This window comes from Cyprinus carpio, chromosome A5, assembly GCF_018340385.1.
Source record: "Cyprinus carpio isolate SPL01 chromosome A5, ASM1834038v1, whole genome shotgun sequence".
Lineage (NCBI taxonomy): Eukaryota > Metazoa > Chordata > Actinopteri > Cypriniformes > Cyprinidae > Cyprinus > Cyprinus carpio.
In genome coordinates this window covers 33,902,444-34,041,886 of record NC_056576.1, presented here as the reverse complement: position 1 = coordinate 34,041,886, position 139,443 = coordinate 33,902,444, and the positions used below count along the sequence as shown (strand labels likewise).

General features: G+C 36.5%; 16 protein-coding genes and 1 pseudogene across 34 annotated transcripts; 8 read left to right on the top strand and 9 right to left on the bottom strand.

Moving 5' to 3' along the window:
* Positions 1-1,206: 1,206 nt before the first annotated feature.
* LOC109088299 (V-type proton ATPase subunit G 1-like) lies at positions 1,207-3,231 on the top strand. The gene is made up of 3 exons (XM_019102464.2): positions 1,207-1,405; positions 2,141-2,241; positions 2,490-3,231. The coding sequence occupies exons 1-3, from the start codon at positions 1,324-1,326 to the stop codon at positions 2,661-2,663; spliced, it is 357 nt and encodes a 118-aa protein (XP_018958009.1). The 5' UTR covers positions 1,207-1,323; the 3' UTR covers positions 2,664-3,231.
* Positions 3,232-4,450: 1,219 nt separating this feature from the next.
* Positions 4,451-13,153, top strand: slc31a1 (solute carrier family 31 member 1). Its single transcript, XM_042757025.1, has 5 exons — positions 4,451-4,609; positions 9,884-10,023; positions 10,184-10,256; positions 10,772-10,940; positions 12,416-13,153. The coding sequence occupies exons 2-5, from the start codon at positions 9,901-9,903 to the stop codon at positions 12,615-12,617; spliced, it is 567 nt and encodes a 188-aa protein (XP_042612959.1). The 5' UTR covers positions 4,451-4,609; positions 9,884-9,900; the 3' UTR covers positions 12,618-13,153.
* Positions 13,154-14,111: 958 nt separating this feature from the next.
* cdc26 (cell division cycle 26 homolog) lies at positions 14,112-16,498 on the bottom strand. Of its 2 annotated transcripts, none has more exons than XM_019102454.2 (3): positions 16,387-16,498; positions 15,833-15,938; positions 14,112-14,452 (listed from the first exon to the last, which is right to left on the bottom strand). In XM_019102454.2, exons 2-3 carry the CDS (start codon positions 15,911-15,913, stop codon positions 14,267-14,269), a joined length of 267 nt encoding a protein of 88 aa, XP_018957999.1. In that variant the 5' UTR covers positions 15,914-15,938; positions 16,387-16,498; the 3' UTR covers positions 14,112-14,266. The 2 variants fall into 2 exon arrangements, with proteins under 2 accessions (XP_018957999.1, XP_018958001.1); XM_019102456.2 differs by lacking the exon at positions 16,387-16,498 and adding an exon at positions 16,177-16,359.
* An 835-nt stretch (positions 16,499-17,333) lies between these two features.
* On the top strand, positions 17,334-22,877 carry LOC109088247 (U4/U6 small nuclear ribonucleoprotein Prp4). Of its 2 annotated transcripts, none has more exons than XM_042757024.1 (14): positions 17,334-17,491; positions 17,786-17,956; positions 18,601-18,787; positions 19,323-19,410; positions 19,516-19,595; positions 19,697-19,790; positions 19,868-19,962; positions 20,569-20,627; positions 20,749-20,872; positions 20,957-21,046; positions 21,188-21,310; positions 21,680-21,787; positions 21,891-22,009; positions 22,338-22,877. In XM_042757024.1, exons 2-14 carry the CDS (start codon positions 17,794-17,796, stop codon positions 22,529-22,531), a joined length of 1,524 nt encoding a protein of 507 aa, XP_042612958.1. In that variant the 5' UTR covers positions 17,334-17,491; positions 17,786-17,793; the 3' UTR covers positions 22,532-22,877. The 2 variants fall into 2 exon arrangements, with proteins under 2 accessions (XP_042612958.1, XP_042612957.1); XM_042757023.1 differs by having other exon boundaries at positions 17,335-17,491; positions 17,783-17,956.
* Positions 22,878-22,987: 110 nt separating this feature from the next.
* Positions 22,988-26,550, bottom strand: LOC109088224 (RING finger protein 224-like). Its single transcript, XM_019102400.2, has 3 exons — positions 26,020-26,550; positions 25,059-25,257; positions 22,988-23,271 (listed from the first exon to the last, which is right to left on the bottom strand). Exons 1-3 carry the CDS (start codon positions 26,097-26,099, stop codon positions 22,990-22,992), a joined length of 561 nt encoding a protein of 186 aa, XP_018957945.1. The 5' UTR covers positions 26,100-26,550; the 3' UTR covers positions 22,988-22,989.
* A 15,945-nt stretch (positions 26,551-42,495) lies between these two features.
* On the bottom strand, positions 42,496-64,746 carry LOC109088171 (phosphatidylserine decarboxylase proenzyme, mitochondrial-like). 7 transcript variants are annotated; one of them, XM_042757022.1, is made up of 9 exons: positions 64,604-64,683; positions 64,037-64,095; positions 62,610-62,686; positions 61,955-62,109; positions 48,092-48,328; positions 47,546-47,684; positions 46,591-46,746; positions 46,236-46,396; positions 42,496-43,779 (listed from the first exon to the last, which is right to left on the bottom strand). In XM_042757022.1, exons 3-9 carry the CDS (start codon positions 62,635-62,637, stop codon positions 43,555-43,557), a joined length of 1,101 nt encoding a protein of 366 aa, XP_042612956.1. In that variant the 5' UTR covers positions 62,638-62,686; positions 64,037-64,095; positions 64,604-64,683; the 3' UTR covers positions 42,496-43,554. The 7 variants fall into 7 exon arrangements, with proteins under 7 accessions (XP_042612956.1, XP_042612950.1, XP_042612955.1 ...); XM_042757016.1 differs by lacking the exons at positions 61,955-62,109; positions 62,610-62,686; positions 64,037-64,095; positions 64,604-64,683 and adding exons at positions 50,358-50,523; positions 54,697-55,145; positions 57,577-57,693; positions 58,549-58,795; XM_042757021.1 differs by lacking the exons at positions 61,955-62,109; positions 62,610-62,686; positions 64,037-64,095; positions 64,604-64,683 and adding exons at positions 50,358-50,523; positions 54,879-55,145; positions 57,577-57,693; positions 58,549-58,789.
* Positions 64,747-66,011: 1,265 nt separating this feature from the next.
* On the bottom strand, positions 66,012-75,027 carry LOC109088145. 8 transcript variants are annotated; one of them, XM_042757013.1, is made up of 10 exons: positions 74,488-75,027; positions 73,702-73,963; positions 72,081-72,401; positions 69,675-71,439; positions 69,478-69,537; positions 68,681-68,894; positions 68,400-68,533; positions 68,064-68,135; positions 67,948-67,996; positions 66,012-67,841 (listed from the first exon to the last, which is right to left on the bottom strand). In XM_042757013.1, the coding sequence occupies exons 2-10, from the start codon at positions 73,949-73,951 to the stop codon at positions 67,782-67,784; spliced, it is 2,925 nt and encodes a 974-aa protein (XP_042612947.1). In that variant the 5' UTR covers positions 73,952-73,963; positions 74,488-75,027; the 3' UTR covers positions 66,012-67,781. The 8 variants fall into 8 exon arrangements, with proteins under 8 accessions (XP_042612947.1, XP_042612946.1, XP_042612944.1 ...); XM_042757012.1 differs by having other exon boundaries at positions 66,012-67,996; positions 69,675-70,766; positions 70,827-71,439; positions 74,488-75,023; XM_042757010.1 differs by having other exon boundaries at positions 66,012-67,996; positions 74,525-75,022.
* Positions 75,028-79,304: 4,277 nt separating this feature from the next.
* LOC109089915 (heat shock protein beta-2-like) lies at positions 79,305-82,853 on the bottom strand. 2 transcript variants are annotated; one of them, XM_019103822.2, is made up of 3 exons: positions 82,715-82,853; positions 81,586-81,769; positions 79,305-79,836 (listed from the first exon to the last, which is right to left on the bottom strand). In XM_019103822.2, the coding sequence occupies exons 2-3, from the start codon at positions 81,677-81,679 to the stop codon at positions 79,424-79,426; spliced, it is 507 nt and encodes a 168-aa protein (XP_018959367.1). In that variant the 5' UTR covers positions 81,680-81,769; positions 82,715-82,853; the 3' UTR covers positions 79,305-79,423. The 2 variants fall into 2 exon arrangements, with proteins under 2 accessions (XP_018959367.1, XP_042612948.1); XM_042757014.1 differs by lacking the exons at positions 81,586-81,769; positions 82,715-82,853 and adding an exon at positions 80,881-81,315.
* A 57-nt stretch (positions 82,854-82,910) lies between these two features.
* On the top strand, positions 82,911-85,898 carry LOC109088095 (alpha-crystallin B chain-like). Its single transcript, XM_019102261.2, has 3 exons — positions 82,911-83,518; positions 84,231-84,353; positions 84,547-85,898. The coding sequence occupies exons 1-3, from the start codon at positions 83,336-83,338 to the stop codon at positions 84,748-84,750; spliced, it is 510 nt and encodes a 169-aa protein (XP_018957806.1). The 5' UTR covers positions 82,911-83,335; the 3' UTR covers positions 84,751-85,898.
* Positions 85,899-87,656: 1,758 nt separating this feature from the next.
* LOC109081304 lies at positions 87,657-88,942 on the bottom strand (annotated as a pseudogene).
* Positions 88,943-90,955: 2,013 nt separating this feature from the next.
* On the top strand, positions 90,956-97,314 carry LOC109088077 (BICD family-like cargo adapter 2). Its single transcript, XM_019102242.2, has 10 exons — positions 90,956-91,076; positions 91,814-92,357; positions 93,700-93,915; positions 94,137-94,253; positions 94,413-94,559; positions 95,552-95,698; positions 95,913-95,987; positions 96,081-96,163; positions 96,359-96,473; positions 96,921-97,314. Exons 2-10 carry the CDS (start codon positions 92,094-92,096, stop codon positions 97,095-97,097), a joined length of 1,341 nt encoding a protein of 446 aa, XP_018957787.1. The 5' UTR covers positions 90,956-91,076; positions 91,814-92,093; the 3' UTR covers positions 97,098-97,314.
* A 2,226-nt stretch (positions 97,315-99,540) lies between these two features.
* On the bottom strand, positions 99,541-103,852 carry LOC109089914 (interferon lambda receptor 1-like). 2 transcript variants are annotated; one of them, XM_042757005.1, is made up of 8 exons: positions 103,467-103,852; positions 103,208-103,242; positions 102,747-102,876; positions 102,439-102,620; positions 102,187-102,335; positions 101,918-102,056; positions 101,223-101,359; positions 99,541-100,673 (listed from the first exon to the last, which is right to left on the bottom strand). In XM_042757005.1, exons 4-8 carry the CDS (start codon positions 102,545-102,547, stop codon positions 100,107-100,109), a joined length of 1,101 nt encoding a protein of 366 aa, XP_042612939.1. In that variant the 5' UTR covers positions 102,548-102,620; positions 102,747-102,876; positions 103,208-103,242; positions 103,467-103,852; the 3' UTR covers positions 99,541-100,106. The 2 variants fall into 2 exon arrangements, with proteins under 2 accessions (XP_042612939.1, XP_042612938.1); XM_042757004.1 differs by having other exon boundaries at positions 103,124-103,242; positions 103,467-103,843.
* A 4,963-nt stretch (positions 103,853-108,815) lies between these two features.
* Positions 108,816-117,687, bottom strand: LOC109088055 (mitochondrial import receptor subunit TOM40B-like). Of its 2 annotated transcripts, none has more exons than XM_042757001.1 (10): positions 117,570-117,687; positions 115,633-115,831; positions 115,471-115,538; positions 115,264-115,356; positions 114,253-114,354; positions 114,075-114,180; positions 112,523-112,645; positions 112,277-112,353; positions 112,094-112,196; positions 108,816-111,146 (listed from the first exon to the last, which is right to left on the bottom strand). In XM_042757001.1, the coding sequence occupies exons 2-10, from the start codon at positions 115,775-115,777 to the stop codon at positions 111,007-111,009; spliced, it is 957 nt and encodes a 318-aa protein (XP_042612935.1). In that variant the 5' UTR covers positions 115,778-115,831; positions 117,570-117,687; the 3' UTR covers positions 108,816-111,006. The 2 variants fall into 2 exon arrangements, with proteins under 2 accessions (XP_042612935.1, XP_042612934.1); XM_042757000.1 differs by lacking the exon at positions 117,570-117,687 and adding an exon at positions 116,074-116,396.
* LOC109088066 (ubiquitin-fold modifier-conjugating enzyme 1-like) lies at positions 116,660-117,953 on the top strand. The gene is made up of 6 exons (XM_042757003.1): positions 116,660-116,923; positions 117,117-117,184; positions 117,258-117,321; positions 117,408-117,484; positions 117,602-117,691; positions 117,806-117,953. The coding sequence occupies exons 1-6, from the start codon at positions 116,801-116,803 to the stop codon at positions 117,885-117,887; spliced, it is 504 nt and encodes a 167-aa protein (XP_042612937.1). The 5' UTR covers positions 116,660-116,800; the 3' UTR covers positions 117,888-117,953.
* Positions 117,954-118,828: 875 nt separating this feature from the next.
* On the bottom strand, positions 118,829-119,806 carry LOC109088044 (the record flags this gene model as incomplete). Its single annotated transcript, XM_019102220.2, has 1 exon — positions 118,829-119,806. A coding segment is annotated over one exon (639 nt), but the record flags the coding sequence as incomplete, so codon positions are not given.
* A 1,307-nt stretch (positions 119,807-121,113) lies between these two features.
* Positions 121,114-126,474, top strand: LOC109088029 (ferredoxin-fold anticodon-binding domain-containing protein 1-like). The gene is made up of 5 exons (XM_019102208.2): positions 121,114-121,900; positions 122,248-122,404; positions 122,561-122,764; positions 122,909-123,067; positions 124,237-126,474. The coding sequence occupies exons 1-5, from the start codon at positions 121,732-121,734 to the stop codon at positions 125,288-125,290; spliced, it is 1,743 nt and encodes a 580-aa protein (XP_018957753.1). The 5' UTR covers positions 121,114-121,731; the 3' UTR covers positions 125,291-126,474.
* A 1,816-nt stretch (positions 126,475-128,290) lies between these two features.
* Positions 128,291-136,419, top strand: LOC109088011 (alpha-1,2-mannosyltransferase ALG9-like). Its single transcript, XM_042756999.1, has 15 exons — positions 128,291-128,480; positions 129,156-129,291; positions 130,443-130,577; positions 130,947-131,017; positions 131,115-131,203; positions 131,333-131,468; positions 132,117-132,204; positions 132,370-132,475; positions 132,642-132,764; positions 132,858-133,012; positions 133,166-133,295; positions 133,515-133,662; positions 134,583-134,712; positions 135,084-135,214; positions 135,645-136,419. Exons 1-15 carry the CDS (start codon positions 128,308-128,310, stop codon positions 135,766-135,768), a joined length of 1,875 nt encoding a protein of 624 aa, XP_042612933.1. The 5' UTR covers positions 128,291-128,307; the 3' UTR covers positions 135,769-136,419.
* The last annotated feature ends 3,024 nt before the right edge of the window (positions 136,420-139,443 follow it).

The window sequence follows — 139,443 nt, the reverse complement described above, 5'->3', positions numbered from 1 at the left end:
GCTTTTGAGTTTGTTTGTCAATTCTTTAAATGTAATTGGGAAGTCAAGTGGATTTTGTTTATTTTTAATTGTGTCTTCATAAGTTTGTAGATTTTGTTTGATCAGATCATAACTGACATTGAGTTGTTTTGGTGAGATTTCTTTATATACGTTTTCAAAATGTTTTGTCCAAATTTCTCCATCTTGTATTGGTAGGTCTTGTGGTTTTGTTGTGCTCAGATTATTCCACATATCCCAGAACTGATTAAGATTTATTGAATTTTCTATTTCTTGTAAACTTTTGGTCAGATGGTGTTGCTTTTTTGCTCTAATTATGTCTTTGTATAGTTTTAGTTTTGAACATTATTCAGTTCTTATGTTGGTGTTGTATGGTTCTTTATGTTTCAGATTTGATAATTGTCAAAGAGTCAAACCATTTTTCATCTTTTGGTGTTTTTTTAGTGAATTTATTTTCAATTCAATTTTTTTATTCATAAATATAGTGATTTAATTTTTCAGTTCTTCAGAATTCAGGGCTAAGGTAAATTTTCTGCGCTGTCTGTCTCTATGTCTGTCTGTCTATCTATGTATATTTTCTAATACAAAAAAAATAAAAATGGAAAACATTATTTTGTTTTGTTCTTAAAATTGATTATCTTAAATTGAAATTGATTATATTGATTAAATTATTTTTATGTATATTTTATTGGTTTGGAAACAAATTCCAAGTGTTAATTTAATATCACTGATACAACATTCAATTTATATTTATTAATCAATAGTATTTTTTCATTAAAATAATATTTTGATATATATATAAATTTACTAATTCAAAAAAACTAAAATGATTAAAGATTAAAAATAACAATTAAAACAAAAAGCTTGTCGATGGCAAAAAAATTAAATAAAAAAAATAAAAAATAACATATAATAATATAGCATTAAATAAATTTACATTTACATTTAGTAATTTAGCAGACACTTTTATAAATTTTTTTAATTATATAATAAACAGAAAACAGAATATAGCATGCTAGTGTTAGATGCTTTTTGCTTTTGTTAACTGTATAATAAATAAAGAAATTATATATAAAAAATAATTATGATTTATGAATTATGGTGAATTAACAGTGAGTTTACTAAATTGGACATACAGTTAGTGAACACAAATAGTAGGAATAGCAGCGCCCCCTATTGGAAGCGTTTAATTGTGACGCGTTACCAGTCACGTGGCTGTCATCAGCGGACCAGCGTGACGCTCGATCAGCTGACGATCACTCGACCTTCTCCGCTGTGGGACACACGGACATCCAGAAGTGTTTTAAATACATCCCGTACTGAAGCATGGCGAGCCAGTCTCAGGGCATCCAGCAGCTGCTTCAAGCTGAGAAACGAGCCGCGGAAAAGGTCGCAGAAGCCCGTAAAAGTAAGTTGACGGTTTGCTTGTCATCGCTGCAGACTAGCGCTTAGCTAACATGCTAATCACTGGCGATGTTTTCTATATGTATCGAAATAGAGGATATGAATCTGAATTGAAAAACATTCCCTGATCATATATACAGTGTCGACAAAATTTGTTCAATGAAGGTCTTTTTTTCCCCCCAATAATCTTTTTTCCGTGTGACAGACTTGCTAACAGCTCTGTAGAAAAGCATGTATAATGGGTCATATTTACCATTTGATGATATGACATGTAACTAAATTATTATTTTTGGCCCATTTACACTGAGGATGTTAAAGGTTTAAAACACCAAGTAAAACCGAAGGCTTTGGCCCACTAACATATATACACATATGTTAAAATATCATACATTTTAACATATGAAGTCAGCTTTCCGCTCGTCGATATGTTTGGGAATTTAACACTTTTTTTTTTTTTTTTTCTTGTGGGACATGTTCAAGTTTCGTGTTTGTTGTTTATAGTAAAGTAAACGATGACTGTAAGTATACTAAAAATCTCCTTTACTAAAGTGTCACAGTGACATTGACTCAGTTCCTGTTTTTATAGAGATTTTCTGCTGCTGGCTCTCATTTCCCATATAAGAGAGGAATTTCCCCAGCAGAGCAATATTTGACTCTTTTCATTTTTTCTACCTATACAGTTGTGTCACTTATAGTATGTATTATTTCAGTAATGAGCATTGTGTTTGTTTTTTAACAGGGAAGAATCGTCGTCTGAAGCAAGCCAAAGAGGAGGCGCAGGCAGAGATTGAGCAGTACCGTCTGCAAAGGGAGAAAGAGTTCAAGACTAAGGAGGCCGCGGTGAGATTTATTCACTTATGGTTTAAGGATCCGTTTGTATCCATTGCAAAATCTTGTCAAAGGGTATTTTGGTACTCTGTTTCGAGGAGGGCTTTTATTATGACTTCAAGTGTCTGGTTAATGCCAATTGCTGTTTTAATTTCAGAAATGACAAATCTGGAAAAAAAAAACATAATACTGCAATCTGTGCATTAGTATTTAGTTCTGGATATTACTTTAAATTAATTTCTTATTGCATGGTCCCGCAGGCACTGGGCTCCCATGGAAACTCTGCTGTAGAGGTGGACAAGGAGACCGTGGATAAGATGAGCCGCATCCAGAGCAGTTATCAGCAGAACAAGGAAGCTGTGCTTGCAAACCTGCTGAAGATGGTGTGCGACATCAAGCCAGAGATCCACGTCAATTACCGTGTCGCTGGATAAACCCCTCTGTCCAGCCACCACGTCCGTTACATTCCCTCAAGGCCCACAAAGCACTGAGACAAAGACTGCTACTGGACATATCACGTTACAATCATTAATATGGAGTACACTGCTTAATACATCATCTGTTTAGACAGATGCTCATTGAAACATAAACCTATCAGTGGTCCTGGTACTTCACATGCACATCACCACAGTATTTTTCATTGTTTGCATCTATATCTTTGATATGAGCCGATGCGAGTCTTTGTCTCTGCTCTCTTAGTTAACTGTAATATTGTCCGGTTTATCAGAGTGAGTCTGTTTCTTTGTGAATGATACCTTTAAATGTTTGTATGAGTGTCTGGATCTCAATGCTGCGTTCTTAATTTATAAGTAATCCGACGTTGTTTTATCTAATTGATGTATACTGCATAATTTTTTTGTGACGAAGCTCCTAATTATCATTATTGTGATTCGTAATTAAATTAGCTGCACTCTTGCTCCTCAAGCTCTTCTTCTGTATATGTAAGTGCAATCCTCTGTTTCAGCCTGCTGTGAAAATGTAATAAATGTCTGTACAAATGGATCATCATTTGAATTTCTCCCACGTATTTCTCTCGGATAATGCTGAAGGAGCACAACTGGTAATTATTAAGTATGATCTCAACAGAAGTTTTTAATAATTTCACCTGACATGTACGATGTGTTCAAACTCTTTATAGAATATAAAGCTCGATCGAGTAGCAATGCTAGAGGTTGATATTTAGCTATATTGTCCTCGTCTGTAAGATGTATATTTTTCCAAAACCTATTCACAATTTATAAAATGATAATATATCCATGCACTTAATAATAGTTGAAATGTTGCCACTAGATTATAATATTAACTGCACACGAATAAATGTCCTCCACACTTTTCCAGAATAGGTTTAATAAAAAGCTAAATTCTATTTACAAATCTACAACAAGAAAATAATCATCAGTAGTAACAAAAGAAACAACAACAAACAAATTAAAAAAACTACTATTAATAAAACAAAGAAGAAACAATATCATAATAATTGTCCAGACAAAGCAAAAGCATTCAACTTTGCCAGCGCTTAAAGACAAAATTATATACAATTCTTTGTCAACATCACGTATTTCTTGCCATGTGGCAACGGAAGTACGGGAAATAATTATTGCGTCGCATCACGTGGAATAAGGTTAAGGCTAGAAGGGATACAGCAAAAACTTCTGGGCATGCGCACATCAATACAGCGTAATTTTTCTCACACTGTACAACAATAATTATTATTTTTGCACTATTGTAAGGGGTAGGTTTAGGGTTGGGGTAGGCGTAGACGTTAATAAAACACAATCTAATAGGTAGAAAATTAAATTTAGTGTTGCTGTATCTCTTCTAGCCACAACCGTGGAACTTCAAAGCGCCGGATACAGCGCATGCTATGGAAATCGCTTCAAAATAATAGTTGTTTTTAAATAATCTATTTTTTATTATTAAATAGAATGGATAATCCATGACTAAATGTTAATCATAGTTAAAATAAATAAATAAAAAAAACTGATGGGAAAGGTTATGTGTTTTATTTTTTACCAGTTTAGATGTGAGAACAAAACTTGTAATGTTTCTAATTTTTGTACCAAAAATGCTATTTAAAATACATATTTTTAAGCGAATTAAAATAATAATAATAATAATAACAAAATTAATTTTGTGTGTCTGTATTTTTACTGATTTAAATGACTTTAAAAAAAAATTGTTAATCCGTTCAGGAGCTTGTTCTGTAGACTTTTATTGTGTATCAGATTCCTCGGTGTTGCGGGCTTCACAGCTCCTTCACTGAGTCGGAGCATCTCGCCGCTGCTCAGTGTGAAGATTAATCTGATTTTCTCTCGTCCCTGAACTGATGCTCTGCACTTCTGAAGGAAACCTGTGGACGCGGGCGTCGCGTGCTGTCAAGGTGAGCGTTATGTGACTTTGCAGCTCAGTGAAGTATTTTTTTCCTCTGTAATCTCTGATAACACAACCACACATAAGACATCCACAATTCTCCTCCTCAACCACACTACTCAATATTCACAAAAACAAGATTTTGTAATAATTTCTGGTCAGCAGCAGATGATAAAGTGTAAACGAGCTGTACCTGAGGTCGGCTGTGCAGTATAAATGCTGGTCTGATGTAAACTTTCCTAACATCTAACGTTACATTAGATAGTAAAGTATATGCTGGTTTATTGTCAAAATAGTTGTTCATGCAGGTCATTCGTGGTTATGTTTTCACTTTTAATAAACTTGAGTTATAAACCGATATCAATCTGCTATCCTTTTGCATGATTAGTTTAAGAGTGTCCTTGAACAACGTTTAAAACTAAAAATGAAAAGAATAACTCAATCATTCCAGACACATAAGAGTTTCTTTGTCGTGTAACACAAAGTAAAAAAAAAAAAAAAATATTAATATAATATTATAATTTAAATTTTAATTGGCTTTTAAATTTATATTTGGTTTTATTTTAAATGATGCTTTTGCCTTTTTTTAATTTAAATTATACTTTTTACAATTTTATTATTTTTACTTTTAGTTACCAATTTAAAATTTCTCATTTAAACTTTTTAGTTTTAGTAATTTGCGACTTATTTTATTTTCATTTGGTTGCCAAGGTAGCATTTCTCATTTAAACTTTGTATTTGATCTTATTTCAGATTTATTTCAGTTAACAAAACCTGTTTTGATTAAATAATTACCTTTTTGAGTGTCAACAATATTCAAAGGCTTGTGATTTACTGAATAAGAATCAAATAAGCATAAGATATACAGATATCTTTTACTCAGAATTTCTACCCAAGAAAATATTGTAGAGCTTGGCATAACTAGAAGATACCACAGAGATCATGAGATTCATAAAATGTTTAAAGATGCCCTTTTTTTATTTCACATTTGCATGACTTTTCCATGTTTAGTAATATATCTCACATCCAGGTTTTTAAGACAGTACTTTGGTTCTTCGAAGGAAAAAAAAATGTTGTTTTGGGGGGTGAATTAAAATAAGAAAGAACTTCAGGCCTTGTGCAAGCTGACGTGGCCAACAACAAAACAACTAAACAAAACAAAATTAAATGTGAACTGGAGTTTTGTTTTTTTTTTTTTTTTTTATAGTTTTGTGTGAGGAAATTTATTCTTGAAGTCTAGTGTAACTCTTAAATGCCATGAAGTGAGATGAGAAAGCAATAGCTTTTTTTTCATTTTGTTTTCATTGGAAGGAGAGACAGTGGTCCTTTGTTCATTATTTCCTAGTAAAATGGGTCTGAAAGGGTTGTGTGAAAAAGTTCGCAAAAAACACAGCATGTATAACACTATTGTTAGACTACAAGGAAGAAAACCTATTTACTTTCTCATAACTCGCTTTTGTTCCTGGATACAGACTTTTTTTTTTCTTCGTATCAAAAGTGGGGGAAGGAAGGAAGGAAGGAAGGTCACAGGCTTCAATGTGTGTTTATTTATAGGTGGATTGTTTTGCTGAACCAGAAAACCAGGAAACCCTGCTTGGATGAGGTCCTTTGCTATATTTCATCTGCATTCTCCAGAATGTCAATGATGTAGACTATCTTTTTAGACTTAAGTGATACCATAAAACTGTTGTGCATAATTTATTACTCTTATGTAAACAGGTGTAAAGTACTTTGATTTGGATCTGTATGAAAGTGCAGGAGCAGGTCAGGGTCACACTGCCTCACAGTGTCTGTCTGTTGCACGAGTGGACAGTTTTTTTTTTTTTAATTCACTAGTCGAGACTTATTATGTGATTTTTATAATCCGCACACTTAAGCTGGTAATTGGATACAGGCTACTGGGTTTCAAAAACATCCAGAGTTGGACATTTAAAAATATATGACTTATCAGGTTTATTAAAAATTCAAGCTCAAATGGCAACTAGTCATATTGGTGTTTCTGTTTCTTCACACTGATATCTATATTGGTTTCTGAAACAGAGACTAGGGCTTTGTCTGCAGTTGTTTTTATTTTAAATCAAAATGTGTTAGTTTCACTAAAAACATGGTTCTTCTCAAATGAGTGAGTGCCATCAAAGTGCCATGAGTGCATTTTGTTTCATTTTTAGTTTATTATCTGTCATATCCTGTTTGCACTCTGGTGCATTTTTAACCTTCAGTCAGATCTGAATTCTTTAAGGATGCATCTCTCAAGCATAGGTATCTAGATCATGTTACACACACACACACCCAAAACATTTATTTTGCATAAAAATTGTATTTCCCCCTCTTTCTGTTAATCTTATCATTGTAATATGACAAATCTGAAATACAAAATTATTGAATTTTGATGCATTTTTAAATTAAAAACCTTTTTAAATATTTTAAAATGTAAAAAAAAAACATTCAATTCACTACAAAAACTATAATATAAATAAATAAAAAAAAACATACATAAAAAATAAAAATTAACAATAATAACTTAAAATTAAAAAAAAAAATGCACAATGCAGCTTTATTTTTCCAGCGTCAAGTCAGCATGAATTGAAAATTCACCCTGTCTATTTTCTAAAACCATATTATTGATCTTATTGGGAATGAATCCGTCAGTGCATGTCTTTATTTTTCATTTTGACCTTGTACTTTTTCTAAATGAACTTGTCCAATGAAACAACATGAGAATTGTTCCCACCTTCTCAAGTCTTTCCCACATGGTTTATAAGCTCTTTTTGTGGGACTAAACTTGAAAAATAATTATTGTCATAATCGTTAAAGGGTTTTCTCTTTTGCATTCATTGTGATTTGTTTGGTCAGCAATATTAACATGGTTTCTGGTAAACCAAATAAAATCATTATTCAAATTCAACATTTGATTTGTTGGCTGTTGTGAAATTTGGAAATGCTCTGGATGAGCCAGCTGCTGCTCAGTTGCTCTTTGTACCTCACCTTGACCTCTGCGCCAAAGCTGGACGATTACACTACTAGTGCTATTGAACACAGTTAAAACTAGTTCATGTTGCCCCCTCCACATTCATTTGCTTGCATTTCTGTTTTAAGACCTGCCAGTTAGAAAGGTTATTGTGGTCTGAACATCATAAGGATCAGTAATGATTGACCAAATCCTTGTCGTTTATCCGTGCACTCAAAAGATCATTGATACAATCACTTTTTAAGTAATGGTTAATATGATTAGAGTTGAAATTGCTGTGCAAATATTTAACACTCAGGCACTGTCTGTTGTTTATCTTTATGGGAACAAGCACACAGCTCATAATCTGAGCCCTTGTACAGTTGAACATTGTTAAAAGCTGTTCTTTGAACATTGATAAAGTTGTCCTCAAGCACAGGTTTGCGTTACGACTGATAAGGAAAGGTCATATTTTGCACTAAGCCTATATGGATTATTACATTTTTTTTTTGCATTGTGACATTAGCCAGGTTTTCATCCACCGTGAAAATGGGCAAAAAACATTTGCAAAAGGCTGTCTCCATCCAATTGGCCTTTTACCAAAAAAATGACGCCATCCTTAAAGAAATAAATCGTTACATAATTTCCGATGAATTACAAAAGACATAAAATAATTTGAATATTTCTGTAATTTTTTGCACTCTTAAACATTTACTAAGAAACAGCACTTTGATGGGAGAAGCAAATGCACATGGATGCATTTTAATGCGCTTTATTTAAACATTATTGTCGCAAAAAAAAACAAAAAAAAAAAAAACAGTTGCATGTTATTATAAAATAATCACAGGGTGGTTACTTTGAGGAGGGATGCAATGCAAAATAGTCATTTTTTGGGCTCTACATAATTGCCTTACTTTCATTTGTGTTATTAAGATTGTCATTTTGATGGCTGTTGTTCAAAAATATGTAAAATAGTCATAATACAGAATAACTTTTGACTGGATCTATAGTAAGTAAGAGTGGATGAAGAGAGGAGGTTTTTTCAGTGGGTGTGGTTAAAAACCTTGTGATTGGATTAATGGCAGAAGAGGGAAATGAAAAGCAGATGAGAGGTCACATGAGAAGTACACACTAGATTCCTGCTGCGCTATTGCTGTGGTGCTGCACTTTACACACTAATTGCACCTGTTTGCCGAGAGACACTTTGAGAAGGAAGCCAACTGAGGTCACAGATTTTGCTTGGGTGAGTTATTTCTGGGGAAATTCTTCATTTGATTCAATTTAATTTTGTTTTGTGTTCTGCAGTTTTTTCTTTTGTATCAGATTTTAATGACAGAAAGGAATTAATGCAACACTTAGCCATCCACGGTACTTAAATGCTAATACCATGGTACTAAATAATTACTGTATAATATACCATGGAATTTACTATTTACATGGTCATTTAAAAAAAAATACCAGAAACATCCCAAAAACCATTTGGGATCATTTAAGCAGGAATCTTGTACTTACAGACTTTTAACTAGTGTGTATGCTATAAGAGTAGTCACATGATGGGTTTTAATTTGCGACAACCGTGCACATTGTCTGGACCGTGATTACGAAGACAGGATACAAGCAGACATTTATTTTTCTGAGTACTTTTTGACTTGTTTTTCCCCGTCTTTCATTGCTCCTCAGTTGACCTAGTTTGAATTTATGAATCTGAGCTAAATATGAGGGAGATTTTCATTCCAGACTTGTAAAAGAGTAGCCAAGTGTCTGCTTGGTCAAGCAAGAGCACGCTGACTAATGGTTAGAACAGATAGTATGGATAATACATTCATTAGTCTGCTGCGTGTCACATACAGTCATCTGTGATGTGTGTTTTATCCCCGAGGCTGTCCCCAACCTTTAGAAAAGCTTTAGAAAATCCTCTTCTCAACTTAAAAAGTAAATTAATTATATATATACATATTCAATTATCCTATAACAAGGACCAAATTGTCGAAGTGAATAGCCTGGGGTTGTGGAGATATTCGATTAGTGAAGGTCTCTTGTATCTGTTATTCTTTAGTCAGAATTTGAACGCTTTTTATAAATTGAAAATAATCAGGGACTTTACTTGATACACAGAAACAGAATGGATTTTCAGTGGAGGGATGGAAATCTCAGAATATCTTCGTTTGTGTTTCACAGATGAATGAAAGTCTTACACTCAGCTAGAGTATGTTCTCCTCCTTTCATTTAGCAGAACAGTAATTGAATAACCTGAAGAACGGTTCTTTATTATTCTAGAGAGCTGTCAAACACACAACTTGACTCTTTAAGCATGTTTGCACTCTGATCTCTCTCCAGAACCTCTGAGCGCTGAGATGAATATGTCACATACACACAGTGACCATGTGCACCCAACCATGCCGCCTGTTACCACGGACTCGCATGGGGACCATATGACGCCCCCCGACACGGGCCATGGGGATCACATGATGATGATGGTGAGACAAGCTGGAGTTCATTAAGTTTGTGTGTCAAACACAAATGTTATCTGTTCATTTAAAGCTGTTGTTCAGTGGAAGTAAGAGTGCTTCTTCATTGACGTATTGTTAGAATTGTGGTATTCATTATGGGAAAATGTCGATTCATTTATACTTTCAGCAAATGACCTTCTACTTTGGCTACAAAAATGTGGAGCTGCTATTTGCTGGGCTGGTCATCAACACACCAGGAGGTAAGATGCTCTGCTCTGTCTCCATCCATGTTCGGTTCCCAACATTCTTATGTATTTTTCGTGTTTAGAACGTCATACAGGTTTAGAATGACATGAGGGTGAGTAAATGATGACTGTTTTATTTTTGAGTGAAGTAACCCTTTCAAGCTGTTCACACTGCAGTGACAAAACAATAACATTGTTATCCAGTCATATTAAATTCATTTCAAGGCAACTTATCATGCAAATCAGCTTTGACTTGATGCACCGACTGCCAGTGAGATTGTAAATCAACAGGACAGTGACAGAATTAGTTCCTTTATTATATGAAAAAGAGTGGTGTTCTTGTGAATAACGTAATAGGATCTCCTAATGGGCAAGTGTGCTGAATGCACAGGTTTTACTAGATTGTACAACATCTGAATTATGAGAACAAAGCAGAACATTTTTGTAACCAGGAAGTTCTGTTTGCACTGGGGTATTAAGAGAAAAGTAGGTAACAATGTAAGGTTTCTTGTGTTTATCCTCGTCTCTAGAAATGGTAGGCGCGTGCATTGGTGTGTTCTTGCTGGCTGTGTTCTACGAGGGTCTGAAGATCGGCCGAGAGTTCCTGTTGAGAAGGAATCAGGTGAACGTGCGTTACAACTCCATGCCTGTCCCAGGAGCGGATGGCACCGTGCTCATGGAGACACATAAAACAGTCGGGTCAGTGAATGGAGTACTCATGTTTTCAGGAGGTCTGCACAGGTGTTGAAGTAAATGCAATATAAAAAAGACTGTTTTCTTGGTGAACCTTCCCTGTCTTATTGTGAATGATTCATCATTACACGATAATGTCTTTTTATCTTTAATGAACTTGAAGGAACTTTTGCTTTCAGCAGTTATCAGGCCATGTGTGCGATACAGTTTCACGTGAACTACGTGATATCCTTAAAGTTAAATGTGTTGCAAAAGCAATTGCATGTTGACCTTCAAGTTATAAAGCTTGAAACTGCTCCATAAACATGACCATTAGCCCCAACCAAACGGTCCTGTCATATATGTGTGTGTGTGTGTGTGTGTGTGTGTGTGTGTGTGTGATAGTACTGTTATCATTATTTTAAACATTACAAACCCAAAAAGTATACATGGCAAATCTAAACCAACCTGACAGTTTGCTGGATCTGTTGGGCAGGGGTTTATGGAAGTCTATTTCTGCCTCATATGGAGAAAAAATCATAAGCTAAATAACATAAGATTTCAGATGCATGACATACTAGGTCATAATTATGAGATAGAAAGTCAAAATAAAATAAAAGGTCAGAATAATGACATACTAAGTCATAATTATGAAATAAAAAGTCAAAACTGACCAAGTCAAGATTATGAGATTTACAAATCGTGATTAAAAAGTCAAAACAACAGAAAGTTGAAATCATGGGATAAGCCATAGTTTTGACAGTCTAAACTGAGATAAGTCATAATATAACATAAAAAGTTGGAATTGAGAAATCAGTTGCAATTCTGAGTTATAAAGTCATAAATATGACAATTAAAAATTTACTTTTTTTTATCTCACAGTTTGGACTTTATCTCATAATTAGATTTACCAGAACATAAGATTTACCAATACAATGGCAAATGAAAAATAGTACATAAACATAATCATGATAATATAAAGACATGCTTGCTAAATTAAATAATTGGCCTTTATTTTGTTAGTACTAAAGCCAATTTAAATGATTCGGATACTATCTTTATTATTAGATGCATAAATATTAGATGTCAATTTATTAGTATAATAATAATACTCATCATTTCATATTTTTTCTGACTTTTCAAATCATAACCTTCAAGCAGCACCTTGAAAAATAAAATAAAGGCTTTCTTACTGAGAAAATTGCAAAACCACATATTTCAAACTCTTTGAAAAGCCCTGGGTTTGCAAACCTCTGTCTCTGATTGAAAACATTGTGCTTTCATCCCTGCTTTTTGAATGATGAGGTCAGTGAAAAACAGGCAAACATGAGTCAACCTTAAGCCTGTTTACACCGATTTTATCATCCCGTGTGTGTAGTGACTGCCACACGAGTGACCTCTGTGAGGTAAACATGCATTTAGCAGGTTCTCTTCACACTGCTGACCTGACATTTGTAATCCTATAATGAGCTAAAAACACCTGCTTCTGTTCTCTCCTCCAGCCAGCGAATGCTGAGTCTCTCACACTTTTTCCAGACCTTTCTTCACATCATCCAAGTGGTGGTCAGTTACTTCCTCATGCTGGTGTTCATGACGTACAACGGGTACCTGTGCATCGCAGTGGCGGCAGGCGCCGGCCTCGGCTACTTCCTGTTCAGCTGGAAGAAGGCAGTAGTGGTGGATATTACAGAACACTGTCATTAACCTCTCTTGTGTGTAACCTCAAAAAAAAACCACCCAATTCACAATCCCAACATGCAACGCAACTCTACATGTGTAGAGCACTATATGAATTAATTCATCTTGGTAAATATCAGCCAAGTGGCTCTATTCTTTTTAAAGCTCTATTTTGATTTGTTTTATTTAAATTAGCCCCATATTTCATATCCCATCCCAGTAATCACATATGTGTGCACAGCCTAACAGTCTACCTCCATAGTGCTGAGAGCCACAACTGACATGATTTGTAATAATCATTACATCTCATGGATTATTACGCTTATGAAGGTGCTTCTGGGTTTGACAGAGCCTCACTAAACCCTTTGCCTTAAATGAGGGAACACAAACACATACACCCAAGAGGGCGACCGTAGACTCTAAAAGCCAAACTGGATCTGGTGGACCCAGTATACAAGCACTAGTGGCGGGAGGGTGTTTTTTTTAATTTTGAGGTTGTTATGGCCACGTGTTTCAAATCACTGAAATGAGTGTTAATAATCAGCGACCGACCATTGTTTAGACAAAGACTGGACTGAGTGATGTTTGCACAAGAAAGAGAGGTTTTGGGACAAAGTCGAACTTTGCTCCCTTTGGAGAGCTTTTAAGTAAATATGGAGAGATTGGTGGAAAATAAATTATATCTGATGCCAGTGTCACGATTTCTTTTTATCATTTATATTTGGAACACTCAGCTACGACAGTGTACTTGTTATCAGTCTTCTGACAATCTTTATAGAGATCCTTTTACGTTATGACATTTTTTAAAATGAAAATTTGTGGCGCATTTATGATGTTGTGCAAATCATGAGCTGTTAAAAATGATAAGGTCATCGCTCTGATAATAACTAGGTTCCAGAATGTGAATTTTATGTTGAAATTGAGGATAGTTATGCTCCTTAATTAAAAGGGGTGTGCCTTTTACATATGGGACCCAATTAAAGTGCCCAAAGAGTGTCTCAATTGCTTGGAAAAATAAAGGCTTTCTTACTGAGAAAATTGCAAAACCACAAATTTCAAACCAGTAAGCATGTTTAAAAAATTATATTTTTTTTAGTTAAGAGCAGAAAAACTGTTCTAAAAGGAAATATTCACATCATGTTTTTGTAGCAGTTGCCACTCTAGAACTGGATCTGTGGTTCTGATCGATTTTGCAGATTTATTTTAAAAGCAAAGTTAGTCTGCGTCGTCTTAACTGGGAAAAACTACAAGCCTTTGTGTAGAAGCGCTGAACCTCATTTCCAGTGCCGTGGCAATGTTAAGATTTCTTAGTCTGTTTACAGTTCAGTCATGTATGTAGAGTCTGAAATATAAACATTACTGTAATCAAAGAAAATGAATAAATATTGTATGATCTGAAGGATAAATGTTGTGACCACCTCATCAATAAAAAAACAACCTTTTTATGATCACCAACTAAAAAATTCTCCCACCTATTCCTTCATTTACATAAAATAAAAAAAAAAGACACAATTTCCCACATCCAATTAACAAGATTTTATTTACTCAGTAGAAAAATAGTCCTTTGTAATCGGTTGTCACAAACACACATTTAACCAAATAGCTTTGTGTGTATATGTATGTGTGTGATGCAGAGTCTCAAGACCTTATAGTCCATTTTTCATGTCTGCAAATTGTCAAAACTGAAGGTTCCCAAAAAGTGATGGCAAAGTGTTGGGCTTTGGGTGGGGTTTGTAACCGATTCGCTCGTGGATCATCTGCTCCCTGGTCTTCCCGTCCGTGCCGCCACCTGATGCTCCGCTCATCTCGCTGGATGTGGCGACACCAACTACATCCACCTCTTCCCTCTGTTTCTTTCGACTCTGGACAGACATGGGAAAGAAATGAGGAGATTATTAAAACAAGATCAATCTTTCCTTACACAAAACTACCTTTGTCTACAGTAAGTGTATGTTGGAGATCTTCGCACATTTTGTCATTCGTCATTTCTTCCTCAAGTCAGATGCTATTTCACATTTTTACATTGTTTCTTAGTTGTATCATTATTGTTTGGCCTGCTTGAACATGCTGGTATAACATATTTATTCCAGTAGGGATACCATGAAGGAGCAACGAGTTAATACAAATGTTTTAAGTTGGATTCCAAAAAGCAATAAGATGGAAACTGGATGCCATTGTATAATTTGACAGGCATTTTACTACCCATGATTCATACATCCGAAAAGATTAAATTAGTAGCTTTTCACTTGACATCAAAACAAAAAACAATAAAACAATACCACAATACCACATCCTATGCAGAATCCACCTTTTTCCTAACAAGCCTACTGCGTTTTCAATCATGTTCCATTCAAAAAGACTGAAACAATTCATTTCGAATCAATATTGCAGTACAGATAATCCTTATCTGTTTGAATGAGCTGTACATGTTCCTTTATGTTCCGTTTTCAGATGTCAGGAGAATAACTTTATATTTAACGTGATGATACAATGAGCTCTTTTCAGTCAGCTGTGTTTTTTTTCACTCATGATTGCTTTCATCAACATATACTGCACATTTAGAGTCTGCTTTTCTGATTTCTTTTGCTGTATGTCCCATGAGTAATTCACTGGAATGCATTAAGAATCTCTCATTTTTCTCCCCACATCCTCACGAATGATTACAGGTTTATATTTCAGTGTTTGGAGGATGAGCAGAATAATGTCACCTCACTGGACCCAGGTTTTGAAAATGCTTATTGCGTTCATAGAGTGAAACTTTCACTGATTGTTTACAGTTTAAAGCTACTCTCATAATCCCTGTAGAGCATCATGGGGTGTAGGAAAAATAGGGATAATCCAGCTTCTTCTAGTACTTGAATCTGAAACTTTTTCAAAAGTAGTAATGAGTTTTATGGCTTGTTTTGCTTATATCTACTTATATCTCGACTGAGCCTGGTTTCTCTGATGGAGCTTGTTGCATGGATAATGACACTACCTTCACAACTACCTTTCTGGTTTATTTATGTGAAGCTGCTTTGAAACAAGCTGTACTGTATAAAACGCAATTTAAATAAATATGACTTGACTTCACATAGAAAAAATTTTACACGTGAGGTGACATACTGCATATAACCCATCCATATTGTGGAGAACCCTTGAACTCTTGTTGTTTCAGTGTTATTTTCTGTACAGTACGTTAATATGCATGGAAAGCATCTCCTAAAATATTCAGTCCTACGGAGAATTCATCTGGATTTTACCTCCAGCTCTTTCTTGACACTTTCAAACTCCTCTGTGTCATCCAGCTTGAGCTCCAGGCGCGTGGGTTTCCTGCGCAGCATCTTCACGTCACCGGCCTCTTGTTGCCTGGAAACGCGTTAAAACATACGCTGATAGTCAGTTTATGCCTAAACCACTTAGCGATAGATAGATAGATAGATAGATAGATAGATAGATAGATAGATAAACCTATTTTAATTATGCTGAACTCTTGTTCACAATTGTTTTGAGGAAATTACTATCACTTTAGTCATGCTGATGACTGCAATAACGATATCAGTATTTAAAGTTTAGCATCGTTAAGTAATGCATATACTGTACATACGATGAATCGTCTCCTGCTGCTGCAGTATAACGTTATTGTTTAGCAGCTACATGCTAATTAGCCCACTAGCTTTGAACCCTGAGTCTTAAACAGTCTCAAACAGCGGGTTAATGAACTGTGAAGACGTTTAGTTCAGTTTATTCAACATGACAGATTAACGGCAAACAATTCAAAATGAAAAACGCGACTGTTTCACATCACACCACTTACCGCAATCACACGCGCGTTATCTCCACAGGACGTTCGGAGGGGATCATGGGAAATGCAGTTTAAAGCGCATAGAAAGCGGAGGAATAACTGTGAGTTGAGAAATAACCGAATAAACTGAAGTAAAATGCGGACTTGTTTGAAGTGTTTTGTGTTTCATAATTATTTTGCTTTTTGTATTTAGCTGAACGGCCCACAATAAATTAGCACAGTTCATTAAATCATCCGCTAGATTAAAAAAATAAAAAAACTTTGATGAATTTAATAAAAAGCCCAAATCCTGAGAAGTAAATAAAGAATAAGACAAAAAAAATTGAAATAAGTAAAAAAAAAAAATAAAAAAATAAAAAAGCAATAGCTGTAGTCCCCTGCAACCTTTGGGGGGTCTCAATATGACTGAAAATAATTTAAAATAAGCCAAAACCTCTATAAAATCAAGACTTTCCTTATTTTAAATTCACCTCTTTAATAACTGTCTTGTTTGAACCTGGATATATGCTGTACCCTTATTTTACAACTGTGATTTAGACCTGAGAAAGTACGGAGCCCCGCACATGACATGCAAGAAAAAATAAATAAATTAATTCCACCACTCAATAAACCAAAACCTCAACATAATAAAACTTGCACACCATTACTATCGCACTACCTAGAAAAATAAATAAACCGCACGATTTAGCAAATCGAGGGAACACAATAGTAATCATCTGCACGTTTTAGTACATTGAGGGAACGAATTAGTAAATCGTGCACACAATTTATTTATTTTTTCTTGCATGTCATGTGCGGGGCTCCGTAAGAAAGTATTTTGAGTTATTAAAAACGTGAACAATTGGGGAAAATGAGCCTAGCTTCAAATGTTGTTGTAAAAAATAGGGGAACCAATAAGGGAACGCACATCAGCGTAATGTGAGAAAGCGGTCTGGCATCATTTCTACCGCTGGATGTCGCTATTTATTCTTGTAGTGAGTGGAGGGTTAAACAGGCGGATATGACGACATCCTGTGCGCCGGCTAGCCCGCGTCGTGTGGTCGTGTTTGTAACCAGTACACATTAGATTTCATATAAACAGCCTGTTTTTATCTGTGCGTTTGTGGCAGGATAAAGGGTGAGTGAAGAGATGGTTGAGCTGAATGTGTGTCTCTTTCATGAGCTTCTCTTGATTTAGTTAAACTTAGTTTCTAAACTCCCTGCAAAAAGTACTGAATGCCATCTGTACTTTATGATAAATGGTATTTACATGGTGCTTCAATGTAATTCATACAATATCACGTTTTTAATAGCACTATTTGATAATATTGAATACATCATCAACCAAAGTAAAAGTTAGGTTGATTAATAATGTACAATGAAGAACTGTCCATACAAGATTTGTAAATAAGGAATTGTGATTCAAAAGCAGTTGAAAAGATGTCAGACGAAGACGAAGCTCCAGTTGTGAAGAAGGCCAGGATCTTCTATGGAAGCCTTGAAGAAAAGGAGAAGGAGCGTCTCAGCCGTGAAGGAACATCTTCTGCTGCCAGAGATGCTGTTAAAGCTGCCATTGAGGCTGGAAATATTAATATCTCCAGTGGTAAGTGTGATCTTTCAACAGAGCAAATGTATTATCAGAACCCAAACCAATGCAATCTTGAAATATAATTTTGTCAAAGTGTTTAAAAACCCTAAACCAATTGTAACATGTGTCATAGGACTTTTATAGCAATTTCTAAATGAGCAACATGATCAAAACTGTGCTGACGTGCTACATGCCTTCTGTCGACTGGTTTATATTTTATACTTTTTTAGAATTTAATGTTAGTAATATTTCAGTATGAACTCTTGCTGGACTGAAAAAAAAAAGCTTTGGTTTATTAGAAAAATTATATTAAAATGTAATAATCAAATATGGTAATAAAATCTCACTCCCGATATGATACACCAAGCTTTTGAGGAACATTTAAATCTTCTATATCTCTCAGTTATTGTGTTGCATTGAATTAAATGTGTTTTCCCTCCACAATAAAAACTAAATAGCTTTAATTTTTTTTTTTGTACTTGTACTGTCATCGATTTGCATATAAATGACACGATTTGTACCAAATTACATATATTTTTTTCTTTTATAACTAAAAGGTTGAACAGACATTTGATCTTAATCTGTGACCTATTGTTAATTTGTGACAGGAAATGATGTTTGCTCTTCGGCAGTGTAATTTTTGTCTTTTCTCTCCTCAGGCGAGTCTATGGAGATGGAGGAGCGTGTGAGTGAGCGACAGGCTGAAGTGCTGGCAGAGTTTGAGCGCAGGAAGAGAGCGAGACAGATTACCGTCTCTACTGATGATGTCGAGGTCAAGGCCTGCCTCCGAGCGCTTGGCGAGCCAATCACGCTGTTCGGGGAGGGGCCTGCAGAGAGACGAGAGAGGTGGGCGGACAGATTTTCTGACTGTTGGTAAAAAGCTTTGCAGCAAATTCTGAGAAAGAACTGCTCACTTAGATTGAAAAGCCAGACAATAGACCATCTGACTGAAAAAACAAAAGAAATGGGGGATTTTGAACATAGTATTTATATTTATAGCTAAAGCTAGTCTCTTATGTTTACAAACGCTGCATTTTTTTGATGCAGCAAAAAAAAAAGTAAAACAGTAATATTGTTAAATATTATTAGTACAGTTTATTAAAAAAGTTTTATATTTAAAAATGTGATGGCAAAGCTGAATTTTCAACAGCCGTTATTCCAAGTGTCACTTCAGAAATCAGTCTGATAATAAACTTTTTATAGCACATATGAAAACAGTTGTGCTCTTTAATATTTTTGTGTAAACCTTGGTAAGTCTTTTGCAACGTTATAAATATATATTGTCACTTTCAATCAATTGAATTAATCTTTTAGTTCATAAAAGCATTCATTTAATTTTTCAGTTTGAGTTGTTTCTGATGTTTGGTTTTGTTCTCCACAGATTGAGGAACATTCTTTCAGTAGTTGGCCCTGATGCCTTGAGGAAATCAAAGAAAGAGGATGAAAAAGCAAAACGGACTCAAGATGAGGTAGGAACACCTGTTTTATTCGTTGTATCCTAATTTCAGGAAGTTGCCTGTCATCTGTTTGAATGACTAAAGGAAGGTGATCGTCTATGCATGTGTTTTGTGCAGTATCAGCAGACATGGTACCATGAAGGACCTTCATCTCTGAAAGAGGCACGTATTTGGTTAGCCAAGTATTCACTGCCCAGGTAAGCACAGACAGATGTTATTTTCCAGTGTCTGATATAAATATAAAATCCAGCCAAATGAATATTTTGTGTGTTTGAAAAGCTTTTGTTTGGTTCTCCAGAGCAGTGGAAAGGTTAGATGCCGCAAGGGCACAAAAAGAGATTCCAGAATCTACAAGAACAGTTAAACAGCAAGAGCTTCACAAAGCCCTACGGGTACGCCAGCGTGCTTTTATGATGTTTTGTAATTGTCTTTCACTTTTAATGCTGTATCTAATCTGTGTTTTATTTAGAATGTGAATAACTTCTGCAGCCAAATTGGCGATGACCGTCCAATATCTCACTGCCAGTTTAGCCCCAACTCTAAGATGCTTGTGACTGCTTCATGGTTTGTTTTATCATATATTTAATCATTTATTTTATATACATCATTCACAAAAACTTTTGTTTTAAGGTTATTCATGTATGCTTTGTATGCCAGTAGGAATCATCAATTTTAGATTTCCAAACATTGCTTTCGCAAGATTTTTAATAATCCAGTGAGGTTTTTGAATGAACAGGGAGTCCTACGACAGAAAGTATGGCCCACACACATGATCACTGAGACAGCCTTAATTAAATTACAACAAGAGACAGAAGCAACTCAGAAACACGTGGAAGAACTGTGGCTACTTCTCCAAGATGCTTAGAACAACCTCACCTTAGTTTAGGCACTTCCTTTAAAGTGAAGATGTTTTCAAAAGTAATGCTTGGAGTAGTTTATGCTTATCATGTAACATATATTAACTAAATCAAATATATATTTGGAGTGACCACTTTTTGCCTGTAAAATAGAAACAGTTCTCCTTGATTTACTTGCAGGCTGGTTGTTGGCCACACTGTCTGTTGTGGGACTCCTTGTTCAAACAAGAATTTCTCTGGATTAATAAATTGTTCTTTACAAAAAGAATGTTTGGCTTTTTATATTTGGTCTAAAAATGTTTCTTTGTTGTAGGAGTGGCTTGTGTAAATTGTGGAAAGTCCCAGATTGTACGCTTGTACGCACATTAAGAGGTAAATATATCGAAATTATGTTCTGTAGCGTTTGTTTTTCAAGTTGTGTCATACTTTTCATTCCAGTTTACAATACAACCTTTACCACTGGATTTACTGAAGGTAAACTCTTCTTTCTCAGGTCACAATACCAACGTGGGAGCGATTAGCTTTCACCCTCAAGCCACACTCACACTCGAGGAGTCAGATGTCAATATGGCCTCCTGTGCTGTGGATGGATCTGTTAAGCTGTGGAGTTTAGACAGGTGTGTATTATTAGTATAATTTAAAGTTTTTGTCTAATTTCTAAGAAGTAAAACATTGTAACATTCACCTGTTCTTATCTGTAGTGATGAGCCTGTAGCAGACATTGAGGGGCACTCTATGAGGGTGGCTCGGGTGGCCTGGCATCCCTCTGGGCGTTTTCTGGGCACAACTTGGTATGAATGTATATTCTGTTTTTTTTTTATAATGTTTTTTTAATGAGGTAAACGCAAAGCGATGGTATGAATTTTGGCATTGGGATAAAACCTTTCTTTCATATATTTTACAGAATTATCATTATTTTTGTTGCTCTTTAGCTATGATAACTCATGGCGACTTTGGGATCTTGAAGCTCAAGAAGAAATTCTGCATCAGGAGGGTCATAGTAAAGGTGTCCATGACCTGCACTTCCACCCGGATGGCTCTTTGGCAGGAACTGGGTAAGGGCCTCGCACTAAACCTTGAGGCACTCCACTGTTTTTGTAAAGGAATAAACAAAACACTTGGTCTATACAGTTACATGAATGCACTTATGAGCCCAAGTATGTTCAGTTTAGGACCAACCAAAAAAAATAAATACTTTATTCCATCATACATGGTTCCTAATCGTAACCCTAATCCCTCTGACTGCAGCATTGATCTTGCAGTATTCGCATTACCAGAGCCTGAACCAATTAGGCTGCCGCTTAATTTGTGATTGTTAATTCAATCTGCTTTTGATTGGTTGAATTAGTTTAAAAGGATTTATATGTGGCTTATTAATCTTTCAATTGTTGTCTTAATGTTATTTATTATTGCTCCATGTACAGAGGTTTGGATGCATTTGCTCGTGTCTGGGACCTGCGAACTGGTCGTTGTATCATGTTCCTGGAGGGCCACCACAAAGAGATTTACAGCATCAATTTCTCACCAAACGGGTAAGTAAAAGAAAGCCCATGTGAATATTTGAAAGATTTAGTAAAGCTGTTTACTTTTATTTGAGCTTCATTTGATAATTACCCTGAAATCTTTCTTGGGCAGCTTTCACGTGGCAACAGGAAGTGGAGATAACACCTGTAAAGTGTGGGATCTTCGTCACAGAAGGTGCATGTACACAATTCCCGCCCATGAAAACCTTGTGTCTTCAGTCAAGTTCCAACGTAAGTATTCAAGTCAAGAGGGCATTTATCATCAGTCCTTTAGAGATGATTCATGCAAATATAACAAATACTCATTTACTCGCCTCTTGTCAGAAACCCCAGTCCACAAAATAAAAAAGCACCGTGGACATCCAGCAAAATATCTTGGTGTTCCACAAAAGAAAGTCACATGGGTTTTGGGTGAACAAATATTTTAGTGTTTTTTTTTTTTTAGGTCCGTAGGTCTACTGTGTGTTAAAGTGAATGAGTCTAAATTCACTTCAACTGAACTTGCAAACCTGTGTGACATTTTTGCAATGTTAATATTAACGGAGCCTTTTCTTTTTAGCTAACGATGGCCATTTTTTGCTGACTGGTTCGTATGACAACATAGCCAAAGTGTGGACCCATCCTGGCTGGTCACCTCTGAAGACTCTGGCGGGGCATGAAGGGAAGGTCATGGGGCTTGACCTTTCACCTGACGGACAGCTCATTGCAACCTGCTCTTATGACCGAACCTTCAAACTCTGGATGTCAGAATGAGATTCTGTTTGTCTTTATATATTTTCATTTAGGATTTTTATTATACCATCCTTTTCTTTTTTTTTTTCTTTTTTTTTAAGTTTAGTTTTAAAGAGCTGGAAACAACACAGGAGATCTTTAAACTGGGAGCTGATTGACAGTTCAAATGTTTGAGTTGTGTAGAAACAAGCATCAAGCATTCGAGTGGACTGATGAAGATCTGAAATCCAGTATGTCCATTCTGAAATCTTTATCATATTAAAGGTCTCTCATGTCCATATATCTGATTCCAGTTTTGAGTTTTGCAGAATTTGTCATATTACTGATCCATTTGGGTACCTAAATAAATTGCAGTGGTTTCTGGACAGTGGGATATCTGTTGTGAAATGTTTTTTGTTTTTTAATCTCACTGTCACAGAGTTGAGTCTGTGCACCATCCACAGCAGAAGGAGACTGATAGCTGGTATGTGAACGTGAATCTAGCACCACCAGCAGCAGAGCAGGCAGTGCTTGCAGCAAGGGCTTCTGCGGAAGCGATGCTCTGCTACTGCCACATTGGCCCAGACTGAGGGTGGCTGATCTGTGATTGGCTGCTTTATAAAGGAGGGCTTGGTCTCCAGCAGTGCTTTCTGGCTGTAGGTTCGCTGGTTTTCCACTTCAGCTTTTACACCCAGAAATGCTGCCAGGTCTAGGTCGAGTCCGGTGGCGCCCCCGCGAGGTAGAGGAGTGTTCTGCCGGCACTGTGGACAGGGGATCCACATCTGCGGGGAAAAGGCACCTCAGTTACTTACAACCATCTGACACAGCTGAGCTGAGGTGTGTAATACACTGCATCTACTATCAGAATTCAAAAGTCAAATCATATTCATGTACATACAACTTTATACAATACAGATGGTTTTAAAGCAGCTTCACAGTAAACGACAAGAAAATAACAGCATTATTGTTTCAAAGTTCTTTAATTTCAGTTGAAAAGCAGTTCTAAAAAGGATAATATTGTAGTTTTCAGCTCAATTTAGTTCAATAACAGTGTGATTGTTGCAATATTCATTAGTTATGAATCAAACTTCAATCTACATCAGGTGTTATTATTAAGCTTTTCAGTCATTTAGTTCAATATTAGTGCCAAGTATATCAAATTATAAAACAAGCTTAATTTAGTTCAATTTACCCCAAGATTTTGCTTGATTCATTCATTAAATATCTAATAATTTAAAGCGAGACACTGCAGGTGAAAGGGGTATATACAGTATATAGGCCTATGCACTAATTTGCATGCATTTCCAGAACAGATAAAGCCTGGTTCCAAATTCTTTATCACTCCATAAATAAGAAAATTCTTTCAAAAGCCAGAAAGAAAAAAATATTCATGGTTTAGCAAGAAAAATGTAAAATATATATCTGGCGAATGATATGATCAAACGATTTTTGTTAATGCAAAAATGAACGTTTCCATTAGATCAGAAAGACACTTCAGCAACGCCATTGACATTGCGTTTCCTTCTCCAAACAAAAGATATGCAAGTTGTGGTACAACTCTTTCAAGTTAATATGGAATTTAGCATTTGGAGAAAAAAAAATGCCCTTAAGAATATTAGTCATTTATTTAGGGAGTGTCCCAATATTTTTTTTAGAGAAAGTAAATATTGGTACAATAAGAAGTTAGGATTATTGTTAATTTTGTAGACACTGTTGTGATGTTAACAAAAATCTAGTATTTGTAGTTAATATAATTGCTCATTATATTCGTAAAGTCAACTGGAATGAAAACGTTTCCATTTTTTAACTATTTAAAACTGACCTTTGGGGAAAGAAATGCATTAGGAAGCAAAGTAAAAACTTGAAAGTAATTTGTACTATTCAACTATTTATTATGTACAACTTTTTTCTTCCAGTAATGCTTCTTTTCTCTATACCCCTAACAAACATTTATGTACTAATAAGTAAATAAGGTTTTATCACTTCAGGAAGTCAACATCTGAATCCTTAGATTTTTCGATGCATATTAAGATTTTATTATAAAACTTAAACTTTAATTTAAACATTTTAATTGTGTTATTTATAAGCAAACTTCCGCAGAAATATAAAATATTTGACATTTTTACCAGTCTCCACACGGAATAACCCCAGATAACACTTACCACACTGTACAAAAAAATTATATGATCAGAAAGTCATGGCAACTTATGTTTTTACCTTACTTTAACTCATTTAAATAATTATCAGCTTGTTAGATAAGTTATATGAAACACAAATTTAAAGTCGGTTTAATGCAATTTAAGTTGGAATGACTTGTTCAACCAAGTTGACTATACATAGGCCTACTTAAATATCTAAGGCAGCAACAATTTTTTAAGCTGAAATATGTTAAATATTTCTTACAGTGATAGGCTTTTTCTGACTACAATTTGTTAGAGCTAGATTATTATTGGTTTTCCTCATGCAAACCCATAAGATGGACAAATTTGACTATTTGCACTTTGAAATAAATCAAGAAAAAAAAAATAGTGATATTTGTGATGAAGCACTTAGGTAGCTTGAGTCCCACCTGCTCGTTGATGAGTGTGTCCAGCCGCTTCAGACAGGCCTGGCAGAACGTGTGACCACAGTAGAGTTTGCGCGGGAGTCTCTCTCCCAGATTATACGCGCTGTAGCAGATGATGCAGTCCAGTTTCCGGCTGTCCCTGGAGTTCTGTGCTCCAGTCTCCACATCCCCTTCCACAGGAGCCCCAGACACATCCGAGACCCTACAGAACGAGCTCAGTATGATACAAACATCTCTGTGTTTGCCCGAGATGTTCAGTGCTGACTTTGCAATGGCTAATTATTTGTGAAATAAAATATATATTTGAACCATTAAACTTAAAGAATGTTTCATAAAATATAAAAGCAACTTTAAACATCCACTAAAAAATGACTTTGAAACCAGTTGGTTAAAATTGCAAATATGCCATTAAACCAATAACTAATTATTTACATTTCCCCCCACAATATTTTACTCTTCCAGACACACAAGGTCAGCTGTAAAAAGAGTGTAAGCTGAGCGGCATCTATCTGTTTACTATTAGTGGCCAGCAGCAATAAAATCTGTATACACTTAGATGTAATAGTAAAAGATTTGTTTGCTGTAGGTTCTTTTTATTTCAAACCAGCTGTGCATGTCCAAACAAACAAGCACAAAACATGACCACAAACATACAATGTGCTCCATCGGCTTACATAAAAATATTTGATGGAAAAAGTTTTATTTGCATGACTTGATTTCATTGTTTATATTGAGAGCATGAACCGCAAAGAATGTTTATTTAATGAAAATCACCATTTTATATATAATTAAATGATATTCAAAATTAATTAGAAACACATGAAACATAGATCTTAATCTTGAATAATAAAATACATTTCCCTCATTCATTTTAAATAAGCAAAAATTCTAATATTTGTTATTTTAATATGACATAAGCAATTTCCTGTAACTTCAAAATGAATGTTCCGTGCGGAAGGTCTACCTGTCCAGTTCATCCTTGGCTCTATTCTGTGTGCCATCGTTTTCTTGAGGTTCTACCGTTCCGCTTGCGGTTCCATCCATGTTTAATGTACTAAAAGTCCAACTTCTGTTAACATTTTACAGCCGACTCTGTCTTGGTTTCTTCATGCTTCACATCCTTTGTCAGATAGTTTAACACTTGAGTGCACCTCTGTTGCTTTCCCTGAAGCTGTCCTTGCAGTTCCCAGCAGCACAGGCTCTCTCTCTCTCTCTCGCTCACTCGCTCGCTCTCTCAACCGACTAACCACAACTGCCTCTCTGAAATGGAGGACAAACAATGGTGTGCTTCCCCAGAGCCTTTAATATTTAAGTACCATCTGTCGCTGTGGACCTATGCCTTTAAACATGCACAACTGCATGCTCTCCCTTTGGAAAAAAGAAAAGCCATTGGTGGTTGTGGGAGGAGAGTTGCATGTTGTTGAGCAGGTGTTGTAGTAAATAGTCCAGAGTTGCACTTTCATGTATCTTCCAAGCTCTTGGTATTAGCTGATCTGTTATTTCCTCTTAATAATTAAGGAAGTAACATTATCATTCTGTCTCTTGCATATAATAAGGAAAAAGTCTGACGGTCCAAAAGGGAAGGAATGGTTACAATGAGAAGATTTGGGTTTAGTTTTGTGCAAAAACATAAAATTGAAGACATCAGACATGTTTAGGGTGCAAGAAAGTAGAATGGGAGGAGGGTGTATCGCTTTACAGTCACAAAACAGGCCTGAAATTCAAGCCTAGTCGCCCACAGACAGTCTGTTATCAACGTTTCCCTGCCAAATTAATTCTGAGACCTTCATCACCCCCATACCGCAGCTACGGGATGTTCATACTGGCAGATAACTATGCCCAGGAGAAAGTGAAGTAGAAGGAGGTACAGCTAAATTAGAGTCATGTTAGACTTAATGAGATCTGGTGATTGGTTTCCTCAGATGTTGGGTCTTTAGCAGGGTTTGAGCTGATCACCTGAGCCGAAACTGTGATGTGATCAATCGCTCTGAAGCATCAGGAAAATAACACGATAACAGCTGATTGGCTGATGGCACCATAAGAACACATAATAAATATACACAGTACTTTTGGATGCGATTAATCGTTTGACAGCACTACACAAAAGTAGATTTTTTTATTTTTAATTGTGTGCACTTTTCCATATAATAATAGCCTTAAAATATCTTAAACTATATCATCTTAAGAGAATCAAAAATGATTTGAAATAAGCATTTAATAGATTTTGTTTTTGAAGAAGAACTACTAGGGTTCCTTTGGTCTTCAAAGACCTGGATATATGAGGTGCCCCTTTTTAAAGAGAAATCTCTAGGCATAGAAGTCATTCAAATAAATAGAATCTTACAATGAATATATATTTTACTAGTTATGCCAAGCTTTGGAGTCAAAAAGGTTGAAAACCACCATCTGACAGTGATGTGCGGCATCATACACTTTACACCAGCAGATGACAGCACAGAGCAAATCTTTTGTGCTTTATAGCTGTCAGTTGTAACTCATTAAACGTTTATAAGAATTTTCATTTGCTTTGCCATCTCTAAATGTTGAAGCTATGTTATTATGCAGTGACATAAGAGAATGATGGGACAGAATATTTTCCTCAGAATAGCCGTTTCAGTTGCTGCAGCATATTTGTATCCTAGTGTCCTTCTGCTGGCAAAATGAGGGCAATCAGACGTCATTGGACATATCAGTCCTCTGTTCCATGTGTGCATATATCTGTGTGTGTGCACTAAATATGTATAATGTTTCTTAAACATTTTAATAAAATTCATAAAGCAGTTTTCCTGTAGATAAATACACATGAGACTAAAGTGGTGTTCACACTGAGTGCAATTTGCTGTATTTTCCACACCTGGTCAAAACTGCATTGTTAAGAGTGAGAGAAAAAAAGATGACAAAAGAGTTGAATCAGTGTATAAGAGTGTACATACACTTGTAATTCGGTTCTTTTGGTCCGGACCTAAGAAGAAAACGTTGTATTTAGTCCTGGTTCGCTTGGCTTCAACACTGAACAAAACAAAAGATAAAAGGATACTGTCACAATCTGATTGGACAGCTTTAATGATCTGTATTTTGTGATCTTACCGAACATCCAAAACTGCTGTGTGCTGGGCTTAATGCTCATTGTTTGCATGTACACATGGTGGTATTTTTACCAGTTAAAAAATCAGGTAGTAATTGTGAGCATTTTTTTTTTAAATATATAAATAAATTACTAAAGGAACTTATCAAAAATGTCATATCAAGATTGCTTGGCAAGGGCACTTGAGAGATTCTGAATCACAGACATGCACAAGCAAGAACCACAAGACCCCAACAAACGTTCCATTTGGGAGAACTGAGCTGGGTTCAACTTTATGCAAATGCACAGCAATGCAATGACTAGTACCAATGGGAGTGAAGACAATGAAGCTCAGGTGATATGATGCCTGATACAGTTGGATATTGCAGTGACTTAGTGACCCCCAGCGAGTCTAAACTGTAGTGCTGTGGGTATATATTTAATTTTCTCAGGAACTTGAGATACCAGCCTCTACCAGTTGGGTGTGTCATTTGATTATAATGGATAATGTGTAATAATTACTGGCTTAAAAAGGTCTGAGAACTGCTTTTATGCTCACTGCAGGAGCAAGTCACAGCAGAGACGACCTGGGAATCATCAAAAAAAAAATTATGTAAGTTCCCTTGTGTTGAGGAACCTGTTTTTGTGAGTGTGAGGAAAAAAAAATTGACTCAGAGTTTCAGTAAAGAAGGATCAAGTCGTTTCCTATTTCCTTGTTGATTTGTTTAATTTACTGATGTTTGTTTTGAGAGTTCATGTATTGCGTGCTGCTTTTCGTACTGCTTTTACAAGTGGTGTCACATTCACAAAGACTTCAAACAAACTTACAGTACCGTCACTATAACAATGTTACACCCAAGTCACTGAAACCCACTGAATAAGAGAGAGAGAGAAAGAGAATGATGCACAGAAAGTCACTTATTGTGGAATGCATGTTCGACTAGGGAACAAAAGGTTTTCCTGTTTGGCTTTTTTGGGTCACTGCCACAGGATTTGAATCGAATCGTAATACCACGGCAGTGTCCACACTGGGTCACATGACTCAATGGCCCAACTGCTAATGTGTTTGAATTCATGAGCCATTTACTGGTTATAATCTAGTTTTAAAATGATTATTTTTGGTCATTCTTATATTCAACTTCAGGATGTAACACATGCTGTATCATCTCTGCAATGATCATCCTGTTGAGGAAAGGTGAGCTTCTTCTTTTGGAAGCGAAACAATTTAGGATTTTTTGCCTGGTTGATGATAAAATGTTTAAAAGAAACTCCCATAGACTGAATGAGGGACCCAAGTCATGTCAAGCCCGTGAAAGCTGCCAACAACATCATTACAAACACATAGGGTGCGTCTCAATCCGCCCCTGAGCTCGTGAATCAGTATATAGGCTAGTGTACACAAATCAGGACCCTGGCTCACTACACACTGGGACAGTGATTACTCAATTTCCAGCAACATGACTATGTGCAACATCAATGTACAACATTGTAGAGCATCAGCACTAGTATTAATCAACAACAGGCAAGACCTATGTTTTTGATATTATATTGACTTAATTTCCAGTTAGTGAGCATAGCGAGCAGCAACGCTCCCTGGTTTTTGCGGTGCACTGTGGGATTTTTCAAGGAGTGAACATTCCAGTGTACTGGAAGGAATTTGCAATTGAGACAGCCCTTAAAATGGCAGAGTCCCTGATCAGTGAACGCACTACTGAAATAGGGAGCTGATTGAGACGCACCCTAACACAGTGAAAACAACAACACTCTTAGCAGCCACATACAGCAACACCTTCACAGTCACCTACAACCAACAGACTGCAATGTGATACTATAACTTAAAATAACACAAGATGTACTTGCTACAGTACATCATTAGAAGAATGGCATCTACGCTAATATTAGTCTGTTTCTTTCTTATTCCGATGTCACCACAGCCACCAGATCCAGTCTTTATCCAGATCAGATGGTCACCTCAGTCACCCGGATCTAGTACGTATCCAGCCCAGATGGTGGATCAGCACCTAGAGATGAACTCAACAACCCTGAATGTCAGCGGAGACCAGGACAACTAGATGAGCCCCAGAGACAGATCCCCTATTAAAAATTTTGTCTCATATGGCCACCGAGACAAGACCACAGGAACCGGATGAGTCCTCTGCACAATGTGACTTTGCTGCATCCTGGAATTGAACTGCTGGTTTCGTCTGGCCAGAGGAGAACTGGCCCCCCGACTGAGCCTGGTTTCTCCCAAGGTTTTTTCTCCATTCTGTCACCGATGGAGTTTTAGTTCCTTGCCACTGTAGCTTGCTTAGTTGGGGACACTTAATATCATCATTCACTTAATATCTGAACTGATGGAGATGACATCATGAATTCAATGACTTGATTTAACAGATAATATTTTGCATACAATATTCTGAACTGATTGTTAAAAGCTGGATGATGACATCACTGAATTCAATAAAGGAGATGATAAGAATATAATGGATGTCAATGCCTTCACTAACTTAAAATTGAAATCTGTAGGTAGGATTCATTTCTATGGTATCCACAAACATTTGATGACACACAACTCTTACAAAAACACAGGTAGGATTCATTTCTATGGTATCCACAAACAGTGGCTGACACACAACTCTGACAGAAATTCAATGATGTCAAGGCTGTGATGTGGTTTGTTGTTTCTCAGGCCATGAGTACATGAAGTTTAACACCATCTTTGTTCTTCTACAATGATTTTTGTGTTGTGTTGTTAGCTGCACTATGAGATGGCTTAAATACACGCGCAAACACAGAGTCACGGAGGATGCTTTTGATCATTTATTTTGTTTTGGTCTGCCTAACCACTCTTGTCCTTTGTTGCTGATGTTTGCATGTGCAGTTACTAGGACTACCTTTGATTGAAGAGGTCTGAAGAGCCTCTTGAGCTCTATTCAAACCACTTTAACCTCTGAAATCAGAACCCGGTCAGACACAGCCTTGTTTATATTTGCTTTAACTTCAATCATCAAGTGAGTTAAAATGTGGGTGCACCTCAAAACTCCCAGCAGCACCATTTTTAGCTCGCTAGTCAACAATGTCCACATTCTCAGGCCATGAAAAGAATGTTTTGGAACCAGTATGTGTGCATTGATATTGTGTTTTGTCATTGAATGCCCAATGACGACATTGTATCAGAACAATCTGTGCTTACAGTCCACAATTCGATCAAAGAATAACTAAGCATTGCAATTGAAATGTAATATGAATTTGCACATTTACAAACATTTGCAAATGAAAACGCCACATCAATGTGTTTTATTATCCAAAAAGCTAATCAATATTGTATAAACATGTTTGTTAAAGGGATAGGACACCCAAAAATTACAATTCTGTCATCAATTACTCACCCTCATGTTGTTTCAAATTTTGTGTCAAAGTTTTCTGTCCCTCCAATGAAAGTCCATGCAAGCAAATATGTGATGCTTCAAAAAAAAAAAAGACATTGTAAACAAACATATGAACCAAGCGATTTAATCCGACTTTTATTTACATTAATCAGTGCACATACTGTACATAGAGAATAGAGTCAAACTTTTGGTTGCACAGACTTTTAATGAAGAGACAGAAATTGTTAAGGTTTCAATAAAAATAGCTTAATTTGAGATTTGAATATGACTGAAAATCTAATAAAACATGAGGGTGAGTAATTGATCAGATTTTCAGCTGGGTGAACCCTTTAAAGGTACAAATTTGCCAAGTACATAGTCTCTCAAATTAATCTGAACTCATAAAAGCTGCATGACAACAACAAAATAATTACAAAAATGTTGTAAAATAGTTTTAGATGAAGCACAGCATGGACACTACCCATACATATGTTACCACAATTTTTGTGGCATTACAAATACATCATGTCTGAACAAAATTCGATGACATAAAGCTATTATTTCTTTTGTAACACCTTACTCTTTCAACAATAACCAAACCCTGACAGATTGTTTCATTCTCTCTCAGCATTTCAAAAACTGCAGCAACCTTTTAAAATTAAAATTTTCCATTGAGGAGTAGTTTAAAAGTCAGTTCTGTTAATGTTTAATGACGTTAAAACAAGACTGTGTACTCCTCTCATGCCAAGCAATGTAATGTTTGCACAAAGGATAACCATCTTACACAACAGCATCCATTGCCCTATTAGAATATTAGCTTTAGGGCAAAGTAGCTACTTTGGGTTTTCAGTTGCTCAAAAGTATAATTTATAGTATCTTGTCTTGCAACATGTCGTCATACTATAATATTAATAGTGAATTCATCATTAACATTCCTGAACTGAGTCTAACCAACCTCCTCCCCCATCACTCACACACAAAGCTTGAACACACAAGGGTGGGGTTACACACACACACACACACACACACACACATTGGCATGTTTAAACAAGGCTCACGGTCAGCTGGAGAGCCACCTCCTCCTTTCCCTCCAACGTGGTGGCTCAGGTTTGTCTCACCTTATTTCGGAAACACGGAAGAACAGAAGTCACAGCAGAAACTGCATGCAGCTGTGAAAACTGATTCCCATCAAACAAATCTCCACCGGTAAGCAGTTTCTATGTATATTTGAGTGGTCACTGACACTGGAAAAGTTCATTACTATTTGTTTTTGTGTTTATTTTGACAATTAAATGAGAGGTCTTTGAGTCTAAGAATGGTTTGGTGGGAAAAAGAAATAGTTAAAAAACTCTTATAATGTCTTATTTACAATACCAAGAGCTCATAATATAATTTAAAAACTAAGCAGTAAAACAGTTGCAGTAAGAAATGAGCGTTTATATATTTCTTAATGTTATAAAAATTATTTTAGTAATATTAATTAATAAAAAAATATTAATTAATACGTAAAACCTTAATTCAAGCAGTATCACTCGAAATCGTGCTGTTTTCCGAGCATCAAGTTTGAGGACGCTGATAATCACTGGCCTGCTGTTATTCAAACAACGAATAGCGTGCTAGTGTGATATTGATTTTAAACAGCAGTTGAATAAACAATAAGCTAATACTGAATAACTTACATTTTTGAGACACTTAAACCAAATATTTCGTCTGTTGTTCAGCCAACGAACATTCCAAGCGAAGCAAGATCATCTGTTACTTCTGTGTCAAAACACGTAAGTGACGTTCATGATTGGATCAGTGTGTTTGAAGGAATCGGTTCAATGAATGATTCAGTGAATCATTATTGAATTAAGAATAGCATTCTATCATTGTACTTCCACGGTTTCTGCCGTATATTTTTATGACATAAATACTAAGACTAATATGTTATTCCGAATTACAGCCAGTCACTTGTTTTGTTCATGAATGAATTAATGTCTTTGAACAAATCAGTTGAGTGACTGATTCAATGACTCACTCATAAAGACAGAAAGACTTGTCGCCACCTACTGGTGTTGTGATGTAGACCTGCATAAAGAATCCACCACTAATGTACAGCATGGATTGCTGCTTAGGCAAATTGTGGGACCAGAACTAAAGGGCCCATTCACACCTAGGAAGATTACTATAAATAAATGTTTTTATTATTCGTTCTAATTAGAATATAACAGGAACGCCCACATCATAACTATAACGCTAATGACAAAGATGAACTATATGGTGGAATTGTTTCCAGAGCAATTTTTTCTTCCAGCTGATGAACAACAAAAACATGACAGCCAATCAGAATCCACTCGACTTTAAAGAGCTTGAGCATTTAAAGTGGCAGAACATTATCAGTGTGGACGCCAAAATAGTTATGATTGTTAGTTTGAATGGGGGGCTTTTATATACTGTTTTTGTAAGATGTTTTGTCAAGCAATCTCTCATTTGCTATGCCCAAGTTCACACAATTTACATACATTTTCTTCCTTAGGAACATTCAAGAAAAGTCATATATTCAGGACCAGTTATGTTTCAACAGTTTTAACAGACTGAAATAGGAACCGAGGCTCTTGGTTATTCTTTTTCGACTTGCTTCTCCAGCCAGAGACCATGAATATCTCTATTGAGAACCCCTATGGTGATGTCACCATCCCTCGTGCCAAGCTGCGGGATCAGCCTGATTCCAGCACCATCATCATGAACCCGATGGCCTTAGAGAGCACCTACAATAACCGCAACTCTGCCTTCAACCCCTACAACAGCTTCAAAACCCCAGGGGAGAACAACACCTCAAGTGTCCCGGTTTACGGGGAGGCCAGGAACGGCAGCCAGAACCCCCCTCCAGCTTACACGGTGAGAGAAAGCGACGAGCAGGTGGGACGCTGCTATGCCTGTTGCTGCCGCTGCCGCTGCCGAAGGAAGAAGTGACACCAAATCTACCCTGTGAAGCAAAGGATTATAGGTTTACAATTTGAAACCACAGTTCCACCTCCCAAATTTTGGAAGCCAAATGCTACACACTTCTAAAATGACTGGATTTTAGGTTCATTACTTGAACCTGGAGATCAGAGGTTTGGATAAAACAAGAGCTGACCTTCTGTGGCTGCACTGAAAGCTATTATGTTTTGTTAAATTGGCACTCTTAAGTTCAGCTGGATTGCTCCTATTGAACCACTTTAAAGCAGCCTTACCTTTGTGTGCATCAAACAATGGCATGCTTAGATACTCCCCTTCGTTTTAGCGTCACCAAATACACTTGTTTTCAATCAGGTCTAACTTATTTTATGTGTTTCTGCACATTTATATTAAGGTTGAACAGTTTTTACTGGTGCACACAAAGGTGGGCTGTCTTCACAATATGTCCCGGTGGACTTCTCCAAATTTCTTTAGGTTTTTGAGCCACACCCTTGACGTACCGTCAGACACAGTCAGTGAAACTCGAGGAAGAACCCTTATTCTTTTTCAAAGGGATACACAAAAGGACACAGTCATCTTTTACTGCAGAATGAGTGCCATCCGAGTTTCTATTGAACGAGCTTTTCTGGTTGCTGTAGACATACCGCTGACACATTGTGTCTAGGATTGTTAAAAGCTCCCAAAGAGACTATTTAGTGCAACATGATACCTTTATAGTATGATTGTTATTTGATTATAAGCAATATTATGGTAGTTTGATTTAATACAATGGGTCAGGAACAGTTTTTTGGCCATAAGACTGTGAGCCTGACTATTGTAAATATGATAAAATATGCCCAACAAAATGTTTCCCATGTCTGTATATGTTAGGTATGATGATCACTATATTTTTTGATACATAAAAACACTTTTGTCTCTGTAAACAGCTGTCTTCAACTCATTTTATTTAAGAACTACTCCACTCCTACAAGGTGACTCAGTCATTATCTGTGACGACAATCTCTTTCTAGCTGATTAATTAAATGTAGTATATCAGCACCTGAACCGGTTTGGACGCAGTGCCCTGGGAGCAAGTTCCTGGAACAAATACACGTGGAGTCCAGATCAGCCGGTTTACAGGTGTAAAGAAACGTTACCTGCAATCTACAACACTACAGTATTTCCAGTATATAGAGTTATTATCATCCAATTTTGTCATTAACCATTAAACTTATGTTCAGTTAGATTTATTTTCAGCATAGTGCCAGAGAGTTCATGTAAAATTACCCAAAAGTTTGCAAAGATATAGGGAAGGGAGTCATTTGAAACATAAAATATTCTTTTTCATTCAGAAATTAGTTGATGATCAAAAGGGAAACTCTGACTGTAAAGTTAAAAGCTAACCTAAAACAATTAACATGCTGGTAAATTGATTATCCATTGTCTTGAGACTTTTGCATATTATAAATATTTATTTTATTGTTACTTTCAAACAATTTCCACTTGGAAAAAAGTTATTGTGCATAGCGTTATTGTGCAAAACGATCATAAATTAATATTGGATCTCATTCAAACAATTGTTTTCTGAATTTTTGTATTATTTTTGATAGTGGTGGCTACGTTAACAAAGTTTTATCACCAAAAATAATACATGTACTACAGGTATTATTTTTGGTGGAAACTATGGTTATTATGGTTTCTGTAAGGCTAATTGTCACATTAAGCCGTCACTAATTGTTAAAAGGTAAATTGGACGCAAAGTTAGGATAGCATGAGGACACACGGATGCCACGCCATACATGGTAAGAGGAAATTCCGCCCTATCTAGGACAAATGTTCATATTTCTTCAGAGATAATTGGAAATAAATATGGTTCTCACGATAATGAATGTGTTCAGGCAGTGCAGACGTTCATTACCGCCAGTAGAGGGAGTGCGCTTATTAAAATACAACTCTCAGACAGATTAATATGGCCTATTTACAGAAGACAAGTTTAAGACAACACCGTTTCATCTTCTGTGGTACACTGGCACATTGATGAGTTAAAACTATTAGTTCAAATTATTTTTCATATTTAAGCATGGTATGATACTTAACTTACAGGCATCTATCTCTGTCTAAATCTTTCTTAGCAAGCTAACTGTTAAGCTAAATGCCTTGTGAACGGTTGCCATAGGTTGTCAATGGAAGGACAGAAACCTCTCGGATTTCATTTAAAATATCTTCAATTGTGTTCCGAGAATGAACGAAAGTCTTTTAGGGGATTGGAACAACAAGGTGATTCATTTATGACATGACCTGAATGGTCTTGTTTTTATGTTAATTACTTTTAAGTACAGAAATGCAATAACACATACAAATGTTGTCATTTAGGATAGCATGGGGCACTTGGTTGAGCCACTCTGGTAGAAAAAAAAACGCATGGAAAAAAGGGTAACATACAAGGACATGGTTTCATTTCTTGTAACAAATATAAAGCTACAATATGACATGCATTTTTCATACTGACATTTATTCGACTATTTAATTTTAAAATTAATAATACATTTTTTTGAAAAAGGGGACATTTAAAACAACTGGTAGCACATTGACACATAGTGACACATGGTTTAAAAATAAAATAAAAATAAATAAAAATGCATGGCCTCAAAGTTCATGGACCAGCAGTGCACCAGAGGGCCCAGTCTCCTTATGGCTCCTGGATAATGCAGCATTAAATTATGTTTTGGCTTTAGATGTCTATCAGGGAAGAGTTCTAGGAAAATGCTGTGGTGCTCATCAATGATGTCTGAGAAATAATACCGCATCTTCTGTTATCGCTGGAGAAAAAAAGTGGAGACTGATCAGAAGAGAAGAAATTGTTGAATAAAGTCATTATTAGTTTTTTATTTATTTTTTTTTTTTTTGCGCACAAAAAGTATTCTCAAAGTTTCATAAAATCAAGTTTAAACCACACATGGAATATTTTAACAATGTCCTTACTAGCTTTCTGTGCCTTGAATGTGTCTGTTCTGTTGCTGTCTATGCAGGGCCAGAAATCTCTAAGATTCCATCAAAAATATCTTCATTTGTATTTCGAAGATGAACGAAGGTCTTACGGGTTTGGAACAACATGAGGATGAATAATTAATGACAGAATTGTCATTTTGTAAGGTCCACGCACACGGTCCAAGGAAGGTATATCTGTGCTGGCTGAAGGGTTCCTGCGTGTTCAGTTTTCTCAGCGCGTAGAGTTTATTCATTTAGGTTAAACTCAAATCTGACTCCATTTTTTGTCCGTCTCTAATTATTATTATTCTCACATTTGATTATTAGGGCTCAAGCCCGAAGGGGCGAAGAGCCCCACTAATTACCAAAATACTAACATTATAATATTCTATTTATTATTTAATATTATTGTACTCGGTTCATTCAGGTGCTCATGTCTCTAACAAGGATACAACATAATCTACTAGAGTCAATAATTACAGAGTAAAACAGAATAAAATCAAATGTAACAATTTATTATCAGTCAGGTAAATATGTATTCTGCCAATTACATACCCAATTCAAAGATATCAAAAATCAATACAAGACATCAAATTCTCAAAGATGAATCTAAGAGTGAAAGATGCATACCTGACTTCTAGTGAAATACATAGTATGAAGTGAAGAGACACACACCACACTACGGGCTTTCTGGTTACAGAATCGCCCTGATCCTTTTGCTGCAATCCTTTAAATACCTCAGACCAAGACAAAACATCCCCCGAGATGGCTAACAATTGGAAATTTGATTAAGTCAGGTCCCAGACCAGTTGTAGTTTACACCTCAAAGGGAACAGAAGGTAATTTACATGGAAGACCCTGGAAAAGGGCACTCCCATTAGAGTAATCAAAATATCTCTTGACTCTTAGGATCTGTATCATCTTTTTGTCTACTTTGGTAAGGTTGAGACCATTGTACCAGGCAAACTGAGACATTTCAAATGATACCAAACATATATATAGTCACTTGTTGTATACACTTAACATTGCATAGATTTAGAGTGAGTTTCAGGTGAGGGAGAAAGGATGGGGATCATAGTGTGAGGAAGGAGTGTGATGGTGAGGTGTGAACTGCTAGGCGTGGTGGGTCTCCGATGGCACTGTTACTTATGCAGGAGGGTGTTCAAGAGAGTGTTCAAATGTTAATTATCAGGAATGTCCTTTGTTCTCTTAATGAGAAGTCGTCCCTCAGTCCAGACGGTCCGACTCCACCCTTACAACAAAATAGTCATTTTTGATTTTGGATTGCCTTTAAAGGGTTACTCCACCATAAAATGAAAATTTTGTCATTAATCACTTACCCCCATGTCGTTCCAAACCTGTAAAAGCTCCGTTCTTCTTTGGAACAGAATTTAAGATATTTTGGATGAAAACCGGGAGGCTTGAGACTGTCCCATAGACTGCCAAATAAATAACAGTGTCAAGGTCCAGAAAAGTATGAAAAGCATCATCAGAATAGTCCATCTGTCATCAGTGATTCAACCGTAACGTTATGAAGTGACGAGAATACTTTTTGTACACGAATAAAACAATTTAGCGATTAATGACAAAATTTTCATTTTGGGATGGAGTATCCCTTTAACTTTTGAGCACATACTTTTTTTTTTTTTACATCAATGACTGACATAAAAACAAAAAAAACCTTTAGGGTATATTTTTAGAAAGTATGACTTTGTTTCATTGTTATGCAGATGATACCCAAATTTATCTGCCTCTGAAAAGGAGAGATGCAAACTCCATAGCGCCACTGTTGCAGTGCCTCGAGGAAATCAAGGCCTGGATGGAATTACATTTTTTACATTTTAATGAAGATAAAACTTAAGTCATTCTGTTTCCACCTGGGGGTGCCTGTGAGTCCCCTGCTTTGGGTCTAGGTGCTTTGAAACCATTTGTGAAGCTCTTTGTAAAAACGTAGGTGTTATTATGGATTGAACTTTAAACTGGACAAACAGATTAATTCAGTAGTTAAATCTAGTCATACTTCCCTCACCTGACTGCAGATGGTCCAGAATGCTGCATCTCGTTTATAAACAGGAGCATGAAAGCGAGAACACATAAACTGACAAACTGTATTTTGTACAAATTTCATTTCATTTTGTTTTGTTAAACAGCTGTAGGCAGCTGTGGCCTAATGGTTAGAGATTTGGACTTGTAACCAGAAGGTTGCAGGTTCGAGTCTCGGTGCTAGCAGGAGTTGTAGGTGGGAGGGAGTGAATGAACAGCGCTCTCTTCTACCCTCAATACCCATGGCTGAAGTGCCCTTGAGCAAGGCACAAAACACGCTTTGTGTTACAGTCTTGATTGGAAATTGAGTGGGTAGTTGACAAATAACATTGAGGTTTTACAGCAGGAATTATTAGATTAAACTTGCATGAATCTTGCAGTTAATTTCAATAGCCCTGTGGGTGACATTTTTAAAAGTATAAATATTTTACGCAGTCTTTCTATTAATATTAAGTAGCCTAATAAAACATGTATTTTAAAAGCGAATAGTTACAAAAAATGTCCTTTAAATTTACACTTTTGCATTTTATAAATACTTTTTATATATTTGTGACCCTAGACCACAAAACCAGTCTTAAGTCGCTTGGGTATATTTTTAGCAATAGCCAAAAAAAAAAAAAAAAAAAAAAACACATTGTATGGGTCAAAATTATCAATTTTCTTTTATGCCAAAAATCATTAGGATATTAAGTAAAGATCATGTTCCATGAAGATATTTTGTAAATATCCTACCATTAATATATCAAAACTTAATTTTTGATTAGTAATATGCATTGATAAGAACTTCATTTGGACAACTTTAAAGTTGATTTTCTCAGTATTTTTATTTTTTTTGCACCATCAGATTCCAGATTTTCAAATAGTTGTATCTCGGCCAAATATAGTCCCATCCTAACAAACCATACATCAATTTTGAGAAATTGCCCCTTATGACTGATTTTGTGGTCCAGGGTCACATTTGCTTTCAAACTCTTCCCCTTGAATATTCAAACAATTGCTTTCAGAAGATTTTGTCAAATGTTTGTAATTTTTGTTGAGTGGTGGCTACCTCAACACAGTTTTATCACATGAGCAATAACTAGTAACTGTAGTATTTTTAGCTGAAAATATGGTTAGTTATCATGATTGTTGTAATAATCATGCTAATAAGACGTTACTAGTTGTTAAGTGACAGCTTAAGTATTACGGTAAATTGAACACAGCTGTTAGGATAAAATGGGGACACAACTATTTATTTTTTCTGCTTAGTAAAAGTAGTTCACTTCCAGAACGAAAACTCTGTCATCATTTACTCATCCTGCACTTGTTCCAAACCTGTACGAGTTTCTTTCTTCTGTTGAACACAAAAGAAGATGTTTTGAAAAATACTGGTATCCGAACAAATTGACTTCCGTAGTATTTTTAAGGAAGTCAGTGGGGCCCATCAACTGTTCGGATACTGCTGACATTCTTCAAAACATCTTCTTCTGTGTTTAACAGAAGAAAGAAACTCGTACAGGTGATGAACACGTGGAGGGTGAGTAAATGATGAAAGAATTTTAATTCTAGAAGCGAACTACTCCTTTAAGAGATGCATGGAAATAGATGTTGATTTGGTTCTCACGATAAATAATGTGTTTATACCTTATACACTGCAGACTTCGCGCCAGTAGGGGGAGTGCGCTTCTTAAAATACAACCTTGAACCCTTAGTTTAGCCTACGGTACAGAAAGAAGGCAAGCTGAAGACAGTTTGCTCTGCTGTGGTACTGTAACGAGTTCAGATCATGCGTTCAATTTAGTTAAGCATGACACTGAACTTACTGGCATCTTATCTCTCTTAGCAAGCTACGCACGAAATGCTCAGAAAACCGCATCACTACGGATGTAATTAATCGAAAACCATTTTAATCCGTATTTCTTTACCTAATTATTATACATGCAACATTATTATATCATAAATTGAGAAAACGTAATATTTGCACTTTTAAAAAATGAGTTTGCTGGTGTATTAATGACTAAGAACTGCAAAAAGGGTTTATTGTGAGCATTTTTTAAATGACCAGGTACGGGTGACCATCAACCAAACCTAAAATGTATTTAGTTTGTACAATAAAAAACAAAAACCGTGTTTTCAACTATTGACTGGAGAATATAGCTAGGTTTTACCACAGCAGTAATACAGTGCTAATATAACTAGCGTTATCAACTGCTGCTAACAATAGTAAAACTGTAGTAAGGTTAGTCGGTGTTTGCGGAGTAGGTTTATTTTTCTGAAGGTCATAGTTACGGTCAGGGCTTACTGAAAAAACAGGCGTGTCTTCTCCCGCGTGAGTCCAGTGTGCTGCTCTGATTGTGATTGGAGGATGGAGAAGAAACGAGAAGCTTCCAGAAGAGAACAGACTGCCGCGCGCTGTGTGTGTGAGAATGTGTGTGTGTGTGTGTGTGAGAGAGAGAGAGAGAGAGAGAGAGAGAGAGAGAGAGAGAGAGAGAGAGAGAGAGAGAGAGCGTGTGTGTGTGTGTGAGAAGGGGTCACGCTGGGCGGCCGGTTCGCTTTCTAGAAGCTTCTCTTTTTCAATAGTGGGTGACATCATTTTTTAAAACTACAAATATTCTGCGCGTTCTTTCAATTAACATTAAGTAATAAACAATGCTTTTTAAATGAGAATAATTATTATAATTTTTTAAAAATAAAGTATAACTCGTCACACTGCTCGATACTGTTCCCGACTCTACCCTTTCAAAGAATCTGACATTTTAATCCATATTCTGCTGAGATTTTGTTCATTATTAATCAGGCTTATTTAATGATGAATGACTTTCCTCAAATAACGCGGACAGATTTCTCCTTTTATATTCCCCCATGTATAAATATACAACTGTCCTGTGAAGCTTGCCATACTAATCCACCACAAGCGGTGTCTATTATTGTTTAGAGATAAGTTATGAAACCTTGAAATCATGAATTTTCCAGGTCAAGAAGCTGCAAACCTCATGAAAAAGCATAGTAGGCAAAACAGTAAGATTACGTAATAAAATAATAATACCAATATCACAATTCTATAAAACACAACTTGTTAAATAATCTTCAAAATTTATTTATGACACGTTTCTTGCACTCTGAAATAGTTTGTATTAATGTCTATGTTACATGGATTGGATTAACAAGACTGTACTCCAAAAGAAGTGTGGCCTGGTGCACAGAAAAGCCCAGTGTTTTCAACACATTCAAAGTAAAATTTCCAGAGTCCTTTCCCTAATCTTCATCCACATGTGTGGTCCAGATGAGGAGAGTACGGATGGTCTTTATCTTTGTCAGGCGCTGGTTAATAAAACAAAGCCCAAGAATGAAAAACTCAAGTCATAAGATCACAATAACCTGATTCATATCAAAAGGGCAAAAAAAGGTGTGTTAGTAAAAAACATATCTTGCGTTTTGGCACTAATCAAGTTGTGACAGCAAAATACTTAACATTTATCTCCAAACTAATTGCTACACCAACAAACAAAGGCATAATTCAACACCAGAGAACAATGGCAGTTATAACAGTCACCTGTCTTTTTCAAAACTCTCTTACGGAGTAAACATGGCCACGATTATACTGTCAAAATGGCTTGCACCTTCGCCAAGAGCAAAATTTGGACGGAGAGAACGGTTTTAAAGATAAGCGCTGTCAAATATGAAGGTACCAAATAGTGATGGCCTCTCGTACATTCCCAATGCTTGCAGAGTTAGCTGTGGAAATCCTGAACTCTTCAAACCCTTCACACAGGTGGACTCCAGCCAAAGGCAATATGGGCAAACACAAAAACAAAACAAACGTTTTACTAAAACAAAATAGAAAAATAATTTAGAGCCAAAAAATCTGGATGGCTTTTCAAGGTAAACAAATACTTTTTTGTAATGGTCTAAGCTTTGCTTATTTTACAACAAAAACGGGAAAAAAAAACATAAACCCTAAAAAAACGACTGCAATAATGCAACAGTGGTGGATTGAGTACATATGAGCACACATGTATCTCAGTTTAAACAGAGTACAACTCTGCAAATGTGAGTGTATTAGTTTTTGAGACCCTGAATGCATCTGCACAGTTTCGTCTGTCCATCATCAGATTGCGTTCCCCTCTCGTCGGCGTTACATTGTCCCAAGAGGTTCTCCAAAATGTATCTTCTGGCCTGCTTTCAAATTAAAGGTAAAATCTCTTGGAGCTTCGAATAAGAGTACAATAGTCGAGCCCAAGTTGAACTCGCCCAGGTGCTCTCCTTTTCTCATGCTCACGCCTTCCTGCCTGTTGTTTGTTACGTAGCTGAAGTCGTTGAATGTTCCTTTGTTGTATCGTGGGTTGTTGGTGCGGAGCTCCTAAAGAGAGAAAATCAGTTGTTAATTGTCCATTCACTAAAACCGAATTCTTTGCCTTTTAAAACTCCAACTATCCTTTAAATCTGGTACTTATAACAGATGGGGAACCTCTCTATTTATTTTAATACAAATAAAATCCATTAGATTTAGGGAAAATATGTCATTTAAAAAAATAAGCACAGTCAGGACTTTGTAAGGTCACATCAAACAGGTGCCACTACTGTCAAACTCGCATCTCACCCATTAACCCACATTGTTACACAAGCCCACAACTGTCTAGTGGTCTGATTGCGGGAATGAGGATAAATCCACTCTTAGTGATGTAGCTCAATATTCTGCTAATGCTGAAAAAACACAAATGGTTTTTACAGAAAATACATCATTTGCCAATAAGATTGATTCAGTGGCAATTCAGAAATTAAACCCAATATACTTCAAGCAAAAGAACTGGTGTGATGTAATTCCAAACAAAGGCCAAATCAGGTCAAAACGAAGTTCCTTTTGAGTTCATTTGCGGGAGTTGCCAAAGTGAACTGCAGAAAAGTTTGCTCTGGCTGGTAAACACCTCTGAACTACCATCGGTCTGTGGTGATTATGTAACAGTTACATCACTGATTCAGCTTGGCCGTCTGTTCGTGTTCTGTCTCTTTTTTGACAATGGACTGGGACATTCTTGTTACCTTTTAAGCGACCAACTAATTATTGTAAAAAAAATTCAAGCCGCATGTCTGAGCTGAGCATACAGGGTATGCCAAGTTAGACAAATCAGGATGTGTGCACACAGTACGCACTTACTATGCTGATTACTAAATTTTACATTATGCACACTGTGCACATACCCTAGTATTTACATAAAAACTTTTTTTTTAAGATTTACTTTTGGTGTTTTTGCCTTCATTATGATAGGACAGTAGCCTGCCAGGAAGCAAAAATGGGAGAGAGGGAAGGGAATGGGAAAGATCCTTGAGCTAGGACACCCGAAGCACAATGGTGCTATATGTCGGCATGCTGTCCATGAGGCTATCAGCGCCAATAAAATGAGATATTTTGAAGAATGCACACTGCTGGTGACCAGAGGTTGGCGAACCAAAAAAAAAAGAAAAGGTAATTAAATTCAATAAAATTATAAAAATTCAATATGGCGTCTAAACTGTCTAAGGTTTATGGTCAACTAGTTAATTAGTGAGCTTTAATCTGTTTAGTGGAGGATTGGAAAAGGTAACATTTAGAGGAAGAAGCAAGTCTCAAATAACTAAGATATATAACATCTTAAGCCTAGTTTTTTTGACGCATCTTTTGCCATGTGATTTTCGCTGGTGTGCAAATTCAATCCCTGACATTAGATGGCACTTAATGAAAAACAGAAAAACCCCAGTACACATCAAATCCTATTTGATTTGCAATTCCTCTCCATAACAACTACACCAATGAGACCAGCAACCAAACATTCACCTCAACACTATTCAAGCCTTTAGTGTTCAGACACCAATGAGACCAGCAGCTCTACATTCATCTTGCCTTGATGCACCCTCTTGGTCTACTTCCTCTTCGTCGTTATGAATCAAGTGTGCTCGGCAAGACTGTTTTGTGCTTGAGCGCCACCAAGTCGTGTTTTACTGTAACTTTAGCAGCTCCAGGCACATGAACAAAAGCGCCAATCTCATTGGTCAGCCAGTTTTTGATGTGGCGCATCAAACCAAAAAAACGAGCCCGAGGCGTATTTTAAAAAATGACGCTTTTATGCCTCACGTTTTGCGAGTCAGTGTGCACACTCACATTGGCACCCTTTGTTTAGTCACGAGGCATTAAATGTCGGCGATAATCGCACGCAATATTCATCTCGGTGTGAACAAGCCTTTAAAGATAATTTTTACATACTGAAAATGTGCTATATTATGGCTCTGTTATTTTTATCTAGTACACTTTTATAATATTCATTAATATTTTGAATTAGCTTTTATTTGTATATTTTTAGTGTTTAATTGTAAGTTTCAGTATGTACTATTGTCATTTATGTGAGGTGTTGTGGAGAGATTAAAGTATAGTCTGTTGCCGATTCTTTGTGGTGCTACTTGTCCCCAGGAGCTCTTCAGACCCAACAGATGACTGCTTTAAAAATAGCTCCAGTACAAAAATGGCTCAACAAACAGCTGGATGCCATGAACTAGATGTTGCACAACTAGAATATTTCCAATCTAACAGCAATGAACCTTTGAATGAGGAGAATCACTCTTTCAGTCAAAGCGTTCAGGATACACTGAAATGCATAATTTTGCCTTCGGGATATGCGCAGGTGGTTTTGCTGCGATCTGTATTGGAGCTTTTCCTAGTTCGTAATCTACAGTAGATGGTGACAGTTATTTACGTCACACAAAGAGCAGAGACTGAATATGCAGATTTCAATATGAATATTTCAGTGATATTTGTATTTTACCACAGATCAAAAATTATCTAACCTTGTCAAAATAGATGCGTATAGATCCCACATTTGTCGCTCCTACAGCCGTGAGTGAAAAGAAGCCGTGTGTCCACTCCCCACTCAAGACGACCCGCTCATTATGGCAGAAAAGTTCCTTGATCCAGCGTGCAACTCCTGGGTTCACTGACATCAGAGAACCTATAACAAACACATACATATCAGACACTGTGCTTGTTATGTAGCTACGCACTGCTCAGTCGCCATCAGATTAGAAAAGACGCTTATAACTTTAGCATATAAGAACCGAAGTCTCTGTGAATTATTTTTTTAATAACAAATCATATTTTCAGAAAGCAAAGCTAAATACAGAGAGAACATCTAATGGCGCTGACCTGGGAAGTGGCGTCTGTGTGCCACCCTCCAGTCTGTAGGTGAGTGGAAGCAGTGGTAGTCACCCGGAGCCAGATAAACTACACAGTGAAACAACTCATTCCCCTCTTTAGTGACCAGAGCATCCTGGTAAGTGCCAGGATCATCCTCATCTAAACCTGACAAGGAATAAAACAAGACAAATATAAGAGATTATCATCAATAATTTTTAAGAAAACCAATATAAAATAATTTATAATCGCATGGCCTCTAAGCTTAGCATGATTTTCCCACTTAGGGCATGTTCCTTGATGTCAGAATAGATTTTATGGTTAGGCATAGATCTTTCAACATTTATATCAATCTATAATTTTATATATTCTATTCAATAAAGAATCCTGAAAAAAGACATCAGTTTATCTCATTTCAGCACTAATAGTGATAATACTAAGAAATGTTTCTTTAGCAGCAAATCGGCATATTATAATGATTTCTGAAGCATCATGAAGACTGGAGTAATGATGCTGAAAATTCGGCTGGGTCATCACAGGAATAAATTACACGAAATTACACATTTATTAAAACAGAAAAATTTAATTTTAAATTGTTATTATATTTCACAACATTACTCAATTTATATATAGCGTGACAGTAGCGTACTGTAGATTATGCATAGGATACAAAGTCTGACATCAAGCTCAAAAAACCAATTTCTAAAAAACTTCACTTGGAGTTTGGGAAACCTCGCAAAACACCAATTTCTTAAAATTATTAGCAAAATTTGATGATGCATCAAAAATATGAAGTCAACCATACAGTGACCAAACAGCCATGTTTACAATCTAAAAATGGATTTGGCTGTTTGGGAAACCTCGAGTTAAATGTCCCTTTTTCAAATTTTCTGATGTTCCAGTATCAAAGGATTTCGATCCAGGAGCATGTCCTACTTGGTCAAAAGATAGCTTTAGAGAGACTTACTTCTGTTAGCAGTTAAATTCTCGGTCCAGTTGTGCGGCCCGAGGAAGGTTTCCAGAGAGTAGGTCACTCCCTTCACCTGCTCGACCTCACAGTTCTTCACACGGCCAAAATGAAGGATCTTGCCATCAGCTGGACTGATCTGCAGAGCAAATGAACAGTCAAAGTGAATTAAACTAGTATCTGTGTTGATACTGAATGTTTTCTCTATACTGTATTAAAAAGTAACATGAGTAGCTGGAATATGCAAAATAAAGTCAAATAACCATTAGATTATTATTTCAGACACCATAATAATTATTTTGAACTTCTCAAGTTTCCTGCTTAGCTGACAAAAATGCTGCTCCTCTTAATGAAATCTTCTTTTAAACTTAGTAAAATCTCCTAAATGTATAACATTCAGATGTTGAACGGCTCTACTGAAATGAAAATTCGGTGAACATGCTTACATACCCATTCTTCGGGTTTGCCTACGAATCAAAGAGAATGGGACAACAAAAATCTATTTGAAGAATGCCTTTTTCTCTCCGGTTACAAACCGAGACTCACCACGCAGTGCGAGTTGCACACCGGCCGAACCTGTGGTTTGAGTTTGCGCCTAAAAAACTCGCCCAGGTTTCTGTAGTGCTGTAGATCCTCTATAGCCGCTTCCTTCATATTGACTCCAAACGTCCATATATACAGTCTGAAAACAGGTTTCCGTAACCAAGTTGGCAGGTCCACCTGGTTCAAGCGACCCCAGGCTCTGGAGAGGAGTCTTGTGGGTATGGACTTGTAGATTGAAACCTACATCCCAAGAAACAGAGAGTTTGGAGACGCCATGTTCAAATATCTGTTATATACAAAAGCAAACGTTTGCAGAAAGGCGAGTAAACGCACTTAATGATCTTCCACCTGCAAAGCAAATGCAAGCATTGCCACTTTTTTAGTTTATGAATCGTTTGACAACAGAATACTTTATTATCATGTCAAATATCAATATCCCACATCTGATTTTGAATGGAATGCAGCATAAAAATAAGTGATGCACTGAAATTTCAGCAGCTCAACATATTTGGCCACAGCAGCAAAAAAAGGTTTTAGGTTTCAGCCAAAATGGTTTTGGAGAGCAGAAAATATTGACCGAAACGCAACACCCTGAACAACATATAGAGTTCAATTGCCCAATTATTTATAATACATTTTATTATATATATATATATATATATATATATGGGGTAACTTTTTACAAATTTTATGATTATTACATATATTTGCACACAAAAAAAAAAAAAAAAAATTTTTCATTATATAGAACAAAAAAAAAAACAATTTTATAATTAGAAATTCTTGAAACCCTTGAGTATTTAATTCAGTGGCATAATTTTTCTATTGTTTATATATATATATATAAAAAAAAAGTAGTTTTGATAAATAAAAAGACTGTTTGTCAAGGTCAATAAGTCTCTTAAAATTTCTGAAATTTTATCTTTTTTCTTACAATGCAAGGTTGATTTAGGATGTAAAATTTTATATTTATGAATTAATAATTTATGATAATTGTAAAAAAACGTTGCGTACACTCTGCATTGCTCATTAAAGTAAATAAAGTAAAAAAAAAAAAATAAAGTAAAAAATAAAAAAAAACCTGCTGTATTGAGTCCAGCACCTGCACATAGCTTTCCATCGCCCGCTGTGTGCCATGTGCTCCAGTGTTTGGATTCAAAGAGTGTTTAGATCAGTGTAGCTCACTGATCATTATTGATGTGGGAAGGAGTGATCTCAGGTCAGTGCTACAGATAGCATGGTTGATGCTTGACAGGAGCTGGCCTGAGTGTTCAGAGTAAGTGGATTACTGTAGTTAGTTTCAATCTCAGCTGACAGACAGGAGGCTAAATGTGGACAATCCTTGAGTCTAAAGCCCTGTTCACACCAAGAACGATAACTATAAAGATAACGATATTAGTGTCCACACCAGCGAACGATATCGTCTGTTTATTCTAAGCACACATGCCTCTGCCGCTTGAAATTCTCGAGCTCGTTATAGCAGGATGGATTCTGATTGGTTGTCAATGTTTGTATCATTCATCAGCTGGAAAAAATAGTTCTGAAAATGATTCCAACGATATCGTTTCTCTGTGCCTTCATCGTTATAGCTGTGGTGTGGACTCTGCTATTCTTTAATATTGAGAACGCTTTTTAGAACTATATCTTTATCGTTATCTTTATAGTTATCGTGCTTGGTGTGAATGTGCCTTTACAGGGTGGTGGGTTTTTCTGTTTCTCTGTAACTTCCTGTCTGCCGCTGGAGATAGTGTATCTGCTTCAGAGCATCAGCATGGGCTGACTGGCAATTCTTTTTCATGGGAACTGAACAATAGTGGTGTCAGAGCCACCGTGGCACGATGCCCTCGACTGGGTCTAGAGACAAAGTGTTCCTCAGTTCAGAGCTGCACCGTGGGACAATGGCTCTTTTCACACGAGTCCCAAAGGAGCTCAGGGCTCAGCGGGTCCATATGCAAGTAGCCATCTGCTGATAGCAGCCGCCATTTCTGCTGACCTCACATCAGTTTCGTAGCTTCCTTTCTCTGGGTTATGAATGAAAAGACTTTATCTAGGGCATTATTCCTTAATGGTTCCAGTAATGTTTGCTATAATCATAGACATTACCCACACACTTTCAACCACAAGATAACATCTCAATCTCAAATGGCCATTATACACTGATGACACACTGATGGATGGCATTTATGTCTCTGGATAGTGAGAGTTTGCACATTTGAATACACACAACATCAACCAGTAGGCTCTTTTTGTACTTTCCACCTGTACTTACTCTGCTTGTGGGCCTCCAGCCCACTTTGGCAAGAGGTTTGAGCGCTCCAAAGGGCAGGATGTAGTAGAGGAATGACAGAGGCCATGAGCGAAGGCGGACAGTAGGCCGGGACATGCAGCTCAGCTGGCCTAGTCGCCGCCGTAGGGCCAACTGTGGGAACTGCAACCTGCACAACACATCCATGATTCCAAAGTGCACAAAATACACAGACAGACACTTATGAAGAATAAAGGAGGTGGACATGAAAGATGTATGTGCAGATGGTCTAAATGTTGTAGAGCATGGGTGCCCAATCCTGTTTATGGAGATCGATCTACCTTCCTGCAGAGTTCAACCTTGCATCAACCTGTTTGTAATTATCAAAGGTTCTTGAAGATTTTAATGAGTTGGTTCAGGTGTAACTCAATTGGTTTGGAGCTAAACTTTGCATGTAGACTTCCAGGAACACGATTGAGCACTGCTGTTATAGAGTGAATCTCAAGAAACCTGTCAAGACCATGTCTGGATCATATTTCACCCCAAAAGAATTAAGAATGGTGTGAAACTGGGCAGGATGAGTTATATGTATGTCCCGTGAAAACCTGCTGGAAAAAAGTATTTCTGCAGTTCCATTTGTTGATACTACTAATAAAAATAGTTTATTTTTTTAATGACAAATAAGCATGTATTTCCAAAACTATTACCTCAATGAAATATAACCATAATTGTTATTAATCACTTATTAATTCCATAATTACAATTAATATTATTAAAACGCTTTTGTCTAAACTGGCAATTGTGGAAACTTGTCATTCAAACGTTGTCATGTATTTGTATAAGTACAACACAAATGTAACACATAAATTAATTTTTTTTAGACATTAGTACAGTAATGAGAATAACCATTGAGAATAAAAGGAATTACAAAAAAGTCCAAATGTGAAATGGTTATTGGGTGAAAATGTGCTTAATTTTCATAAAAATGTCACATGTGGGGTAAAAAAAAAAAAAAAAAAAAAAAAGTTCTTTTTTTCAATAAAATAATTTTTTTTTTCCTTTTGGTTTTAGGGTGAAATACTACCTAAACATGTTTTCTTGAGAGTCGCCATATAACACAGAACTGGGCTGTATTATCAAAACAGTAGAAAGGAGGAAGGAAAGATTTATAAAACAGTCAGAAACATCCACACAGCCCACTCACACATACCAAAGACCAAAGACAAAGACACTCATACAGAAGACATTAAACAGCGGAAGACAAACGCTAGAAAAGATACTCGAGATAGGAAAGAGACAGGAATAGCAATTCTCCACTGTAAACTTAACCTCATGGTCGTTTGCACTGCTTCTCGACTACACTGACCATATACTCCTTTCAGCTCCATTCCACTTACATCAGTCTAAGCAAAGGCTGCTTTCACCTGCTTAACACCTTTAGTCTCATTTAGATTTTTATCATCACCTCCCTGCTACACTTGTCTAGAAATGGTACAAAAGGAGAAATACGTGAGTGAAGGCCTGGGCCAGTCAACATAATAAAAGGCCACATTTGAAGTAACATACACATATTTAACCAACACAAACATTCATGTTTTTATGAGTCACGCCAAGTAGGATGCTTTAGCCATGAAGGATATCCGCCAGTAATCTTTTTTACATTTTTCTGTGTTCATTGCACTATTTTTAGCACCTGTGCAGATCAACACAATTGTTAGGGGACTGGAATGGCGCATGCAAAAAAGCTGCACCTCTATCCAGGTCCTGCTAATGGAACGCGTCGCTTTGTTTGGCTACAACTGCTCACTTTTTATTCAGAATGACACTAAGAGCTACTGCTTCTGGTTAAAGTGGGATTAGCTTTAGTGTGTCAGTAAAGTGGGTCATAGTTGGCACTGAAAGTGATGACACAGCGCTTGCTGGGTTGACACAGTCATTCCAGGGCTGCAACTACGTGGGCTATATATAGAATATAACATTGTGTCCACCCTAATCAGGATGAAACCCTGTTCTGACCTGTGGATGGAGGAGACTTAGCCATAGGCCTAACACAAACACTCAATGTGTCACCTGACTTTGTCAGGTCTACTTCACAATGCCACACACAAGAACATCTTTACTTTGACCCTTTCAAAATGTACTCTCCAATAATCTCTGTTTGAGAGATCAAGATTTGCAGCATGGTCAGAGTGAGTAATCAGAGGGTAATAACCCTCAGTGTATTGATGATTAAAAACTATAGCAACACTAGCTCAGTGGGCAACCTTTCAGTGCCTGGGCTACACAATTTTCCTCCACAATCTTAAAAGTATATTGACCTGTCGTGCATCATCATAACCGCATCTGACATGCGGACCTCACTCACAGAAAGGTGTAAATTTTTATTGCTCTTACTATTAATAGACAAACTGCTGCAGGCATAACATCGGACCATACTCTGGAGACCAGTCTAGCAAATGTAAATAGTGATGCTCAAAGTCCTTTTTAAAAGAAAGTGAGTTAACTTGGCTGCCATCTTGGTAACAGCTCCAAACAGAAACTTCCAGTTAAGTACAACTCCTGTGTATTTGAAAGACTGACTGACGTCATAAAATGTTCTGTATATACGGCTTTTCTGATGTAGTAAACTAGCTCGATAGCTCACCTAGTACAGCACAGTACTTGCATTGCGGAGCATACATTCCCTTGAAGTATGAGAGCTCAAAAACTTGTAGAAGCGAGTTAAAATGGCATGGTTGCTTCATCAAATACGTTTGTATTTCATGTTTGCTTTTGTTAACCCTTTGTTACCTTTAATGTAGGGTTAAGTGTAGATGGTATGTTAACCTTTTAGCGCCACTCAGCAAACATTGAATTTCTGAACTTCCGCAATATGAATAACCACCAACATAATAAAAATGTGCCAGATTTACATTCATCTGACATTTACGTTCACACTCAAAATTTTAAATTCACTTTGAAGGTGTCGCGAAACATACAAGAAGCAATGTAATATAATTTTGCAGAAATGTTGCCACAGGCATGCTTTCCAGTGAGCCTGGGTTGGTAATACTGACATTGTGTGTTGCAATTCTTTAGCTCAAGCAATACAAAAAAGGCTGTATTTTAGGTTAATCAACTAATGCACTTATGAAAGGTAATGCCTCTATGAAAAAAGCGACAGGCTCTTTAAACTGTGAGGCGTGAATACATAATGTTAAATATGGCCTATGATCAGACAGTCTCCTCCCTTCTGCTCACTCTTAATTGTAGGGGTTTATTCAAATCTTACATTTAAAAATTCATCCTGCACCTGACAGACAAGCATTTCTATCTAGCAGTAAAAAAGACAAAAGTCTTCCATTGAAATTTGGATTTGAGCCATTATAGAAGGCTCTTTTCACTTGGGACACCAAGCAACCACCTTGAAGGCCTTAGCAACGTCCCAAAATAACAAAAACAACTTTTACTTACGCAGCCACCACTCACATTTTCATGCGAGTGGCAAAAATACTCATTACACAACCCAACAATGAACCTGATAACCTGCGTTTACCAGCTCCACTGTGTAAATGTTGTTTCCATCCTATAACTACATTTGTAAAAGAGCTGTGCAAGTGCCCAGTATAACCTTTCACACTAAACACTTTAAGCACTGTGCATTAATGTAACCTCATTCTAGCGAATCCAGTTAATATGCTAAAGTGTGCGTGGCGCCCTAGTGAGCCTAGACGGCTCGAAACTGTGAATTGGTATTTACGAGAGCTTTCAGTCATCAGGCTATCATTCAATTGAAATTAGAGCATCTCTACCCCTCCCCCAACGTGTCCAGAGCAGATGAATAGCCATCAAAGAACACTGCAGTTCAACAGCTATTCACAGTGCATTACTCAGCCAGTAAAAAGATAATGTTAAGTCTTCTGTTTTGGACTCTTTCTCTTTCACACACTCTCTGTTCTACATAGCCCCCCTTGTTTCTTCAATGCAGGCACACGTTGGCCAATCACTGACTGAATCTGAGCCTTCCTTTCTATCAATCAAGGAAACAGCATCTGCTTCGTGTAGAGCTATGTGTGGATTGTATTGGATGGAGAGGGCTAGCAACAGCCTAATGTTACAACGCAATCGTACAGCTGGGACAGTGACACAAACTCACACTGCACACTGATTGTCCCTCTGTAGGGTGGCCCAGTTCGTGCAAGGTCTCCGTAATCCCCTCTCGCTCGCCCACTTTCCAGCTCCACTGATCCTTCAATTGTCCTCTCTCACTCCGAGTGCGCAGTCAACAATTGATCTAGATCCAACCAGCTAAATTCACCCTGTCATCCACACACATTCTCAGCTTGAAATACGTCCTAGCATCTCACACACTCCTTGCCGGTACCTGAAACGGCTCCGGTGGCTGGGCTGAGATGGGCCCCCCGTGCCACCGTTGTTGGCGCCGTGTGTGGGCTCCCCTGTTGCTCCCGCTGAGGAGCACGGCGGACGGAAACGCCGCACATCAACCCTGACTCTGTGGAGATTGTAGCAAGAGGGAGAGCTGTGCAAAGACCTGCAGCATCTCACCATTTCCCCGCAGTGCTCTGCACCGGCCCCTTCTGCTGCTTCAGAGTCCCCTGACACATGATCACGGTGGAAGGATTAGTGCGTATGGCAGGCTTTAGCTCTCTCTCACGCTCACTCCGTTCGTCTGGCCCGGTGGTTTTCCGCTGCAAAGCTTAAAGACCCGCCCTCCTTGCTGGTGACGTGTGGGATGCTTGACTGCGATTGGTCAGCCAGCGGAAGAATCCACCTTCTCTTCTGAGCCGCTGCTGAATTCAAGGCCTGGTGCAGCTGGGAAGGTGGTGATATGAAAAGGAGGAGGAGAGGGAGGGGTTTGTAAACAGACAATCCTAACAGCATGTGCTCAGTAGATCCCGAATTCCATCTATGACCCCATCCCCCCTCTCCCTCTCATCTCTTTCTCAAATGAAGGATAAAGAGCAATGAGCTCCCGACTGTTATGATAAACGATTTCTGCTCTGAAAATCACTTTCTCTACAAAGTCCAGCGCATCAACAAAGCCTAAAAATACGCTGCATTCACTTCAATTGGCTTTTTATTATAAGAATATTTATTACTGCATGTTCTATACATTTCAGTACAGCAACAGTATGCGTAAGAAAATCTATAATTGCTACCATATACCAATTTATATGAATTTTATATTCATTTAAATCAATATCCATGTATTTGTTCCATTAATAATACTCCTTTTTTAGTGCTGTCAATTTAACCAATTAACTGTGATTAATCGCGATAAAGTTTTAAATATAGATATGTTTCTTACAAAAACCCAATGATTCGCTACAGCAGTGGTTCCCAATCCTGGCCCTGGAGAACCCCCAACACTGCATGATTTTGGTGTCTCTCTTACCTGACACTGAGCTGATGAGTAGAATCAGGTGTGTTTGAATAGGGAGACATCTAAAATGTAGTGTTGGGGGTTCTCCAGGACCATTTTTGGGAACCATTGCTTTAGAGGTCGCTATGGGGAACCACTGTGCTACAGGAAGCCTTTATTCACCCCCCGGAGCCATGTGGAGCAATTTTTTATTTTTTATTATTATGGATGGATGCAGCTTATTGGACTTATTTTGGACTGTTGAATGGAAACAACCGCCCACTGCCATTATAAAGCTTGGAAGAGCCAGGACAATTTTTAATATAACTCTGATCGGATTCATCTAAAAGAAGAAATTCATATACCCCTAGGACTGCTTGAGGGTGAGTAAATCATGGGCTAATTTTTATTTTTGGGTGAACTATCCCTTTAAAGCAGCTTTTTTTGGTAACTTCATAACTTAACTGACGACATAACTATGACATTGCATGCTCATAGATTCACTTGTGCTTTATGATATATGAAGAGTTTGGTTCCAAAACACGATAAACGCCCTTTTTTTTTTAAAAAGTGAGTTTCCTCCAAAATCAGTATTGTGTCTGGTTGGTATTGAAAAGTCCATTTAAAATTTTGCGATATTCCCAGAGTTATTAGGTCACATTTTCTCCCTTTTTTTCCAAACCGCGACAAACGCCAGTCTCCCTTTTTTTGCAGAATGCGATATATCCTCTCAACCAATCACATCGCACCATTCCACGCACTCTAGACAGTAATGGCGGCGCTTTGAATACACCCGGCATCCTAGTTTTCCACATATACTTTGTAATCAACAAACAAGGGCTGCAAATGGTAGCAATAAATGGCATGTGATTGTCATGCGCATCTCGTCAGTAAAGCCGGTTCTGTGATTAATAGTATCGGTAAATCTCCATCACATGCTTACAGATGGAAATTATTCAGATGCACTTAATACACAAAGCCGTAGAACATTGACAAGCTACGCTATATCGCGTTCAGTAGATAAATCGCATTCGATTATGAACGCCATATTGTGTAGCTTGTCAGTGTTAGTGTTTTTATTTATGCCATTTATGTTTTTGTTAATACAACGTATAGCACTAGTCAACTAAATGAATGTAACATGGCAAAGATGAATGCACTTTTGGAAGTTGAATGTAAGGGAAATGTCATTTTGAAATTTCTGTGGTTTAATGTGATGTTGTTCATGTTCTTGTTCATGATGAAATTTTATTTTATTGCTGTAATTAATTTATAGCATTAACAAGATGACCCATTGAATTCATTTTGGAAGCGATGACTGATGAATGTGTTTTTAGTCAAGTGCCTGTATATGAGATTAGTATTGACCAAGTTCAGAGGCTGTCATATGTGGATCAACTTACTATGTTGTGTATTTTCATCAGTTTATCAAATTATAAATTATTTAAGTAAATTATTTTTCATATGGATTCAATGGATTCATTGCATTTTGGGGAAAAAAATAAATAAAATTTTATAATAAATCTTTGAAAATTGAATTGAATTTTTAATGTTATTATAACCTCAAGATGCTATGTGAAACAGTTTGAAACAGAAAACAGTGGTTTTCATCTCACCACTTTCTTGGTAAAGAAAACACATTTTTACTCAAATTAATTAAAATGGATTTATTGCATTTTGGAACCAAACTCTTCATATAGCACTTTAATATAATATAGCGCACGCCGCTGTATTTGTGTGTGCAGCTGAAGAGCATGTGCTACGAGCACAGCATAACGGCTGACAGGACAGGAAAATTGGTTTTTACTGACATATGGCCTGACAACATCTCATCTGAGCACAGTTCACTGTTGTCCTACTGAATCTCCTCATCACCTGTACCTTTTTCTGTGCTCGTTTGACTCGCGCCTGGTGCTGAGGTGAAGTTGGATTGCGCCTCTGAAAAGTCTCCTGTTTGATGAGATCGTAAAGATGTTCTGCGTCTAAATAAACGCAATTCTTGTCAAAAAAAAAAAAGAGACAGAAACAGCAGTTGTGAGTGGGGTGGCCAACCCTAGCTCCGCCCCTGTGTTAATTGAATTAAAATATTTGTAATATGTTAAAGTGCTAATTTTGACAGTACCAATTTATTTTAAACACATCCATTTATCTGTCTATTAAAATATAACACAAACATATATATATATATATATATATATATATATATATATATATATATATATATATATATATATATATATATATACACATACATACATACATACATACATATATATGTATGTATGTTCGCATATATTTGTATTTATTCAATATTTTTTTCCCTCTCTTACCCAGATCAATCACTAAATAAAACCTAAATGCTATGGAATTTCTTTGAACTGATTCTTTTACATCTGTTCTTGACTTTTTGGTATACTTTTACATTCTGTAATGTTTCTGTAATAATTTAAAACACAATTTTTTACATATATTTTAACAAAATCAATATGTTATCAAATACACTTCTACTGCTACTTTCATATATTCATAGGAAACGTATACATAGGAAAACCAAAAGCACACTTGACTGCATGCTAATCACATGAACTTGACACTTCCTACTAAACAGGAAGGAAGTTAATCTTCCTGTCTCGAACTAACCTTTTGATATGCATTTTAATACAAAAACGTATAAAAACACTACGAATGATTCCCCCACTAGTAATAATTCAAGAATTTCTTTCTAGTTTACTCTACGCATCAAATAATTTGACAACCTAATAAAGAAAGAATTCATATTCATCCCGTAATACAAACACAAATACAAATCCACTTAAACAAAAAAAGACCTACAAAGGAAATCTTTACACTCACTTGTATGGAGTGACACAATAAGAGGTCTGTCGAACTTCTCAATGGACTACACTCCTCTTACTGTCTTCGTACTTGGATCTGCTCAGATGCGGCATGTGTGTGATGTGATGTCGTCACTAAATATTAACCAGACCAATGAGTGAAAGGGCTTACTTCCTATTTGATGACTGTCAAAAAGCCCATCCCACTCTATAAACACACACAACTGCAGACAGCTATTGCGTGTGTATTCAGAAGACACAGAGAAATGAATATAACTGACAGGACCAAGCGCATTAAGGAAACAATTTGATTTATCACCGTATTGTGCCACAATCATTTTCACCGAGCGATTGCTTTTGTGTGTTTTCGACAACTATTGCAACATACTATGACTCATAATTTTTTGGGGTGGAGGGGTTGCAGTAAACGGGTTTTACTTCTGGGATCTGTTTCGTAAGGATGTAGCACATGCTGAGCTGGATGATGCATTAAACAAGAATCCAGGAGAGTACAACTAAAACGTTTTGTTTTTCATTACTGCTGCTATCAAACGCAAAAATGAAAGTGAAGAAAATGTCAACCTTAAAATAGAATAAAAAATAATAATGAATAAAAAAAGAAATATTCATGTTAGCCATTACATGATTTTTAGACTGCTTTATTGTAATTAAAAAAGATTTAGTGAACTGAACTAGCATCATGATGAAAGGGCATCAGAATGCATCAATTTAGTTATTTTCTTTTATACTCTTCTAACACTCGATTTAGTATCATGACAAAAGAGTACAAGTATCAGAAGACTTTAGTGATTTATTTTCTAACACCGCTAGGCTGCAAATATAACAAAGCCACTGTGTGTGTCTGAGAAGGTTCTGGAAAATGGTCACACCTACACAAAGAGCGCCGTTATCTCTGCCAGCGAGGCTTTCTGCCACACACTGTGCCTTATCTGTAAATCTACAACCAAACCGCCGAACAGAAATCTGTCCTCATATATCAGGCGTAACACAAAAGAAGAGTCCATGACTGACAGTTGTGAACACAGATCATACACGGAGCGAACAGTGAGGGTTTCAATAGTATGAACACCAAAGCCAAACACACATGCATGATAAAGATACATACAAAGTGAGTATAAATGTCTGAAAATGTCAAAAGCACTATTTCTACATGGTTAGAATGCAATGAACTCACATAAGGGTTAAAAATGATATTTTAGAGTTTTTTTTTCTCCTTGATTCAGACACTGTATAAATAGTCTTGTCCCTTGTAGATTTGTTGCACAATCCCCTTTCCGTACAAGAAGTCTTACTATTGTTTGTGAGGTACAAGTCTGGCATGGTGCTGAATACCCTTGGAAACCAGTGCTGGGTGAATGGCAGGACTAAATCTGCTGTGTATCGCTTTAATACAATATATATATATGTGTGTGTGTGTGTGTGTGTGTATGCTGCTTTTGGCTTTGTGTGTTACTGATACAAAATGTCCTCATGTCATGTTTAAAGTCACAAAAGATCAACTTTTTAGAGGTTGTGACAACCAACTCAACTGCATTATAACAGCTTTGTGTGCAAACATAACTGTCCAGCATCCACAGAGACAGGTCAACGGGTCACGATGAGCAAGCGCTAAAAAGGGACTTCCACGTTGGAGGCTGATGTTTATCTGTTGTATGACACAGATAAAACACTACATCACACTAGGGAAAGCCTTCAAACAAAACCAGCCACTCAGACGCTAGCAACACCACCAGTGAATTTCGACACGCTCAGGTGACTGGGACACTCAAACAACCAGATCACCCGGCTGGTATTAAAGGTCACACAACAAATGAACTCAACATTTGTGACATGTCATTACAACATGTCATTACATCATTTCATTTAAAAAGACTTGAAGCGTAATAATCACAAATTAATTAAGTGATTAAGTCACTCTTAATTTTAATACCTTTAAAGTATGATCATCTTTAATATTATTAGATCTGTGGCATTTTTTTTATTGCAACACAATATAAGAACAAACTATGAAAAACTCTCTTTTTTTATTATTTGTTTTTTAGGTTAAATTAGTTAATTGGTTGCACAAGCAACAGATTTTAGGCTTGCCAAACAAAACAAATGGCCAAAATCTTCCCCGTGACAGCCTGAAATCTCCTGCAGTGCCACACCGACACTGTCAGCTATGGATGATGTTTGTGCAGCCTGTATTTATCAAAGTAACCCCACAATCAAAACTCTGACACACCATCTTGTCTGCATCTTAGGGCCTGTTTACACTTGGCCACGTCATGCTTTTTTATTGATGTTTTTCATTCATGGACAGCTATCATGAGTGTTCAAGCAAGTGTTATATTAGTACCTACTGATATACTATTACTTACTAATTATACACAGTTTCTGTTTCCATTATGACTTTAGTTAATATTTTAGTCATTTGGTTTTTGTCATTTTTTTTTTTTAAATAACCTCTGATGACTAAAATAATAAAAAATTATAATAAAGGTGTGGACTTTACTCTCTTTGTGATCTCTGATTTTGAAAAAGCATCACTGATGATAAACTGCGCAGCTTATGGCATCTGCTGCTAATACATATGCTATCAGCTTTTGTGAAGTGAACTCCTTTGAAACAACATACAGTGAGTGAATCAAAAATTAGATTTATATATGTTTTGCAGCGACATGTTTATGTGGCTAATTGCAAATGGAAAGCACAAACTTGATCATAAAGCAGTCAAGATGTAAAAAGAGGCTTCGTTTCATTTCATGCTGAATAAAGAGATTGAGAAACTGTCTCCTGTTTTACAAACATATACAAACAAATATATATATATATATATATATATATATATATATATATATATATATATATATATATATATATATATATATATATATATATATATATATATATATATATATAATGCAGTAATGCACAAGGACATGGACAAAAAAGCATGTGGATAAACATGTAAGATTAATACAATAAAAATGACAACTACAGTGACTATTGTAATATATATACATGTTTATATATACATTAGCATGAATCCTCATTCTTGTACTAACACAGTATAAAAAGGTTAGTATGTCCACACACTTTCGAACATGGGCTCCACAGAGTATCTCAGTATCCAGAGACGTTTAACACAGCCATACCATCAGTGTCCCAACAATCACAAAAAATGGCTTCAGAGTTTGAGAATGAATTTTGATCAGCTTGATATCAGTTTGCACAGTTTCAGGAAACTTTAGTTTGCATAGTTCACGGCACACGACCAACTGTGCTCAAATCAGAATGTGGGGAAAGAGGTTGCGAATGTGGCATACAATGCATTTGCAATGGCAATGTTTTGCAACTGTTAGACAATTTGTCTGGGAATTTCACACACAGATAATACTGTATTCTGAGACTGATCTTACCTGAAATTCATTGGCAATACGTGGTTGCACTTCAATGCCAAGCTTCTCCAGCTGCCGATCCTTGTATTGCCCATATTGATTGTATCCAAAATAACCCCCGCCTGTAGCTATAAGAAGAGGAAGTGGCCGTACACGGGCCTGTAGTCCAAGAAAACCTGAGATAAAGGAAAAAAAAACATCATTTAATGGATCCATTAGATGTTTGTGACAGTCAATTTAAGGATAGTGTTTGGAGAACAACTGCAAATATACATAAGAAAGTCATTGTTTAAAGAAGACCAACTGTGATTGGTTGATCCAAACACAGCTGGAACTATGTAAGCAAACAAACACACTGTGTGTTTAATATATATAATATATATATATATATATATATATATATATATATATATATATATATATATATATATATATATATATATATACACACATACATATATACACATACATATATACATATATATATAAAGACTTGACGCAGCGGTGCCACCTAACGTCTCTTATGACAAACTGCAGGTTTACATTCTCCAAGAAAGACCCTTTTAGCGTAACGTTGTCCAAGTTTGTGAAAAATGTGGAGTTGTGTAGTGGCGCATAAAAAACCGTCTGTGGGACCGTTTAATATGAACACAAATATTTTGTAAATGTGACTGACCTTTTGAAAATAACCTCAATGTATCCATTAGATGTTTGTGACAGTCAATTCTACTAAGGATAGTGTTTGGAGATCAACTGCAAATATACATAAGAAAGTCATTGTTTAAAGAAAACCACATGCTTGGTTGATCCAAACACAGCTGGAACTATGTAAGCACAAAAACACACAGCTGATGTGTGTTATACAGAGCTGGGTAGTAACCGATGTAATTACATTTTAAAATACTCGATCACTTCTTTATTGAGTACATGGTTACATATTATTCACACAATAGCAATAAATTACTCATAATTTATTGATTCTCCCAAATTCCTCTTTTTCAGAAAGTCTTCCGGTTTTGTGGACATTCACACAAAGATCAGTCAATATTCAGGTGACTAATTACATAGAAAATTAAGAAGCCACGCAGCATTTGAAAACTGGATTTACAAAAATCACTGGAGGTGTTTCTACACCGCATCTACTACTGATGAAAACAGTCATGTTTATTGTGAATTATCGCTCAGTATGTTATTTAACCATCTATATTACAATGTCTTTGGAAGGCTTTCAAACACATGAAAATGCACAAATTCACATTATTTCTTATTTACACGTAATGCAGGCATTCCCAAACATTTCTGTCATCTGAACATCTTTCACCTGATATATTGACTGAGATCTTAAAATAAATATCTAATAATTAAGCACCACATTTAAACGTTCACGGTTCTCTGACGTTGGTTAATGGTCACATGACAAAGAGGTAAACATAAAATAATTCATTTTTTTAGGAAGTGTTTTATTTTGATTTTAAATTATTTATTTTAATATTACATTTTTATGATTCAATTGATGATCAACTTTTCCTTAAACTCACAAACCCCAGAAGTTGAGTGTTTAATACACGCTGTTAATTTCAACAAATGGAATGCATTTTTTACTCTTTGTATTTTTATGTCAATGTGGTACAAGATTATGCTATTTAAATCAATGTTATAATCAAGTTAGGTCAAAAGTAACCAAAAAGTAATCAAAAAGTAGTCTAGTTATATTACCTGAAATACGTAATGTAATGGATTACGTTACTAACTACAATTTTTGTCATGAAATTTAATAACAGATTACAACTTTGTATGTAATCTACCCAGCTCTGGTGTGAGATATATATATATATATATATATATATATATATAGATATAATAGATAGATATATATATATATATATATATATATAAAGACGTCACCTAAAGTCTCTTTTGACGAACTGCAGTTTTACATTCTACAAAAAAAAAAAAAAAAAAAAAAAAAAGAAAAAAAAAAAAAACACTTTTCAGCGTACCGTTGCGCAAGTTTGCATAAAATGCGGAATTGTGTAGTGGCGCATTAAAAACGTCAGTGGGACCGTTTAATATGAACACAAATATTTAGTAAATGTGACTGACCTTTCGAAAAGAGCCTCTGATGACTCCGTCTGACACCGAAGCCACTGTGCTGCAGAAAACTGCATACAAGACAATACACATCACACTTTAAAAACACTCGAGAGCTTACGTTACATTACCGACATCATCTGCATTTCTACGCACCTCGATATGAATAACTTAAAAAAAGTCGCCATTTTTAAATCTGAAGTAATGAAAAGTTACTAAAGAGAATGAATGAAAATTTCACCTTGAAATTCGCCAAGCTAATACAGACATTTAAATACGTCACTAGCAGTCACGTCCTGTATTCACTTCACGGAAAAACTCAAATGGGCTAACTTAACTTCTCTTAAGGTAGGAAAGGGCTCGTCCCAGCTCATGTGCTAGTACTGCAGTGCCTCGGCTGATTGTGTAACTAGGTTTTGAGCTCAACTGTGTACCAGGAGCCGTCACTTTAACGTGTCTTGACAGGTTGGCCAGGTTCGGATAATGAAGCCAATGCTAACACGCGTAGATGCTAGCATTAGCTTCCGAAGGTCTGATGTGATTATTTCGCGAAATCCCCAAATTACATGACACAGTTACCTGCTCTTTCCTGTCCTTGTCAGGCGGGCAATAAACACTCCGCGTACGAGCGCTGCCATGATTCCTGCACACGGTCACAGATTCCCCGTGTTTCCGTCCTCGTCCTTCACAAGACGCACTTCCGCCATCTACCGGAATGGAGGGTTCGTCACCACAGCCCTTGACTCAAAGCACGATTTTTTTTTTGCAAATAAATAGAACTTAATTTAATCAAATAATAAATTTAAAATCTCATTTAAAATTTAATAATAATAATAATAATGATAATAATAATAATAAAAGTGTAAATATTTAGTTGGTACCATTCGTGCTGGGTCGATTACTTACAAATTGTAGTCTGTTACTGATTCCAGATTACGTGACAAAAATTGTAGTTAGTAACGTAATCCACTACATTACACATTTTTGGTCACAATTAAGAGTACTTTTAGATTACTTTTGACCTGTTTACCACATTGATTTAAATATATTCCATTCACTGTTAAGAACAACATGAAGTGCATTAAACATTAGGCCCTACATTATATGCCAAGGTTTCCCAAACTGGGGTTCAGAAGGAACTGCATGGGATTTGTGAAGTTAATGAAAGGATAATGATTAGCAAAATTAATCTAAATCATTTTAAAATAACAACAATCAAAATAAAACCCTTATTTAAAAAAAAAAAGATGAAAAATATTATTTGTTTACGTCATGTGACCGTAGTAGTCAGTATAGTTGATACCATGCTGAAATGTTCAAAAAGACTTTCTGTGAATCCAGTGGTCAAATATAGTGTGGCCTCTCAGTTTTCTGACTAGGGACTGGTCTTTGTGTGAATTCCCACAAAACTAGACGAGTTTCTGAATGTATGCCAGCAGTAGGCTGTTTAGAAAAGAACATTTAAAAGATTTAGGAGAGAATTAGTGACAGTCAATAAATTATGAATAATTAATCGCTATTGTGTGAATAATGTGATCATGTAATTAATAAAAAAAAAGTAACTAGGTTGATTACAAGTATTTTAAAATGTATTATAATCTAATTACAAGTACATCATTTTTGGAATCTGATTACATAATCCAGATTACTAGGTAAGTAGCACTAGGCACCATATTAAATATCCAAAACTCATGGTATGGTCACATTAACATATGCAAAAATATATTAAACAAAACAAATTAACCCAGAAACAATAAACAAGAAAAAAGGTATTGTTGTGTTTTAGTTTCTGTTGTTTAACAGTTTTAGAAACATCAAAATGACAAAGAAAGATTATAAAGAAAATTTGGTTGATTCAAAGTTAAAATAAGTTTTTTTATTTTAATTTATTTATTTTATATTAATATTCTCATTTTTAGTATTCATCTTTTAAAAAAAAAAGATTAATTATTGTGATTTGAGTAAACCATCCAAGCATGACACTGACTTGTAGTTAACACTATTTTTATTCATAAAATATATATAAAATCATATTGATTGACAGCACTCAAGCAATACTTAGTGTTGATCTGTTGGTGAGCTCAAAGAGAAGCACAACAGCAGCAGTTTCTGTAACATCTGAAATCTAACAGTTCAAAGTGATCAAAAGAGACAATACATGTCTATAGGTTGCATTGTAAGCACATTTCTATCACATACTGGCACAGAGATGCTCAGATTATTTGGGGGTCAAGTGCAGATAATTGACTTTCAAAGCTATACGTAATGAGTCCAAGGTTAACTACAATTGATTGTAAAAGCTTTCCATTAAAAAAAGAAAAAAAGACAACACACCATATCAAAACAAAAATGTTAAAGTTGATAAATATGATAAAGTTGTGGTGGTATATCACACCATGGAATGATAAAACTAAAACTAAAAATAAGTCTAATCAGGCCAGCTCTTAATTAGCTGCATTTAACACTCAGTAAATGTCAGATTAGAAATATGGAAGGTGGATCTCACCAAACGCTTCACTAATGTCAACCAGATATTAAGAACCATAGATTCACGGCAGACATGTATTTCATATCTCAGCATATCTCGAATAAAAGTAATTCCACAGCTAACATTAAGAGAACAGTGTTTTTTTTTCACATATTTCTCAAATACATCCCAGTGGCTTGTCTATCCTGTTTTCAAGGTGTCAGAATGTTCTCTTGGCTACATAAATCAAAAAAAACCTTAGGGGACAGTTTTCTTAAAACTGCATTTCTGTCATTAAAAAGAAGATATTTTGAAGTATGCTGCAACTGTTTTTGTCCAAATAATGGAGTCATTGGGTTCGATTACGTTTGGACATTTTTTTCTTTTTGCATTCCGAAGAAAAAAGTCATACAGGTTTGGAATGACGTGAAGGCTGGATAAATGATTAATTTTACTCCGAGTGATTTTCAAACTCACAAGGTGAGGTTAAGGGAAAGCCCATTTCAAAACTAGCTAATTCAAGACAGCCCTGCAAGAACAACAAATGCAGAAACACAAAGTCAAGTCATATTTCTATGGTGAAACGCATTAAGAATTTTAGAACATCTTGCAAGAACATAGTGAAGAAACACTGCACTGTACCTTAAAATATCAATTTCAAAAGAAAGTAAAAACTTAAACTAGTTTTCTTGTATTTGGCAGCAAATCCCTCCGCATTTTCATTTAGAAAGCAAAGTCATTAGTAGTCAAGGATGAACATCTCCTTGTTTTTAAGAGACCTTGAAGGGCTTAAACCAAACAATCTATCATTATATCTCTTTTTTTTGCCAGAAAATGATTTAGGAACGTGTTGGTAAGCAACATGTTGCAAATGCAAGAGAAACACAACTAGGTCACATTGTGAGGATACAGAAAGTGCTCAGGTAAAGGTTTACTATAATGTGCTTATACTACACACACACACACACACACACACACACACACACACGCACGCACACACACACACACACACACACACTCACTGCGCAAATGTCTTTTGGGTCAGTCCACTCCACACACTTTAAGTCTCAACTGTAAATGCTACAAGAAAGTGTTCTTTCCCTCTATTGCTAAACGCTCTTTAAACAACGATCCCTGAACAAGCTCAAATTCTTTCCTTGTTCAGGCAAAAAAGATTAAAACCAACATTTTTGGTAACTGATCAACTGTTATAAAGATTTGTGAAAAACTGAGCTTAAACCTCCAGTCCATGGCGAGAGAAGTAGTCTTCCAGTTCTGTGAGCTTCTCGATTAGCAGTACATCAAGGTCAGCGTCGTCCTGTCTACCTCTACGAGCCCGTCCTCGTGGTCCTTTCACACGCAGTGGAGCCAGGTTAGTTTTAGCCTTGCGCTTCCGAGGCAGTGTGAAATCTGGGAAGTCTAGAACTCGCTTTCGTTTCTGATGACCAATACATACCAAAGAGCCATTCTTCTCTTTTGGTTCTTCGAATATCGTCTCCAGGCTTCTGCATAAGTGAAAATCAGAATCAGAAAATGACTTCCAGAATAACACAAAGAGTTGCAAAAACAAACCTGTTAGGGGTCGGAGACTTGTAATTCTTGTTGGTATAAATCTCCTCCAAACTGAATTCTTTTTTCTTCAGCTGTGGGACACGAAACAAATATTTATGATATGTTTTAACCAATGTTGTAAGCATCACAAGCACTTTTCATTTAGCCATTAAGTTTCCTAAAGACCAGTTTTGCATTCGCTTCTTCTGTTGTGACAAATGATGGTTCCTCTGAATAATAAAAATAAAAGAAATTCTGAAAAATATACTAGAATTCAAGCAAATAGTCTAATATTTACATATCAGCCAGTTCTAATCAGATTCCACATCAACATTTATTGAAAAGACTAAAGCAGACCTCTTTGGTTTGGGGAGTCCCATTGGAGTAAGGTTGTTATCTGGTTTGGGAACCGTCTTACGAATACGAATTTGGGAGACCCTTTTGGAGCGTTGACCTCTTTGAGCTTCAGCATTAGTGTCGTAGAGTTCAACCTACAAGAAAGATGAATGTCCAGCCTTGAGGAAACTGGAATGTGAAATCTTTCATGTCTTAAAAAAATCCAGATATTTTCATTTCCAGCTTTCATTCTTCCTTCTTTCACTGTTTGTTCAAATGCTACAAGAGAGGATCTATAATACCTGGTTCATTTCTGTTGACGCCGCCCGACTGTGTAAACCAGGGTATTTGACATTCGCACTGGCAATAGCAAAACTAGACACAGATTCATTGGCGGATTCATCCAATCGCACAGACTTGGGGCTGATGCTGTGCCGAGAAGAGTGATCCAGACTCCTTTCTGATGTGAAACTAATTTTTGAAAGATGACACACTGATGAAGATGAGGTGGCTTTCCTACACGCAGTGAAAGAAGCAAGTATTTTAGAGAATACCAGGTGATTGCTAATATAACATCAGTCAACATCTACATGATTAAATGATCAGCTTAGAAGTGCAGATATCGGTGGTTTGTAAAATTGGATTGGCTTCATGCTTCAAATCTGACAACAATCATGACAGAATGTCTGAAAAGACATTGATTTTATTGCTACATTCCTATTTTTTATGTAGATCACTTTAAGGGGAGTAATTTCTGCACCACTAGCAGCACGAAACTGAATGGAAAAACTAGATTTTGTTTACATTTTACGATGCAATGCTGCAATATGAATAACGTCTTTTCCAGTGATGTTTGCATTCCAAACACATGAAACCCATGAAAAAAAAAACGAAACATAGTAAAGACGCCTGGCCACTGTTGACTTCCATAGGTTTGGAATGATTTTCAGCAATTCGATTTTGTGTTGCTAGTTGCGCTAAAATGATGCACTTCACCTACACACTGAACCATAACTGGTTAGCAAAGACTGATTGCATTTTTTTTTTCAATGAATAGATCGGCTAAATTGCGAAAGATGCAGGGGGATATGATGCCCACCGTGCTGAAGCTCTTTTTTTCTTGCTGGGTGTAACTTCTTGATTGGATCGGCGTATATAGCTATCAATGAAAACAGATCAAAATGGGTTGAATTGTAAGTGCAAGCTGCATGCAGGTAAAAACTGGCATTCACCTCTGATTATGTAAATCAAATTCCCTTGCAATCAAAACATGCAATTTCAACAGCTACAACTCACTGGTGATCGTTGTCTAGGCCTGGTGGAGCTGTGAAGTCAACCAGTGGTCGAAAAGGATGACACTTGCACCTTCCCAAAATCCGACTCACAACCGTATGGATACTAGGACGTGTCAACTGCATAATAGGAAAGCTGATCCGCCTGTGACGAAACCACAGTCTGAAGGAAGCTGGAGAAGATAAAGCCAGAACGGTACTAACACCTGCCCTAGAGAAGCTCCCTTTGCTTAAAGTAGACAAAGGCGGAGTGGTGGGGCGATAAAGTTGAGATAAGCTAGGACAACACACAGAGTCTTTATCCAGGTTGATAGGTAAAGCATCTGAAGGACAAGCTTGTGTACCAGTCAATCGAGAAGAGACAGGAAGTATCAAGTCCTCAAGAATTGGCTGCCAATGTTTGGATATCCCTCCTGCCTGCTCAAAGTCAGAGAAGCCCTTTCTTTGTCCTTCTTTAAGAGCGGGAGATGCAGGAAAGTGATGTTTCTTTCCGCCACAGTGTTTGAGTTGGGATCCAGTTCTGCTGCAACCAGTCCATATTTCCAAGTCGCTTGAAGAACAGCTTCTGGACACCAAGCGATAGGCAGTATCCGAGAGCTGATTCAACAGTTTGTTAGTATCACTGTCTAAAAATGATTTGGAGGAACCATTTCTTGGGGCCGAGAGATGGGAAGTGGAGTGTGCTTGATGAAATGTCATTGATTTTTGGTCACCTACACCTTTTACTAATTGGTTTGATAAAGCAAGTCCACAGTATGGCAGGATTGATGACCCTTGAAAAGGGAGTTTTATTGTGCTATCCTTTGAGTATGATACATTTGAGTACTGACAATCAACGCTTTGTCCCTGATTACCTATCTCTGTGCTCTCGTCAGAATCTCCAGCAGTTGTCCCTGTCAGTCCATCTATGTACCTTGACGGTGGGATGTGATCCAAGACTGAAGTACTATTATTTAGTGAAGTAATAGTAGAGTGAAAAAAACCATTTGTTTTGATCTTGTCCAAGATTGCTTCTTCTTTCTTATTAGAAGTCTGAACTGAACAACCCTTGGGTTTATCAGGGTTGGGTTGTGCTCCTAGTGGCTTAGTGGAGAAAGGAAAGCCAATTTGACAAAAGGACTGCTGCTCGTTTTTGTCACACTCGTCTTTAGAGGAATCTGTCAATGCCACTGGTTTCCCAGAGAGCTTCATTGCTTTTGAAAATGAACAAAGATGATCTGTATTTGTGTTTGGCTTTAAGCCACTAGGAGCTAAAGTTTCGAGAAACTGAATGGAAGGCACCCGAGGGTTTTCAGGAACAGGTAAACACTGATTATTCAAGGTACCTTCTCCTTCCTGAACAGATTTATTATTCCCCACACTATCAGAGGTCAGTACTTCCTGATTACAAGGAAGTCCCCAGCAGTCATTGTCATCTGAGCTGCTGAGCACAGAATCGACCAATAAGTTTAAAGCAACTCTGTCCTTCTCAATTTCCAGTTCCATCTCCAGGTCTTCAAAATCTGAAACGGGTGAGTAGTTACCCTGCAAACAATTGTCAGTTTGTCCCGAAGGGCACGTTTTTAGAATTCCACATGATGAACTGGAGCTGCTACAATCTCCACTCGGATCCTGACAGCTCCGGTCCTCAGGGTTTTGGGTGGGACTTTGGCTGGATTGGGAAGGTGTTGACATTGCCCAAGAACACACAGGGTCCTTCTTCTTTGATTCGGGAGAGGAGATATTTGAGATGATTCCGTTGTAGTCTTTTGGCAGGTCTACATCCACTCCTGCAAGCACAAAATAATAAATCAAATTTAAATCAAAATTGAATCTATGTATTTAATCTATGTATATCTAAGTATTTATTTTCCTAATATGGAAGTCAATGGGAACCACCAACTGTTTGATTATCAGCAATCTTTAAAATATCTTATTTTATGTTTAACAAAATAAAGCAACTCATACAGGTTTGGAATGACGTTCTTTCATACTGTATTCTATAAAAATCTAATATTTAGTCTAACAATCCCCCAAAGGTCACCCACAGTTTAGTGTACTCCTAAAAGTTGACTAAATAATCTTTTAACAAACACCTGGATTAATTTCTCTTCCAGAAAAACAGACCAAATATAGAACAAGAACGTCCTCTCTTCCAAATACCACCAGTCCATGACAAGCAATAACAGGAAAACACGGTTTGTGGCTTTAACATAAACTACATGATATTAGTTATTAAAATTATAAATTATATTATCTTTTTTTTTCACTGCAACTTCATGTTACAATGGGAAATATATCAACACAGGAAAGAAAACTCTGCTCATCACAGCATTTGGATTGGGATCTTTCAGATCATATGAAATTAACTTCAAGTTATATAATAATTAAATGAACTGACTGTGTTTATAATGCTAACATGAACATTTACCATAACTGCAAACTGATGAAACGCTTGGAGTATTTGGACAGCCAAAGGACAAGTCTCTTCCCAGCTGGCCAACTTTACTGTGCAGCTGAGCTAAACTGTGGGTATGTGCACTGCTTTGTGAACACAGTTGGTCCATCCTCCTCTCCATTGCCTCAAGACGCTGGGTCAGGGATCCGAAGGTATCAGTTAGCAGACGCTTCATCTCAGTTTGATGGGACACAAGAAATCTTTCCAGAGTTCCAAGCTGCTCTCCTGATGGTCCAGCTGGAGAAGAAGAATTGAAGGTGGCAGATGTCCATCGTGGATCCCTACACTTGGCCTCTGCAAAGGAGATATTGATTAAAAGCTGTGCTTTGTAACATCCTGACTCGATACCAAAAGACTGTTATGATTCCATTTCGGACCAATTATTTTACAATATACATCTGGTGGTGGTTGAGGAGATTCCCCCTTTCTATGTAAAGCACTTTGAGTGCCCAGAAAAGCACTATATAAATGTAAGGAATTATTATTATTATTATTATTATTATGTTCCTTTTCGGAAATTGCGCACACACTTCTGAAGCTACTCCTGTGCAGACCAAAAAAAAAAAAAAAAAAAAAACCCAGAGGACATATTCATAAATCGTAGAGATTTGATAAAATAAAGCTAAATGAATGTGCAGCAAATTATGGAAGACCTGAAAAACCCTTCTGTGTTGTCATTTTATTTTGTATTATTATTTATATACATGCATGTATATTATGTTATAGTCTGTATTTTATTTCATTATTGTACTATTATTTTGCAACATTAGTTTTCAATTAATCTAAGCAATGTCTAACAAAAAAGGTGTGGCATCTATTTAACTATTCAAGAACAATCATCATGGCATATTGCCTAAATATTTGCTATATTTCACCATTCAAAAGTTTGGGCTCAGGTTAGATTTATTAAATTGATCAAAGTGACAGTAAACACATTTACAAAAGATTTTCATTTCAAATAAATATTGTTCTTTTTAACTTTCTGTTCATTTACTTGACTTTCTTATTCAACTAATCCTGAAGAAAAAAAGTATCACAGTGTCCACAGAAGCACAGCACAACTATTATCAACATTCTAAAAATTAAGAATAATAAATGTTTCTTTGGCACCAAATTAGCATATTAGAATGATTCACTGAAGGATCAAGTGACAGTGGAGACTGAAGTAATGGCTGCTGAAAATTCAGTTTTGCCATCACTGGAATAAAATACACTTAAAAATTCATAAAAATAGACTTATTTTACTATTACTGTTTTTACTGTATTTTAAATAAATACAGCATTTTGAGCTTAAGAGACTTCTAAAACATTAAAAAATATATTTATTATTCTAATGTTTTAATTTGTGTATAAAATAAAACACACACTAAGAGGTGGTTTATGATAATGTGATATATAGCATAATAAGGAAATTAACTGTTGCACATTTTAGTTTTTATAGAATTTAAAAACAAAATATGAACAGGTAGCAAGGGGAATTATGATTTGCTTTTGTAAAACCAAACTTGGGGTGAACATTGCAGATTTGATCACACACATTCAGCATTACCTTGCTTGCACACACGAGTCAAATTAGGACTGACTCCAAACTTACTACTTTTTAGATCAAATGTCATCTGTCTCAGAGCTCCTTCATTCTCCAGATGAACTTCCTTCACGCCTTTCCCAAAGTCTGAGGATCGTGTTCTGTCCCCAGATTCAATCTCCTCCCTGCTGGTTTCTCTGCATCCTACAACCAGCTGCTCCTGATACAGCAAAGACTGAGCAGCACGATGGCATGGACCAGCCGCAGACGCAGGCACCTGCTCTGTCCCTTTCTGCTCAGCCGGAGGATTGGACAACATCTTTTAAAGGGACTGATGGGACAGAATACATCAGATACGTAACCGATTAAATCATAACATGAATTAGATGTGTCTATGCTTTGGTCTTACCATATAAGACTGGTATTGTATATATATAAGCATGGCATTTACAAAATGTAAGGTCTCAGACAGTAACACCATGGCACTGAATTAGCATATTTATATACCATGATATTTACATGACACTCCAATACAAGAAATGGTAATATTGTGTTGAAATTACTTTGTAACATGGTACTGAAAAATTATATTTATATACCATGGTATTTACATACATACAATTCCAAGAAACTTGCAATAGTACCACGGTACAATGTCCAAAATTGTACTTAACTGTTTACACTACCTTATGCATTTCCCTTTATACACATACATTGTGATGTATTAAAACACATAAGGAATAATAGCATGAATGAAACTGAGCAGGTTTCGTTGGAAGTATCATCACACTAATTAAAACACATCATTTGACCACGTTTCACATATAATTCATTAAAGAAATTATTCATAATTACTTCACGACTGTATTTTACGTATAAGTCTTATTCATACTGATGCACTCAATGCACAGGCTCCTCGTGAATGTCAGGCTTTCGAAGGCCCCCGAAACGAACACAATTAACTCCAGAGCAAGTCAGACATGTCTCATAAAGCAGTACCTATATCGCGTTCACGTTTACAACTTTTAGTCCCCGCTAAAATAAAAATAAAAACTCTCCGGTGTGCTGTTATATCACTAACACTCGCCGAGCCATCCTCATGATGCACAGGTCGGATGTGATTTCTTTAAGCCAGTAAAAGTCATTTCCGGCGACCCTTCAGAAACATATTCAGCCTGCTGGACAGATTCCCAGTGCAAACTGACTGCACACTATTATTACGGCAGCTACGTAATTAACAATATCATAAAATTAACACATGCATCGCAAACAGAATTCCCAAACGTCGGAATATTTGCTACTGACTGGCAGTGACGACTTCCGTCATGCGCGTTGCCATTGGGAACTGCACGAGCTCAGGACTGTTTTAATGCAAACGCTTTGATTTTTATTTGAAAAACATATTTAATTACGCCGAACCTACAATTCTGTACAATTTTGACTGATTCTCACAGTGCCATATTAGTCAGAATAATTGCTAAAATTTTTGTTGTTAAGAAATAACAAAGTCACAATTTAATTTCTAAAAGAAGTTTCATTGAAAAATAACAGAGAATGAAAATCTGTTTGCAATATATTTATTAATCATTTATAGTTTTTAAATAAACTATTATAGGGCCTTCCCCGTTAAAAAAACGCAAAAATTATGATGAGCTAATTATGAAACATTGTTAAATTTAGCACGCTAAGTCATTCTTTATTAGTAGCTAGTAGACCGTGTGACAAGAGTGAGTGAAGAGTATGGCTTTTTGCAGTCAAAAAGTTAGTTTTTTCCTCACAGTTTTTTCTGATACTTAAAATCAGTGTTCTGTTATTCTGACCAGCAGAGGGCAAACATTGCTATTTAATGAGACAGAATGCCTTTCAAAGCCCATTCTGCTTCTTCTTCTTCTTCTTTTCACAACATAGATTACATATAGTCCTACCCTAACTGACCATAAGAAATAACACAGGCAAGCCATGGAAATATAATTTTCTTCTAGATACTGGAACTACAATCTGAGCAGCCCTGTATACCATCTGAGTGTGTGAAACAGTGTTGTTTTCTTAGACACTGCAATAAAACCCTATATATAGCCTGACTGAAGGGCATGTTCAAATACTATAGAGAACAAATATAATCAATGATGTAATGTGTACAATTGGAATGTCATTCATAAGCATGGTCCAATAGTCTGCAATAAGTTGGTAGACACCTTAATGGTGCATTTGCGACATTTTGGCTCTCAAGACAATCAAAATAACCACTGGACCTTCGCTGGAAGTTGGACTTCCAACTTGGAAGTCGGAACAGACTGATAAACCCCGACATGATGTCATTTCTAAGATGGCAACAGCTTACTGAAACTCTATACCTGAGTCACAAACATATTTTGATTTCATTTGACCATGATGTATAAAAGAAAAGAATTTTTGCCTGGAACAAGACATAACTACTGTACAACCCCTTCCAGTCAAAGTGGGCAAGCTGTAGTCAGCATAAACCACAAACTAGACCAGAGTTTAGCTGGAAAACCTGGCTACGCAAGACTACAGTAAAGCAGGCAGACTCGACTACTAATGGAATAACTGTCTATTAATAAACCAATTGGCAGTAAATGTATAATCAATGTTAAAAATACATTTTGATACATTTTAAATAAACAACCTCTTTATGGCTCTTGCTTTTTATAAAACGTGAAGTACAGAGTACGAATTGCACACATTAATGCCTTGTTCAAGGGCACAATAGTAATAAAGCAGGACTGAATATATAAAAATATAAAGAAAACACGTGTTTTTGTTTGTTCATGCCATAACTGCCCGCTTTGAGTGGATGTTCTTCTTGTGGGAAAACCTTGTGTTGGGTCTCTGTAGTTCTCCAGGTGGGATGAATAGATCTGCAGGTTCAGCTGACGTCTGTGTATTCACAGTGGTTGTAAAATCTATGGTTGCATACTCTGTGTTGTCGTAGTTTGGAGTCTGTTTCAGTTTTCCTCTGCTGACTGTATTTTCCGACTGTAGGACTTGAATCTCTGCGTAGTGTAAACCGTCTTCATTCTGCTTCCGCTTTTTATTCACCTGGGCATACTGTGGTTCAGCCGACACAAGGTCATACACATGAGCATCAACACGGGCCTGCTTGGAAAAAAAAGTTGTCATAAAAACATTTACATATATTTACATAAAGGTTTATTAGTGACCTGTTAAAACAACACACCTGATGGGAAGGAACCACAGGTGGACCTGCTGTAAAGATGTACGTTGTTGAATAGCAACCAATATTACAACAACTGGATAATTAAGTAATAAACATTGTTCTGATAATCAAAATATCCTTTTAATTTATTATCTCATAAACGGAGCTGAGCTTTTTTGTACTATTTTGTTATGTTACCTGTTCTTTTTGACCTTTTTTGTGAAAGTTTTCTTGGATTTATTCCCCATCTAAGAAAAAACAAAGCAAACAAACATACAATTTAAATATAAATGTACTTTATTTGTTCTGTAGTGAAGTTCCCTAAATGAAGTTGATCACTGATAGACTTATCCTTTGTGAAAAAGAACTGCACTTAACTGTATTGAATGTACACTTATAGTGCACTTCAAATCTTAAAAGTATATATTTTAAATAAAATGTATTTAAAGAGAGTACACTTTCATGACACACCTAAGTACACTTTTAAAAAGGGAACTTTTGTAATAATGTCAATTTAAAAGTTTTTTTAATAATCTTGTCATGCTTTAAGTACACTTATTTTGATTTGACTTACATGCAAAGTGCATGTAGCATACTTGATTATTTTATCTGTAGTGTGTTATTCGATTTTACATTTAAAGTTACTAAACTGCAACTTCATCATTTCAAATGTGTAATAATATATACTGTATATTTAAATACATTTTAGTTTACCATAAATGTTTGTCAGTATATTCGGCAGACTTTAATGATATTTCAAAGACAAATGACGTAATTATGAAATTACATATAAAGATGCACGGGTCAAAAAACATTTTTAAGTTCAACTGATAGCATTTAATATGAACCTAAACTATAATACATGTTCAATTAATTATAAATAGCATGCAATTAAGCATCTGAAAACATGACATTCAGTATGCACTTAAATACATACTTTCAAAGTAATATGCACTCTTATTAAAAGTAAAGTCTACTTCTTTTTATAAAGGGTTAAGAGGAAGTATCTCCAACTTCCTACTCTTTTGTCCTGTTAAATGCTAATACAATTGATTTTTCTCTTTTCTGAACAATGCAACACCTTATGAACACCTTCTTGTATCTGGTTTGGTTTTTCTTGCCTTTAACAAACTGAACAGCATTGTTAATTATTTAAACTATCAAATGCGAACAAGATCATTGTTTCTCAAAGCAAGGCCTACTTAAAAGGTCACGTTTATGTTAAATATTAAACAGAACAGCATCTACTAACACAAATGAATCTAGTTTAAGGCACTTTCCTCCCCATCAAGATCCTACTGTTATAGAACAAGCTCATGTCACCCCGTCGCATTTGAATAGATAAACACTGTAAACCATGCCCAGTAAGTTTAAAAGAATTCAAACATTCAAATGTTTGGCTACTCACTTATTCATTGTTTTGGTTACACTGCTCCCCATGGCAGAGATCGTCGTCAGTGCACAGTTAGCCTAGAGTTGTTCAGTTGCTCATTTTCCATTTCCTTGTTTCTCTGTAACTGGAGTCCTGCAGGTGTAGCTCTTACAGAAAGCTACCTTTGTACCTCAAACTGCAACGCCCCTATCGTTGAGACTGACCTTGAGGTCGTGAATGTTTGACAATCTCTTTAATGTTGTATATCTCTGCAGTCATTCATTCATGAACAGAATGATAGTGGTTTGGTAAGACATCCATTTCCCTGTGTTTACACTGAGAACTCTCTTCGTTTACAGCGGATTGTCTGTGTAGCATTGTACAACAGCTGTATTTTAATATCTGCATATGTGTATGTAAACAGGTAAAAAATTATAAGCCTTTTTAAATGACATATTATGTGTTTTTAGAAAATCATTGATTAAAACTGTGTAAATTTGGAAGAAACTGTAACACAGCAAAGGCACAAATTAGAGGCAGTATTTCATAACCAACCAATGGCAGACAACAATTTCATTTTTGCATTAACTGGAAGTAACAAAACTAAGGCAAGACCATTTTAAATATTTGCTAGCTATACGGAAAAGTTTATTACAAAATATACTTTTTCTAGCAAAAATTCACACATGGCCACACATCCAGTAAGGTTATCCCAAGGGAACTTAATGTGCGTCAAAAAATTCCAGTGTGCACACTTTTACTCCCAGATGTAAAGCATAAACATTTTATATTAAATGTTATATTTTACTTTAACAAGAATATTTTATTCTTACCAATTCTGCATTTATTTGATCAAAAATACAGTAAAATTGTGAAATATTATTACAATTTAAAATAACTGTTTTCTGTTTGAATATTAAACTGTTCCAAAAAAATGGAACACTTTTAAAAATGTTAACTTTTTTAACATTGATAATAATAAGGAAATGTGTTTGACCTGTAGTGTATAATACAGACCCAGAGGGAATCTGTAGACTTTTTCTGCACTAATTTAAGTTGGGAATTCTGTAGAATTCTGTGGAATGCATTTTAACCAACTGTGAGAGAACAGAAGTGAGAATATTCAAAATATCCAAAATATTTAATAAATGAGCAGCATGTGCTAAGCATTCCAACTCCATAGACTTTTCTACAGAGTTCTGCGGGATTCCATGTGGGCCTGCTTATATCAGTCCACTTTATTAGCTTTTGCTTTCCGTCTTGTCCACTTTAATCTTGAGCTGGTTGATTTTAGGCTCCAGGTCCTCAGTTTTTCGTGGTGCCTGGATACACAGTATCCCGTCATGTGAGAGAGACACCTGCACCAGCAACGGATCCACACCCATCGGTAAGATGTACGTGCGGGTAAACTCTCGACTCACAAAGCCATGCTGGTCCATTCTCTGAGCGTGCCGCCCCGTCACCTCCAGCAGGTTATCGACTGTTCGCACACTGATCTCATCTGGTGTAAACTGGCACACATCTAACAAAACTCGATACCAATCATCTTCGCTTTCTATCTGAGAGAAGCCCCGCTCAAGCTGCTTGTTGATGCGGGGACGAATGTAGTAACCGTGGTACAGGACAGGGGCCAACAGGTCCTTGGGACTCAAAGCTGAGAGGGTGAGAAGGGAAACAAATATGTCCTAATCTCAGTTAATCATACTCTCACAATGTGTGCAGTGACAAGTCATTTGTCTCTCCATAATGAAAGTGGAAACAACACAATATAAACATTTTTTTTGATTATCCTGCATTATATCATGTTATATCAGAATTTCCTCCTTCCTGCTCGGAAAAGCGTAAGTTAATATCAACTGATGTCAGACTTTGAACTCAGAAACAATCACTCTAAAAACAATCATGTAAAAATTTAAAATATATTTTCCTTTCACCCTAAACAAACTAGAACTTTTATTTATTTATTTATTTTTTTTTTTTTTTTGAGTTTCGGGGTAATTGTACCACAACCTGAACTAACCTTGCCATGTCATAAAAATGTCAAAGTATCTCATATTTTTAATGTGACTTTTGACCTCATGATATCATGCAATGTTTTGTTTGTTTGTTTTTGCACTACATTACTTGGTGGATATGTTTTCTTTTCAAAAATTAATAAACAATGAAGCAGTTTTATTAAAATACTTTTCTAAGAAATAATAAATAAAATATTATTAGTAATTAAAAGTAAATAAAATATGATTATTTATTAGTATTAATAAATGAATAATATTATTATAAATTTATTATTATTTTCTTCATTGTGATATCAGGAAAGTTGTATCAACCTAACATTTTTTACTTTATACATCCAGGAATAATAAATAAATACAATAAAAAAATATATATTTTTTCTTCTTTTGTCTACATGTTGCTGAATGATATACATGACCTGGCGGACAAATCATTTTTTTTTTTTAACAGAAAAATAAAATTTACTACTATTTATGCACTGTTGCATATGCACTATGCAACACTATGTAACTTTTTCTGTATTTAAAATTTGCTAAATGTATATAATGAACGAGTACATCATAAATTCATCTACCAAACCGCCTTTTTGTCTGATCCCAAATCACTACGGTACATTTATAATAAGTGATTATTTTCGCACTATTGTAGCCTGTTCGGGTCGTCACCGCTGCGGATTAACACATACTTGCGTGAATCGCCATAGAAATAAACTTGAAGAAGTAGCTCCGGTTAGAAATGTTCTTCCGCGGGATGCGTGCAGTTCTGTTTATTAACCGCTAGAGCGCCAAAATTTGCATAGTGTTGCTTCAAAAAAGAAAGCTCTTTCCTTAAGAATTTGGAAATGTCTTCTAGAAGACACAGGAAATGTGCATGTCAAGTCTATTTACAATTCATGATGCCAGCTACAGATCAAGACTCAGGTTCCACTTACAGTTTCTATTTTAATCATGCCACACGTGGCATATTTACACTCTTCTGTTTCAGAGTGTGGTGTCTCCAAAGCTGCTGCTAACGTGTTTGATAAGATCAGCTCATAATCAGTCATGAAGGGGACAAGAGGTTATTTTGGTCATGTCATGTGTGGAATTCTAAATATAAGCTGTTACTGAGGTGTCACATTTCATTGTGAAGTGAATACTGTCATAGTACAAGTGCCAATATGGATGTTCATTACATGATATATTTATTACCTATAGACTGACCCTCATATATGGCAATCAAAATGACTTGTTTGTGCTAAAATCTAAAGTGATGAAAAGTGTTTCAAAGTCATTGAGACACAGCATGATAGCCAGCAATATAAAAATACAAGAAATGCACAAATGCACAGGATGTTTTGCCTTAAAATGTGGTGTATTTCTATTAATTTCAAAACTCAAATTTTACTTACCTTCTGCAAAGTTCTGATCATAGATTCGAGGGGGAGAACACATCTCGTAATCCATACTCATTGGGTAGGCATGAGGAACGGTGCGCTCAGCCATTCTGACCTCTGTTGACAAGATAACTGGAGAATTTACTGGATTGACAGACCTCAATTAAACTAATTTCGGCGTTTGAGGGGAGCAGGAAGGCTAGAAAGGGAGAGGGGTGGAAAGAACAGCAGAGGAAAGGAGAAGCGAGATTGCGCACTTGAGACAGGAGGGTGATAAATGTTGCTACAAATAGCTTGTAGTAAGCGCAGTGGAGCTGCAGATCCCATATAGGTGGATATAAACACAAATGCAGAATGAATAGATTTAGTGATAGATATAAAAAGCAAAACAGTCTAATAGTTGATCTAGGGCTTAAGATTTAAACTCTTGAAAAGGTTTGGAATAGGCCTTAAAATAAAACATTATTTTTATAACAGTACTGCATCAAAACAATAAGTCAAAATATTCTATCTATCTATCTATCTATCTATCTATCTATCTATCTATCTATCTATCTATCTATCTATCTATCTATCGATCATCTTTTTACCTTTTTTACTTTTATTCAGCAAAAATGCATTTACAATATTACAAATGATTGCCATTTCAAATAAATGCTGTCCTTTTGAACTTCTATTTATTCTATTTATCAAAATAAATCCTGAAAAATAAAAATCAGTTTCCAAAATAAATAAATAAATAAATTCTGTTGGATTGTGACACTGAAGACTGGAGTAATGACTGCTGAAAATTCAGCTTAGCCATCCCAAGAATAAATTACATATTAAAATATATTGCAACAGAAAATAGGTATTTTAAATTGTAATAATATTTCACAATATTACACTTTTTTACTGTTTTTTTATCAAACAAATGCAGCCTTGGTGAGCATGAGAGACTTTCCAAAAAATTAATTAAAAATAAATGTTGGTAGTGTAAATCAAATAATGTTACCACATTCAGTATCGTTTTTTTTTTCTTGCTGACTAAATTAATAGTAAATCCACAGAACTGAAATGGCACAAAATGGTCAGGTGAAACAAAAATAACATGTATAAATCTAGAACCATCTTTTGCCTGTGTTAAGCGGCTGAGACTGCTTACCCCTCCAAAATGAGGATGTCCAATCAGTGTGCCAGCTCAAGTAAGCCCCGTACGCACTGGCCAGCCGAGGGCTTGTTGATGGGGATTGACTTTGTATGGTGTTTAGCCTGGCACAGTTATCTCAGCCACATTCATTGTCAGATTCTGTATTGACTAAACCTCCGAAAGGGCTCAGAACCTAAATACACACGGGCACATCACCTCGTGGGCATCCTAATCTTAGCTGGCACCAAATGAGCTGGACGCACCAGAATGCCGAGCAACTACTGACTTCCCTCAACATTGGCAGGTTCACCGGGCCAGACACTGCAGTGAACACATGGGACCATCAGCACTATTGGGGGCTTGCACTGTAATCCAGTTGGTATCTGAGTGAATTGAAATCTGATCAGCTCTTTGGATAAATACAGAGAGTGATGGTTGGAAGAGGGGACGGGGTAGCAAGCAGAGGACAGTGGGAGGGCCGAAGTGAAAGAGGCAAAGCAGGCAAACAGTTTACATCATTATTCCAGAAAGATCCACCGCTGGCTCGTGTGCCAGGGGCCGTCGGTGTTGCTCTATTTAAGTGCGCAGGCAGAAGAGGCAGCAGTTTTCTGAGTGCTGCTAAGGTCCAGACACAAAATGGACATCGCCATCCAGCATCCCTGGTTCCGTCGCTCCTTCTGGCCATCACTCTTTCCCAGCCGGATCTTTGACCAACACTTTGGGGACCCCATCCCTGAGGCCGAAATGATCCCCTCACTGTACTACCCACGACCTTCCTTTTTCCGCTGGCCAAGCTGGGTGGACAGCAGCCTTTCTGAGGTGAGCTAAAAATTTCATGAAAGTTTAGTTTTGCAGTTTTCAGTGACGTTTGGGAACATTGTGGTTAATCTACATTACGTTTGTTCGGGTCATATTTCACTTTAAAATTCAAAAGAGAAATACATATTTTTACATAAAGAAAGTGAAGCATATTTGAAGAGTTCAGATGCAAAAGCCATTTCCTTCTAAAAGTAATATTTTTATCAGGCTCCTATGTTTAGGTTCAGTAATTTTACTTTAATGGCAAAGTATAAGTCCTTTTCTATGCTATTATAGTGCAATACCTTAACATAAATACAGGAGCCTGATAAAAATGCTAATTTAAGATGAAAATTTCAGACGGCGCTTGAATTCTTCATTTGTAGAGCTATTATGATTTTTGCATTGTGACAACAGAATTTTGCAATGAATTGTAATTTTTTTTTAAATGTAATTTTAATACTCTAATATAAAATAGATAATAATAGAAAATATATATTATTATTATTATTACTTTATAGTTAATAATTATTAATATAATTATGACTAGATAATATAGTGATGAAACTTTGTCAGCAGGTTTATACTGTCACAGTAGAAAAAATCTAAACATCTGAAAATTTACGTTTCTCTTTTGAATTTGAAGTGAACTAATTGTGAGCATTAGGTTAGACCAAAGAAATTATTATTATTAAATTATTAATAATTTACGTCGTTAATTATGTTTTCTTAGATGAAAATGGAAAAGGACCGTTTCTCCCTGAATCTGGATGTCAAACACTTTAAACCAGAGGAGCTGTCAGTGAAAATCAATGGAGATTTCATTGAAATTCACGCTAAACACGAGGATCGACAGGTAGAAACTCACAGTGCATAAACACTGAACACTGCAACCTAATACCTCCCCAAACCTTTGCGTGTGACTAGCTTTATTGTTTAAAATCCTCATGTCATCACCAAGATTACTGGCCTTGAGCCTCAAATAAACACTGAGCTATAAGCAGAGTGAGAGATGGCGCATTCATTATCACCTGCTCATTTCCTTGCAGGACGATCACGGTTTCATCTCACGGGAGTTTCTAAGAAAATACCGTGTCCCTGCTGGTATGGATCCGGCCTCTGTCACATCCTCCCTGTCCGCTGATGGCGTTCTGACCGTGACAGCCCCTCGCAAACACACAGAGGGCCCGGAGCGCACCATTCCCATCACCCGCGAAGACAAGCCCGCCGTGACTGGGTCTCAGAAGAAGTAAAGCTGCTAGACTTCCATGTTTCAACTTTATGTCCTTGTCTTCCTCCTGCTACATTACAAGGGAATAACGATTAGCCTAATGTTTCCTGACAGGCCAAAACTTTGTTGTCTTTGCTACAGCGCCTAGAGAAGATTAGGTCGAAAACTCCATCAGCGTCAAACTAACTTAACACAATCTCTAAATGATAAATGTTACCTAAAGGGATTTCATAGAAATACACTTTTACAATAAAGCATTGTTTTCTGTTGATGCCACCAAACAAAGGGGCTTCTGTATATCTTGCAGCTTGACAGCAAGACAAAGTATTTGAGTGTAGGAGTATTTTTCCCTAGCAATTTTTTATGACTAAGACAAACAGGCAAAAATGGGCCATTGTATTAAACTCAGCTGGATCAGATGGCAAAAAACGCCACAGTCTCTCATTATTAATAGTGTGATTTGCAGAAGAGTCAGAATAAGGTCCCATTAGTTAGCATTACTTAATGCATCAACTTACGTTAACTAAACAAGAGTAATATATTTCTTACAGTATTTATTAATCTTTGTTAATGTTAGTTAATAAAAATACAACTGTTAATAATTCCATGTTAGCTCTGGTCCATTAAATAATATTAACAGATATTAATCTGTGTTAGTACATGTTGAAATTAGCATTATCTAAGATTAATAAATGCTTTCAAATTATTTTTGCATTGTTAGCTGATGTTAACTAATGGAACCTTGTTGTAAAGTGTTTATTCTGTTGTTGTTTATTCTCTGTATGTAAAATGATTTGTTTGAGATATCACAATGGATCTGGGACCAGAGGACACAGTGAGGGGATGAAAAAGTCACAGGATTTAGGTGTTTTGACAAGATTTGTGTGCGTTGATCCAGTTTTGATTGGTTAATGACACATTTATGCACTGCATTGCTTCACACTATATACTTTCGCCACTGTATTTGCATGACAATAACAGGAGCAGGGCTTTAAAACCCAAGGTTAAAGATGTTATGAACGCAGCTTTTAACCCAATTAAAGATTGAATGTTAAGTCGTGGTTAAACAGCATGAATAGAAGGTGCTACTCACGTGATGATATGCTGCAGAGAGCTGGTGTTACTGCAAAAAATGAATGAGAATGAATAAAAGCAAGTTTATTAATGCAAGGTTTTAAAAGCATGGTGTATAGGTCAAATGTCTGCCATGAGATAATATTTGAATGTTATTTTTGAGAGTGAGATGTGAGCCGAGATGTGAGCCGAGATGTTTGTGCACATGAATAAGTGCCAAGAATTTATATTGTTTACAATCACCGAGACTGTTAATGGCTTACTTATTCAACAATGCTAATATCAAACTCTATCAGTAATTTTTATGATATGGAACAGTAAGGTTCTGACAATGATGTAGGAAAAATATCCTTATTATCTCATATTTATATCAAACCAAACTACTGCATAAACCCCACAAGGAGGTATAAGTGAGAAGGAGCACTGTTCACTGCTTATATTCCTCATTATTCACAGCTGAAGCACTGAATTCACTTATTAACATCATTAAATAATTATCAATAAATACTGTGGCAAGTCGAAGTCAAAATTCAAAATATATTTGCTGACTAATTTACTGTTTAATGAATTCATCAAAAAAATCCATCAACCAGATGAATTAAGGTGAATTATCAATGCAGTATATAATTGAGAAGTCAAATATTATAATCTTATTATGTATGGATAATCAATCATCATAGGTACATTTTCATTTCACTGCATACATGATAAAACAAATAGACATATGCTTGGGCAAAATATGAGAAGTTTTTTTTTTAATCAATATTTGACTAACAGAAGTCAGTGGATGGATACTGAAGCTGATCATGCACTGAAGCTCTGAAGTCTTTGTTGAATTTAAAAACAATAGAATTAACGAATTAATATATTAAACTGAAAAAAAAGTTGATACAAAGTTTTTAATAAAATTATTTTAAGAAAAAGACATACTTGTGTAAATTGGCCGAACATCTTCCTTCGTATAGCTGGAATAATAGGTGGTTTCAAAGTAGTGAGAGAACTGTGAGGGGTAACAAATTCAAAATTGTTTGTCTGTTGAGCACAAAACTGGTATTTGGACATTTAAGTGACACTTAAAATGCATGAATTTCACTGCATTAGATAACTAAATGTCAAACCAAATCAAATGCGTTTTAAAGAAAGGTTGCACTAGCACACTTTTAAAGCAAAACTTTTACAAAATAAGTTTGAAAACAAAAAATCGATGTTCAGTGTTCAAAATGATTTGGGCAAATGTTAGTGGAACATGTTCACACTAATTGATTAAAAATCATTGCACTGCTCAAAAAAGTGAAGCTGTGAAAGGATTGCAGATGCCAGTCTATCTTATCTAATGCAATGAATTTCAAGCATTTTAAATGTGACTTACAGTACAGTAGGTGGCTATGATGGTCTCAGAGCAAGATTTTACTGAACAATACCAACCTGATGCGGAAGGGGGCGTCGTGAAGCCAAGTACGGCGAGTGTGTGTGATAATTTTTGTTATACTTTTCATAATAAATAATAGATTTTCTAATATATGCTTTTAAAATAATTACACAACCAGTCTCATCAGTAACTTCACCCTAGACCACCCAAGTTTAAATATTTGTGATAGTCAACCACAAACTTATCAGAACAGCGCTTTACACTCTATTTACCTAGTTTGATGTTTAATCGCTTTAATTATTTGTGATACACCAAAGACTATATTAACCGAATATCTACCGCTAAAGTTGTATGAAGATAATGATAATGAAGGCAGATGCAATGATTTCTCGCTTGAGTAGGCCTAATAATTGATTTTCTCTTTAGTTCTCATTCACAATTTTCTTACCAAAATATCACGTGATACAAAGGATCACATGCAAGAGTAGCAGCAGCTCAGTTTTATTGCATCAAAAAGCATTTACAGTCTACAGTCAGGTTCTATATATTCTCCTCTTCTGAATAGCAAATAATCTTTGCTTACTAGAAATAATAAATGACACACTAAAGTGCAGAGTGGAAGCACGAATCAATCATGTTTATGTTCTAGCCAAGACAGCACACAATCCTAATAGCAGTAAAAGTCCCATTTCTGAAAAGAAAAAATAATAGAATTAATCCCATATGCACATTTTTGGTTGTATGTATTTGTCCATGCATCAATTTCTTTTTGTTTATCATAGACAAAAGATTCAGATACGCACGTCGGTCTTGACCTCAACCTCAGCAGGCATTAACACATGTGTCTCTTCAACAACACTGCTGGGGAAATATCCCAGACGAGCTTCCTGGTCTCCATAATATGACCCTTGAACCTTCACAAACAGTTTTCTTCAGTTATACTGAGTGACTTCATTTTCAGAGGGGAAAGCACACTTTGACAATACAAGAAAACCATGGAAGTTTTAATGATTAAAATACTGCATGTTTGTAACTGAGTAATTGAGCCTTGTCAAACTTACACTGCCAGCCCAAAAGAGGTTCCCACGGTCTTTCAGCATGGCATACACATAGACAGACTGGCCTTGATGGATGTGAATGAAGCGACAGTCTTGTGGGTAATAATCCTGCAGAGCTCTAGCAATGAGAATGGGATCTGTGAATAAACATAAACCAGTTTAGATGGGTATTGACACGACATGCTCAACTTAAAAAAAAAATATTGTTGTATTATTGATTATGCATGCAGTTTCTTGGACCTCATATTAACTGAGATATTAGTTACATTTATATTGTTACATTTTCAGAACTATAAGTGAAAAAGCTATATATATATATATATATATATATATATATATATATATATAGATATATATATATATATATAAAATTTTCATTGTTCAATTCAGGTTAACTAATATTCTGTAGTTAAATTGTTAACTTGTTAACAAATTGAACCTTACTGTAAAATGTTACAAAGTTATGTAAGCTGAAATGCAACATTTAAAAGAAAGCACCAACAAATACTATCCTGAAACTTCCCCACAATAAATATATGAAAGTTAAAAATGCTAGTGGCATTACTCACGGCTACACTCTGAATCGGCGCATAGCTTCTTGTCCGAGAGTTTTGGCATCTGCCTGCCGCCTGAGCAGACAGTGGCAGGAGGCCACACAGCACCAGGAGAAGGGTCCAGCTAGCACAGTGTCTCTCCATCTCTCTGAGTCTGATTCTTAGTTTGTCTGAACAGGACTAAAGCTCAAGTGGGAGGGGCCAGTCGAGCCCAAGCTCCTCCTATTTTCAGAAAGTACACATATAATCCATATAATAACACGAAAATTGAAGTAACACTCCCCTCGAATTAAGTGTATTTACTTATATAGAACACAAGTGATTCGACTTATTTTTCTCTTTACCATTTAAGGACAAAATCTGACATTCATTGCAAACATAACTATCTAGTATTTGATTTGTCTTTTTGTATGTCATTCAAAATTGCTTTTTATTGTTGCAGAGTCTTCTTGTGTCAAGATTCGTAGCAGGGCCCATAGCTGTAACTAGCTTCATTTATGGTCTGTAAGAGGAAAATAGTCAAGAAAGCAGGAAGTGTTGCTGAAAGTTTCACAGGCTCTCGTTTGTGTGGATATTATCTGAATCCACACTCAGTTCATTATTACCATCCATGGTGAGGGACACAGCCAGGCCACAGGCCCCATAACACCTAGTTACATAGACTGAGGCCTTCGCCAGGGGCCGAACAACCCGTCCTTTCACTGTAGCAAAAATCAACACTCACTTTGGTTCAGAGGATTCCTTGCGGTCTCTCTGAGCCATTTCCATATTTGGCACACCTTGGAATATAACAAACAGTCCAACGAAGCTAATTGTAAACCCAGAACCTTACTAAGTGAAATCATGATCTCCAGTTATCTAACTGGAAGCTGGTTGCCTCCACAGTGAGGTAAAGTGGGTTACTTTATCCACAAAGTGGCAGCATTGAACAGGTTAACTAACAGCCCCTAAATGGGTTCTTTTATGGTGAGAATTATATTGTAGTCAGCATAACTGTGGAAATTATGAATACTTAATTTACCTATAGAACATTTTAGACAGAAGAGCGTTACGTAACATTATTATAAAATTATCTTTGAATACTCTGAAGCATGTTGTAGTTCTAAAAGTGTTTAGTTTAGAGATTATTTGAAAGCACAATCTGTTGTCTTGTCTATTCTTTAATATGGGAAGAATTTGTTAATTATGTTTTTAATGCTTTATGTAAAGAAATAGGATACAGTGATGGTATAAAAGAAAATAGAGAGAGAGGCAAAATTATAAAACTTTTTAAAATGTATGTTCTATTTATTTATTTATAAAGATTAAAAACTAAAATAAGACAGTAAAGTTCACAGAAAAGTCTCTCATGAATCTGAATAGAGATTCAAGGCTACTACAGTCCAGAGTTATAAAGTAAACATCATAAATTAATATGATAATTTATATTCCAAAGCTGTCAAATTAGGCAAATTTGCTTGTTTCTTCATTTTATGAAAAAATTACAAACCAGAAGCAGAAATCTTTCTGTTTACAGAAATTGAACAGATATGAATAACCAATTTACTGATTTCAGAAAAAAAAGTGGATAAAAACTAAATGGGGAAAAAGCAAAACGTGTTAACCAAAGTGAACCAAATAAGGCATACAAACAAAAATGAACAAATTAATAAAACATAGTGTTTTTTTTTAATATTACAAACAAACATAATGATGGCTAAATGAAATAAAAACAGTAAATCTTTACAAAGATTAAAGCTTTCTTATTTTTCGATGTTAATATTGTTTTTTGATATTGTTGAACTGCTGCCTTCAAAATTCAAAACACTGGTTTAATTCCCCCATGTTTACATTTATAAATAAATAGTAGTTGTTTTTCTAGTACTATTTTCTACTACTACTTATTTTTCTTTGTGTGTGTGTATAATATATATATATATATATATATATATATATATATATATATATATATATATATATATATATATATATGTATATATTATATACACACACCTTGCTACGTGTACTGCGTTAGGCTAACCGAGGCTTGTCATTTGCACTTATAGATTGCTGCTCTTTTGTTAGTTTTGACGGCTTTTATTGTCCTCATTTGTAAGTCGCTTTGGATAAAAGCGTCAGCTAAATGACTAAATGTAAATGTAAAAGTTATGTAAATGTGTACCCGCCTCCTCCCACTGAACGGATGACGCCATGAGAAGGTGTGGCCTAATTAGCTGTACAGCAGCGCTTCCAAGGCGATCAGTAGCACCTCCCTGTCACCTTTCATGCTGAGTTTGGAGCAGGAACTTCCCAGGTAGGAAAAACAAAGCGTTTCTTGTTCTAAATAGTCAATAGGGACATTTTGACTACTAACAGACGCTTTCTTACCGACTTTACTGGAAAATATTTTAAATATAGAAATAGAAAACATTCAAGTTCTTAAGTAGGCTATTTTAATTAAACCTTTATTTGCTGTGAAGTTGATACGAACAGTTTGGGCTGATGTATTTACACTGCATTAGAGTAATGTTTGCTGATTCAACCGTTTCAATTCCATAAAATACCACATGATGTTAAAAAATAAACATTTTTTTGGTTTACATCCATTTATGGTTGTTTCCTCCATTATGATCCACAGACCAGGAAGCAGCCTGTTTTATTCCAAGAAACACTTTTCAGCAATATTAAACGTAATGGTTGGGAAATATCAGTATTAAGAAAGTCAGAGCCACCTATGTCTTATTTACCTGTGCTCTTTAAAACCTGTTTAGCCAATTGTAAGGGGTGAAGTCACTGAGTCTTGAATGTCTACTGGAATGTGAGAGAAACACTGAGACATTGTTATGTTGGTCGTGTCCACAAAAGAAGCTCCTAGACAACAATAGAAATGTGTTGTTCAGACACACACACAGAGTATAGGAAAGAAACCCAAGCTCTTACAGTCCAGGAGATATTAGATATTGTGAATAAAAACACCTGCCAGCTTTGTGTCATGAATTTCAGGGTGAGTTCACACAACTGTCACCTGTTCTAACATGTTTTTGTCCATAGGAACATTAATAAGGAAGAACAATAAATCAACTGAAGATTCCACCCTTGAAGGAAGCTTCAGCCGCAGTACACCCTACATGTGACTCACACAAGGGTTGATCATCTTTTGAAGGATACACAAAACCAAGAGGTGTCAGGTTCTGTGTGTTCCAGTTAACTAAATCCAGACTAGACTAAAGCATTGTACATTTCGACTGGGAAGGATGCAGATGAACAACTTTTGACGATCAGGACGGTTACTTGGAGTCCTGCTCAGCCGTGAACTTAAGGGGACGGACCAATGTTTCCAACCAGGAAGGAGAACCTACCCTCTCCCATCCTGGAGGATTCTTTCTTCTCCTTTTCTTCATCACACTCTTCCTCCGGTCACCGGATCATGGCTCCTACAATGGGAGTAGATGATCTTCTCTCCTCACCTCAGGATGACAGCAGTCCTACACTGCTGGAAAAGGACCTGATCTTGGCTGCTGAGGTGGGCCAAGCTTTGCTGGAGAAAAACGAGGAGCTGGCCGCCCAGATAGAGCAGATGGAAAGGAAGACGGAGGTATGAATGAGAATGAGTGGTCAGAAATGATGGAGTCTCTCAAGGCCTGTTCACACCAAGATCGATAACTATAAAGTTTTAGAAATCATTCAGATTTGATGAGAATAGCGATACAACCACAACTATACCAACACAATATCATTAGAATTACTATTTTCAACTGATAACAAAACAATTAACAGCCAGTCTGAATCCACCCGACTTTAACAAGTTCAAGCAATTAAAAAAAGCAAACAGCATACGATAACTGCAGTGCATGCTTATAATAAACAGAACATTATCGTCTGCTGGTGTGTACGCTAATATAGTTATCTGTTAAGGTCCTGAAACAGACCTTAACTCAGTAAAGTGACATGTTTATGTTTACAAACAATCTAAACTCTTTTTTTTTTTTTTTTTTTTTTTTACACAATTTTTTATTTATTTGATAAAAATATTCTTTATTGTCCAGCAGAGAAATTTGCATCCGTGGTGCTGTACACATACACAATACATTGTTAATTCTTTAAATCATTATAATAGGAATAAGAACAGTAAATAATAATGGTATATAAAACATCTATCACAATAAAAAAAAAATTAAAAAAAATAAAATGCATGCAAAATGCTAATGTCTAAAATGAACACCATGTGGCAAATGGCTGTATCTCCCCAAAATGTGCCCATTTTATTTTAATACCTTGTTATTTTACTATTGTAATGGAAGAAAGATTTAAAATGTTTTTATAGATTAGAATTACACCACCATTCATTTGTTTAATACTTAATTTATTCAGTAAGGACACTTTAAATTGATCAGAAATTACAGTTTTTATTTCAAAGAAATGCTGTTCTTTTGAACTTCCTATGCATCAAATAATCCTGAAAAATATATCACGATTTGCACAAAAAATATTAACGTTTGAATGGTAGTGTAAAAAAAAATCTTAACAAGCTTAAAACTACACACTGGTACCCATCTACTAGAGGACTTGTACTTAAGAAATAAAGATAAAAGGGAAAATGCTCAAACATTATTGATTTTGAGTGTCTATATCTCCTGTATAGTGAAATGATGTTGCATACGATGCAGAAACAGTAATATTTTATGGTGGCTCTTCATTTAGAGAGGATTGTATCAATGGTCTCAAAATAAGTGCTAAAAACTTGAATGATAGAACCTGTAATAAAGGTTACTTTATACCCATTACACCACCTTCAAAAACACCTTCTAGAACCTCAAAAAACATTTCACCATAAAAAGACCCATCTAGGTAGATATCATTCTAAATCAAACCTATTAACTGCATTAGAACTCTTTTAAAGTGTGTGAATTACAGAAAAAGTTTGTTTTGTACAACAGGCTGTGCAGCAGGAGAAACATGTGCTGCAGCGACGTCTGGAGGTGCGGGACCTCGAGGCAAGTCAGCGGGAAGCAGAACTGCAGGCTGACATCGCAGCGTTGCGCACGCAGTTGGAACAAAAACACATTCAAGGTCGTGGCCAGCGTCGTGAAGAGAGTGAGCAGCTGACTCAGCTATCTAACCACAACCAAAAACTTGTGGAACAGCTGGCAGAGGTGACCAATCAGAAGATTTAAGTCCCCAGTTTCCTATTTTTAACTACTTCTTGCAAATCTTATTAGAGGCATCCAGGTTTATGTGGGTAAACATGTCTAGTGACGTAGTAACATGAATACAGTTAGATAGTTAGGTTTATGTATCTGTCTGATGTCAAAAGCAGTCCTAGAAATAATGTTTGACTACATCTAAACCTTTCTCTCTCCTTGTCTTCTTCCAGGAAGTGGCTTTAGAGCATACTTTGCGTACTGAGCTTCGTTCTTTGAGAGAAGAAATGGAGGATACAAGTTTTAGCAAATCCATAAGCTCTGCTAGACTGGACAGTCTGCAAGCAGAGGTATAGACACAAAATTAGTAATCAAAGTAGAATTAAACATATATATTGGCCAGGCTGATATTTTGACATGGTCAACTTTGATTTGTAGCAAAATAATTAAAGAAAGTATGTTGATTCACTGTTTTTGTGTTATTTTTCACTACTGATCGTATATCACAGAACAGGGTTTTGAAAGAGCGCTGTACTCATATGGATGAACGACTGAAGTCAACTCAAGAAGACAACCACCGGCTGAGATCTGAGAGGGATGGATTGAGAGAGAGGGTGATTGAGCTACAGACCAGTCTGAAAGATAAAGAAACGGAGGTGAGGAATATGTGCAAGATGATAGAATTTGGGAAGGAAAGTTTATAGGAGATGGGGAGCAAGTGTGAATCTCTATATAGGATAGACGTCTCATATAAATACTGCATACAGTTAGAATTTACACCCTAGATTTAACATAAGAATTGATTTGTAGCATTTAGTAATGTGAAGCAGCACCAAGGCTACAAACTACCACTACCAGTACTGTTGGGAAGTCCATTTCGCACAAGAGTCCACCACAAAGAATGAAGCACTAGAAAAATGTCTAATTTAATATTATGAAATATATATAACTTTCTATTCATCGAACCCTGAAAAAAATGCATCAGTGTTCCACATACATTAAGCAACATAACTGTTAATATATATATTTTTTTAAATCACTTAAATGACCCAATAAAATGCATTGAAAAGATAAAACAATAATTAAATTGATCAAAAGAGTCAATAAAGACATTTGTTACAAAACATTCTATTTCAAATAAATGCTTTTTAACTTTCTATTCATCCAAAAACCCTGATGAAATGTATGACAGTTAAAAATATTAAGCAGCACAACTGTTTTTTAACAATGATAATAATAAGACATGTTTCTTTAGCACCAAATCAGTCTGGTTTTGATCAAATAAATGCAGCCTTGCTGAGCATAAGCCTCTTTCAAAAACATCAAAAAATCTTACCAACTTACCAATTATAAAAATAAAAAGTATATATTTAAAAGCAAAATGGACAGTTGTGTTCTGAGAGGCATTGTGGGCAGAGATGCACACTTTGAAAATCCACTGAATAAAGTGTACCATATTGCCACCATGACATACGATTTTCAGCATACTGTAATTTGAGGCAAACTAAGTCTAATCCTGCATACCGTTGGTCCTAAATTGTATGAGAACTGGGAATTGGGCAGCCTAAGTTTCAGGTTCAGATTTCGCTGGTCAGAGTCCATCCATCCCTAGAGAGTTTCAGTCTGGCTGTCTCTGGCTCTTTCACAGCTGGAACAGGAGCACAGCGCAGTGTTTCAGCTGCGCACAGTCAACCGTACCCTACAGCAAAGGGTTGAAGCCCTGGGAGAAGAGGCCAATCTGGGAGAGACTCCCTGTTTCCCTTTGTCACTTCAGAGTGAGATCCAACAGTCCCAGGTAGTGCTCTACCCGTTTAAAAAAAGTAAATAGATAGGTGTGCATGCTTCAGCTTAGCTTGTAGCAAATGTTTACAGCACTGCAAGCAATGTATACTGACTATCAAAAGTCTTTGGGTTTTATGTAAGTGTTTGTTTTTCTCCTCACCCAGCTTTTCTCTTCACCACACTTTCTATTTCTGCTGACTGGTTGTTTTCATTTTGATCTCCAACAGGCCAAAGAAACCATTTTGGCCCATTCATCCATTTTGCAAGAGAAAGAAAAAGAAATTCAGAGATTACAGAAAGAGGTTAGATAAATAAGACGATGACATCACAATAGCATGCATATAGACTGAGTATGTTCATCTAAGGTCATATGTGTTGTTTTGTTCTTTCATCAGCTACAGTCTAGAGAAACTGAATTAGAAGAGCTGACGGAGGAGGTGAAGCCATTTCGTAACAGTCCTGGTAAACCTACTTACAGGTGAGAACTGGATCAAAAGGCTTTTCAGCTTGTTCCTTTTTTGTTCTCAGTGTGTCATATTTAATGCCAGAGATAAAGTGATAAGCTAACGATGTGTGATAAATGGGGGATACTTTGCATAATAGCTTGAAAGTGTAGCTTGAAACGGTCTATTGTTTTGTTCAACCCAAACTTTTTCTTCCTTATCACCCATAGTGCCTTGGAAGAGGAGATAATTTTGGCCCGACAAGAACGTGATGCACTCAACCAGCAGCTTCTGAACACTATTAGACACAAAGTGGCACTGTCTCAGGAGGTTGAGTCTTGGCAGGTAACTTGTAATTGATTTCTAATCCAGTAATGTCAATTGGATTTTGTTGGTAGTGGTACGCCTTAGAAACCACCCATTATGTTTTGCACAGGAAGTACTACTTACATTTTTTTCATAAAATGTATATCTACCATGCATTGTACAGAGAGCCGTCTTTGACATCCTTCTTGAAATCAGAAACACAGTTCACAGAAACACAGTCCTCATTACTGGTTTTTTTGCAAGGCTAGTTCAGTTGTTTGGAGTTCCTTAGGGGTTAGTCTTAGGACCCTTTTAGTTCCTGCAGTGACAAACTGTATTGAACATACAATGTATTATTGTAAATCATAGTTAACCTCCACTATGCATTGCACATATTTATTAAAAAATATTTAATATATACAGAAATGGTAAAAACCTAGTTTTGCTCTTCTCTTACTTTCATTGACCAACAAATTTCTGTTCCAGGAGGACATGCGTCTGGTGATCTGTCATCAGGTTCAACTCCAACAACAAGAGAAGGAAAAGGAAAACAACAAGGAACAGACAGGCTTTCAAAGAGGCACTCGCACCACCAGATCACTGCGTGTACGTGGGGAAGATGGAAGGAAAGGGTTTTTCTCTTCTCTGTTTGGGGGAGACTGACTAGACGACAAATAAGAAGGGAAGAGAATACAATAACGAGAGATTTCTCACTTTTGTCTACAAATGGCAAATAATCTTTAAATCATTCAAATGTGTAAATAGAAAGAAAATATAAAGAAATTATATGTACTCCATAGGGGCACTATTGCATATTTATGTTTTTCAATATTTATTTGCAACTTCAAAATCATACATAAAAATAAACGTATAGCATTTACTTTTTGCTCGCCTCTTTTATAGTCGGGTAAAGTCACCTTTATTTATATAGCACTTTATACAAAACAGATTGTGTCAAAGCAACTGAACAACATTAATTAGGAAAACAGTGTGTCAATAATGCAAAATGACAGTTAAAGGCAGTTCATCATTCAGCTCAGTTCAGTTTAAATAGTATCTGTGATAAGTCAATGATATCTTTGGATATTAAGTGTCCCCAACTAAGCAAGCCAGAGGCGACAGCGGCAAGGAACCAAAACTCCATTGGTGACAGAATGGAGAAAAAACCTTGGGAGAAACCAGGCTCAGTCGGGGGGGGGGCTAGTTCTCCTCTGGCCAGACGAAACCAGCAGTTCAATTCCAGGCTGCAGCAAAGTCAGATTGTGCAGAAGAATCATCTGTTTCCTGTGGTCTGGCCCGGTGGTCGTCTGAGACAAGGTCTTTACAGGGGATCTGTCTCTGGGGCTCTAGTTGTCTTGGTCAACTAGACAGATCCTTTAATGGATTTGGATATAAGAAGCGTATTAGTGTGTTATGTGTAAACCAGGTTAAAGAGATGTGTCTTTAATCTAGATTTAAACTGCAAGAGTGTGTCTGCCTCCTGAACAATGTTAGGTAGGTTATTCCAGAGTTTAGGCGCTAAATAGGAAAAGGATCTGCCGCCCGCAGTTGACTTTGATATTCTAGGTATTATCAAATTGCCAGAGTTTTGAGAATGCAGCGGACATGGAGGACTATAATGTAACAAGAGCTCATTCAAATACTGAGGTGCTAAACCATTCAGGGCTTTATAAGTAATAAGCAAGATTTTAAAATCTATACAATGTTTAATAGGTAGCCAGTGCAGTGTTGACAGAACCAGGCTAATATGATCATACTTCCTGGTTCTAGTAAGAACTCTAGCTGCATTTTGGACCAGCTGGAGTTTGTTTATTAAGCGTGCAGAACAACCACCCAATAAAGCATTACAATAATCTAACCTTGAGGTCATAAACGCATGGATTAACATTTCTGCATTTGACATTGACAGCATAGGCCGTAATTTAGATATATTTTTGAGATGGAAAAATGCAGTTTTACAAATGCTAGAAACTTGGCTTTTTAATGAAAGATTGCTATCAAATAGCACACCTAGGTTCCTAACTGATGATGAAGAATTGACAGAGCAGCCATCAAGTCTTAGACAGCTTTCTAGTTTTTAGGTCCTATAATTAACACCTCTGTTTTTTCAGAATTTAGTAGTAAGAAATTACTCTTCATCCAGTTATTTTATATCGACTATGCATTCCGGAAGCATTCTTAAACCATAAAAGAAACAACCTGTTTAGCACCATTAAAGACAACATTTAGTAAGGCATTATGCAGCATTACAGCCGGTAACATTTAATGTAAACAAAAAAGTGTTTTACAGAAAACAAGTGTTTGGACATAAACACATTCACGTACATATGGTAGGATATGACATGAAAATAAATCCGGCACAGTAAAACTGTTGTGTCATGAAAGATACATGTAGATTATTTATATCTTTTGTGTTAGTGTGCCAGTAGTGGATATGACTTTTAGATTTCTAAGCATTCCATTTACAAATACTGTAATAATTCAGAACAAAAAATTAAAAAAAAGAATTCTATGAAAAGAACTGTGGGAACTGCACTACACTACACTCTTTTTAAGAACTTGTGAAAAGATGCTGTAAAGAGAGGATGTTTTCAAAAATAATTCAATCAATAATTCAATTCAATAATTCAAATAATTCAATCACCATTTAGCAGTTGTTTTCTGTTTATTTTCATCTGTCATCAGATTTTATATATAGATATTTTCACTGTAGTTGTCTCAGATCCCAGTTTGTGTAAATTATGGTATGGCAATTTTGGAATGTATTTTGCATGACATAGAATACACTAGAATACACTAAGAATTTCAATTTTCCAATATTTCAGGTCAATCAGGTATTGCACTGCATCTTAATTTGCTTCATGTAGCACCTGGAGTCCATCATTGAAGTGTCTGAATGGCCATTTATTGCCTACGTCAGGGTTATTCAAATCTTGCCCTGGAGGGCTAATGCGGTGCAGAGTTTGGCTCCAACTCTAGTCAAACACATCTGAGCATGCTAATCAATGTTTTTGGGATCATTAGAAAATCACAGGTAGGTGACTTTGATCAGGGTTCTAAACAAAACCTACACCGAATAGACAATCCATTTCAACATCATAATAAACCTCTCCTAAGTGATCAGTCATGTGACAGAATGTGCAGCTCAAACTTATTCCTGAAGTAGGCGCACTTTCCATAGTTCAAAATGTGTTCAACATGACCTGCTTATAGTACTTCAACTGGGCAATCAGCAACAAGATGACCATTAACCAGCAATGTTTAGGTCCAAAGTTCCTTCTAGTCTACCATACAGAATTCAGTTTTAGAGTCAGATTTTCGTGTATAGAGCACGATATCTGGAAGATCCAAGAGTTCCTGATGCAGGAGAAAACTATAAGTGCTATTAAGATGAATGGGAATGTTTACAGATAGTTCTCTCCAGGTATAACAGACCCAGATTAGGTTTCTATACCGGCATCTTCTCAAGTGTTATTCCTTGATGTTATGGATGTTCTAATCTTCTGCATCTCCAACTTTAACACAGTTTTGCATGGCTCAGGTGAAAGGTGGATACTTTTTGCTTTAATTTGGTTGCAGACTCCACCTTTCGAAGTAGGTTCAGGATATGTAGATCCTGTTTAAGATCCTTCATAGTTTAGATAGTAGAGATTTGGAAGCTCATAAATACTTTTATCTTGGTTCATAGCCACTGTCTGAGGAGAAATCAGGTAAGAAGAAGCCATCCTCCTCCTCCTCCTCCTCCTCCTCCTCCTCCTCAGCAGGTGCATCTCTTTCACAGCCATTGCCAGAAGAACAGGAAAGAGTTCCTTCTGCATAACATCTAATCGTCTCTAAGTTTACAAACGTGTTCATTATAACAGTTTGAAGTATTTTGGATGATCTCAAATGGTTTAAAGTACAAGCACAGGAAGATCTAGATTCAGATTCACTACCTGGATGCATATTTTCCTCATTCTTTTCAGATATTACATTTTCATTTTTTTCACTTTCCTCCGTATCATTAGTTAGTGTGTACTTATAACACTGATTTGATGTATCAGCCTCCACTGCTTGCTCTGGTGGGATAACATTGGCGATGCATGTTGGTTGATAGAACAGAGAGCCATCCTTGGAGTCTTCCTCTTCCTCTTCCTCTGAAGAAAAATGGTTTGTTACTGTTTTTGGCGAGGTCACTGTAATTGGCTGGTATTCCTCAGGGATTAGTTTTAGGAGCCATTTATATTCTGGAAAAATAATCTGTAAAGGAAAAACAAACACTGTATTATTGTAAAGGATAGTGAACCTCTACCATGCATTGCATTTATTTATTTGGTATCATTTTATAATAAGGTTCCATTAATTAACTTCAGTTAAAGCATTAACTAACATTAATAATGAACAGTTGTATTTTTATTAATGTTCATGTTATCTCATGTTTTAATTTCACTTGTGTGAATAAATACATCCATAAAAAATGACTTAGAGACCAGATAAAATAATAGAAATATTGTCTCAGAAAGCAAAGTTAGTTCCTAGAACAGCTCTAGCAACATTTGTTTGCAGATGCCACACAGTTTGATATTTTGTATCTAATGGATTGAAATTCAGATTTTTTACATTTGATTCAAGGCCTATACATAGTAAATGTATACTGTATATAAAAATATTAAACATCTTGGAAGGGTATAATGTAAAAAAAAAAAAAAACAAGAATGTTCACAGAACTGATAAATGCAACTTCAATTCTAAAGTCAAATTAGGACATACACAAAGCTTTATAAACTTCAACTGTACTGAAGTACATACCAAAGGTTGTGGAATGTGGAGTTTCTTGTTTTTATGCCTCATGTAGTAAAAACAACCAAAAGACAAAAACATCCCAGTTGTAAAAAGAATCAGTATGGCCACAATGCACACCATTAGCATAAAGCTTGTAGTAGAATCTATAATATATAACATATAGACACATTAACATACATAAAATACAGTTGTAATATAGTTGCTTTTATGTTTTTGAAGTTATGCTCTCCAAGGCTGCATTTGTTTGGTCAGAAATACACTAAAACAGTAACATTTTGGAAAATTATTACAGTTTAAAATAACTGTTTTCTGTTTTAAAATGTAATTTATTCCTGTGATGCGAAGCTGAATTTTCAGCTTCATTACTCCAGTCTTTAGCGTCACATGATCCTTCAGAAATCATAATTGCTGCTCAAGAAACATTTCTTCTTATTATTTTATAATTTTTATAAATGCCAGAAACAGTGCTGCTTTCTAGTTTTGTGGAAACTGTAATATATTTTCTTGAGGATTCTTCGATGAATAGAAAGTTCAAAAGAGCATTTACTGTGTTTGAAATAGAAATCTTTTGTAACATTATACATTTTTTACTCTCACGTTTGATCGATTTAATGCATCCTCGCTGAATAAAAGTATTAATCTCTCTCTCTCTCCTGATATACACACTATGAACACTATACAAATAAAATTATATCCATTACCTAATAGTAATATACATTTGGTGGTGTTGAAGTTCAAGACTTGTAGATGACTGGCAGAAACACTGACACAGTAGTTCTTGCCAGATGGCACATCATGGAAAATGTAGGGTGATTCCGAGGTTGATATCAGTGCTATAAACTACAACAACAACAACAATTACATAAATAAATAAAAAAGAATCAACAAATTTTAAGTAATGCATTCATGAAAGTAGAAATTTAATTCTAAAAATCAGTGATTGTACAAAACAAAAATGTTATGCATTTACCTTTGATTCCCCTGCAGGACTGTTCTCAAAAAGGTATAGCAGGTATTCCAGTGGTTTAATCTCTGGTTTTAATTCCAGCCAATGACTAAAATCAATTTTAATGGACTTTTGTTCAGTTGAGATTTTTACATCTGGAGAACTCAGGTGTGCTACAGAATAATCCAGCAGAAAGTCAAACAACCATTTCAAAGGAGCATTATTTAGCTTTTCTGACAAAAACAATTTATGACATTCATTCATATTTGAACTTACTGTCTCCATATGGCTGGAAAGAATTTGATGTAGTTGTCCAGTTGGAGCTCGTCTTTTTAAATGTTGTCTTGACCCTCACAAAATAATTCCAGTGAAGCTCAGGATGCATATTGAAGGTCAGTTCACATTTCAGTATTTTTATGTTAGTGCAGTGTGGAGAGCGATTCCACTTTCCTCCAGAGCTACCCGAAAAAAAAAAAAAAAAAAACATCATCATGAGTACAATAAAATATTTTTTCATTAAAAAAAAGAAGAAATGTATATTTATAAATATATATTTATTTATTTTTTGATAAGTCTGTATGTACATTTTTTGTGCCGTTATAAACTCCAAGATATATCTGCTGTCAGGAGGATTTCCTTTCCCAGGGAGCCATTCCACTGTAGCCTTAAAATCCAATAATCCCACAGTCAGGTTCTTTGGAGGAGCAAGAATTGCTAAAAAAACAACAAAAAAAACCTTGATATTAATTACAAAACAAACTAATTTAATATATATGAATAAATGCCAAAATACGCAAGCCAACATGTATTGATAATAATGGTGTGTGTATGCAACTAAATAGTATTTATGTATTTTGCATTGTGAGGTTAAGAAGGAAGTTTACCATTTGTGTTATGTATATGCCCTACATCTAAGCAACTGTCAAATCACAGTTCAGATGCAGAAGAAAATGTACACTACCTAGGGATGGCGTCAGACATATCTGGAGCAATGTGAAAATGCAGGCTAGGAAGTGGATCATAGTGTCATTAAATCATGTCAAACCTTTAAAAAGGCTTGAAGTTTATCCTTAATTGCGCCTAAGGTTTGGAGAAATAAATGTATAAAGACAGCATTACATAAATAGAAATATGCAAAATAACATACAGTAATTAGTCTGGTGCAAACAATATTTGACTTAAAGGGCCAGAGCAAGATTACAGTTATAATATTAGAATCATTACACTATCAAAAGGAGAAATTTATTCAAATAAAACCAACAAGTGTTCAGTTACTAATTAAAGATTATTAAAGTCACACTCACCACGCTGGAGTCATATCTGTTTCTAAAAATAAAACAACAGTCCCGAAGAAAGGAGATCCATTTTACATACCACAACACAAATGCTATCAAACTGTCACTTTTTCACTACCGAGAAAGTCTTGATGGTATGTCAAGCAATGCCTCCAAGCAATTTTAAAAAGCAGAATAAAAAAACAAACATTTATCTGTCTTAACATTATACAGTACACAGAATGAGACAACAACTATCTGCAGCTTTACACTGACGATATATCAAACAAGTCCAGACCTCTTTACTGATCTAAAGGTATATTTGTGACTTAAGCCCCTCCCCTGTTACGAAACATGAAAACAGGTTGTTCCAGTCTCCAGGGTGGAATCTCACCTGTCGTCCTCATCAGTCTCCACCCAAAACATTTAACTAAGCAGAAACTTTATTATATGAAGAACAATTTTATTATTAATATTGTTTTCAAATAAATGTTGGGTGAACAAGCTTATTTGAATGTCTTGCAAGTGACCTAAGTGCAATTGCAATAATAATAATAATTATAAATATAGCTGCAAGCAGCAATTACGGGGCCAAGCACTCCAGTGGCAAATTGAGGAGCTAAGCATGGCATGGAGCATCACACCAAGTGCAACAATGAGTAATAAAAGCAATTTTAGGATTATTGTTATTGAAATGGCTGAAAAGTCATAAATACAAGCATTAGTATTATGATTAAATGGCTTATCACTTTTGACCAACAGGTGGCGCTGTAATCAAATCATTTTGGTGTGTTCTGTGTGAGGTGACAATGGCATACACAAAGTTTGGTGTCAGTATGCCAAAGCATTGCAGAGATACAGGCTGAAGTGTCATTTTGGCATCATGCCTGAAATTTGTCGCTGTGGTATGCGAAAATGGTTTTGTCTATCGATACAAAATCCATAACATTTTGTCAGCACAGTCTGAAGATCATCCGATTCAATTTTGGTGAAAATCGGACCAACGGTTGATGAGGAGTTCGAAAAAGTAGGTTTTCAACATAAATCAAAATGGCGGACAGGAAGTTCAGCGTACTCTGGCATATTTGGTATCTATGTTGTCGGCATAAGCCATGGAATATTTTGAGACCAGTTTCATTGCAATAGGCTAATGCAATAAAAAGTTATTAGCATTTTTATAAATGTAATTATTAATGGTTAATGAATGGTTTATTACTCTTGACCAATAGATGGCGCTGTTACCAAATTGATGTGGCATGGTCAGTGTGAGGTGACAATGACACATACATAGTTTGGTGCAAATATGTCAAAGCTTTGTAGAGATATAGCCTCAGAACCATTTTGGCAATGTGCCTAAAATCTGTAACGGTGCTGTATGAAAACGGTTTTGTCAATCGACACGAAATGCATAACTTTTTGTCAGCACAGTCTGAAGATGATCTGACTCGATTTTGGTGAAAATCGGACCAACAGTTGAGGAGGAGTTAGAAAAAGTAGGATTTTAACATAAATCAAAATGGCGGAAAGGGAGTTCAGATTTCCCACTAAAAAATTGATATGTCTGTTGTCGGCATGACCCAAGGAATATTTTGAGACCAGTTTCATTACAATAGCCTAATGCAATCAAAAGTTATTAGCATTTTTGGAAATTTTATAATTAAGGGGTAATGAATGATTTTATTACTCTTGACCAATAGGTGGCGCTGTTACAAAATTGATGTGCCGTATTCAGTGTGAGGTGACAATGGCACATGCAAAGTTTGGTGTAAATATGTCAAACCTTTACAGAGATACAGCTCTCAGATGCAGTTTGGCATCTTTCCAGCAAATTTGTTCATGCGCCAAACGAAAACCGTTGCGAGTAGCAACACGAAATCCATAACTTTTAGCCAGCTTTGTCTGAAGATGATCTGAGCCAAATTTGGTGAAAATCGGACTAACGGTCTAGGAGGAGTTCGAAAAAATTAGGTTGTCAACATGAATCAAAATGGTGGACAGGAAGTTCAGCAAATATTTGTAAAATTGGTCTCGGTGTTCTCGTCATGATCCAAGGAATCTATCATCATCAGTCCGGTTACAATAGGCTAATTTAAGCAAAAGTTATTAGCATTTTTATAAATTTCATCATAACTTTTGACCACAAGGCGGCACTGCCCCCAAACTTTTTGAGTACCTTCAGGGCATGGAGCCGAAGATTTTTGTAATTATTTTCATAACGATACGATAATGCGTTCAAAAAATACAGCATTTTAAACCATAATTCAAAATGGCCGACACCTAAAACGGCTGAAATGGGAAAATTGGATATCATTCGACTCGACATGACCCATCGAATCTAAAGAGACCAGTTTTGTGATTTTTGGCCAAACCATTCAGAAGTTATAACCAAAAATATGCATTTTTCGTATCTCCTGACCACTAGGTGGCGCTGCGTCGAAACACTGCAGGTAGTCTCAAGTCATGCTTGTTACAACACTCACCAAGTTTGGTCAATACGCCAAACAGTTGTGGAGTTATAGCCTCACAAGCATTTTTGCGTGTTTTTTGTAGAATTTGTTTACGAGGTATTCGAGAACGGTTGGACAAATCAACTTGAATTCCATAACTTTTTGCCACCATCATCTGAAGATGATCTGAGCCAATTTTCGTGAAAATCGGACTAACTGTCTAGGACGAGTTCGAAAAAGTAGGTTTTTCGAACAATTGAAAATAGCGAAAAAACTAAACCTTGCGATTTTTGAATTTTGGGGTCCATTCAACTCTGCATGAGCCAAGGATTCAGAGGAAAAAATAATTTTCCTTCTGTGCTTTACGGTTCAAAAGTTATTAGCATAAAGATATTGAAATTTTGGACAAGTGGTGGCGCTAGTTGGAGTTAGAGACTCCAAATTTGCTATGGTTAATGTTGACACTGTCCTCTATCAGTGTGCCAAATTATACAACTTTCCCGCAAGCGGTTCTATGGGCTGCCATAGACTTGCGGCGGAAGAAAAAAATCACGCTAACGGATACAATAGGTGCCTAAGCACCTTCGGTGCTTGGCCCCTAATTATAATAACATTAACATTAACTTACAGCTTCATACAGCTCTTTAAAAAAAGGAACAGCTGCCATGTTAAAGATCTTTACCAAACTGAAAGCATTAAAATATTCCTCATGTATTTGTCATAACTAGGAACTTTACATGATTAGTTTTTTCTATATTAACTGTACATGTAAATACTTTTATTTCCATTATTTAATACTGTTTTTCTTGCCAGATAAACCAGTAAAATAATACAGATATTGTAACGAGGAGGCTGAAGCCAAGCGAGAATCCATATGCAGAAGTTTATTTAAAGGGCAAACCAGAATCAGCGTCAGAAAACAGGCAGTAGTCAAAACACAGTCAATCAGTCAGTCCAGTCGGCAGCCAAAACTGAGGAAAAATCCAATAAATTAGAAGTAGAGTCAAACAGGCAAGAAGTCATACACAATATCAACAGGCAATGGTAGTAGAACGCTTGGTAAGGCAGTAAGACTGGCAATACTTCGCAGAGAGTGTATGGGCAAGCCATGCTTTATGGCTGCCAAACAGGAAGTCACCAACGAGGCTGCAGAGGGAGCGTGACAGTCAATACTCGGACGAGGGCTTCCTTTGCTGGCCTGGCATTACAGATTTTGCGATAGTCACTGTGTCTGATGCTTTTAAAATGCAACATGAAAATGCAGCATGATTAAACATGCAATTTGTAAATTTTCTACGCTAGTTCTCAATCACAAGTTCACAACAATGGAAGTAAACACATGCTTTTGATGGCGTCGTAAAGTTGCAAAGTGTGTTGCAAATTGTATATGTCAAATCAGTAAATAAACTCCCTTTGCAATCGTGACAGTGGTGTCATTTTTGTTTAATGTAGAACCTCTTTAATACATTTTATCAGTTCTTTGAAGGTCCCAGAGTGGAGACATGTAGGCACTGGGAGCTTGAGACTCGACTCAGACTCGAATACGGACTCGAGACTCGACTCGGACTCGAACTCTGGTAATGGTGACTCGACTTGGACTCGACTCGGACTCTTCTTTGGTGACTCGGACTTGGACTCGGACTCGAACACTGGGACTGCAGACTCAACTCGGACTCGACAGTTGGTGACTCGACTACAACACTGCCTGCTAGGTAGCCGTAGTTTGAGGTCCCTCGGGGAGGGCCAGACCCATTGTCCTGGTTGGTAGGGAGGGTGCGGACGGTGTCGTCGTTGGCCTGAAAAACTTGTGTCCTGACAGCCCTTTGTAGATGGATGTGAGCACTGTCCCACACCCTCTCACTACGCCTGATCCAGTCATCCACTACTGGGACAGATTAAGTTTCTCCTGACCATGGCAACAGAGGAGGCTGATATCCCAGAACACACTGGAAAGGAGTTAGTCCTGTAGAAGAATTTGTCAAGGAATTTTGAGCATATTCGGCCCATGGAAGGAATTCTGCCCACCGTTGTTGTTCTCGGCTACAATAACTCCGCAAATATCTTCCATTCTCCTGGTTGAGTCGTTCAACTTGTCCATTAGACTGAGGATGGTAGACTGAGGTGAGGCTTACATTTATTTCAAGCTGCTTACAGAAAGCTTTCCAGACTCGTGAAGTGAATTGAGTTCCTTTGTCAGAAACTGTGTCCTCAGGCAGACCATAGATTCTGCAGACATGGTGGAAAAGAGACTGCGCCGTCTCTATGGCAGTAGGGAGACCCTTGAGGGGTATGAGTCGGCATGATTTAGAGAACCGGTCGATGATTACCAGAATGCGTTGTGGAATGGGTAATGGTTGTAACAGGCCGGAGGGCAGTTCTTTGGGGCTCTTTGATTGGGCACAAACTTGACATGTCTTTACATAAGCGGTAACATCTCTACTTATTGAAGGCCACCAGAAAGAATTCTGTAGCAGGTTGATTGTGCGTGAGATCCCTGGATGACCTGAACATAGCGTGGTGTGAACACATTGCATGACTCTGTGGCGAAGAGCTTGAGGTATGTAATGCTTGGTTGGGGGGCAGTCGGCTGGTGGTGGTTCTTGCTGATGGGCTCTTTGAATTTCCTTCATGATGTCCCAAATAACTGATGCGATGATGACAGTTGTGGGCAGTATTGTTTCAGGTGGACCAGGAATGACAAGAGAGTCATGGCGTCTTGACAGAGCATCGGCTTTACTGTTCTTACTTCTGGGTCTGTATGTAACTGTAAACTGGAAGCGTGTAAAAAAACAGGGACCATTGAGCTTTGCGAGGATTCAGACGTTTGGCACTTTTGATGTACTCCAAGTTCTTGTGGTCTGTGATGACTTGGAACGGATGGACTGCTCCCTCTAACCAGTGTCTCCACTCTTCAATGGCGGCCTTCATAGATAACAATTCCTTATTGCCCACATCATAATTACGTTCTGCCTGTGTGAGTTTTCTCGAAAAGAAAGCACATGGATACAATTTACCAGGTTGTCCATTACACTGGGAGAGTACAGCTCCAATGCCACTGTCAGATGCGTCCACTTCAACCACAAAGGGGAGATTAGGGTCTGGATGTTGTAATATGGGTGCTGTTATGAAGCTAACCTAGAGGGTATTTAAAGGCCTTAGCTGCAATGGAGCTGTAGCCACGGATGAAGTGTCTGTAAAAGTTAGCAAATCCCAAAAACCTCTGCAGTTCCTTGATGGTAGTTGGTTGTGGCCATTCGCTGACTGCCTTGACTTTGGATTCGTCCATTTCTACCCCTTGATGGCTGATGTTACAATATGTAAGGATACAGCTACTTTGTATGCACCTATATTAACCTCTACATCAGTGTCTTCTTCATAATTAGACAAAACTACATCTAGAAATTACACACAGTAAAAATGATAGAATCCAAATGAAGATCCAGAAGTGCCTTTGTGGGATTTATGATGTACATGCAACATTTATGATGGTTTCTTATGAATGTAGAGCATAGTGTTTGAAAGATTATGTCTTTATCCAAATGTTTGGAAGATGCTAGAATTATCTGTACTGTTAACCTATCAGAATCTGTAGAAATATTGCCAACTGAGTATCCATATACCTTTAAGTACTAGTCTTTCTGTATCATAAGTTAGTTTGAGGCTTGATCCCCTTACAACCTTTGGAAGTGTGGAGAACTTTGTCTTCAGTAAACTCTCTGTCAACTGACTGAACTATAGCTTTGTATCCTTGTCTTCTTTAAACGTATATCTTCATGGGGTCAAAGTGTGTTCCCCAACAGTTTGTTGGTGGAGAATGCGGGCATACTTGTCTAACTCCTCTACCTGGAGAAATTAATTGTTCAGATGAGTATTTGAACAGCAGCTAATTGATTTTTGACTAATTATATCATTCATAATAGGTTTTTAAAAATTATTATTTTGGGCTTTATTATTTCAGGTGTTTCAGAATCCTATTTCAAGTCTTTCATCCATCATGCAGATAACTTGCAATGATCTTTAATAAGTTTCTTCACAGTTTTACCACATTGTGTAAATTGAATCTACTTACAGAGTTTCTATCATATCATTTAGCTTTAAGAGAGGTGCTTGAGAAAACTGACAGAACACATCCATTTGCTCACTGCTTTATTTACAGCAGCTTGCGAAGTGCAAGGAAATCACAGGTAAAGAGGTACGAGCTTGCTCATTCACACATTATGATGTAGTTCTGTCTCTCTCTACAACAATAGAAATAAGACCAAAATATTGCAATGTTGATGTGAACAGGCTTTAAGCTGCGTTAATTTAGGGGATTCTCTTCCTAATTTACATGTGGTTCTCACTCCTGAAATTTTGCAGTGTGAACGTGGCAGATATAAAGCAGGTCTGACTCATTCCTGCATTCCTGTGAACCAGTGGCTGTTATGCTTAATAAGAACAGGCACTACTGCTCCACGGCTCTGACATTTGTCAAATCAGACAAATAAAAGTCCTGTATTATCCCATCTATAGTGCATCCTTATACAGTTCACACTTTCCTTCCATTGTCATACTTGCCATTTTACCAGAGTCCGACCCTCAAGGAGATTTTTCAATTTTAGCTTAACAAGGAGAACAGAGAGTGATTTGTTTGAATGAAAAACAACAGAGGGGATGACCTTCAATATGTTTCGCTTGACATTGATTTGGGAGTGAACTATATTTGGAGTTTGCTACAAAAAAAATAGATCTTTAATAGAGAAGTAACAGGACATTTTGTGACACAGCTACATATTCATTTGTGTGGTCTCCTCCAACAGTTGCAGAAGTTGCTATCTTGTTCTTAAGTAATATAATCTTTGAAAATTTACTTCAGGTTACTTGAGGGGCCAATATAAGATCAAAACAGCAAAATCCTTGACACGGGATGGAACCAACATAGCGGAGACGTTCCTGGGTTTTTCAGCTCTCACACCTCTGCTTGCCATGAACTACATGATTGTCCAGTCTGGCAAACAGGGCTTTGGTTAGCTTGCCTGTTCTCTCCGTAGTCCGAGGTGGACCGGGGTCTTTGGGCAGACGTGAAGGTGGTTTTCTGAAGTCCCCAGTCTTGAGTGGTGCCTCTTTTGAGTTAGGTTACGCATCTAACCAACGTTAACCCCAAGACCGACCTGTAACTTGTCTGCTCTGTGGTTGACAAAGGCACCCATGATCAATGTGGCAGGAAGGGGGTAAAGCCGCTTTTCCAGAACCCCACCAATTATACAGCGGCTGTCCAACATTCCTAAAAAACATCAAAATGATGAACAGAAATTATGAGTTAAATATTAATCCTAAATTTAATCATTCTGTTACACATTAGGCATTTAAAAGACTACTAACTAAACAATGGATGAAAGTGTTATTTAAAAAAAAAATCCTCTTATTAAGCAAGGAAGCATTCATTTGATCAAAAGTGACAGTAAAGGCTTTTATAATAATAAATGCTCTTTTTAAACTTTGTTTCTACACAAAGAATCATGTAAATAAAAAGTATCACAGTTTAACAAAAACATTAAGCAGTACAACTGTTTTCAACATTGCCAATAATAAGAAGTGTTTCATGAGCAGCAAATCAGCATATTATAATGATTTCTGAAAAATCATGTGACACTGAAGACTGGAGTAATGATGAAGAAAATTCAACTTTGCCATTTTAAAATAGAAAACTTTTATTTATTTTATAAATATTTCTTAATATTACTGCTGGTATGCATTGTGCTATGCATAAGACATGGCATTCGTGAAAAAAAAAAAAAAAAAAAATATATATATATATATATATATATATATATATATATATATATATATTTATATACACATATAGTGGCCACGAATTAACTATTCGTTCCCATGACTTTGTAATACATCAGCATGATTTACTAATTTGTACCCTCATTTTATGTAAATCGTGACCTTGTTTTACTAATTCATTACCTAATTTTAGTGAAATCATCAGTAAGTTTTACTAATTCCTGTCTGCATTAGTAAATCATGCTCACAATGTAATTAAAACGAAGTGATGAATTACATATGCCCACAATATTAATATTTTATTCTGCATGTCATGTCTGTAGAATCAACAAAAAAAACTGTGAAAACTGATAGCAAAAATTATTTCTCAGTTCCAGTGTTGGAGTAGTTACTGCAATTTGTGATACCGTGCACAGTGAGTATATCTGCCCTCCTTACCTCTGAAGACCATTTTAGCTTCAGGAAGTTCCATCTGGTAACCAAAAGAAAAGGTTGTTTCCTGGGTCCTAGTGCTCACCTCAAACTCCACTCCCACCTGAATCTGTGAAGATGAATTACAGACTGCGGTGTTACCAAACTATTACAGTGAAACATCATCATATCCTTCATTCCTTCACATACCTGTTTGTTGGCTCTGTGGTAGTAGCTGGCATGTGCACCTCCTTTACCAGCATTCAGTGTTGCAACCCAGTTTGGCCCTAAGACATTTGAGATATGACATTTGAGTCTGAGATGCCTTTAAGAAACAGGAGAACATTGTACACACAAATAGGATGAGAGTCAGTGATGAAATAACTGTTTAGGACAACTTTTACTGGTGTATGACAAACAGATGACCACTGAGCAAAAGCAGATGTCCACTCTAACCTGAGTACTGGCCTGCCAGGGTAAGAATGCCCCCTTCCTCTGCTCGACCTCGATGGTATACCAGCTCTCCCCCCAGAACCAGCTGCGGGGATACGCTTTGAAGAAAGTGTGCAACCATGATAACTGTCACAAAGAAAAATGCACAAATAACAACATTAAAGATGCAGTAGGTGATATTGATCCAAATTCAAAATATCCCACCCCCTCCTCTTCAGACTTGATGCTCACGCGGGTTGCCAGATTACAGGAATGAGCGCAACTGACAATGGAACAAGTCTTACATTGTAAGTTAATTTATCTGCGTTTTAATATGTCTCTGGTCATAGAGCTTTTTAGATGGATTCCGAGGCTTTTTATGTCGGGCAGGATTTGCAATCTCTGACCCAGTTTGTTTGCTGGGTTCCATGGCTGCAATATGCTGTGTTTTCCACCTACTGGCAACCTGAGGTGTTGAAATACTAATGGGTAAACTGACAGTGCACTGAATCACATGGACCTAAACAAAAACAGACATTCTGACACGGAACGCACATTACAAAGTAGAATAACTGGCCATAGTGTTGTTCTTCTGAGAAACAATTATGTGAACTTAGCATGTTTCCTAAATATCTGCAAACATCTTATCTTATTTTTACGCTTTAGTACAGTCAAAAATACATACAGCACCTTTAACTAGAGTTGTAGAGTTTTTTGAAATGTGAGTGGTGGCTGTGGGTTGCTAAGGTGTTCTTGAGAGGTTTTAGTTTGCTGTGTTTACAATGGTTGCCAGGGTGTTGCTAAGATGTTTCTAGGTGTTTTTTTTTTTTTTTTTGCATTGCTATGCAGTGTGTTCTGAGGGGTTGCCAGGGTGTTGATATGCAGCGGTTAAAATGTTTTGAGTGTTTTAGTGTGTTGTGCCATTGTTAGGTTGTTCTCAATGGTTTTATTGTGCTGCTGTATGGATGCTAAGATATTTGTTGCATTGCTATGAGTTTGTTAAGGCGTTCTGATGGAGTTGACAGAGTGTTGCTATGTAGCTGTTAAGATTTTTTTTGTGTGCGTTAGGTAGTTATGTGTTTTTTTTTTTTTGGGTTATGTGGTTCGTAGTGTTTTAGTTTGTTGTTCAGCTGTCTTTAGGGTACTTGTGTAGATGCCAGGGTGTTGCTATGTGGTTCTTAAGGTTGCTATAGATGATATTTCTTTTAGTGCATTGCTATGTTGTTTGCAGTTTTTTACTTTTAGGATTTTACATTTTAATTCATTAGCATTTTATGAACTCAAACCTCCCCTGTTATTCCCCTAGTTTGTGAAACCTTTTACATCAGCAGGGTGACTTATGGAGTTTAAAATGAATTTAGTTCCACTCAAGAAGCTTTGAAAACAATAACTAACAGTCTCTAATCATTTTCCTCAATAGGCAAACAGAACAATTCATCAAAATGGCATGCAAAGGCAACCATAGAAAAACCTGTTCTGCATGGAAGCCAGTGCTTTGTTGTAACTAATGCATATTCCTGTGACATCAATAAATGAGTATGTCTTCTGTTTTAATGAGGGACTCACACGATCATACCTGATTCCCTCAGAATGTCAGGGTTGGCCATAGTAACCGCTGCTGTGAAGTCACTACCTCTATACTCCGTCTCAAACTGCCATGTGACAAACTGTGCCTGTTGAGTCTATTAAAGAATAAACAGTCAGTCCACATTGTGTTCAAAGCATATGCAATACTGCATAACACTGCTGCTTACCTGAAACACTGCTTTAGCTCTTATTTTCTCACTCAGATGGAACAAAGAGTGTGCGTTTAAACTGCCAGAGGAGTCCATTTCTCCAATAAGCATTGGTGAGTCCTTTATACACAAGATTATTGCATTGTGAAAGAGAGAAATTCATCATATTAAACATATTTAATACATCTATACCCGGTTAAAACACACTTCAAGTAAGTGCACATTATTATTTAAACCCATGAAGATTTGTTTGCCTGCACTGCTTTTGAAATGTGTTCCAAGAAACCTGGTAGCTTGTACTGCAGGTTTTTAGTATTTAAGCATTGCATAACATGCAGTAGTCATAAAATAAAAAATAACAGATGATTAAGATTAGGATTATGTTAAATAAGTTACCTAACTCATTATTTACCATTTGGTAATAAAAGGTTCCAACATTCAAGATATCCAATTATGTCAAAAATATGTCATGTCTACATGTTTCCAGAACAACATCCTTTGTTATTTCAAAAACAACATTCCTATCAAACAAAGGCTGGATACTGACAAAAAGTTTTCATCACAACAATTAACTGATAATAAGAAATGTTTCTCAAGCAGCAAATCATATTTTAAAATAATTTTAAATTATTTTAAAATCCTAAAAAAGCACCTAAAATAAAGTTTATTATGATTATTGTTGTTTTTCTTACTGTACTCCTAATTCAAAACACAATCCACAGCTAATTTTACTAGCACTTTGCCCTGAGGCCAAACTAAATCCATACCGATAGTGTTGAATTTCTCTGTGTGACAGCAACTGATATACAAGTACCTTGTAATGTAATTTCCTGCATTACTAAGTTAAATAGTCATGCAGAAGAATAGTACAATAACTATCCATGCCTCGGCCCAGACCTACTGTACCTCTTATCGATAATATTTGATAAGAATGTTGTTGAAGCCCCTTAACCACAGTCCTATAGTGCTAAAGAAATTCACTTGAACAGGAACAAATCCAAGAACCTGTCATCTAATTGTCATTCTTACCGTTTGTTTGCTGTCAGTGTCTGACTGTAGGTGTTCACCATGAAAGCGATAACTGGACGGAGCAACGGCACTGAGGTGAAATGTGTGACTGACCTGAGGTGAGAATTAAACCGCATACATTAGTTCTTTGGGAAAATATGCAGTGATAAATTTGACTTAAAATCTGTCCTAAACAGTGTCATAACTTAAGTTTATGAATGAACAAACCTTGAAAAAACTGCTGAGGGTCTTATTTATCACCAGTTTCACTCCTTCAATCTGCTGTGGAAATAAATCTAGACACACAAACAATTAAAATGACATCTAACAGACTTTTCAAGATGCCTATTTAATGGAATTTATGAAAATGCATTCAAAATCAACAGAGACCTTTACAGTTGCGGTGCAGACCATCAAAGCTCCCAGGGTTAGGCAGCCGTCCATCTCTCCTTTCCCACCGTGACAAGGGTCTATCTTGTGGAAAAGGGGAGTTTTGGCGCCCCGGGCGGGTTGACAAGGCCAGCACACTGCCCATGGGAACCCAAAAGCCAAATGAGAGGACCACACACTTTCAGCCTGATCCTCTGAACTGTGAGAGACAGCAGCAATTTGACATGCTCATGTAATAATAATAATCAATAACGCTGCTTCATGCATCCTTAAATAATTAAGACATTACAATATTGTAATATTAGTAATATTAATGAATGATCTGCACATTTATTAATGCATTTGAGCACGTTATCAGCAATTAATAATTGCATCTGATCGATGGTCAATAATCATGCATTTGGGAATATTATGCTATGCTTTAAAAGTCTGTCTACTTACGCTGAATAAATGTATGCTGTGCAATTTACAGTATGCAAAAATTATATCCTGAAATCATACTAAAATACAAGCTTTATACATGCAGTGACCGCTGGAAGAGAGTAAGGTGAAAGGATGCTGAGGGATGTAATAGCAACTCAACTACAGACTCTAGCGGCGGAACCAGCTGATCGGTGCAGGCATTTAAAGAAGAGCAACTATGAAACGCTTCCGTGCAGAAACACGCTGTTCACTCGCGCAATGAAAACACGACATTTGAATGACGAATGAGACGTATGGGCAAAATTGTATTATTAGCATACGATATATTTCTGTTATAATCTAAGTTAGGCACTTTTAGAATCAAACTTGACCTTAAATGACAGATTGTGACGTCACGGGGCACCTTCTTTTAGATTCCTCCTGTGAGTCAACCAGTGATGATGAGAGGTCTGACTCCTTTTCGGGACTCGGTTCTTTTGAATTGTTCATTTTAGTGAACCGAAGCAACGTCCTCACGTGATCCCTGACGTCCGTAGGCACATATTGCTGTTTATAACGTGTGTTTATAAAACCGTCATACAATTTAATTTGCAAACCTATTAAGTATAATGCCTTTTGTTCTCTCTAAACGCTCTTTTCTACTATAAGCTCACTCGTCGATATAATTCTCGGTTCAGGGATTCGCTAAAAAGATCCGACTCAAAAGATCGATTCGCTTTACGAATCGCACACAGCTCGAGTCAACATGGCAGATGAAGCCACTAGGAAGACAGTTTCTGAAATTCCGGTTTTGAAAACAAATTCGGGACCAAGAGACAAAGAACTGTGGGTCCAGAGACTTCGAGAAGAATATTTAGCTCTCATAAAGGTGAGTTATTGCATTGTAGCAAAAGTATTAGAGAGCTACTACGCTCTATGAATGAATAACCACAAGTCTCATAGTTAGAAATGTTCAGTCTTTTTGTCGCTGTTGTTTTTGTGAGCAGTTAGCGTACAAACCGTATACAAACTTAATATAACAAAATATGTGGGCTTCTTACAGTAATTGTGTTGTCTTGCAGTATGTTGAAAATAATAAAGCAGCTGACAATGATTGGTTCCGTCTAGAGTCCAACAAAGAGGGCACAAGGTCAGTATTTTATTGCTAGTTCTTTTATTTATTAGTAATTATATGTTCTATTAACGTCTTTTTTTCTGTGTAGGTGGTTTGGAAAATGCTGGTATATTCACGAGCTTCTCAAATATGAGTTTGACATGGAATTTGATGTAAGACATTTTGAATTCGCTTGTATTAACTTCACATTTAATGTTTTGTTAAAGTCCACAGTAATTGTCTTTATCCTAATGTCCAGATTCCAGTTACATATCCTGCCACAGCACCTGAAGTGGCCATTCCTGAGTTAGATGGGAAGACAGCCAAGATGTACAGGTTTGCTCCATATGTTAATAGTTTTGAATTTTTCATCACAATTTAATATTTAGTTATAATGTTTAATTTTTTTTAAATAACGTACCTCAATCGTTCAAAAAACCTCTTTTGTCACAGAGGTGGAAAAATCTGCCTGACGGATCACTTCAAGCCACTGTGGGCAAGGAATGTCCCGAAGTTTGGTCTGGCTCATCTTATGGCTTTGGGAGTGAGTTATGTTACGTCTAAAGTGAAATGTATTATGTCATACATTTCCGAAAAATACTTTGTTGCTTTGAAGATACTGCGTTTCAAATCAATAACTAATCTCTGTTCTTTTCTACTTGGACCATGGCTTGCAGTTGAGATTCCAGACCTCATTGCAAAAGGCATAATTGAACATAAAGATCAGCAAAACAGCTGAAAACAGTAGCGGCCTTTGCATTTCACTGTCTTACTGATGCAAACACAAATTACACTTTTAACAACAGTGGCCTGTGGTTTCAAGTTTTTGTTTGCAACCTCACAGAAAATGTGTACTTCACATTCACATTTCTGCATCTGTTTTTTGTTTTTTTGAACTGTAGATCATAGTGGTTCAGTATTTGCAAGGTTTATAATACCTGTCCAAAGGGTTATGCATGTTTTTCATCAGTAAAGCTTGGTACATAAATGTGGGACTATTTTATATGTAGGAATTGAGGATTTAAAATTTAAAGTTCGAAAGTATGTAAAATGATTTATTTTCTCAGTTGGAAATGTTTCTTTAACAGGTTTTCTTAAATGATGTATTATAAGAAAAATTAATTGTGAAATAGATTTCCATTGGTTTCTAATTTGTAAATTAATTCAATTAAGCCGATTAATGTTAATTAAGGCAATATTTTGTGATTTTTATAAATAACTATAACTCTATAATTAAATATTATGTCATGTATCTGTACTTAATTTTTTTTTTTTTTATAAAAAAATAAAATTACAGATGTTCTTAAAGATATTTAAAAGCATTGAGGCTAATAATAATGTATTATAATATAAAATGCACAGTCAAACCGTTTGGTGACAAGAATCTGGTCACTCCATCTCCCAAGCTGAATGCTGGAATATATTATGAAATCAAATCTGTTTTGTTCTTGGTGTGAACAGGGCTAAATAATAATTAATAGTCACTAACAGTAAAAAAAAAAAAAGAAAAAAAAAAGTAGGCTAACACTATGCTATTATGAAATATGCCTATAAAAAGCAACTAGCCATAGCAAAAGTTTCTACAGGTCTAAGATTTTTTTTTCCAAATGTAATCCTCATTACTTTTACAACTGAAATAAGATCAGGAGTATTTCAATTCATACAGACTTGAGTACTGAATTGACTGAGGTAGCAGGCTCTTTTTATTGTCTGCAATACTGAATGTTTAAAACATACGTGATTGATCGTAAAAATATCTTTGAAAACAGTCATGCAATCATATACATTTCAATTTTAAATATAACATCAAATATGGTGGCACATATCGGCAGGAAAAAGAATTTGTCAGAGCATAATTGTCAAAGATAATTGTGTGACTGAGAACTAAGAAAGTAAGCAATCTTATATACTAACCCAAACCTCAAACATCATGCATTGACACGTCAACAAATCGGTCTAACACCTAAAGAGTGTCCTGAATGATGCATCTGTCCTGATTTCCTGAGAAGTTTCTTAACTCTAACGAGTGCACTTGTGTTTGGTCAGGAGAGCGCAGATAGTCTCTCCACACCCCCAGCATGGCTGTACAGTGTGAGCAAGCCCTAGTTTCAACTTGCACACTGTACAAGCACCCGAGGTGTTTGAATTTGAAGGCCCTTTCTTGTTTTGAGCAACGAGCTGTTTGAGTTCATTTAAGATGGTCGTGTTGGGTGCAAGAGCAATATCTGTGACCTCGATACGCTTTGGGTCATAGACGCAGTCCTCTTCTAGACCACTAGGCACAGCTTTCATGCCACAGTTAGGAGGTACCCAGGCAGTGTCGTAGCCCTGACTATGCCAGCTCTTCTGTAGAGGATGGTTGTCCTTATCGATTCTTTTGACTTTTCCACAGTCAATGCTTAGTTTAAGCACAACTCTGTCAGTAGGGAGGGATTGCAGAGGATAGCGCTCTGCTTTCTTCTGGTCACGGCTCACATAAACGCCAGGTCCCAGCATTCCACCTGGTGACTGTCTAAAGCCTGTTGTTATGATCAGACGAGCTTTTTGCACAGAGGTGCCGTGATACATGGTATAGAGTCTGCCTGATTTGGGGGCCTGGTCTGCCTGTAGATGACGATCTTCATCATAAAATGCCTCCCAGCCATAGAAAAATATAAAAACAATAATTAATACTATAATAATAATAATAATAATAATAATAATAATAATACACTACCAGGAAATGTTTGGATCTGCTCAGTCTTTATTCATATTTGAAATATTTTAAAATACTAGTCAAAACTATGAAATGCCACAAATGAAAGTATGAAAATGTATGTTTATGACTAAAAATGTTGAAGAAATCAAAACTGTATTTTTGCTTTTTCAAAGTAGCCAACTTGTGTTTAAATTACAACTACCCGCTCTAAAATGAAATTTTACTGTTCTAAAGAAATGGATTTTACTTTGGTAAGGAAAAGTATTTCTAATTTCATTAATTATCATTTCACAAATCATTTATGCCAAACATCACAACATTTTCAAAATGAAACATAAATCCAGTAAAGTTTTTTGAAATCTTTCACTGTACTGTCAGTCCTTTAGGTGACTTTAGTTGTTTAGATTCAGCTTTGAAGTTTGAACTGAAAACGCCAGAACTTCCGCTATATAGTTCAGGTAAAATATGTCATTTAAATTTTTATCGATATATCGATTATGGTAGGCCTATATTATTCTAAATGAAAACGTAACCTTGTTCTGAAGCAAACAAACGTACCTTAAAATACTCCTCGCAAGTGAACAAGAAATGACATGAAACCCCGCGTCTAAACTTTCTTTTTTGCTTATACTTTGAAAGCCAACCTTTCACTTTCAATTTCTTCTTAAACACGTCTTCCTGTCGTGCTGAAGGAGAAAAAAATATATATTTATATTATAAATTAAAAGTGTTTCTTAACTTTAGTAATCAAGGGACGTCAGAGGCTTTAGTTCAGAATGCATTTGTTTAATTCTTAAAAAACACAATTTTTTAAAGGTAAAATAATGTGATACGTCAGTGGCTAGAATACACTTCATTGGCCAGAAGTGCTCTTACGCATAAACGTGGTGGCCAGTAGTGTTGCCATGTCCGCAAATTATAAGCGACTTCGGGATTGTTGTTATTTTTAAACAGGCGGTTGGTCAGTCACTAAATACAGTTTCCCACCTACCTCCTCTATACCAATGATTAATGCCATTAAATATAAATGTATTCACGATTCACTTATTCATGTTTTAGATGACCTGTTAATCTGTGAAAACTAAATAATATTTCAGTGTGACTATTCTGAGTTGCCTTTTGGCGTCTACTACAAGACAATGTAATTATTTCAGTTAAACTCTATATTTCATGTTCATTTATTTCGTAAGAAACTATTAAAACAGATGTTATTGTTAATTCGATTTTAATTTCAAACCCTTTTTTTAGTAAGGCAAGAGGCTTATTTTTCTAGTAAGATCTGGCAACACATCCACTGCGTGCCAGCAGATGGGCGGAAACTTTTGGCTCTAAAATATTACATCTTTTTTGAAAATGTACACGGAGCTGCTGGTAGAAAATTTCTCGTCGTGATATATTTATTGGATCTTTTTTTCTCCCGTCTTTCTTTTTTACCGGACTGCTTTAGGACAAATTGCAGTCGCGCGCATAGTAACGGGTTGTTTTTCACTATGCGGCGTTCCCCGGGGAACGAAACTTCACTGCTGCTGCTGCACGCGAGCTTATGAAACTGCATCTCTGTCTTTTTCAGTTACACTTTGACACGTAAACGGACCGAAAACCTGCTCTTAAAACCACCTCTGGTCTTCAAGAGTCGCGTTAGCTGCGAAACACCGGCGTTACAAGCGGTGGTATTTTAATTAGCTTTCAAACCGTTTCTCGACAGACGTCAGAGCGTCATGCAGTCCAATGTTAATACCGCAGTGTGTCCCGCCAGGCTTTCTGCGCTCAGTTCCAGCTCGATAGTCGGAGGGACGCTGTAGCCCTTGGTCAAAATGTATGGAAAAGTTTTGTTCTCCTACTAATGTGACAGCTTGCTAGGTTGTTTACTTGAGCTTATCTGGAAATGTCCAAGACACGCGAGGTGCTGCTTGTAGGGGAAGGCAACTTCTCTTTCTCGGCGGCTTTGAGCGAGAGCGACGGCGTCGGCGTGACCGCCACTTGCTTTCAAAGCGAGAATCAAATGCATAGACAGGAGGGAGCCGTGGTGAACATACAGCGACTCCGTGACAGAGGTCGGTCATTATGTGATTTCTTCATTCTGATAATGTTGTCTTGCATGCATGTTTTTACTCTTGCGGTGGTTTCTTGTGTCTTTGTTCTCCTGTTTCCATGACATCTGAAAGCTACTTGATCCATTTCAGCCTACCTATAGTTTAGTATCTGCTAATGTACGCATTTTCAAGGAGACCTGTTCTTCCCACACATCAAGTGTCATATCCCTGAATTTGCATGCCTGTAGTCAAGTCCATGCATTTACACATTTGGTTGCTATGGAATGCCAGGGAGGGTTAAAAGCTTCATTGAATTCTGTATGATAATTCCGTGGAGGCCTTGATGTCAATACAAACTCCTATTGCAGGATCAGTCGTCCTCTTTGAGGTGGATTGCACATGCCTAAAGGAGCACGAAACCATTCAGCATAGTCTATTTGACTGCATTATCTTCAATTTCCCTCACTGTGGGCGAAAAAGTGGTGTGAAGAAGAACCGCATTCTGCTGGAGAAATTTTTCCAAAGGTAAGTGTGACACTCTTGTCTTTGTTATGGTGTTACATAAGCTTTACTTCCAGTGTTATGTAATGTTAATACTGAGCGGATCAAGAGTTTCGAGGTCTTTTGGTGCTTTGTACATGTGTGATGGATGGATGTGTTGTGTGTTTGTGTTTTTTCTAGTGCCGTTGCAGTCCTGAAGGACAATGGGGAAGTGCACGTCACCTTGTGCAATGGCCAAGGCGGCACTCCGTGTGACAGTCCAATGAGAGAATGGCACAATAGTTGGCAGGTGGTTGCCATGGCAGCAGAAGCAGGGCTAATTCTCAGTGAAATCCGTCCCTTTGACTGTGAAGCGTATCAAGGATACCGATGTACTGGTTACAGGTAAACAGCTTTGGACAAGTGGACACAGTCCACTACAATGCGATTTAACATGGTTTTTAATTGGAATTGAACTTTTAATGGTCCTGTTACAGTTATGTAATGGCATTCAGTTTCGAATTAATCAAATAAAATTGTTTTGCGAAGGAGTCAAGATAAAGGTTTCCATGTAGAGGGAGCTCTGACCCACATCTTCAGTCGGAGTCTCCCGCACACCGTACCAGAAAAACTGAAAATGGAGAAAACCATTGGGAAGGAGACCGTTTGCTTTGAGCTTCCGGCAGAGTTGAGTAATTATATGAACAGGTAAGTGGTAACTTGTTGCTGACTGGAAAATAGCCAACCTAAAGTGTCTTTATAAGAAACACTTTATCCAAAAAGGAAAACTGTGACATTTAATCACTATTATGATGTTTTGAAGCGTTGGAAACAAAATATAATTTTTTAAATTATCATAGATGTGTTTAAGTGCAACTTGTGTGCTACGTATAATAACTTGGCAAACTTCATAGGCTACAAAAGTTGCATTGACTATGAAAATATGATATAAGCATCCCTGGTTCTCACATGTCTTGTGACCAGATGTGAAGCGTGCCAGAGACCCCCCTTCATTTGAATGAAGATCTACAGCAGAGGGGAAGATTATTAGTGAATAATGCCTTCCATATTGGTCTGTTTCTCACATATAGCTATATTATGGCCCCAAAAGACGACTTGGAATATAGCAGACAAGTCATAAATACTATTTTTATGTTGCTTTTTGCTAGGAACGTGTGAAATGTACAATATTGTAATTGACCAATATTAGAGATTTTCTTATTTAGCTGTCTTGGTTGTACATAATATTTAATTGTTCTTGTTTTTTTTTCTAAATGTTATCTTTCAAGCTATATCTCATTTATATCAATTAGAATCAATATCTCATTTTTCATACCCATTTTATGTATGTTATAATGCTGTGATACAGTTCGCTTTAAACTGATTATAAAATTGATTTTATGTTTAGGGTTTTATTTTATTTAGACAAAGTTGTATAGCATTTTAATATTCATCGGTTTGAAGTTTAATGGTTATTATCCAAAACATTAAAATGTTAGCAGCCTGGATACTTTTTCACAGAAGTCATACGGATTTGGAACGGCATGAGGGTGAATTATTGATGGCAAGATATCCAGTTTTGCATTAATTGTTCCAATAAAGTAATTAACATTCAAAAACAATGCATTTATTGGCATTTATTCATCATTTATATGCTCAGCAAATACAATCCCTTGTTCTATGTAAATGCTAGCATTGTGAAGTTATCTTATCTGCTATCAGTCTTGTAATATATTACACAAAATAGATGGGTTTACACATACAATACTTTTGTCAGTATATGCGTATACATCATGTATTTAATTTAGTGGATTTTTTATACATTATATAGTATATTTGATGCAATTGGTAAATTCTAACCTTTCTTTCTGTGTTAGGGATTTCCTTGGTCAGCAGTCACATCATCCAGTGAAAACTGTCCAGGAGCAGTTACTTAGAGAGCTAAAGTCAGTCTGGCCTGTGTGCACTATGAATGAAGACTTCTCAGAACTGGTAAGCTGCCTACCAGAAACGCCAGAGGCATGTGACTCCACTCTGACCCACTCAGACGTCTACTGGATTAAACCTACTGACACCTTTATATTTGACCAAAGCGAACATGAGCAAAACGACTGTGAGTCTATGGATGACCAACAAAGCTTTACTGGCAGCTATGCACTACGGCCATCTCTGTTGCTGCATGTCCAAGAGATCACCCAGAATGAGGACTTCACCCCTGGAACTCTTCACGCAGTCAGTGGCCTGGTCTTTCAGAGAGTGCCCATCTCCCCGAGCCGTTCTCCTGCATTCCACCAGCTTCTGTTGGTGGGAATGTTCCCTGCAGAATCCCATCCTGTCCAGTGCTTCCAAGATTGTTTGGAGTCACTACTTGCTTCTTATGGCATCTCCTTCGAAAAGGCGCAAACAGGCCTAGAGCAGCATGTGTGGATGAATTCAAAGATGCTTTCCAAGTTTGGGCGGATTGCACATCTACCTTCTTTTTCCTCAGCCCTCGATGAAGATTTACAGTTAATCACTGTCTCGATAAACTTGGATCATTTAGCTACCCTGATTTTCGGCATTTCTGACTGGCGCTTACTTTGGAGCTTCGATCCTCGCTTTCTTAAGCATTTCGAGCTTAATCCACTTGGATCTTTCAGCCCGTTCTCCCTTTACCCACCAAGCTACTTGCATGATATCAGTTTCTGGATGGAACCAGAAAGCTATGATGAACTAGATTTCCACGCACTTGTGCGAGAGGTTTCTTGTGGTGCTGTTAAGGATGTGGCATTAGTCGATCGTTTCAGACACCCACACATGGGTCATGCAAGCCTCTGCTATAGGCTGACATATCAGTCGCCAGATTGGGCCCTCTCACACAGCCAGGCATTGGGACTACAGAATCAGCTGCGGAGGCTGTTACCCCTGCGCCTGCAGGTCACGCTGAGGTGATTGAAGACAATGGATCAAATGGATGAATAATCTCAGATTTAAATTTTTAAGGATGAGGGTTAACTTTATAGATCAGAAGAGTGAGTCTGTTTATTTAGATTGATTTGTTCTGCAGTTTTTTTTTTTTATGAATAAAGAAAAGAGAGGTTAAATTTTAGCAAATACAATGGTTATTATTCCCTTTTATTTAAAACTGACATATCAAACTATTTGAACTAAAGGGATTTTTTGTTCCTGTGTTTGAAATCCTATCATGTTTACATATTGCTCATTATGGTAATTGATACAATTTTTACAATTTTAAATATTGTGGATTTAAGATATATCAAAGAAATGTTTACAAATTTCAGTAGTACTGTTACTTTGCAATGAGGAAAGAAAAAGGAAATATTACAAATTGCATCCTCTCATATATTAATTGAGTATGCATGTTTAGGAATCTCTTTCAGTTAAGATGTAATTAACTGCAAGTCATTTCACCTGATGCAAAAAATTTACTTAAATATTTTTCTAGTTTCTTTGTTTGGCACGTGTTTACATTATCTTTAAAGCTGCATTTGATACTGTGATGTTTCTGGAGTGTCTATGATTATGTTTATGATCATTTGTGACTGTAAATTGTTATATTGCTATATAATTAGACTAAAGGGTGAAGTGTGTCATTTCTCAAACAAATAGAATTGCAAAAATAATGGCTTTTATCACACAGATTACCTGAAACTTAACCTGTTTTCCATTGTTTGGTCAAACATTGTTGGACTGGTTGGGATGCTCAAACTGCTGGAATATCCTGCTGATTAAGTCCAAAAAAGGTAAACATTTTATCCTGGGTCATTCCTGAACCCGAAAAGACTGGCTTGAATGCCATATATAAATAAATGATAAGAATTTCATTTACAACTCCTGCAGAGTTTAGCTCCAACCCTAATCAAACACACCTGAACCAGCTAATCAAGGTCTTACTAGGCATACTAGAAACATCTAGGCAGGTGTGTTGAGGCAAGTTGAGCTAAACTCTGCAAGACAGTGGCCCTCTAGGACCAAGTTTGGTGACCCCTGTCTTAGACTCATCATGGCAAATATCTAAAAACAAGTGCACGCTAGGTGCTGAGTCCAACAATTGCAAATGTAACATTCAAAATGTAAAACACGTTCTGTCATTAAATTTTTTTTTTGAACATTGAGCAAGTGCACGTTTTTTTGGCTTCATGTATTATGGCACCCACACCAAACTATTAATTTTGAAACAGCAGGTCCTGTTTGAGAATACTAAATATGATTTAAGTGCTCTTTAGTGTAAAATCTTTACATTTTCAGGAAAGCAGGACATTTTTTTATTATTATTTAATCACAAAAATTGAACTAATATGAATGTTAAAGAAATGCCACATGTAGCGGTTTAGATTTAGTAAATTTAGGGCCATTTGATGCTAGATGATGCTAACCCTGAAACAACATACAGAACTACCCAAATTTGCTATAAGTTTGATTGCATCATATAATAATTGCTGTAAATAGTGTTCATCATCTGTTGATTATGTCTTTAATTGATTTTTCGTACATTTCTGCAATATGCACATAAACTGACAGTCACCACTGATAAGCTACTACTAAATATTGTAGAAAATAAACAAACCCAAAATAACACACACAAATATATTATGTTAATAGTAAAAATATAATAAATAAAATAAAACACAATAACACAACATAAAAAAACCACAATAACACAAATAAAAACTATAATAGTGAACATATTTTAAATTAAATTGCAATTATGTCTAAATTAACTGGTTTCATTCAAGTCATAAATACCATTTAACATGACTAAGCCAAAAATACATTATACCAAAAAAAAAACACAAACAACAAATTCACATTACACCATTATACAGTAGAACAATTGCAGGTTACTGCTTTACCCTGTATCATCATGGAATATGAATATGCAAATAATTCAGTACCATGTTATTGCCATACCATCATTGTACCATACTACAGTGGTGCAAGAAGGTTGATAATATAATATTATTTCAATAATATTACAATACTTGTACTAATCATTAACAACATTAGTTGTTCAGTTGGCTTAAGTATTACCTAAATGTACTGAAGGAGAATAGATGAGAAAAGTGTGTTATGAGATGTATGTATATTAAAACAGTTGTAGTAAATGTAATTTGCAAATTTAGTAAGAGCAAAAAATCAGATTTGGCAGCAGGGTTATTATAGTTAGGTCATGACAACTCTCGGAGGGATTGGCATGGTAATGCACATGACAATGTTAATGTATTTGGTTTTGACTGAATAGATCTGCTACGCTGCTACTGCTGCGGCAGCGCAAGTACTGAGACTTGCTACTGCCAATACATCCACAACATGCTGCTGTGAGCATGTAAGAAATATTGCTGCTGCAAATACGTGAAATTACCCCCATATAGCATACACGAATCACCTCGCAGCAGATCTACACAGGTGGAGCTGGGGAAGGTGGAGGGTCTCTGAAGCAAGCTGCAATAAGCCCATGTCATATATTTGAATGCTGAGCAGCAAGCTCATTGCATACCGATACAGGAGAGAACCATTCAGCTGTGCCATGTGATAATGACGTCATTAGGTCAGATGGAGTTAGACCTATCGGACTGCGCCATCTAGAGTTTCATGCCAGAACTCTGAATTAAACTAAAAAACTAAACAAAACATAATTTCGTTACAAAATACCAAATCAGCATTTCTAATCTTAATTTAAATTTGATGTACTAAAAAAAAATAAAAAAAATAAAAATAAAACTGAAATAGAAATTAATAGAAAAAAACAGTAACTAATAAAAATGACAACAATAAAATTACTAAAACTTTCAAATTAAAACGAAACCGGAAAGTATTTAAACATATCAAAAAGTATTTTATTATAAACATACTGATCAAACTATAATGATACAATAATACTGAATAACAGCATCTTCAGTGGCTCTTTTATACAGTGGCTCTCCGTCAGTCCTGCGTTCAGTCTGACGATGACGTCACGCACAGCCAGTAGAAACATGGCGACGAAGGCTCTCCGTCAGCGCAACAGACAGGGAAGCAAACACGACGCGAACAACGTGAACAGCACACCTACCACTGACAACCGAGCAACAAATGGCGACAAATGTGTTGAGGAAAATAAGTCCAGTGACCCCCGAAATGAGTAAGTAACCATTAAGCCAGTCCAGCTCCGGCGCGGTGTAAATGTAAATGATGTGTGCTATTGACAGGTCGCTAGCTCGCTAACCTCTGTCTGGACATGCGATTTATACAGATAGCAAACCCATGTAATGTCAATAGTCTGTCTTAACAAGCGGAGAGAGATAGAAATGCTGAAATGTAGCAGGCGACACGAATAAGCTCGATTCAGTGTAACATGACGGCTTTCATTCATTCACATCACAGCTCTACCGGGATGCAAACATCCAAAACATATGCTGTGGTTTATATAACGACTGCTCTTTCATAAGCTGGAGGAGTGCTTTAGAGACACTAGATATTGGCCAGTTTTCTACTGCTTATAATATATTTGATGCTGTATATATCAGGTGCACATTCGCGCATGTCCAATTTCATAATCTTCTTACATAGTTATACAGGCATGAGGAATAATATTACCCTCTGTTTACACTGTTGTCTTTTGTTCTGTGTGGAAATCTTGAATTTCTCATGCACATCTGTATTGATCATGCTTGTGTGCATGAGTTTTAGACTGACACTGTTTTGAATACTGAAATGAATGACAATCTTGTATAACCCTGTGCTCTGTTCCCATATTGCTTATTAGTTTGCTCCCAGATAAGCACATTAGCTCCTATTACCCGGCTCTTCTTTACAGGTCATCCAGTAAAGCAGGACAGGTGTGGGCTCCTGAGGGCTCCACGGCCTTCAAGTGCCTGGTTTCAGCCCGCTTCTGTGCTGCACTGCTCAGTAACATCTCAGACTGTGATGAAACCTACAATTACTGGGAGCCAGTGAGTTACTCATTTTCCTGGTTTACAGTTTTTGGTAAACTCTCAGGGTACAGCAATAAGGATGGCCCGGGACCAGTGTGACCAGTTTTGGGGCAGGTGATGGAGCTGTCACTTGTTCTGTGGTTCCAGCGACACATTCTCTCTACAGCTTATGTGTTGTTATGCGTCTTTGCACACTTTGCTTGAACTTGATCTTCTGTGATTAATTCGTTATTATTGTTGCAGTTCTGCTGATTTTGATGCATCATCAAGTTAACCTTATTGGTCTGGCTAACAAAGATTTTGTAAAAAATTGCCAGATTGACTTGTGATAGATTAGTTAGTTAGAATTATAAAGCGTTCATAAGAAAATCACAGCAATCATAACATACACAAAAAATACTTTTGTAAATTTGCAATTACAGCTGAGTATTATTATAATTGATTAATTACATAAAAATAATTAAAAGACAAAAAATGTTACATTTTCAATTATTGATGGAACCTTTTCAGGTTGTAACATGACAGCTTTTTTATTCGACAGCTTTAAAAAAAATTATAACATAATGGAGCAAAATATTTGTTTACACATACTATATTATACATCTATAATATAACCTGTTATGACAATTACAGTATATATATTTTTAACATTATCTTTTATGCATTTAGTATTAAAATGTATTATGTTTATGGTCGGACAAGTGAACAACTCAACAACAATTAATTCAACACTTTTTTTATTATAAAATTATATATATAGAAATTATTATTATTTTTTTTACAGTGTGACAAGTGAATTTGCAGGGCGAGTGAAAAGCTGAACTACTGGTCTAACTGGAACAGCAGAAAGCATATCCGTATTGTTGAGCCCTGATCTATGTCACTGTTGTGTCCCATGATACCCTGGGGTATTTATCAATAATAAAACCCACTAGAAACTGTTCAGGTGCAGTTCAGATGCAAAAGCTTGCTTTTGTCTTCAATAGAAAGTTTATTTTTTTTAGTCTATTCCTGATCACAGACTATTAAGTTAAAAACCTTATGGGTTGAATGGACCATATTGCTGAATTTTAATCTTATTTTGAAAATGATCAATTTGGTATATTTATATATATATAAAAGAAAGGTTCACTCAGCATTCTTTTTATTTCTATCTTTTTGCTGGCCAGACTCACTACCTGCTGTATGGAACAGGAATGCAGACATGGGAATATTCCCCGGCCTACGCGATTCGTTCCTATGCGTATCTTTGGCTCCATGCCCTTCCTGCCTGCTTTCATGCCAAAATATTACAAACCAACAAGGTAAACTAGACACCAGCCTCAAACTGATTGTTTATGAGTTTTGATTCTATGTTTTTAAGCATTTGTAATGTAGTAGGGTGTTTCTAGGATCAGTGAGGTGGCTACTTAACCTCACTGGAATCTGAAAATTGGATCTCAAATCTGAAGAAGATAATCCTTGGAGCTGGATTAAAGCACTACATGATGTAATAATCTTTTATGTGTATTCAAAGGGTATATTATCAGTTTATGTATTCCCTGGGAAGTGGTGCTGCTAGCACCATGCTGAAGAAAATAAGACGAGCGTTCCTTTTAGATACACAGTATTTTGGCCAGCTTAGAGGTGAAAGTTGGCTGATATGTTGTTACAATTTTTTTGTTCCCATTCAGGTCCTTGTGTTTTATTTCCTGCGCTGCATGCTAGCTTTTACCTGTTGTGTGTGTGAGCTCTACTTCTACAAGTAAGTGCTGCATACTACATATTGCACCTTATATCAGCTAAAATAGGATTTTACAGTAAATAAGGCTTAAAGATCTAATCTCATGGATCTCACACAGGGCCGTGTGTAAAAAGTTTGGCTTGCATGTGGGCCGACTTCTGCTGGCGTTCCTCGTCCTGAGTGCAGGGATGTTCTGCTCCTCTGCAGGTGAGTCAGTGGGCCGTATTTGGCGTGTCTGGTTGATCACAGGGAAATTAGACGAAAACTGTTTGTGTGCTATCTTTCTTTTTTGACGTGTGTATGCACTGCAGGTTAATGTGTTTGTGTTATGTGCAGCTTTCCTCCCCAGTACGTTTTGCATGTACAGTACAGTGGTAGCTATGACTGGCTGGTTCCAGGGGCGCCCAAGTCTGGCTGTGCTGGGTATTGCAGCGGGGGCCATAGTGGGCTGGCCCTTCAGTGCCCTGCTGGGGTAAGAAATAGTCAATATTTTATATGTAGAGTGACTAGAAGGGTCCAAAATGTTTTCTACCACAAATAAAAAATTTCCTCCTATAAATATTCCTATTCAGACATGAATCTGTATTGCGTTATTTATATTAAAATGCATTGTTTATTTTAACATAAAATGAGACATACACACTACCATTTAAAAGTTTGGGGGCATTTTTACCTCAAACTTTTGGTACTTGCTTCTTTTTTACCTATTGTAACTTCCAAATCTGCAATTTTATAATAGGATTTAATCAGCTAGATATTCAAATATGGGGCTGTGTGTTTTTCCCACAGATCAGAATTGCTTGTTTAGCAGGTAGATAACCTAGATCCCACTTCTTTTTTCTCACTACTGCTATCTAGTCTACTCTATACTTGGAGAGAGAGAGAGATAAAATGCAAAAATCGCCAAGAATAATAATAAAAAAAGTGAAGGTAACATTGTAGTTCTTGCAGATTAATCTATGAATTATACTGCAGTTCCTTTAAAAGTAAAATGGCTAGTTGCTATGTTTTATTTTCTCAACAAAGTCAATATTTACGCACATTTGGTGAAAAGCCATAGAAATAACCCTGATCAGCCAACTAGGTGAATTCAGGCTCTGTTTACTGTTTGTTTCTGCAGCATACCCATTGCCTTTGACCTGCTGTTTCTGAAGAAGAAGTGGAAGAGTTTTATCACGTGGACTCTGGTGGCATTGCTTCTCTTTCTGGTTAGGAAACTCATTGATATCTGTGTCCATCTTAGGCTGCTGAATTGTTTTTGTGTCCGACTTCAGACACTGAGATTCCATCAATAATAAAATGCCATTTTAAAATAAAATAAAAAATCCAAACTCTGTGTATTATACTGATAACATTGTTACGTGTTTCTGTAGGTCCCTGCTGTTGTAGTAGACAGCTACTACTATGGCAAGCTGGTGATTGCTCCTCTAAATATAATACTATACAACGTGTTTACTCCTCATGGGCCGGAACTTTATGGTACATTTCAGATCATTTGTATATACATTTAGAAAATAATATTGACTCCTATTAAAAATAAACTAAAATTGTTTACAGTAAAGCATGTAATTCTTAATTCTTCTCATTGCCATAAGATGGCATCAGTGATCAAAATTGTAATAATTTTTTGTTTTTTGTTTTAAAGGCACAGAGCCCTGGCATTACTACTTTGTGAATGGTTTCCTTAATTTCAACATTGTATTTGTATTGGCCCTCTTTTCTCTTCCTCTCACGGCGCTTATGGAGGCAATGCTTCAAAGATTCAATGGTAAGAAGGATGTGTCTTTGACTTGTTTTGTGATATGCGTGCAGTGTTTTGAACATAGTGTTAATCTCATGTTTCTTACTGTATAAATTGCAGTTCAGAACCTCGGACAGCCGTACTGGTTAACCCTGTCTCCTATGTACTTGTGGATGCTGGTGTTCTTCACTCAACCACACAAAGAGGAGCGCTTTCTGTTTCCCATCTACCCTCTCATCTGTCTGTGTGGGGCGGTGGCTCTCTCATCACTGCAGGTTAGGAATACTGTGTTGATACATTGGTATTGAATGATTAGAATGGTATTTATTTACTCTATCCTTAGTTTGCTAAACCTGCGTAAAATATGAATGTAATACTTCAATTCGTTTCCTTTTTTTAAACTGTTTTCTGTCTGTTTATCCATGTAGAAGTGCTATCACTTCATATTCCAGCGCTACCGTCTGGAGCACTACACCATCTCCTCCAACTGGCTGGCTCTCGGCTCTGTGCTGCTGTTTGGAGTGCTGTCGCTGTCCCGATCTGTGGCCCTCTTCAGAGGTAAGGGCAAAACATGCAAGGGCTCAACAATAAGGATGTTGAGAAAGAGATACAGAGAGAGAGATTTAGACTAGTTCTGCTGAAATATGCCCTCATATTAGAGTTTTACTAGCTGACGGATGAAGTTGAGGATAAAACAAAAGGATAAAAATCATATTCATTACCGTAAAGTGCTCCTTTTATAATGTCTCTCTCACATGTAGTTGCTGTGTGTTTTAGGCTATCATGCTCCGCTGGATTTGTATCCAGAGTTTCATCGCATTGCTAAAGACCCTGCAATCCACACGGTTCCAGAAGGAAGGCTGGTCAATGTTTGTGTGGGGAAAGAGTGGTACCGCTTCCCCAGCAGTTTTCTCCTGCCCAACAAGTGAGTTTGAATTCTGATTAAATTCTCAAAAGGGCCTTTCGCATCACTTTAGTTCCAGGACTAAATGTACAGTACTACAGTACTGGGACGATTTTGCAGAAACTATTTCCCAGTACCATTTAAAGGGTTGCATTTGAACCGACAGTGTGTACAAGGAAGTGACGTAAGCCGGTCGACAGCGACGTTATTTGTGCGCAGGGTTCAACAATATTAACAAAGAAGAACAATGTTAATAACAGGAGGATGGAAGACGCTGTGATCAGAGCTGTTTTTGTTGTGTCTCGCGGAATTCACAATAATGGACATGGAATTTTGACGTATACGTAAAGTGATTGAAAGAACGGAACGGAGGACTAAGAATCTCCAACGACAACATGCAGTGCTACATTTGCTACAAGTGCCTGCACTTCAGCGTCTGTCCATCTATTGCTGTTCGTCATACTTGCGAAATAAGTTGACACAATGTTTACACTGTTATACGGCGTTTTAAATCATGGTGGGTGAGGGCGTTTTCGAACACGTCTGACCAATCAATGTCTACTTACATCACGGGTAGTACCAGTTGTGATGGTTAGACCCTGCTCCGGAGTAGGAGCTAATTTGGCTCTCGAAAAAGGCAGTCCGGTACTAAAATCGCACCCAGTTCCGGCGGTGTGAAAACGCCAAAAAGTGGGTAGTTCCACAATTCGTTCTGGTACTATGAAAATGTTCCCACGGTGCGAAAGGCCCTAAAGACACCACATGAATATAAACCCCGTTCAAAAGTCTGAGGTTAGTATGAGATGTTTTTGCTTTTGAAAGAATTTTAACACTTTTATTCAGCAAGGATGCATTAAATGGAAAAAATCTTAAAACCCACAAACTTTTGAACACTATTATATGTCTATGATACATAATAACTGTATCATCTTGTTTTACAGCTGGCACTTACAGTTTATCCAGTCAGAGTTCAGGGGTCAGTTACCTAAGCCATATTCCATGGGTCCTGATGCCACCTGGATAATCCCATCAGACATGAACGATCAGAATCTTGAGGAGCCGTCACGATACGTTGAGTGTTCCACTACATATAATTTCACTTTAGCTTTGACTGATTGCAAGGTTATGAAGCCTAATAGCTGACTTGAATTTGTGAAAGCGCGCTCTGTTTTTTTTTTTTTTTTTTTTTTTTACGAATCAAGATCAACAGTGATTCGACTTTTTTTCTTTTTTACATACTTCCTCTTCATTATCTTAAGCAGTTCAGTAAAGTCTTCAATAAGGGGTTCTGAGTTTTAATAGGAGATGCATTCAAGATGAACAGCCCAACATTTGTTTTAAAGTGTAAAACTGTTAAAAATCTCTTAAAAATGTCTTGAAAGATCAGTGTTGCAGCTGTATGTGAAGTACACATGCAATTTTCCATGTTCTCTTGCTCTCAGGTAGAACTGAAGCGGTGTCATTACCTGGTGGATCTGGCAACAGAAACAGAAGCCCCTCGTGAACCACGATACGCCACGAACAAAGAGGAGTGGAGCATTATTGCCGAAAAGCCTTTTCTAGACACTACTAGGCAAGTCTTTTTATGTGGAGAATGGACAATTTTGAAAACGAGTGGAAATTTGTTAACATACAAGAGACTCTTGTGGGTAATCCATGCAGAGTAAATGAATTCTACTGTAAAGAGTCATTGAACATTGTAGGGTGTGTGCTTATCCATTAGAGGGCCCCCTTGTTCTTTTAAAGATGCTATGACATCATTGTCAAGGGCTCATCATAAATTGTTGTGAAACTGGATGTCTGATCATCCTAAGAGAGATTATGCTTGACCCAATTTATCAGTAATTATCTCTGGGTGTCTTTATTGACCAGTTCATGATGGATTCTAGGTTCTAGGTCATTTACAAGTGATTTTGTAGACTGTCTTTTTTTTTTTTGCTTTAAAAGTTGTTGGTCTGTTCATGACTCTGGTGCTGTTCCATTTCCGTGTCTCTCCCACACAGGTCGTCCAGATTGCTCAGGGCCTTTTTTATCCCATTTCTGTCTGAGCAATACACCACCTACATCAGATATGTCATCCTCAAACCAAGACGACCCAAGCCAACCCGGAAAAGAACGCAAGCCTGATCTGCCGTTCCTGCTATTTTTCCTTCATTGCATCCCTCCATAAGTCCTCGCTTCATCATTTGGTCCCAAGGTGCTCCTCCTAAACTCTTTTTGTGCACACGTGTGTGATCATTTTTGTGCATGAATGAATGATTGCCAGAGTGACCATCTTGGCTATCAAGCCATGCAGCACCGGCCAGAGCATGGATGCCTTACCCGATCATCTCCGCTTTATTCCATTCCCTTTGTTCCTTTATTCCTGCTTGGGCTTCTCTGCATCTTTCTGAAGCTCTTCAGAAGACTTCTGTTTAGACAACCCTTTAAGGACTACAGTCCCTTGTTTGCTATGACCTCATCCTTGATCTGGGACAATGAACTGAACATTAATGCAGACCCAAACCAGATCTGACGTGTCATCATTCATCCATCCATCCAGAGCTGAACTTCCTGTTTGAAGAACTGGTCCAGGCAAGCCCTCAGCATCTCAGGATGAAAGTTGCACCAAAAACTCTCTTGGTTTTCTCCAGTTCCGTCGGCGGTAAATGTGGCCATCGACTGTGAGTTCAGACTGCAGACCGGGACTACTGAGTGTTTACATTCCAAATCATGTTTTTCATCTTAATCATATCAGTGTTAACTGTGATTGAGTCAAATAAAAGAAGGCTGTCTTAATGTGTGGTTGTGCCATCTCAGTAAGCCTAGAAATATCAGGGAATTGTTATTTCCTACAAGTCTAAAACAGTCATTGAGGCATGTAAAATCTTAAATCAGTAAAATTTCAAATTTTTCCTCATTTTGCCCAAAAAACCCCCCCAACAACATATTTCTATTTAATATAGAATATTTTTCCTAGTTCTGTTCTTGTAAAAAATTACAAATATCTATTTTATTTTAACTAAATAAATCAATTATCACTCATTTCTATTAAATATGTAAACATAATTTCTCCCTAGATTTGCTCTGTCAAAAATTACAAAAAAAGACATTCTTTACTTATAAAAATGTTTTCTAAAAATTAGCACATATTTCTATATAATTTTAAAACATGTAAATGTTATGTTTTTCCTAGTTCTGCTGTGCTCTAAAAATTATCATATCAACTATTAAAATAAATAATCTGTCGATAAATCCACAGATAGGTAAATCCAAACAAGGTTAGGCTGGCGACTCATGTAACACATTGACAAGACCCAAAAAACAGACAGGAACTTAAATACACAGACCAAAGGAGGATAATAAGTTATAACAGAATAGAATAATATAATTTAAATCAGTTACCATGACAACCACTAACAAAGGCAGGAATGGTGAAAACACAGACAAAGTCCATGTGGTTGTAACAACAACAACCATATTTATATTTTATATAAAATTTTGTAGTTTTATAAAAAAATTCAACAGATATCACTAATTAAATATTTAAAAAAAAAATATGTAAAATTATTATTTTCCCAGTTCTGCTCAGTTTAAGTTTACATTAAAATACTTATATATAGATATATACAGAGAGAGAGATTCTAAATTAACATATAAAATTACATATATAAAAAAGATTCTAAAAGTGTATTAACTAAAAGATCCCTTTATCCAGTAATCATGAAGGACTTGAATGGTCATGTTATTTCTTTGGTCAAAAATTGTGAAAACCCTGCGTTTCATGTCAGATTTGTTCTTTGACTTGCAAATGGACGAAGAGAGACGAAGATAAGCATTAACTAACGACTTTCTAGAGTCAAGTAACATTTTAAATTTGTGTAACTACTCTTTAAAAATCAGGTTTGATAGAGAGGCTGCTTGTATTTTTATGATGTTAATGTGGTGCTCTGGGCTCCATAGAGGCTCAGATTTATCACTGAACAGCATCACCCAGAAACACGCATCATTTCCCTTGTGTGTCATTGTCAGTTCTATAAGAGAGAAAATAGGTACGCTGTGGGTATATGTAAACATGCTGAGGACAATCGTGGGATTATTAAGCTGTCTACAGTGACGACACGTTAAGCCCCACAATACTACAGGGAACTCTGATCTTTTTTAAATCCTTCCATTGACGCTATACACTCTGACGCAGAAACCCCTCTGAAACATAGATGAGACATAGTTTTCCAGGCACTGTTCTATGCTTCATAATTTAAATGTGATTTACGCTTAAGTGGAGCAACAATTCAGAACTCCTGATGTTTAAATGTTTACTGTGCTTTAAGAAAGTTGCTCATTTTTATGCCATTGTACTGATGCCTGCTTAAAAGACCAAATTTTACGAGTGTAAAAAGTCTGTTTGGATGCATTGGTTTGAGAATATTTGTAACACTGATTACAATTAAAATGACAATATATGAAGATTCCTTCAGTCATAAAAAAAAAATTAATAACGGGGAAGTTTTTTGTGATTGTGATTTCCAGGACTGGAAAAGTCAGATTAATCTTTTAAAGGAATAGTTCACCCAAAAATGAAAATTTGCTGAAATACTCACCCTCAGGACATCCGAGATGTAGATGAGTTTGTTTCTTCATCTGAATAGGTTTGAAGAAATTTAGCATTATGCTCTACAGTGAATGGGTGCCGTTAGAATGAGAGTCCAAACAGCTGATAAAAACATCACAATAATCCACAAGTAATCCACATGGCTCCAGTCCATCAGTTACTGTTGTGAAGAAAAAAGCATTTGTAAGAAACACTCCATCCATCATTTAGATTTTTTAAACTTCAAACCATTGCTTCTGGTTAAAATATAAGTCCTCTATAATATTTCTTTATCCTGTCTGAATCAGGAGAGAAATATTCACAGATCAAGCACTGCTTGAGCTGAAATGGTCCAAAACAGTTCCAGACAAATATGTGGATGACGTTTGATGTGAGTGAACAACAGAGGACTTTATCACTGCATGGAGGAAGAGCTGTTATGGATTGTGGAGTCAAATTTTGTCTAGAAGCAATGATTTAGTGTTAAAAACAGACTCTCATTCTGACAGCACCCATTCACTGCAGAAGATTCATTGGTGAGCAAGTGATGTAATACTAAATTTCTATAAATCTGTTAAAAATGAAACAAGCTCTTCTACATGTTGAATTTTCTATCTCTATCTCTCTCTATCTATCTATATATATATATATATATATATATATGCATATTTTTTGATGGTAGTTAAAATTCAATGCGTGTATATGGCTTGATCGTTATTAGTAAGGGCACAAAACTGGATCAGACTGGCATTCAAAAGCTCGTCTGTTCCACTTTTTACATGTCAAGTCCACATTTAGGTCAATGATCCACCATCTGCAAAGCCTCAGATATGATGAAAGCAGGTAAGTGTATTGTCCTGACCAGTTGCTTCTTCACCCTGGCAGGATCAAGCCACCTGGCGCTGTCTGTCGGCAGATGACAGGCCAAAACCAGGAATTACTCAGCCTTTTAAAACGGTAAGCCTGTTTTTATGCTGTGTATTATATGTGGCTCTGCCCTTGGTCATAAACATGCTATTTTGTGAAGCAGCTTCCTGCTGCAGAGCGTTGTCTGAAATTGCGTCCTGTATCCAGGGCTCCAGATTGATGTCATTTTATGCTGATACTGATTTCCTACTTTTATTCAAACCTGCACAACAACAATAGAAACAAGCTTGATCTCAAGTCACCTTAATAGGGTGAGATGGATCAGTGCAATCGTTGCATATGTGAAGATGAACACCATCCTTTTT

Coding starts and splice junctions, on each gene's coding strand:
- LOC109088247 (XM_042757024.1), top strand. CDS start 17,794: ATGTCAGACGAAGACGAAGCTCCAGTTGTGAAGAAGGCCAGGATCTTC. Junction 19,791..19,867: donor AGCTTCACAAAGCCCTACGG/GTACGCCAGCGT, acceptor TGTTTTATTTAG/AATGTGAATAACTTCTGCAG. Junction 19,963..20,568: donor ATGCTTGTGACTGCTTCATG/GTTTGTTTTATC, acceptor TCTTTGTTGTAG/GAGTGGCTTGTGTAAATTGT.
- LOC109088077 (XM_019102242.2), top strand. CDS start 92,094: ATGTTTCCAACCAGGAAGGAGAACCTACCCTCTCCCATCCTGGAGGAT. Junction 93,916..94,136: donor TTGTGGAACAGCTGGCAGAG/GTGACCAATCAG, acceptor GTCTTCTTCCAG/GAAGTGGCTTTAGAGCATAC. Junction 95,988..96,080: donor TTCAGAGATTACAGAAAGAG/GTTAGATAAATA, acceptor TTCTTTCATCAG/CTACAGTCTAGAGAAACTGA.
- LOC109089915 (XM_019103822.2), bottom strand. CDS start 81,679: ATGGCTGAGCGCACCGTTCCTCATGCCTACCCAATGAGTATGGATTAC. Junction 79,837..81,585: donor TGATCAGAACTTTGCAGAAG/GTAAGTAAAATT, acceptor TCACCCTCTCAG/CTTTGAGTCCCAAGGACCTG.
- LOC109088011 (XM_042756999.1), top strand. CDS start 128,308: ATGACGTCACGCACAGCCAGTAGAAACATGGCGACGAAGGCTCTCCGT. Junction 131,204..131,332: donor GATGTTCTGCTCCTCTGCAG/GTGAGTCAGTGG, acceptor TGTTATGTGCAG/CTTTCCTCCCCAGTACGTTT. Junction 134,713..135,083: donor TTGAGGAGCCGTCACGATAC/GTTGAGTGTTCC, acceptor TCTTGCTCTCAG/GTAGAACTGAAGCGGTGTCA.
- LOC109088145 (XM_042757010.1), bottom strand. CDS start 73,951: ATGTTGTCCAATCCTCCGGCTGAGCAGAAAGGGACAGAGCAGGTGCCT. Junction 71,440..72,080: donor TTCATCAGTTTGCAGTTATG/GTAAATGTTCAT, acceptor TTGTGCTTGCAG/GAGTGGATGTAGACCTGCCA. Junction 68,136..68,399: donor GGACTCCCCAAACCAAAGAG/GTCTGCTTTAGT, acceptor TCGTGTCCCACA/GCTGAAGAAAAAAGAATTCA.
- LOC109089914 (XM_042757004.1), bottom strand. CDS start 103,184: ATGATCCACTTCCTAGCCTGCATTTTCACATTGCTCCAGATATGTCTG. Junction 102,877..103,123: donor ATGTCTGACGCCATCCCTAG/GTAGTGTACATT, acceptor TTGTTTTTTTAG/CAATTCTTGCTCCTCCAAAG. Junction 100,674..101,222: donor TCCACATTCCACAACCTTTG/GTATGTACTTCA, acceptor TTTCCTTTACAG/ATTATTTTTCCAGAATATAA.
- LOC109088299 (XM_019102464.2), top strand. CDS start 1,324: ATGGCGAGCCAGTCTCAGGGCATCCAGCAGCTGCTTCAAGCTGAGAAA. Junction 1,406..2,140: donor GGTCGCAGAAGCCCGTAAAA/GTAAGTTGACGG, acceptor GTTTTTTAACAG/GGAAGAATCGTCGTCTGAAG. Junction 2,242..2,489: donor TCAAGACTAAGGAGGCCGCG/GTGAGATTTATT, acceptor ATGGTCCCGCAG/GCACTGGGCTCCCATGGAAA.
- slc31a1 (XM_042757025.1), top strand. CDS start 9,901: ATGAATATGTCACATACACACAGTGACCATGTGCACCCAACCATGCCG. Junction 10,024..10,183: donor GGGATCACATGATGATGATG/GTGAGACAAGCT, acceptor TTATACTTTCAG/CAAATGACCTTCTACTTTGG. Junction 10,941..12,415: donor GAGACACATAAAACAGTCGG/GTCAGTGAATGG, acceptor TCTCTCCTCCAG/CCAGCGAATGCTGAGTCTCT.
- LOC109088224 (XM_019102400.2), bottom strand. CDS start 26,099: ATGGATGGAACCGCAAGCGGAACGGTAGAACCTCAAGAAAACGATGGC. Junction 25,258..26,019: donor GCCAAGGATGAACTGGACAG/GTAGACCTTCCG, acceptor CTCGTTCTGTAG/GGTCTCGGATGTGTCTGGGG. Junction 23,272..25,058: donor ACACACTCATCAACGAGCAG/GTGGGACTCAAG, acceptor TTTTCCCCGCAG/ATGTGGATCCCCTGTCCACA.
- LOC109088055 (XM_042757001.1), bottom strand. CDS start 115,777: ATGGGCAGTGTGCTGGCCTTGTCAACCCGCCCGGGGCGCCAAAACTCC. Junction 115,539..115,632: donor TCTGCACCGCAACTGTAAAG/GTCTCTGTTGAT, acceptor TTGTGTGTCTAG/ATTTATTTCCACAGCAGATT. Junction 112,354..112,522: donor CCTGGCAGGCCAGTACTCAG/GTTAGAGTGGAC, acceptor CAAATGTCTTAG/GGCCAAACTGGGTTGCAACA.
- LOC109088029 (XM_019102208.2), top strand. CDS start 121,732: ATGTCCAAGACACGCGAGGTGCTGCTTGTAGGGGAAGGCAACTTCTCT. Junction 121,901..122,247: donor ACAGCGACTCCGTGACAGAG/GTCGGTCATTAT, acceptor CTCCTATTGCAG/GATCAGTCGTCCTCTTTGAG. Junction 123,068..124,236: donor TTGAGTAATTATATGAACAG/GTAAGTGGTAAC, acceptor TTTCTGTGTTAG/GGATTTCCTTGGTCAGCAGT.
- LOC109088171 (XM_042757016.1), bottom strand. CDS start 54,881: ATGGTGAGATGCTGCAGGTCTTTGCACAGCTCTCCCTCTTGCTACAAT. Junction 47,685..48,091: donor TGTGCAACTCGCACTGCGTG/GTGAGTCTCGGT, acceptor TTTGCTCTGCAG/ATCAGTCCAGCTGATGGCAA. Junction 46,397..46,590: donor ACACAGACGCCACTTCCCAG/GTCAGCGCCATT, acceptor TGTTTGTTATAG/GTTCTCTGATGTCAGTGAAC.
- LOC109088066 (XM_042757003.1), top strand. CDS start 116,801: ATGGCAGATGAAGCCACTAGGAAGACAGTTTCTGAAATTCCGGTTTTG. Junction 117,322..117,407: donor AGTTTGACATGGAATTTGAT/GTAAGACATTTT, acceptor CCTAATGTCCAG/ATTCCAGTTACATATCCTGC. Junction 117,485..117,601: donor AAGACAGCCAAGATGTACAG/GTTTGCTCCATA, acceptor CTTTTGTCACAG/AGGTGGAAAAATCTGCCTGA.
- cdc26 (XM_019102454.2), bottom strand. CDS start 15,913: ATGCTGCGCAGGAAACCCACGCGCCTGGAGCTCAAGCTGGATGACACA. Junction 14,453..15,832: donor GTGTCAAGAAAGAGCTGGAG/GTAAAATCCAGA, acceptor ATGTCTGTCCAG/AGTCGAAAGAAACAGAGGGA.
- LOC109088095 (XM_019102261.2), top strand. CDS start 83,336: ATGGACATCGCCATCCAGCATCCCTGGTTCCGTCGCTCCTTCTGGCCA. Junction 83,519..84,230: donor TGGACAGCAGCCTTTCTGAG/GTGAGCTAAAAA, acceptor ATGTTTTCTTAG/ATGAAAATGGAAAAGGACCG. Junction 84,354..84,546: donor CTAAACACGAGGATCGACAG/GTAGAAACTCAC, acceptor ATTTCCTTGCAG/GACGATCACGGTTTCATCTC.